The sequence below is a fragment of the Talpa europaea genome, assembly GCF_964194135.1.
Source record: "Talpa europaea genome assembly, chromosome: 15".
NCBI lineage: Eukaryota > Metazoa > Chordata > Mammalia > Eulipotyphla > Talpidae > Talpa > Talpa europaea.
In genome coordinates this window covers 83604416-83748594 of record NC_140083.1, presented here as the reverse complement: position 1 = coordinate 83748594, position 144179 = coordinate 83604416, and the positions used below count along the sequence as shown (strand labels likewise).

The 144179-nt window shown below is 43.0% G+C and overlaps 1 protein-coding gene across 1 annotated transcript; it reads left to right on the top strand.

Annotated features, from left to right (window-relative positions):
* Positions 1-46017: 46017 nt before the first annotated feature.
* LRIG3 (leucine rich repeats and immunoglobulin like domains 3) lies at positions 46018-91620 on the top strand (the record flags this gene model as incomplete). The annotated part of the gene is made up of 19 exons (XM_084254729.1): positions 46018-46259; positions 51733-51804; positions 51993-52067; positions 71041-71172; positions 71732-71875; positions 72873-73016; positions 73329-73472; positions 73877-74020; positions 74966-75046; positions 76204-76275; positions 79473-79544; positions 80324-80487; positions 82850-83170; positions 84772-85053; positions 86217-86669; positions 87707-87865; positions 89341-89484; positions 89584-89859; positions 91376-91620. The coding sequence occupies 19 exons, from the start codon at positions 46018-46020 to the stop codon at positions 91618-91620; spliced, it is 3366 nt and encodes a 1121-aa protein (XP_084110855.1).
* Positions 91621-144179: the final 52559 nt, after the last annotated feature.

The window sequence follows — 144179 nt, the reverse complement described above, 5'->3', positions numbered from 1 at the left end:
CCTCGCATAAATTACAATGGCTACATATATATATTATTTTAAGTATAAAACACTAATACTCCACTGAACACATGTTATTCATCTCTCACAAGGGCATTGCAGACTCCAAAATTCAAGCAGCTTTTTTTTGACCTTGTCAATGGGGCCTATGAATAAATACAAAAGGTCACGGAATTTCCTACTACAAAAATCAAGTCTCAGACGGCGCAGGAAAGTTAGAAATGGGAGCATTTATCTGGAAAATTTAAGATGTTCAACTCTGACATGAATTGAGAGGCTGGGGCAGAGCACAGCAGAGTGACGTGGTCCACGCCCAGGCCCAGTGCTGCGGGTGGGTCAGACACGCGAGGCGTCAGGGCTCACGGGGACTCTCAGTAGAGAAATCTCCAGGTGGCCACGATCCCTGGCAACATCAATCACTCCAAAGGAGCAGCTATCTCTGCACATTCCTTCCAAGTAATTGCAACCACCTGATTAACCTAAGCATAGAAAAAAGCCAAGACATTTAAGAAGTCTGAAAATAATCCCCTGAGACCAGAGACCAGGACCATTTGACTCTCCTATGACTAAAGCTCTGAATACGAATCCCCGGGGATGTGTGGATACAAACCTGTGGGCTTCAAAGGCTCAGAGCTCTCGGAAGCACCTCAGTGTCCCCGCAGCACCCACGTGGCCACCAAGAACCAGAAGAGGAAGAGAGGGTGTAAAGGCCAGGACTGGACACAGTGCAGGTTCTCTGATCCCATGCAGACCGGGTAAAGGAGGAGTCAGAGTCCTCAGTAGTTTTGCAGGTTTTTTATTTGGGGTTCACCAGGCATAGGGCAGGCAGGGGTGCTGGCTGGGGGGCTAGGAGGCCTGCCATATGCCAGCCCCCAGCAAGTCTTCACTCTATCTGGGCTCTCTAGCGTTCGTTCTGCTGCTTCTAGGCTTCTCTTTCGGCTTCTGCTTCGGCTTCTACTGCTGCTGCTGGCGTCCCCGTGACGCCGCCCTTAAAAGCCCAGTCTCAGGCCAGGTGAATCCCATCTCCCTAGGCCCACACCCCGCTCCAGGGGCCGCCATCAGGCATGCACTCAGGACCGCAGGGATCCGTCATCCATCCAGATGGCGGAAGGGCAGAAAAGCCTGACATTTTCTTTACCCTACAGAGGGTGTGCAGGTTTTCTATGACCCAAACAGAAGGGTTAAAGGGGAGTCCTGGAGCCCTCAGTGGCTTTTATTGAGATTTTACCAGGTAGAAGGCAGGTCGGGGTGCGGGGGGCCGGGAGGCTGGCAGGCCTCCTAGCCCCTGGCGAGTCCTCACTCTTTCTGGGCTCTCTGGCGTTCTTGTGGCCTCTGCTGCTCTGCTGGTTCTCCACGTCCCTCACTGGTTCTCTTCCCGGCGATTCTGCTCCTCAGGCATCCCGTGATGCCACCGTTATGAGCCCAATATCTCGGCCCAGGTGCACCCACCTACGCCTGCCCGCAGCCCACTCCCGGGCCACCATGAGGCATGCATTCAGGACCGCAGGGTCCATCATCACTGCTGATGGCTGGAGGGCAGGAAAGCCTGATACTTACTGACCCTACAGAGGGAAAAATAGATTCTCCACAATCACAGATCTCAAAATCCGCCTTTGAAAGCCTATCAGAAACTCCTATCAGAGCTGCATCAATACACTTTATAGCAAATACTTGTTATGACCTTCCAGATTGCATCATCTATCACAGATGCATTCACACGTCTACCGCACTCTACCTGTAGGGTAAAGAAAATATCAGGCTTTTCTGCCCTTCCGCCATCAGGAGAGATGATGGATCCTTGTCCTGAATGCATGCCTGATGGCGGCACCTGGAGCAGGGTGTGGGCATAGGTAGATGGGATTCACCTGGGCTGAGACTGGGCTTTTAAGGGCGGCGTCACGGGGACGCCAGCAGCACCAGTAGCAGCAGCCGCAGTAGCAGCAGTAGAAGCCGAAGCAGAAACCGAGAAGCAGCAGAACGAACGCCAGAGAGTCCAGATAGAGTGAAGACTTGCTGGGGGCTGGGAGGCCTGCCAGCCTCCCAGCCCCCCAGCCAGCACCCCTGCCTGCCATATGCCTGGTGAACCCCAAATAAAAGACCTGCAAAACCACTGAGGACTCTGACTCCTCTTTACCCGGTCTGCATGGGATCAGAAAACCTGCTCTGTGTCCAGTCCTGGCCTTTACACCACCATTACTCTATGTTTGTAAACTCCCCTACTGATGAAGCCAAAGAGTTTCTGAATCTTTCCGATAATGGTTCAGTGACTATCTTTGCAAATGTTTTCTCAGGCAAATTTCCCATAGGGTGTTGAAAAGCATCTAATTTTTGTGGTGTGTTTTCTTGATTATTCATGAAGTGAAACATTTTTTACAATTATTATCTATCTATACTTACTTTTCTATATTTTGTTTGTATAACTGCTCATTTTTCTACAAACTGGTCTTTTCCTTATTGAAATTTGGGAGTTTTTAAAATGTAAAATAGAGAGGTCAATCTTTTGCTATATATGGTATGTGTAATTTCCCAATCATTACTGATATTTTTAACTTTGTTTATGGTCTATTTATAAAATTGACTTTCAGTTTGCTTATGAAAGCCTTTCCTACCTCAAAGCGTGGAAGACTGTATTATTTTTTTCTACAAGCTTTGAATACATTTGACTTTTATTATTAAATTATGGGACATTGAACCATTTTTTCAAAATAGGGAGTCATTCCATAATTTTTTCCCTATAATGTGAAATGCCACATTGATCATATCAACTTTTGATGTAAAATGGTCCATTTTGGAGATTGCATTATATCCCATCGATTCATTAGTCTAGCCCCACACACAGTTTTAATTACTATTGATAATAATTTGTTTTATGTTTGGTTTTGTGGGGCTGGTCTACCCAAAAGGGGTCCAACAGACTTTTTCCAAAATGCCCAGAATAGATATTTTCCAATAAGTGCTACTTGGCATGTGGAACAAAGATCAGTGGAGGACTTGGGGCCTGGGGAGAAATTGTTACCATCAGCTGGAAAGTGCAGGTTATTTTTAGTTGAGATCACTGACAACTCTGGAGGCTCAGCCCAGGGTCCCTTCACCCTTTGCCCTCCCCTCATTCAAGAAGCGATGCTGGTTCTCCCAACGACCTCGCAGGTGCTGGTGGAATATCACCCAGGTGTCTGTTTATCGGTGAAGGTGTCTACTTTGAAAAACTCATCTTTTACCCATGGGGTGAACATGAAGTCATCCCGGCCCCAGGCATAACCTCTTCCTCTTTTTCCTAAGGCCCACATGCCTGAGCACAGGATGGAAATCTCTGGTTCACCCCATTTTACTTTAGAATTTACAGCCGTGTAAATCCATATATATGGATTTTTTTAATATTTATTTATTTATGCATACAAGAACTGGAGCGCAGGCCAGAGGTGTGTGTGGGGAGTGGTGGTGAGAGGATTTACCAGGACAAAGTGGGGAGCAGAACAGGTGGATCCTCTGAAATCCACTGCTGAGGGGAGCAGCGGGGAGACAGGAAAGGTCTGCTGTGCCGTGTGGGTAGCTCCCTGGTCGGGATCGAACTCGTGCTGCAGAGGCTGTGGACTGCTTCATAGGTTGCATCTTAACCCCTTGCGCCACCAGGGAAGCCCTAAATTCATATACATTATAAAATTTTGTTCCTTTCTCTTTGTAATCTGTCTGATGTTCATTTGTCCAGCCTCAGAAGAACCCAAAGGGGTGGGAGAATCTCCCGCTGTGCCCGGACAGTAAGGCAAGTGCTTCTTTCATTTTCTTCTTTTAAAAAATGCCAATTCTCAGAAATTTTCTCTTCCATATCACACTCAAATTGTCAGTCTGTGTAAAAATAATTTTGAAGTTATATTATCATTAATACTTAATTTAGAGATTAATTTTGGAAGAATTCACAATTTTTCATGTTAAAATATTTGGATCCACAATCATTGTGAATTCTTCCAAAATTAATCTCTCTTCACCCTCCCCTGCCTTTAAAATTCACTAGCTTCTGCTGCTGAGGGTAATATTTATTTTGCTAATCTTTAGTGCATTTATTTATCAAATTTTTACCACAAAGGGGGCCCTGCTAAATGTTATTTAGGGAAACAAATAGGCAAGAGGTAGAAAAATTTTGAAAAAGAATACCAGTGGGACAGGAATAGGAGGCCGTGTAGAGGCATTAGCATAATTATCAAGTGCTAATAATGGAAAATAAATGAATTGAATAAAATAACGAAATTTTTTAAACATAGATTACTTATCTCTCTTTTTAAAAATTTTATACATTTTTTACATCATTTTTCATTTTTGCACAATGTATGCATTTTCATCTTGGTTATAGAAATAACGCAAATTTTATAAGAGAGATGAGTATGAAACTTCCATTTAAGGTTCTCCCTTTATCATGATGGAGGAAACGGTGCCATCGCTACCCCTGTGTCCCGGAGGTTCACGAACAAAAGGCCCTTTTATAGTTCCCCTTGTCCTAGGTTTTACTTTGCATGGTTTCAGTTACCCCATCAACTACAATCTGAAAATATTAAATAGAAAATTCAAGAAATAATCTATGTTTAAAAAATTTCGTTATTTTATTCAATTCATTTATTTTCCATTATTAGCACTTGATAATTATGCTAATGCCTCTACAGGACCTCCTATTCCTGTCCCACTGGTATTCTTTTTCAAAATTTTTCTACCTCTTGCCTATTTGTTTCCCTAAATAACACTTAGTAGGGCCCCCTTTGTGGTAAAAATTTGATAAATAAATGCACTAAAGATTAGCAAAATAAATATTACCCTCAGCAGCAGAAGCTAGTGAATTTTAAAGGCAGGGGAGGGTGAAGAAGAGGCAGAGCCAGGGGTGGGGCAAGAGCAGAGGTTTCTGAGAGCTGGGGAGCAGCCAATAGGGAGGGTGCCAGGGAGAGGCTGGAGTTTCCTACTCCTCTCACCCTCCTTCCCGCGAGACTTTCTGGCACCTTCTGCCCCTTCTCTGGCCTCCAGTTGATGTGTCTGAGCTGCTCAAGCAAAGCACCTGCTTCACGACCCCCTTTTAGCAAAACGCCCCCTGGCTCGTGGCCCCTGTGAACTGTGTTCTCTGCTAGATGACAGTAAGTGGTGATCAACACACGTGATGCAGAATTCCTGGGGCCTCCCTGGTGGTGCAAGGGTTAAGTCTCAGCACCATGAAGCTGTCCGCAGCCTCTCTAGCATGAGTTCGATCCCCGGCCAGGGAGCAGCCCACATGGCGCGGCAGACCCCTCCTGTCTCCCCGCTGCTCCTCTCAGCAGTGGATTTCAGTAGATCCACCTGTTCTGTTCCCCACTCTGTCTCTGGTGAATCCTCTCACCCCCGCATCTCTGGCCTGTACCCCAGCTCTTGTATGCATAAATAAATAAATAAATCTTAAAAAAAAAAAAAAAAAGGAATTTCTGCTCGTGAATGATTTTGTTCTCTGCTCCTGCTTCTTACGCATGATGGTAGCTTATGTCAGATCAAGTTCCCACTTTCAAGGGCTCCAGAAGATAATTTTGGTCAGGGAGACTTTTAACATTTCTATAATCCAAATAAGCCACTCAGCAAGCGACTGTGGTAGGAATTTTTGAGCAGGAATATAGTCAGGAGGGGGGAAAAAAATGAAATCTAAGATGCTTGCCTAATTGAGGACATCTGGTTACCTTCTCCTCATGCAGTCAGGACATCAGAAAAAATACGAAATGCAAGATACTGATGGCCAGATGAACTCTGCCACGTGGAGCTCAAGCCAGGAATTTCCCGTAGTTGTATTTCAATTGCAATTCGTTTTCTGGGTTTATTCTTCTCATTCTTTATGAAAAGAGGTGCAGGTGGGGGGAGATGCTCTGGGGAGGACAGAGAGAGAGGGTGAGGAAAGGAAATAGGAGAAAATGAGACAGTGTTTAAAAGATTTGCGAAGCTAACATTTAAAGTCATTCCCTCCCACAAATGAGGGGAAACCTCCCGGGCCTGGAAGGGAGGTATTTCAAGCAGACATGTAAGGAAAACCAGCATTCAAACGAGGTGGAAGGCTTCGCATGTGTTCTGACGATAGCAAACACCATAAAAGCTTAAATGAATATTCTCAAAAATAAGACTGTTAACTCAGCGCTCATCACATCTCTCTTCAGCCTGTCCTGTCAATGCCTGAAGAGTAGTTTTAGCTGCTTTTGTTGCTTACACAGAAATGAGGCTCCATTAGGAACCGGGAGTGAAAAAGGGGGGTTGATGATGCTACAACATCCCTCAGAAATGCACCAGATCACGCTGCCGGGCCATGCGGCCTGGGGCTGGCTCTCAGATTTCCTTTCTTCAGAGTTTCCTGAGACGTTGCATCGCACAGAGCTGCAGCACGGTTTTCACTCAGGAGCCTTCACCATTCACTGCGGGTTCTCCTGCTTGGGACTGCCAGGCAGACCCAGAACACTCTAATTTCACGCAGGGAGATCCCTTGCATACGTCGTTGTGGCTGACATCACACAGTTCTTAAGGATCTAATTTTTAAAACAGTGGCAAAAAGCCTGATCAAAAAGGAATTGCATCTCTAACGTGATCTGCTTTTGTACGGAAGTTATTCTTCCACTCTGGGAAGAAGGGAGTGTTGGTGAACTGCTGGGCTTAACAGACTGAACCTGCCCAGCAGACACTTTTCTGTCCTGCTTCTGAGTCTGTGCCTGAATTTGCCACCTGGTCCTTCCTCTTCTCTCTGCAATCAGTGTTATCCAGTCAGCGGTGGCCTGAAACTGGCCGTGGTGAGCGGGTGTAGCCCATGCAAATGGGCCAACGCCACATAAATCAGAGCTTTTCTCCAGAGAGCTGCCTGTGAGACACTTACTGTGTGTGCAAATTCCATGTGATAAGTTTGAGAGTTTTTATTTCACTACTTCTATGTTTCTTTCAACTGTTCTGATTTCGAAAGAAACCACCACATGTTTATTTGAACATTGTTTATTATAAACCATTAAGACCCCTATAAAAATCATTAATAAAGAGGTTGATTCCTCATTATTTAAAAAAAAAATAGCTATCCAGTCCCATTCCTTGAAGGGTTAAGAAGGAAGGAAAATTTATAGTATCGTTTGTGGTTTGGGGAGATGGTTTTCTGTGCACTCTTCGGTCAGCAAGGATACCAGGATGGACCCGAGCACTCTGAGGTGGCAGCACCCTTGTGCCGAGGGAGGGGACACCTCCTTTATGATCGGGGCGAATCTGTCAGGCAGCCTCCCAGAAGGACTCTTGTACTTGCAAAACCACAAACCATGAACTTGAGTCTATTTCTACTAGAGAATTCTTTCCCAGACATTATGTCACTTTATTTTTCTTTTAATGTTTATGAACAGGTCTGCAACTATATGAAAGGAAATGTGTCGATTATGCTGATCACAATGAAACTGTTTTCCAAACATTTTACAATTTGCATGCCATTAAAAGACTTGGAACATCTTGGGCAGATAGACAATGTATTCATTAAATTGTGTACGTATTCATCTATCAAGTTATTTTCTATTTCAAATATTCAGATCTCATAACTAAGCCAGTCTCTCCCTGAGGACGAAACAGTTCATTTTTTAATCTAGCTAAGAAATACAATAAAATGTATCAATTTTTTTAAACTATTAAGCACAATGAGCTGTTTACGAGTTGATTTTTCAAGCTGATTTTTCAAATGTACAACCAAACCTTTCCTAAAGTTGTAAAGACTATCAGTATAATAATTTTATAGACAGTATAGAAGCAATGTAGAGTCAATGGTTTACAGACATGAAGAATGAATTCTGTAAAAAAAAATTCGAGTTACAAAATTTAGGAGCTGGAGACTTAGAAATCATGTCTGATTCTCTGTTGCGACAGATGAAAACGACGAATAGTGGGATTAAGTGATTTATGGAGGGCCCCACAGCCAGTGTCTGCACCTCTGGTAAAAAACCGGGCGTTCTGATGTCTGAGAACCTGGTCTCTGTCGCCTTTGTCTTCCCGAGTCCTGCAGTCACATCCGGCATCGCTTGTGCAATGTCATAGTTGCACATTTCAAATACACTCATTTCTTTGCAGGCCTCATTTTTTTTTTAAATTGCTGTAGCTCCTAGAATAACATATTTCTTTCAACATTATTTCATTATAAAGTAGTTGAAGAAAAAAATAGATTCTCGTCAGGGCCACTTTCTGTTGGAGTTGGCTTGTGCACCCATGTCTGTGTGGGTTTCTCTGGTTTCCTCCACACCCCAGGGAGGTGCCCTGAGGCTCACTGGCATGTCTGTATTATCCGGCTGGGTGTGAACGTGGGCGTGAGTGTGCCCTGCAAGGGAATGACGTCCTGTCCAGGGCTGGTTCCTGTCTTGTGCTCTGAGCTTCCTGCGTAGGGTCTGGTCACCCAAGACCCTGAATGGAATAAATGGTTGGTGAAGGAAAGAATGAATGGATGGATGGATGAATAAAAATTATTCTTTAATATTAGAAGTGTTTTTGCTTTGTTAAGTGAAGACTTCATCTAAGTATTATAACGAAGCATTTTATAATTCCTATGTTGAAATACAAAATTAACTCTTCTAGGTTAATCACGTTAAATCCCATTTTGCAGAGGCAGCAGGCATTGTCGTTCTGGAGATACGTTCTGAGTTGAACACAAGTCAATGTATTTCAGTAAGAATTATGACTCACAGAGAAAGCAAGGCAAGAAAAGGTATTTAAGATACCCAAGCCACAGAGTCATGAAGTCAGGTGAATTCATGTTTTCTTTCAAATTAGATGGCTTTAATTTTTAATTTTTAGTAACACAGAGGAAAACCACAGAATCAACCAGAGATTTCAATTATCCACAGCAAGCATTCACTTCCTGATGCCTCTTCAGGGATTAAAACAAAGGCTCTACATTGGGAACAGCCCCCATGTAATGGAAATATCATAGTCTGAGCTTGACCTCCACTCTGAATAACACCGTAGAAGAACCCCAGTTCTCCTGAGAGGTCATTCTTTAAGGAGCTGATTCACTGGTCTTTGAGTCCTGCCCAAATATTGTATTCCTCTTGCAAGTGTGACTCTTCACATGTACTGCTCTTTCATTAGTTTTAGAGTTGCAAAAGGTCTTGAAGACCTTGCCTCATACAGGAATCCCTTCAGCAGCCCAATAGCCATCTAATTTTTGCTTAAGATACCTCCATGGGGAGGGGGTATAGGCATTCCATTGTCAAAAGTTTTATAAAAGCCTTATTGCAATGCAGGACATCAGTATAATTATAAGACATTGTCAGATACATGAAGGACAGTCTACAAAATACCTGACCACTAGATTTTTAAAATGTCAAAGTTAGGAAAGACATGGAAAGACCAAGAAACCATCACATGCTGGAGAAGACATGATAGCTTGAATGCCATGTAGCACCTGAAATGGACAATGGGAAAAAAAAAATAACAAATTAGAGGAAAAACTGGGGAAGCCCAAATGTTAATTTCTGAGTTTTGATAAATATATCAAGACGATGTGACATTTTCCATGAGTTTATATTACATAAGATGCTAAGAGAAATTTGGGTGAAATTTTGGGTGAAGAAGGTTTATAGGAAGTCTCTGGCCTAGTTTTGCAAATCTTCTCTAAGATTAAAATTGTTTTAGCATAAAACTACATAGATAATATGCTGCAAAGATATTTCATGGTTAAGAAACTAACTAATTGACAATGATGTGAGAGTAAAGAATGAATTTTTGACTTTCGTCTGTTCCTTCCTTTTCTTGTGACTTGATCAGCATTTTGTTGAGAGGAGACATTTGAACAAGTGTTCAGGGTCTTGTGCCAAACTCAGTTTCTGCCACCTGTCCACTTGGACAGATTCCTTTGGTATAAGAGGTCATGGTGATGGGCACCACATGCTTGCTCAACAACTGCTAGCCACCTACTGAATACACACTGAAGGCACATAAACTGCCCTAGCCAATATGCAAACAGTTATTGAACAGTAGTCCCCACACTTGACTAAGCTTCGAAATCAGTTGGAGAACTTTTGAAAAATATAAATTCCCAGGCCCCATGGCACTTTTAAAACTCTCTCTAGGTGATTCAAATGTGCATCCATATTTGGAAAGTACAGTTCTTTAGTATTTAGAGTCTCACCAAGGGGGAGTTCTTTATACAGTGTTCTTGAAAGTCAAAAATTTAAACCTAAGGCTTGGAATAAAGAACCAATAGGCCCTTTCTAATAGGTAACATTATACATAGTTCCACCTCCCCTGAGGGAGCATTGAAAAGAGGCATTTGAGTGTTATTTAAGGAAAGGTGTAACTGCAGGAACTTAATCTCCTCACCAATCCTAAATGCTATTACATATTTATGTATTCTCATTGTAGTCACTCCATATTTAATCCTCTTGCTTTCATTTTTCAGTTTACTAGAGCCAGGAACATGCCCTTTCATTTAGTTTGCGTTTGCTCATTCAATTACGTAGCTGTCGTTTTTCAGAAAATAATCATGACAAATCTGAGCCTAAGTAGGAAAACCTATCTAGGGCACAGAACAATAAGAAAACCCTAAAGGAAGACGAGGAATTAAGAAATTGAGCAATGATTATAATGATGATTTGTATTTTCACTGGGGGATCAGAACTGTGGATAATGAAAGCAGTGTAAATGTTAAATATCCCCAACTGTGTGCATGTGTGTATAGACATACATATGTACACATGTACAAATACATAAATGTATATATGTATATAACAATATTGATAGGGGGCCCCCAGCTGGCGCAAGAGGTTAAGTCTCAGCACTTTGCACTATGGCGGCAGCTACTGTGGCACAAGCTCGATCCCCAGCCAGGGAGCTGACCCACAGGGCGCAGCAGACCTCTCCTCTCTCCCTGCTGCTCCCCTCAGCAGTGGATTTCAGTAGATCTCCCTGTTCTGCTCCCTACTCTGTCTCTGGTGAATCCTCTCACCCCCTCACCTCTGGCCTGCACCCCAGCTCTTGTATGCATAAATAAATAAAGTAAATCTTAAAAAAAAATTGATAACATCAAATAAATGATTTTTGTATGTTTGGATTCCACGGAAGAACAAATATCCAGATAAAAACTATCAGAGAACATGGCCAGGGGAGAGACGAGGCTGTATGGGGCGTAAATCAGATTGGAACTGGGGATGGTTTGATAGGACTAGGGAGGAAGATAAAAATGAAGCAGGAAACAAACAAACAAAAACCAGCAAACAGCAAGTGGGTACCAAAGGAAGCAAACAACCTTTCAGCTACCGAGTCACACCAGCCGGGTCTACTCACATCTCTGCTTCTGGCTTATTTTTTGAGAACAGATATTTGAAAAAAGGATTCATCCTGCCTTTATTTCATAAAGCATCTTGAAATTCCCAAGTTCATGCTAAATGCTACTTTAGAGCAGAATTCTATTTAGTTACTTTTGATAAGAGAATTGTCTATAAAAATCGTGATGAAAAACATTCCATGTTGTGCCTTTTAAACATCTGAACGTGCTTTATAATGTTTGGCCTAGTTTCTCTTCATGCTACGTTCCCCTAAAATGCCACTCTGAGAACACAGTTTATTATTTAGAAATCAATGGGTAATCCATGTGTGCATTAGTTCCAGGGGCTCTGTACAAAGATAAGGTGGTAGCTTATTAATGAACAAAGGTCAGGTTTGAGTTAGAGAATGGTTTCCCCATTGCTTAGCCTCCTGCCTTCTCTCATCACATCATAAAAGCTTCTAGAATTTAGGTACTCCCATTAATTAACTTGAAAAGAAGATTTGGACTTTGTTTGTAAAGGTGTTTTCAAAAAATATTGACTTGGACTCTATAATTTAGAAAGGTGTGATACTACAATGTCTTTATTGCAAGCAATAATTCTACTTCTAGAAATCTATCCTAAGAACATGATCAGAAATGTAAAGGTTTTTAGTGAAATAACCTCATTATAGCATTGTTTATAATATCGAAAACCTGTAAATAATAGAAATGATTTACTTAAAGGAAATACTTTATAATAGTACACAGCCAAAGCATTCATGATGCTTTAAGAGAGTTATGTTTATGAGGAATTATTAACAAGGGAAATCCTTATGTTAATAGGTTTGTGGGAAAAAGAAGAATGCTATATTGTTCCAAAAGTCTGATTTAAATTAAGTATAAATGGGCATGTAGAGGAGGCAGCAGAGGGTAATAGTTAAATGTTCAGAGTCCAGGGTCACACTGCTTGAATATCTGTATTCAAACACTCTACCTCTTGACTGTACTCTTGGGTACATTATTTAACCTCCGTTGATTAGTGCCCTGATATATGGAAACAGCATAATATGTTTGTGAGGGTCAAATTAAAGAATCTATATAGAAGACCTAAACTAGTGCCTGGTTCATGCTCACAATAATATATTATCATATAACATCATATAATTATAATGATGATGTTATTGTTATTAGTAACATTTTTTTTAAGATTTGTTTTATTTATTTATGCATAAAGAGCTGGGGTGCAGGCCAGAGGGGTGGGGGGGTGGATGAGAGGATTCACCAGAGACAGAGTGGGGAGCAGAACAGGCAGATTGACTGAAACACACTGCTGAGGGGAGCAGGTGAGTCAGGAGAGGTCTGCTGCGCCCTGTGGGGAGCTTCCTGGCCGGGGATGGAACTCGTGCTGCAGAGGCTGCAGACAGCTTCATCGTGCTGAGGCTTGACCCCTTCTGCCACCAGGGAGGCCCTGTTAGTAAATTTTCTAATCCTGGAAGAAAGACCCAAATCTTTCCTGCGGTTCCCTACTGCATAGCAGTAGGTTTAGTATTGGAGTACAATTTTCTCCTGATATTTTTCTGTTTTTTTATAAATATAGGACAAAAATGCACATAAAAAGCTTTTAAAAATCAAAGAAAAATAAAAGCACCTGATAGAAACGTGGAAAACAAATATTTCTCTGACTGTTTTCGAACCTTGAGACACCAAAGTGTCGGTGCTGCGTTGAAGCTCACCACAAAGTGTCCCACAAGGAGCTGGTAACACGCCCGTGTTCTTTCTAAGTGACTGACTTCGGCTTCTTAGAATAAGAAGGGCTTCCCCAAGCGCTGAGCTATAATTTCAGCCTGCTCCTGCCCACATAATCGTTAGAGCTAGACCAACCCACTCCTAATTGATACACTTTATTTATGTCTTGTCTTTGAAGGAATACCCTTAAATATAACGTCGTCAGCAATGGGTATCGGTTTGTTTTGTTTAGTTGTGCTCGGCCTCTGTCATCCAAAACACAGATGCAAATGAAAGACAAAGATCCACACCATCGAAAACAACTTCCAATTCAGAAATAAAATGGCATCAGCCCCAAATAAGTAAGATTATTACCAGAGAAGAATAAAAACGCTATCAAGGCCCTGAGGGACCAAAGGTGACACATCTTAATTTGTTTTACCTGCTGCCACCCTCGAGTGTAAATAAGATTTGATGAGACCTATAAGCTTTCCAAGTCTCTGATTCATTTGTCCTTTCAATCCAACCACCTAACTCTCTGGAGAGCTCGAGTTTCCGCTCTGGGAATCCCACACCATGTTTAATTCAACCGACACAGACAGAACCTCCTCCTCTAAGAAAACCTTAAAGGCTCAGTTTCAAAAGAATCTCTTCATATGTTTTATATTTAAACCTATAAAACTAGAAACAACCAAATTCTGGGACAATGAATGGAGGTTTGCTTCTATTTTTATGCTCTATTACTTAAATATTACTGAGGACGTGGAGCGCTGTGCCATGAAAGTGTCAACCCTGAGGAAATCCTTCAAACCAATTCTTTGGACGAAGGGGTACTTACAAATAAAACCAATTATCGCTGGATTATAAGATCACAGTTGAGGCAAGAGGAAGCGATATTTCATTTAATTGGCAGCCAGATCCTGTCACATAGGCAGGTAGCGAAACTTTCAGGAGACCCAGATTAGATCACGCATAGTGATCGTGGAAGAATCGACTGTTTGAGGACAAGCACATTACATTATGGATATGCTTTAAAAAAAAAGAAATGGGGCCTCCCTGGTGGCGCAAGGGGTTAAACACCACACTATGAAGCTGTCCGCAGCCACTGCAACACGAGTTCCATCCCCGGCCAGGGAGCTACCCACACGGTGCAGCAGACCCCTCCTGTCTCCCCGCTGCTCCCCTCAGCAGTGGATTTCAGTCAATCCACCTGTTCTGCCCCCCACTCTGTCTCTGGGTGAATCCTCTCACCCCCGCACCTCTGGCCTGTGCCCCAGTTCTTGTATGCATAAACAAATAAATCTTTAAAAAAAAAAAAAAAGGAAATGAAAGCAAACACATCCGCGCGCTTGATGTGGATGCTGGCTCTATACCCCAGGAGGAAGGACTAGAATTCCAGCCAGATCCTTCCCTCTTTCAGTCCAGTAATGTCACTGATCACCTTGATGAGCCTGGAAAAGTCACTTCATGCGTCCAGTTCTGGATTCCTTTCTTCATTATGAGATGGAAGTTTGGAGCAATAGATGAAAAATATGTAGTAAGTGCTTAAAAATATACATAAATGAAGTGAATTTCTCTATTGCTGCCTTGTGAATTGGTAAACTGGCTAGATGGGTTTTTACCAAATTTGGAGGGTATTATGGGATAATCTGAATTAAGAGACAAACTCCATGGAATAGTCACACTGGGGGCCCAGTAATCCAGGAAGCGTTTCAAAAGCAAGATAGTCTCCACTGCCAGAGGATTGAGAGAAAATACACCGATTTCAATGCCAAAAGGGTGAACAATCCAGATTTCAGGAGTTGGTGGGTAACAGAGCTGCACCTTATTGGGGTAAGTCCATTAGGGTCAGGAGGGGTAGGAGCTTATTCATTCGAAGATTGCTCATTGTTTTTCGGGAACACCACCAGCCAATGGAGTGATAAGGGGTCTGATTTGACATGGTGGGTGGATAGCTCTGTTGCTTCAATATATGTTTGGACATAATCAGAGGGGCCTCCTCAGAGAATAGATCTCCTTATCTTCTTTCCATGGCAACTCCACTCCCTCTCCAGCCCCTAAGACGTGATTGAGGCCCTATTCCATCCACTGTCTCCCTATTGAGCTATTTGCAACTATCATTTCTTGCCTTGATCATTTTCTTTTTTTTTTAATTTATTTTATTTGTTTATGCACATAAGAGCTGGGGTACAGGCCAGGGTGCAGGAGGTGAGAGGACTCACCAGAGACAGAGTGGGGAGCAGAATAGGTGGATCCACTGAAATACAGTGCTGAGGGAAGCAGTGGGGAGACAGGAGAGGTCTGCTGCGCCCTGTGGGCAGCTCCCTGGCTGGGGATGGAATGCGCACCGGAGCGGTGGTAACGCTGAGACTTAACCCTACGTCACCAAGTGGTGCCCCCAACCCCTTCCCAACTTAGTTTTACACCTTAGTAGTTTTTACACCCACAGTCTAATTCCACTGCAATGTCACATACCTCACAGAAGAAAAGGAGAAGAAAGCTTCTGAAACGGAATCCATGCCCCCAATTTCACCCAATCTACTCCTCTCACCTGAGTTTCTTGAGATTCTGTCCTTGGTTCTCTCTGAGATGTTTTCCTGGATGAGTCCACACACTCTCAGAGTTGCAGTCACTACGTCTCAGTAAGAAGCTTCCCTCACCCTCATTTTGCTCCAAACACCAGTATAAAACTACCAGTTGTCAGGAAGATATTCAGCATAAAAAAATCTGACCCAAAAAAACTTAAGAGTTTCCTCTTCAAAAATATCCTGCTCTTTCTCCTGTATTCAGCACTGAGTTATTGGCAATATTTGATCACGTATAAACTGAACTCAACTATCCTCCAAACCTGCTCGTCCTCTCGCTTTGACGAATGCCTCTAGTTTTTCATCAGAAAAACTAGAAATCAACTCCAGTTACTCCTTCATGATGATCAGTCACATCCCAGGTCAAGGAACCGTGTTGATGAGATGCCCGAAAAGTTTTTTCAAAGATATTCTTGCCTTTTTATTTTGGTTTTCTACTATTATGAAAGTAATTTAACTACATTGTTTAAAACTCATAATTAGAGAAAGAAAAAAATCCTACCAACTTGACACAACCATTTGTTAGCATCTGGTGTATTTCTGAGTTTTTCAAGAGGGCTTTTGAAAATAGGGCCATAATTATAATGTATGTGCGACTGCAACTGCCAGTATTTGCACCATTTTCCTTCATGCTGTACATAGACCTTGTGTTATCCATTTGAATGGCTACAGTAATTAACCTAGTGACTAGTCCTTCAGTCATTACAACGTCCCTAAATGAATTACTTTGGAACATCTTTATTCTGATATTCTTGCTGAACCTCCATAAGCAGCTGGAAATTTGACAGCTACTCGCAAGGTAGTCTAACAAATGGACAGAGCTTTTAAAGGATGTTTTCTTTATTAACTTCTCTAAATAACAGGTAATCCTCATCAGACCTTTCATAGTTACCGTCGGTGACCCAGAGGACATAGGGATTATTACTAGATCCTCTAGAATCACTTACACTAAGGGTCATTTAGTCTCTTTTTACCCCAGAAACACAGGAAAGGGCTTTAAATACGGTCTCTGGAATAACCAAACTCAATTTATCACCTGGATCATTCATTGACTTAGCTATGAGTTCAAGTCAATTTACTTCGTTTCCCTTGACCTCAATTTTTGTCTCTAGAACCTGGTGACAATAATAGTAATGACTCTACAGTGTTGTCGGGAGGATCAAGAGATGGCAAAAGATACATGAAGATTTTAGTCAAGCGTCCAGGCTACTGCAAACACTAAAAATTAATGGTCATTATTATCACCTCTCGCTTTTCTGCAGCAACGCCTGCGCTCTCTCGTTCATACCACTGCTGTGGATCTACCTCTCATTTTTCACTTTCTTTACTAATACTCCCTGGGGTTTTCCTGCTCATCATAGTCACCCATCGTTCATCACTGAGCAACAGTAAACAGCCTGAGTCTAACTCAGTCCGCCATTTGCCTTCTCCATGTCACCACTCCGAAGGCTGCAGGTGCTGTGACCACTCAGGTGACTTTAATGATGAGACTGACATTGAGGCTCACGCCTGTGTTCACAACTCTGGACACGCAAAGCCTGCGTTAAGATCATTCATCTTGCTTAGTAAGTTCTGAGAACTTACTTGAACTAGAGTCTCCTTGTAGAGGCCGGACAGGACACAGTGCAGGTTTTCTGATCCCATGCAGACCGGGTAAAGGAGAAATCAGAGTCCTCAGTAGTTTTGCAGGTTTTTTATTGGGGTTCACCAGGCATATGGCAGGCAGGGGTGCTGGCTGGGGGGCTGGGAGGCTGGCAGGCCAGCAAGTCTTCACTCTATCTGGGCTCTCTAGCATTCGTTCTGCTGCTTCTCGGCTTCTCTTTAGGCTTCTGCTTCAGCTTCTACTGCTGCTGCTGGCGTCCCCGTGATGCCGCCCTTAAAAGCACAGTCTCAGCCCAGGTGAATCCCATCTACCTATGCCCACACCCTAGTCCAGGTGCCGCCATCAGGCATGCATTCAGGACCGCAAGGATCCATCCTCTATCCTGATGGCGGAAGGGCAGAAAAGCCTGACATTTTCTTTACCCTACACTCCTGAACTGAAATTTTTTATTTGCCATGATTGATTGTATCCATGCTTTTAATCTTATATAAACATGGCTTCATTCATCACTTAACTTTCTCCTAGTCTTGAAGGCTGTTGTGAAATACTGTTGTTAATTTTTTCTAATGCATTTCTGGCAAGAATATCTTCGATATTTCACGAGTATTTATTTGATCTTTTTTTATCGTTAGTTACTTAGATTAACATATGAAAACCTATATAGGGATAAGTGGAATGTTATAATGAAATGTTTCTTTAATTAAAAAGTAAGTGAATGAAAAGCTGGGGTGCAGGCCAGAGGCATGGGGGGTGAGAGGATTCACCAGAGACAGAGTGGGAAACAGAACAGGTGGATCTACTGAAATCCACTGCCGAGGGGAGCAGCTGAGGAGTCAGGAGAGGTCTGCTGTGCCATGTGGGTAGCTCCCTGGCTGGGGATCGGACCCGTGCTGCAGTGTCTGGGGATAGCTTGATAGCAGTGTCTTTACCCTCTGTGCCACCAGGGAGGCCCTCCCCACAATAATTTGCAAAGATTAGCTATATCTTTAAGAAAACTTAAATTTTCTTCATTTGAAAAATATACCTAAACCACTTGCAAATAAATCAGTGTGTGTGTGTGTGTGTGTGCGTGTGTTAGCTTGAGGATTAATAGCTTACTTTCAAAATTTTATGAACATGACACGAAATTGCCTTCTTGATCAGTTTGCAAAGATTACTAAAGAGATTTTTCAGATTTTTATACAGAAGCAAACTTTCCATTTTCTTGTCTTTATTTTTTTCTCAAATAGTTCTGAAGTTAATTTCTTCTAGTAGCTGTGTATGACCCCCAGCGTTAAACAATCTCAGTCAAAAGTCAAGCAAGATTGAAGTAATATCACCATAAAAAATAATAAATAATTTAAAAGCAATATTTCAAGTTTCACTTTAAAGGTTGTATGTTTTTCTCCCAAGGCAATGCCTGGTTTAAAAATCCCAACGTAATCACCATTTGTGTAATTAAGACATGACTATATCGTCCTTACTATTAATTGGGGGAAATTTTCAAGTCCTTAAAGATTGAATGTACCTAATAAAAAAAGCAAAGCAGAAAATTCAGATATCATCAGCTTAATTTGAGTTGCATGGGGAGTTTATTTAAATTATGCATCCAAACAATGACAATTCTCTCTCTTTTGTAAGGTTCTTTCCTTTCTTATGTCCACTCTATTTTTTATTATAACTGAGTTTCCCACAGGAATGAAAAACTCAGAACTCAGAATTTAAACGCACATAAGACCAGCTTTTACCCATTTTTATCTCTTACACATGATTAGGAGGAAGGTAAGGTGTGGGTGTTCACATTTTTCCTCTGCGGGTTCACCTCAAATCGCAAAAGTGTAACATATGTTCTGTGAAATTATAGCAATTCTTACTCAGTGAATTTTCCCTTTCCAAAGTCATTGAGAGAAACGTTAAAGTATCCAAGTATGAGCCAATTTTACTACCCACTATTTCTTTAAAGTGACAGGCAAAAGAGGAATATCAGTAAAGCAAAGTTGCACTTATAAAACCATTATTTTAAACATCTGAAGATAAGCTTAGAAGGAAAACTTGCCAATTATGGCACAGTTATTCCTAATTGCTTTACAGCATTCTATTTTGTTGTTGACCACCTAACAAGTTTTTGTTGTGTCCTATGCAACACAGTGAACACATCAAAACACTGCTTTGTATCCCACAAATTATCTTTAAAAGATATTATTGCAACCATTTTACAGATTGGAAATGGAGCCTACGCATCAAAAACGAAGATCAGTCAGGATTTGAGCCCCTTCTCTAAACTACCAGGCTAAGTGGACCACATCTCTCCCTACCTTCCTATGTTTTAAGTAACTACCACTTACATGGCCTCCTTGTTGATTTAATAATATTAGTGTAGCCTGTTCTTTCATAATTTTATGGCATAGTAATTGTTACTCAACTTTAATTGGGAATTTTAACCACAACTTTCTATTTTGCTTTTTGTTTGCTCTGATAAATATTTGATTTAAATGTTTCTACTCTTCTAGGGGCATAATTTCTCAAATAGATCACTCAAAAAGTTCAACAGTTCTTTCCTCATTTTCCTTAACTATTTTCAGTAAGTGCTCAGAAGATATAAAAGAGGTCCAAGCTGTTAATGGCACACATTGTTAAATAACAATAAAAGGAATTCACTAGACATATTCATATTTCCTGTCACCTATACCTCCAAAACCTTTTTTTTTTTTAAAGTGTCTAAATGTTTTATTTTTTTTTTTATAAATTTTATTGTTATATTCCCCATACAATTGCAGCCCCCCATTCTGACCCCAATCCCTCCCCTCCCGCCCCCGCCCCCCTAAAAGTGTCTCTGGTTCATAGTTTTTTGTTGATTTTGATTTTCACTTTCTTATAGTTATTCATTTTCCTGGTCCCTTATTTAAGTTTTCTAGATTCCTGCTATGAGTGAGACCATCCAGTATTTTTCTTTTTCTTTTTGGCTTATTTCGCTGAGCATGATCCCTTCCAGCGCCATCCATGTTGCAGCAAATTGCATGTGTTTATCTTTTTTGAATGCTGAGTAATATTCCATGGTATATATGTACCACATCTTCTTGATCCAGTCATCTATTTTTGGGCATTTGGGTTGTTTCCAAAGCTTAGCTATTGTAAACAGTGCTGCTATAAACATAGGGGTGCAGGTGTTCTTTGGAATTGATGTTTCTGTGTCCTTTGGGTAAATACCTAGGAGTGGAATTGCTGGGTCATATGGAAGCTCTATGTTTAGTAGGTCCAGAAATCTCCACACAGCTCTCCATAGTGGTTGGACCAGTGTGCATTCCCACCAACAGTGCAGGAGAGTTCCTTTTTCTCCACACCCTCGCCAACATTTGTTGTTGCTAGTTTTTTTAATATGTGCCATTCTCACTGGTGTAAGATGGTATCTCATGGTAGTTTTGATTTGCATTTCCCTGATGACAAGTGATGTTGAACATTTTTTCATATGCCTGTTGGCCATTTGCATTTCCTCTTCAGAGAAGTTTCTTTTAAGCTCTTCTGCCCATTTTTTGACTGGATTATTTTCTTTGTTGTTGTTGAGACTCATCAGCTCTTTGCAGATTTTTGTGATCAGTCCTTTATCATTAGTGTTGGGTGCAAAAATGTTCTCCCAGTTGGTGGGGTTTCTCTTTGTTTTTGTTATTGTCTCTTTTGCTGTGCAAAAGCTCTTTAATTTGATATAGTCCCAGCTGTTTATCTTTGCCTTCACTATCACTGCTTTGGGTGATGTGTCTGTAAAGATGTCTTTGATGTGCAAATCACGTAGTGTTTCGCCTATATTTCCTTCTATATATTTTATGGTTTCAGGTCTTATGTCTAGTTCTTTAATCCATTTTGAGTTGATTTTTGTGTATGGTGTGAGGTGGTGGTCAAGCTTCATTCTTTTGCATGTAGCGACCCAGTTTTCCCAGCACCATTTATTGAACAAACTTTCTTTGCTCCAATGCATAGTCTTTGCTCCTTTGTCAAAGATTAGTTGACCATAAACCTGTGGGTTTATTTCTGGATTTTCTATTCGATTCCATTGGTCTGTATGTCTGTTCTTGTTCCAATACCATGCGGTTTTGATGATTATGGCTTTGTAGTATAGTTTGAAGTCTGGGAGTCTGATGCCTCCATTCCCTTCTTTTTTTTTCAGGAGAGCTTTGGCTATTCGGGGTTTTTTGTGATTCCATATGAATTTCATCAATAATTGTTCTATTTCTTTGAAGAATGACATTGAAATTTTGATTGGAATAGCATTGAATCTGTATATTGCTTTTGGAAGGATGGCCATTTTAATAATGTTTATTCTTCCAATCCATGAGCAGGGGATGTCTCTCCATTTCTTTGTGTCTTCTTCTATTTCTTTTAACAGTGTTTTATAGTTTTCTTTGTATAGGTCCTTTACCTCTTTTGTTAGATTTATTCCCAAATATTTGATTTTTTTTGTTTCAATAACAAAAGGGATGGTCTTTTTGATTTCTTCTTCTTCAGATTTATTGTTTGTGTATAGGAAGGCTACTGACTTTTGCGTGTTGATTTTGTATCCTGCCACTTTACTGAACTGATTGATGAGTTGAATTAGCTTTTCTGTGGAGTTTTTGGGGTTCTCTATGTATAATATCATATCGTCTGCAAATAGTGATAGTTTGACTTCTTCTTTTCCTATTTGGATTCCTTGGATGTCTTTCTCTTGTCTTATTGCCCTGGCTAGGACTTCCAGTATTATATTGAAAAGCAATGGTGAGAGTGGACATCCTTGTCTTGTTCCAGATCTTAATGGAATTGCTTTCAGCTTTTCACCATTGAGAATGATACTGGCTGTTGGCTTGTCATAGATGGCCTTTATGATGTTGAGGTATGTTCCTTGTATCCCAAGAATTTCAAGGGCTTTTATCATGAATGGGTGTTGCACTTTGTCGAAAGCTTTCTCAGCATCTATTGATATTATCATATGGTTTTTATATTTCTTTTTGTTGATGTGTTGGATAACGTTGATTGATTTTCGGATGTTAAACCATCCTTGTGCCCCTGGAATGAATCCAACTTGGTCGTGGTGAATTATCTTATGGATACATTGTTGGATTCTGATAGCTAAAATTTTATTCAGGATTTTTGCATCAGTGTTCATTAGGGAGATTGGCCTGTAGTTTTCCTTTTTTGTGTTGTCCTTGTTCGGTTTTGGTATTAGTGTAATGTTGGCTTCATAGAACGTGTTTGGTATTGTCCCTTCCTTCTCAATTTTTTGGAAGAGTTTGTGAAGGATAGGCACTAATTCGTCTCTGAATGTTTGGTAGAATTCATTTGTAAATCCATCAGGTCCTGGGCTTTTGTTTTTGGGGAGGTTTTTGATTACCATTTCAATTTCGCTAATTGTAATTGGTCTGTTTAGGTGTTCTATTTCTTCTTTATCTAGCTTTGGGTGATTGTAGAGTTGTAGGAATTTGTCCATCTCCTCTAGATTGTTAAACTTGTTTCCATATAACTGTTCATAGTAGTTACTGATTATTCTTTTGATTTCTGCTGTGTCCGTTGTGATTTCTCCTCTTTCATTGATGATCCTGTTTATTTGTGCTTTCTCCCTTTTTTCCTTTGTGAGCCTGGCTAGGGGTTTGTCTATTTTATTGATTTTTTCAAAGAACCAGCTCTTGGTTTCATTGATCTTTTGGATTGTTTTTTTAGTTTCAATTTCATTTATTTCTGCTTTGGTTTTTATTATTTCTTTTCTTCTACTGGTTTTGGGGTTTTTTTGTTGTTCTTTTTCTAGATCTTTGAGCTTCGAGATTAGGTTGTTTCTTTGCGTTCTTTCTTGTTTCTTGATGTGAGCTTCTATTGCTATATATTTTCCTCTTATTACTGCTTTTGCTGCATCCCATACATTTAGGATATTGGTGTCCTCCTTGTCGTTCAATTCAAAAAATTTTTTAATTTGTTCTTTGATCTCCTTGTTAGTCCAGTGGTCTTCCAGTAGTGTGGTTTTTAATCTCCATGAGGTAGGAAAGTTCCTTGCCTTCTTTTTATGGTTTATTTCTAGTTTGATGCCTTCATGGTCAGAAAAGATGGTTGATATGATTTCAATCTTGGTGTATCTGTTGATGTTTGTCTTGTGCCCCAGTATGTGATCGATCCTGGAGAATGATCCGTGTGCGCTTGAGAAAAATGTGTACTCCATTTTTTTGGGGTTTAGTGTTCTATAGATGTCTGTTAAGCCCAATTGCTCTAGGTCTTTATTTAGAGCTTTGGTTTCTTTACTTATTTTTTGTCTTGTTGATCTATCCATTGTTGATAGTGGTGTGTTGAAGTCTCCCACTACGTATGTGTTTTCTCTGATGTCTGTTTTCAGAGAGGACAACAGTTGTCTGATATATTTTGGTGCTCCTTCGTTTGGTGAGTATATGTTAATGAGTGTTATTTCTTCTTGAAGTATTGTCCCCTTGATCATAATGTAGTGACCATTGGGGTCTCTTTTTATCTTTTTGAGTTTGAAATCTGTTTTATCTGATATAAGTATAGCTGTTCCTGCTTTCTTTTTTGGTCCATTTGCTTGTAGGATTGTTTTCCATCCTTTAACTTTGAGCCTATTTTTATCTTTTGTAGCTAAATGTGTTTCCTGGAGACAGCAAAAGGTTGGGTTTTGTTTCTTTTTTTTTTTTTTTTTTTTTTTTTTTTTTAAATAAATTTTATTGTTATATTCCCCATACAATTGCAGCCCCCCCATTCTGACCCCAATCCCTCCCCTCCCGCCCCCCTAAAAGTGTCTCTGGTTCATAGTTTTTTGTTGATTTTGATTTTCACTATCTTATAGTTATTCATTTTCCTGGTCCCTTATTTAAGTTTTCTAGATTCCTGCTATGAGTGAGACCATCCGGTATTTTTCTTTTTCTTTTTGGCTTATTTCGCTGAGCATGATCCCTTCCAGCGCCATCCATGTTGCTGCAAATTGCATGTGTTTATCTTTTTTGAATGCTGAGTAATATTCCATGGTATATATGTACCACATCTTCTTGATCCAGTCATCTATTTTTGGGCATTTGGGTTGTTTCCAAAGCTTAGCTATTGTAAACAGTGCTGCTATAAACATAGGGGTGCAGGTGTTGTTTGGAATTGATGTTTCTGTGTCCTTTGGGTAAATACCTAGGAGTGGAATTGCTGGATCATATGGAAGCTCTATGTTTAGTAGGTCCAGAAATCTCCACACAGCTTTCCACAGTGGTTGGACCAGTTTGCACTCCCACCAACAGTGCAGAAGAGTTCCTTTTTCTCCACACCCTCGCCAACATTTGTTGTTGCTAGTTTTTTTAATATGTGCCATTCTCACTGGTGTAAGATGGTATCTCATGGTAGTTTTGATTTGCATTTCCCTGATGACAAGTGATGTTGAACATTTTTTCATATGCCTGTTGGCCATTTGCATTTCCTCTTCAGAGAAGTTTCTTTTAAGCTCTTCTGCCCATTTTTTGACTGGATTATTTTCTTTGTTGTTGTTGAGTCTCATCAGCTCTTTGCAGATTTTTGTGATCAGTCCTTTATCATTAGTGTTGGGTGCAAAAATGTTCTCCCAGTTGGTGGGGTTTCTCTTTGTTTTTGTTATTGTCTCTTTTGCTGTGCAGAAGCTCTTTAATTTGATGTAGTCCCAGCTGTTGATCTTTGCCTTCACTATCACTGCTTTGGGTGATGTGTCTGTAAAGATGTCTTTGATGTGCAAATCACGTAGTGTTTCGCCTATATTTCCTTCTATATATTTTATGGTTTCAGGTCTTATGTCTAGTTCTTTAATCCATTTTGAGTTGATTTTTGTGTATGGTGTGAGGTGGTGGTCAAGCTTCATTCTTTTGCATGTAGCGACCCAGTTTTCCCAGCACCATTTATTGAACAAACTTTCTTTGCTCCAATGCATATTCTTTGCTCCTTTGTCAAAGATTAGTTGACCATAAATCTGTGGGTTTATTTCTGGATTTTCTATTTGATTCCATTGGTCTGTATGTCTGTTCTTGTTCCAATACCATGCAGTTTTGATGATTATGGCTTTGTAGTATAGTTTGAAGTCTGGGAGTCTGATGCCTCCATTCCCTTCTTTTTTTTTCAGGAGAGCTTTGGCTATTCGGGGTTTTTTGTGATTCCATATGAATTTCATCAATAATTGTTCTATTTCTTTGAAGAATGACATTGAAATTTTGATTGGAATAGCATTGAATCTGTATATTGCTTTTGGAAGGATGGCCATTTTAATAATGTTTATTCTTCCAATCCATGAGCAGGGGATGTCTCTCCATTTCTTTGTGTCTTCTTCTATTTCTTTTAACAGTGTTTTATAGTTTTCTTTGTATAGGTCCTTTACCTCTTTTGTTAGATTTATTCCCAAATATTTGATTTTTTTTGTTTCAATAACAAAAGGGATGGTCTTTTTGATTTCTTCTTCTTCAGATTTATTGTTTGTGTATAGGAAGGCTACTGACTTTTGCGTGTTGATTTTGTATCCTGCCACTTTACTGAACTGATTGATGAGTTGAATTAGCTTTTCTGTGGAGTTTTTGGGGTTCTCTATATATAATATCATATCGTCTGCAAATAGTGATAGTTTGACTTCTTCTTTTCCTATTTGGATTCCTTGGACGTCTTTCTCTTGTCTTATTGCCCTGGCTAGGACTTCCAGTATTATATTGAAAAGCAATGGTGAGAGTGGACATCCTTGTCTTGTTCCAGATCTTAATGGAATTGCTTTCAGCTTTTCACCATTGAGAATGATACTGGCTGTTGGCTTGTCATAGATGGCCTTTATGATGTTGAGGTATGTTCCTTGTATCCCAAGAATTTCAAGGGCTTTTATCATGAATGGGTGTTGCACTTTGTCGAAAGCTTTCTCAGCATCTATTGATATTATCATATGGTTTTTATATTTCTTTTTGTTGATGTGTTGGATAACGTTGATTGATTTTCGGATGTTAAACCATCCTTGTGCCCCTGGAATGAATCCAACTTGGTCGTGGTGAATTATCTTATGGATACATTGTTGGATTCTGATAGCTAAAATTTTATTGAGGATTTTTGCATCAGTGTTCATTAGGGAGATTGGCCTGTAGTTTTCCTTTTTTGTGTTGTCCTTGTTCGGTTTTGGTATTAGTGTAATGTTGGCTTCATAAAACGTGTTTGGTATTGTCCCTTCCTTCTCAATTTTTTGGAAGAGTTTGTGAAGGATAGGCACTAATTCGTCTCTGAATGTTTGGTAGAATTCATTTGTAAATCCATCAGGTCCTGGGCTTTTGTTTTTGGGGAGGTGTTTTATTACCATTTCAATTTCGCTAATTGTAATTGGTCTGTTTAGGTGTTCTATTTCTTCTTTATCTAGCTTTGGGTGATTGTAGAGTTGTAGGAATTTGTCCATCTCCTCTAGATTGTTGAACTTGTTTCCATATAACTGTTCATAGTAGTTACTGATTATTCTTTTGATTTCTGCTGTGTCCGTTGTGATTTCTCCTCTTTCATTGATGATCCTGTTTATTTGTGCTTTCTCCCTTTTTTCCTTTGTGAGCCTGGCTAGGGGTTTGTCTATTTTATTGATTTTTTCAAAGAACCAGCTCTTGGTTTCATTGATCTTTTGGATTGTTTTTTTAGTTTCAATTTCATTTATTTCTGCTTTGGTTTTTATTATTTCTTTTCTTCTACTGGTTTTGGGGTTTTTTTGTTGTTCTTTTTCTAGATCTTTGAGCTTCGAGATTAGGTTGTTTCTTTGCGTTCTTTCTTGTTTCTTGATGTGAGCTTCTATTGCTATATATTTTCCTCTTATTACTGCTTTTGCTGCATCCCATACATTTAGGATATTGGTGTCCTCCTTGTCGTTCAATTCAAAAAATTTTTTAATTTCTTCTTTGATCTCCTCATTAGTCCAATGGTCTTCCAGTAGTGTGGTTTTTAATCTCCATGAGGTAGGAAAGTTCCTTGCCTTCTTTTTATGGTTTATTTCTAGTTTGATGCCTTCATGGTCAGAAAAGATGGTTGATATGATTTCAATCTTGGTGTATCTGTTGATGTTTGTCTTGTGCCCCAGTATGTGATCGATCCTGGAGAATGATCCGTGTGCGCTTGAGAAAAATGTGTACTCCGTTTTTTTGGGGTTTAGTGTTCTATAGATGTCTGTTAAGCCCAATTGCTCTAGGTCCTTATTTAGAGCTTTAGTTTCTTTACTTATTTTTTGTCTTGTTGATCTATCCATTGTTGATAGTGGTGTGTTGAAGTCTCCCACTACGTATGTGTTTTCTCTGATGTCTGTTTTCAGAGAGGACAACAGTTGTCTGATATATTTTGGTGCTCCTTCGTTTGGTGAGTATATGTTAATGAGTGTTATTTCTTCTTGAAGTATTGTCCCCTTGATCATAATGTAGTGACCCTTGGGGTCTCTTTTTATCTTTTTGAGTTTGAAATCTGTTTTATCTGATATAAGTATAGCTGTTCCTGCTTTCTTTTTTGGTCCATTTGCTTGTAGGATTGTTTTCCATCCTTTAACTTTGAGCCTATTTTTATCTTTTGTAGCTAAATGTGTTTCCTGGAGACAGCAAAAGGTTGGGTTTTGTTTCTTAATCCAGGCTGCAACTCTGTGTCTTTTTATTGAAGAGTTTAGTCCATTTACATTCAGAGTTATTATTGATATGTTAACATCTGTATTTGCCATTGTGTTTGTCTTTCCTTTGATTTTATTTATTTATTCTTTTAATAACTTTTTTTTTTTTTTTGGCCTTCTTTCATTGTTATTCGTCGCTCTGAGGTTCTGGCTTTAGGACTCCTTGTAGTATTTTTTGGAGTGGGGGTTTAGTTGCAATGAAATTCCGGAGTTTCTCTTTGTCTGGGAAGGTCCATATTCTTTCTTCAAAGAGGAAGGAGAGCTTTGCGGGATAGAGTATTCTTGGTTGGCATCTGTTTTCTTGGAGTCTGTTGACTATGTCCCTCCACTCTCTCCTTGCCCGTAGTGTTTCTTCGGAGAAGTCTGATGTCAGCCTGATTGGTTTTCCTTTGAATATTATCTGTTTCTTCCCTCTTGCCAGCTTCATTATTTTTTCCTTGTCCTGGATTCTTGGGAGCTTTACTATTATGTGTCTTGCTGTATTTTTCCTTTCGTCGTGGAAGTTTGGTGTTCTTCTTGCTTCTTGTATATCAATTTTCAGCTCCTTCTTCACATTTGGGAAGTTCTCTTCAATTATCTCTTTAAATATTTTCTCTGTTCCTACATCTCTCTCCTCTCCTTCTGGGATTCCTATAACTCTTATATTTCCTTTCCTCATGGAGTCAGATAGTTCCCGAAGTCTTTCTTCGTTCTTTTTCCTTCGTACTTCTCTTTCCTTTTCTGTTTTGGTTCTTTTTATTTCTGTGTCTACAAGATTACTTATTCGTTCTTCCATTTCATCTATTCTGCTTTCATTGCTTTTCCCAGAATTCTTTAGTTCTTCCATTAATTCTTTGATCTCCTGCATTTCTTTTACTTCCCTCTTTAGGGACTCAATTTCTTTCTTCTGACCATTGTTTTCCCTCTCTAGGGACTCAATTGCATTCTTCTGATCGTTGATTATTTTTCCCTTATCATTGTTTTCCTTTATGACTTCTGTCAGTTTTTTAATCACGGCAATTTTAAATTCTCTTTCTGGAAGGCTCAGAAATTCTTCCAAGTTATTGTCATTGCAATCTGGGGGCTGGCTTTCTTTTTGTGGTGTGCTTTTTCTCTGGAGAGTTGCTAGGTTGCGTGTGGTTCTTCTCCTCCCTACTGTCTGTTTTCTAATTTGCCGCATGCGTTGAGACACTGTGTTGTTGGGACTTGCCGGCATCTTGGGTGGGCTTCTCTGTTCCCCTCTGGTTCTTCCAGGAGTCATCTGTCAGTTTCAAGCAGCCTTTACTGGAGAAAGGTCCCTGTTCTAAAATGCCGATGTGGGGACACACTCCCCTGTGCGCCTGGTCTGCCCCGGCGGTGGGTTCCTGCTCCCCTCTGGGCTTGGACTGCAGGCCAGAGGGGGTCTGGCGTGGGCGAACTTCCCCCGCTCACCTCTGGCTCCTGAGGAAGCCTTCTGCAGGTAGTTTTTACTGAAGAAATGTCCCTGTTCTAAAATGGTGATGTGGGACACACTCCCTGCGCTTCTGGTCTCAGGCACACTCTTCTGCGCGCCTGGTCTGCCCCGGCTGTGGGTGCTCGCTCTCCCTGTGGGCTCAGACTACTTGTTCAGAAGGGGCCCGGTGTGGGCTAACTCCCCAGCTGGCCACTAGCTCCTTCAGTAGCCTGTGCTGGGGTCAAGTTGCTAGGTGGCACCAGAGATCTCTCCTAGAGCCCTTGGGGAGCTGATTTTCCACCCCGTGGGACAGGGAGCAGAGCGGGGATGGCAGGGTACACCTCAACAGCTTTGGGGTGCTGTGTCTGCCTTGTGCCCCACCGTCGTGGGGAACCCACGCCCCTAATTTCGTGCCCCGGGTCTCAGTTCCAAAGCCCTCAGTTCCAGGACGCGGGCTGTAGCCCAGATCAGTGGCGCGGGAATGGCGCCTTTTGAATCCCGCTCCCCTGCCTGGGCACTTTGTTCCTGCTCACTCAGGGAGGGCCTCCGCCGTCTCCCCGCAAGCCTAGGTCGCAGGCGCGGGGACCTGGGCAGCTGCAATCCGAGCGCCGCTTTCGCGCAAGCTTACCGGCGGCCGGGGCTGTGTGCTGGTGCTGGTCTCCTCCTGGGGGGCGGGGCTCTCTTATGGCGCCTGGAGCTCACCTCCGCGGCGGATCCTGCAGGGTTCGCCTCAGCTCCCGCTCACGGGGTGTGGTGGCTGAAATAGTTCCTTTCCACTCACAGTCCCGCTTGCTGCATCCGTTTTTCTTGTTGGGCGTTTTGGTTTGTTGTTTCCCTCTCTCTGCCGGTCGGAGAGTGCCGCCTCTGTGGGTGGGGGAGGGGAGCAGGGTTCTGCGCTTCCCTCCCTTCTCGTCCTCTTTTATGGCAACTTTCTTCTTCAGGCAGTTTGCTGGAGTCGTCCGTTTATCTTCCGTGTCCCAGTTCTCACTGGGACCTGCCGCTTTTCCTCCCTATTAACTTTTTTTAATGGGAGATCTTACTCGCAGCGTCTCCTCGCCGCCATGTTGCTCCGCCCCTCTCGTGTCTAAATGTTTTAAATGATTTTTTCTAATTCCCTCCAAAACCTTCTTAAATTCACTCCTTTCCCTTGAATTACCTGCTTACTTCTCCTTATGCATCAAATATTCTAACGGTGTCCTGATAAGTTGGCTCCATCATACATCCCACCTCCGTGTAGTCCTGAATATCTCTTCCAGAGTAATCTTCCTAGGATATGGCTTACTTGATCATGAACTATAGTTGAATGATATTCCATAACATACTATCACATGGTCAAGAGTATATATATATATAGTTGGCATTTAGAGAAATGAAAACAACAGCCACTGACCTCCTAGGCCTAGTACCTTAGAAGCTCCCCCCACCCCCACTTAGAATCAATCAGCTTGAGGATAATTTCATATTGGTAGGCAACTGCTTCCCATATGTGAATTATAGCTAAATTATACCAATGATGTCATTGGCATGGAATAAAAAGTGCTGTGATTTTTAGTGCTGGATATTTCACCACAGCTGTGAGCAATGTGTTCCATAAAGCCTGGCATAATTCTCCCAGGAGCCACATTAAAACCTCACTCTTGCAACTCTGGCAACATAATAGTGCTTTAAAAAGGGATGCAAACAAAAGACATTTACCAACAAGATGAGTATATTATGTATTTCCTAATTTTCCTAGTTACTAAGTAAAATAAAAAAAGTTGCTGCTGTTGTGAGACACGTGACACCACGAGCTAAAGTCCAGCGCATGCTTTATTATTAAGCAAGGCTGCAAATTAAAATAGGAGGGTGATCAAACACAATAAGGGTGATTTTCTGGTTGGAAATAAAAGTAGAAGTACACAGTGCCTTTGAACTTTAAATATTTGAAGAAAAATCGCCTGGGTCAAAGGTACAACTAGATTTCTTTTTCCTTAAAAGCTTTACCATTGCTTGCCTTATTTTGGTTGGATTAAAGCAAATCGTTAGCGTTGCTGTGACCTGGGTCAGAGCCGGCTGGGGGAGATGGCCCTGTGCCCAGCAGACCCCTCTTGGGGATCTGCCGAGGTGGCCTCGCCACAGGTGTCCTCCGAGGAGCACAATGCTCTCCTTGTGGGGTCCTGGTGATTCATGATTGAATTTTCATTGAAGAGAGAATGTTTCCTTAAATGGAAAAAGGAAAACAACACCCAGCAACTAAAATAAGCAGCTGTGTTTAGCCTGGAGAAGGTGACGTCATCCCTTCTATCAGGAGCCCCTCACCTGTGTCCCCAGACCTGATATGAGGTGTCGACGGGATGGCCACCTTTACCCAGCACACCTGTCCGAGCCCTCCTTGACTCCTTTTCATAGATGGGCTATTTGAGTCCTTGCAACATAAATTCTCATGGGTTGGGTGTGTAGGGGCGGGTGAGTCCTGCAGGGTGGCTGAAGACGGAGCGAATGCAGATGATGCCTTTGCTGTCTGTGCTCTGAGTGTGGGCGTTCACAGCTCTGAGACACAGAGACTAAGTTCTTAACCATCATGTCCCTGAACCCAGCCAAGCGCCTAGCAGTTAGCACATTTTGTGTGCTCAAAAATAGTTGGTGGGGGAGAGGGCTGTATTTTAAAATTAATGGAAGGAGGGCCTCCCCAGTGGCGCAGCGGTTGAGCGCTGGGTTGCGAAGCTGCCCGCAGCCTCTGCAGCGCCGGTTCGATCCCCGGCTGCTCCCCGGCCACCAGGGGAGGGTCCCACATGGCGCGCAGACCTCTCCTGCCGCCCGCTGCTCCCCTCAGCAGTGTACTTCGGTCCTTCTGCCTGCTCTGCTCCCCGCTCTGGCTCTGGTGAATTCTCTCACCCTCCCGCGCTTCTGACTGTACCCAGTGCATGTACAAAGAAACAAACAAATAAATAAATAAATATACATGCCTCTTTAAAAAAAAAATAAAAAATAATAAAATTAATGGAAGGAGAAGAAACTTAAAGTGGAAAAATGAAGATGCTGAATGTCAGGTATAAAAGGTAGTTTCTGGGGCCTCCCTGGTGGCCCAGGGGTTGTCTTAGCACTATGAAGCTATCTCCAGCCACTGCAGCATGAGTTCGATTCCTGACAAGGGAGCTACCCACATGGCGCAGCAGACCTCTCCTGTCTCCCCGCTGCTCCCCTCAGCAGTGGATTTCGGTAGATCCACCTGTTCTGTTCCCCACTCTGTCTCTGGTGAATCCTCTCACCCCCACACCTTTGGCCTGCACCCCAGCTCTTGTGTGCATAAAATAAGCAAAGTAAATCTTAAAAAACAAAAGGTGGTATCTGGCTATTTTCAGGTAACTCCCCAGATGCCTGAACTGGAATAACTGGACTGGTGAAGACAGGACAGATCAGTGTGGTTATTGAGGACTAAGACGGGGACCCTGCAAGGACAGGGGAGGGCTTTCTAAGGGCTCCCCTCAGTGTGGGAACAAGACTGGCCTGACAACTCATAGAAATTGCTGGGACAGTGATAGTGATGTGATAGCCTCTAGTGAGCCGATTGCCCCCCACTGTAAGTCTTACTCCACTGCCTGCCCAGTGCACCCCTCCCTTAGCACCCCCCCTCTGCTTTCCCACAGAGAATTATTTTAAATGCATTAATAACATGACTTTATAATAGTGTACAGGCTTCAGGTGTGCGGCATTATGGTTCCCTGTGTGCACACGCTGCATTATTATACCCCCGAAGACCAGTTCCCATCCACCAGCACATGCAGCCATGCACTGGCCTCCAGTCCTGGGAGACAGAGAAGGGTTTCCAAAGACACTTAATTTGCAATCGGGAAGTAACTCAGACATCAAGCTCTTTTGCCTTAATTAAGAAAAAAGATCTTTGACAGCTGCAAGTGGAAAGTTCTTGAGATGGGACAACCTTTCATAGCCCCAGACTTGGCAAAGTTCAGAAGAAATGCTGCCAGTTCTTGATTTTAAAACTATATTTATGCAACATTTAAGCAACTGGAGACTTCTGGGCAACTATTGCCCCAGTTTAATTTGACGACACGTAGATGAACAGGCCTTTGATTACCTAGTGCACCTTTCAATTCCTCGGCAAGATGTCGCCAACATGGACTGATTCCTAGTTCACACGGCTGAGATTTATGATATCATTTAAGAGCTAAGGTTCAATGACTTTAAACTATGCTTGAGTTATGACTTAAAACAATGTTTTGTGCTAATCATGCTGGGCTGGTAAAGACTTTCTTTTACACGTTGTGTGAATTTTTTGGCTTATGTTTTAGTGGTATTTTTCAAGGATAAGAATGTACTGAGCGCGCAAATGCACTGTTCAACATAGTTTTCTCTTATGCTTAGAAAATAACAGAACTCTATTTTATGCTTTATAATGACAATCGCTTTCCTCTGTCCGATCTTAAAGAGATCTCCTTAAATATGACTACATAATATAATTATCTTCCTCCAAAACTCCAACTCTGAATCCCATACTACCCAGTCTAATTGAACACATGAAAAATAATAAGGCATGAACAGGTCTACCTCGAGGTAATGAAGATGGAATTTTTGAATGCATTTAAAATTTTTTAATCCTTATGTGGGTTGTCTTATTTTCTGCACCATGTGCATTTTGCGCAGGTAAAACCTTTTTAATTTCTTTCCAATTTTTAAAATTTCAATAACACCCGTGTCCTTGATTGCAAAAAAAAAAAGAAATAGAAAAATTCAGAAGCACATAAGAAGAGTGTAGAAATAATCCAAATATATGAGTAATCCCCTTTGGGTTACCCATTATCTTTATGTATATGGCGTCTGATATTTCTGCCAGTGTTTCTTCACCTTTCCTGAAACTTATTTCTCTTCCACTTAGGGCATTTGTACATATGTGTCTTCATTTCTGAAATTCTTTTTTGCACAAACTCAAGTGTGCCGAGTTCTGGATTCATATTTGTACTCATTTCATGCAACGTCTCTCTTCACGCGTGTGTTTTAAAAAGTATCGCCAATATCTTTGGTGAAAAACTCTTTGTGTCCCTGGGTCTCTTGTCTAAGATCTTGAATCTGTTTTTCTGTGTTTGATTGAAAATCTAGGACTTTTCTGAGTTTCTTTATGATGGTTATTCTAAAATCTTTATCTGGTAGGCCCTTGAATTCTGAGTTCTTCATGTTTAGGTTTCTGGACTTCTAATCTTCTCTTTCATCTTTTCCATCTTGTCTTTAGATGCTTTTGTGTTCCTAGGAATGGATGTTACCTTAGTTGCTTTTCATGACTGGGACTCTGTGTCTTTAATATCTTCATCTCCTTTGTTTAACTTGGCCGCAGGTGAGGGAGGGAGGGAAGCTGGGGGGTCCGGAGGCCCAGTCTCAGTCACCGTGTGGAAGAAGAGCTGTTCCAGGGAGTCCTAACTCTGCTTCTTGCTTCTTTGTTTTCCGGAGCAAGTGCTGTTGGCTGCCTCACAGGGTGGAAAGTCTAGTGCCCAAAGTCTTTGCCCTTCCTCGCCAAGGTGCACAGTAGGTCTCTGTTCCCCCAAAGGGAGGGGAAATGGAGTCAGGCGCTGGTGCAGCCAGCAGCCAGACTCCCTCCTCACTGAGAAAATCCACTGGCCCCTTCTCTGCAACGCACTGTCTGTGGCCAGTCTCCATCTTGTTGGGTTACCTGGAATGGCTGCTGCTCTGGCCATGACTCCAGGCCTCTCCTCTGCCATCACCTCAGAGTGACAAGCCCCCAACCTCAGAGACAGTATCTGTGGGTCAGTTTCCCACAATAGACGCTGAACGGGTGACATTTTCTGTGAGCAAAATTTCATTTTCTCTTGCTGTACCATAAGCCAGGCCTGCCCAAACCACCCTGTCTGGCTCTGTTTTGGGTGGAGCCATGAACTCAGTCCTAGATGCAGGTTTCTGTAACAACCAGATAAAACAGAAAAATAAATTCTTGCTAATATTTCCCAAATCAACAACAATAAGTAACCAACAACAAAACACTATCAAAATACAGGTCTTTTATGAAGGAAATTGCAACACTTTATTTTAAATTATTAAATAAGATATCTGTCTATATTTTTGTACCAATGTGTCTACCTATATATGAAGAAGTGAATTCTGTTGAAGTTTACCTAAAAATTCAAAGTGCTTCCAGCTTGATTTTTTATGAATGTGAATAAACCAGTTTTAAGATATGGATGGAAAGGCAGGCATGATAATGTGGTGTGTTTGCCCAACCAAATGTAACAGCATGTGTTGTCACAGAGAAAGACAATTTGATCCAATTATAAGACCAGAGAACCTAGACACAGATTTTTCTCTGTTTATAATTTGTCTTTTGGAAGAATAGGTATAAAAAAGAAGGGGGAAAAAACAAAACAATGAAATCACGCTGGGAAAAGTAATTAATTCCTGTGGGGAAAAATGAAATTGGAGTCTTATCTTAAATCATGACCAAATCAATTCCAGGTAGATAAAAAAAACTTGATATGAAATCCAATATTTAAAACAAATACTTGAGAGAAACTGCCACAGATTATTTTCATATTCTGATATTAGAGTCTGGAAGCATCTCTTAGTATAGTTAATATGCATTTTAAATGAAACACTGCTATTTAACAAAAGACACCATAAACAAGCAGAATGAAAGGATATCCAGGGACTAGAAGGAAATATTTCCAGCACATACAACTGAAAAATGGTCACTAATATTTAAGAAATTCCAGTGACTCGAATGGCAGGAGAAAACCCAACAGAAGTTCATAGAAAAACTGACAAAAGACATGAATAAACATTTCACAGAAGAGGAAAAAGAAAACGTTCATATGCACATGAAAAGGTTAAATCATTAGTAATTAACCAGAATCCCACTTTGCATATTTGTATGTTAAACCACTATGAGAGATTTCACAGCCACAAATTGGCAAAACTTTTCAAAGCAAGAAACCACCAAGCTATTTACAAGGACACAGGACTAGAGTTGGCAAACATTTCCTGTAAAGGACCAGATAGTAAATATTTTCAGCTTTGCAGGCGATAAGTTCTCTCCTCTCTTCCACGGCATCACAAAAGCAATCGCAGACAATATGTGATCAAATAATGATTCTTGGGGGCCTCCCTGGTGTGCAAGGGGCTAAGTCTCAGCACTATGAAGCTCCATCCCTGGCCAGGAGCTGACCCACATGGCGCAGCAGACCTCTCCTGGCTCCCCACTAATCCCCTCAGCAGTGGATTTCAGTAGATCCACCTCTTCTGCTCCCCACTCTGTCTCTGGTGGATCCTCCCACCACCCCCCACACCTCTGTCCTACACCCCAGCTCTTGTATGCATAAATAAATAAATCTTAAATCTATCAATCAATCAATGGAAGATTGGGCTGTTCTGTGGAGTACTGATTATAGGAATTCAAGAGTGGCCTCAGATTAGAAAAGAGGCTTGTCTATCAACCCATGTGAAGGGTGATGACAGCCAGAATAGGGGAGCTGGGAGCTGGGAAGAGAGGTGTGGAGACTGCTGCGAATCAGCATATATTCTGAAAATAGAGCTGACAGGACTTGCTGGTGTGGGAGGTGGGTTGAGGACTATGAGGGTAAAAGGAGAGAGCAGGGGAAGGCCTAGGAGCTGGTGCGAGTGACTAGGTAAAAGGGGGTGCCTCCAGCTGAGGTGGGCATTCACAAATCATTTTGATGGTCAGTCCCTGGCCTCAAAAACTCAATTCACATCAATGAAAATCAGCAAACACACACACACACACACACACACTCCCATACAACACACACAGGCACATCTGACAAGTGTGGTACTAGAAATAAACTCAGGAATTCTTGATCTCTGTATTTTCCATAACTTTTGCTTAAGAGTTTCATCGATGCCTTTAGCATAATAGACGAGTGAATGATGCGACCTGTTTTGAGATACCTAGTATTTCAGTGCTGGCTGATTGTGTGAATTTATTTATACAGCAGCATATTCTTCATAATTATATATTGTGTAAGGATTGTTTGGCACCACCCAATGTGTTCTTCTTTGTCCATGTAAATATACGGGAAAGTAGCCTGCATTTTTACAAATTTCCAAACAGGCCTCAGGCCACCGTGGTTATCCAAGATTGAATCATAGTGTCTTTTCTGTGTTCCCTAAGACTCACCTCTGCTTGAAAGAGCAGGGCGAGAAGAGAGAGGAGTTTCTTGCACAGAGCACAGGGAGGGTTTCATCACCCAGAGGAAGAAACCCTATGGAAGGTTCCATGGTAATAGGAGAATGAGTCTCCCGCAACGCCAGAGTAGCAACTTGCTGATTCTCAAACTTGGAGGAAGTGTTGAAAAGCAGATTCCCCAGAATCCATCGGTAGAATTTCTGATTCAGCAAGTCAGGAAAGGGACCAAATGGCCTTGGTATTTTGCAAGCCTTCCCCAGTTTGGAGGCTAAAGGTATGCTGATCACCCCTGGAGGTACAGTACCCCCTAGAAGGTGTTTAGCTTCATTATCTCCAAACGACATACAGAGGACTCATTCCCTATGAGGTTCTGGAACTAAGGATAATGAGAGAGGAAAGATATTTTAAAGATATTCTGACCTAAACCTCCTTTTCTTCTTTTGAGTATCAGAGTCTTAAGAAAAGGATTGCTCTTCACTTCAAAGCTAGTCACATCTTTAAGAAGGAAGTGTAGTTATCAAGTATGAATTGCCTTAGGATATTTCAGTTATTTTTAATGAAGGCAAATATGCTACATTTGAGTGATTGTTTAAAAGCTGATTTAAAATTTCTTTTTTTTTTTTTTTGCCTGTGGCAAAACATTCAGAAAGAGCTTTTGTGACTGCAATCAGTTGTTCAAATGATGCATAATTTTATTTCCAATATTCTTGTCTTGGACCACAAGAAGTCTAGTGTAATTACTCACAAGATGGAGAAACTGACCCTCAACTTGAGACGCTTAGCGTGCACTCTCATTAACACTGTAGGAAAAGATCCCAACTACAAGGAAAAAAATATAGTACCTTCTATTTTTCCCTTTACAAGCATATCAATTTCAATGAATAATCACAAACTTCAGGAAAATGCTCATCAACTTCTAATAGAATCCTTTTGGGACAGACCCATGGGCATTTAATTAATTATTCATGTTTCCATTAACTTCCTGTGGTAAACCTTCATTCGGTAAAATAAAGGTTTTGTCCAAATTTCCATTTTGAAGATACAGCTTGACTTTGAAAGTTTGCCACTAAATGAGTTAAAGTTCTAGGATAAATTGTTCAAATATTCTTTGTTTTAAATAGCATTTAAGAAACAGCTAAAAAAAAATCCAATTTCATGTGAATTATTTATGTTTACAGAGTCATTACATCATAGATGAGCACGCTTACTATTAAATGATAAAAGTTCAAAATGAATTTAGAACTTTTAGCTTAGGGGAGCATATGTCTGTAGCACTTCCTCTTATAATATTAGAAAAAATGGGCTTTTATCAGAATTCCGGTAAGTGCATTATCATGATGTTTATTGTATTATTCAGAATAGAAAGTATTTGTCATGGGGATGAGTGACTTAATAAATATAAACTAAAGGGCCTCCCTGGTGGCGCAAGGGGTTAAGTCTCAGCACTAGGAAGCTATCTATCCCCAGCCACTGCAGACCTCTCCTGTCTCCCTGCTGCTCCCCTCAACCGTGTATTTAAGTAGATCCACCTGTTCGGCTCCCCACTCTGTCTCTGGGGAGTCCTCTCACCGCCCGCACCTCTGGCCTACATCCCAGCTCTTGTATGCATAAATAAATGAAATGAATCTTTTAAAAAATAAGTATACATTGATATAATGAAAATATAACTTGAGCTGGGTCTTTGAATGTGAGATTCTGACTCAAACTTCACTGAGAGGAACTGGGCAGAGTCCCCTAAAGAAGGGAAAGCTTCGAGATGTTTCTTGGGCAATGGATTTGAAGGGTAACCTTTTTTTAAAAAGCTAATTAGGAAACTAGAATTTAAATCTAGTCCATGTGGGACACTTTAAAAACGTCTCCTTGTACGGCACAGGAGTTAGTAAGGCATAAAAATTAGCATTAGCTAATAAACCAAAACCAAAAGAAAATTCTGCTACCACATGGACAATAGCTCAACCAGTTGAAACATAATCTCCAGTATTAATATTTCCATTTCTCTGGGATTCTTGGATCACATGCCTCCCATTCATGGCTCCCCTAATTGGGTGCAGCCCTAGACAAAATTGTAAAGAAAGCAAAGCCTGTTTCCCTTTCTGCATCTTTTTTTTCTCTTCTGATTGCCGACCACCTAGGTGCTCCTGCGAGCCATATGCAGTTTCATAGAACACGGATCCTAAAATGCCAGTGACACCTTATGGGACGCTGCTGGCGGTGGGGGTGCAGTAACAGGGCAGAACGGAACTTTTAGGAAACAGCCATGTCTGAGCACTTACGTTCCTCTCTGACGGTTGGATTTCAAGCACTATCCTGACTCCCAGGCAGGGAGGTCAACCTTTACCAGTCAGAATCCTAAGTGACTGACTCAGCCATCTGTATAAGACGGATATTGTTTCCCAAACATGTACCAATGAAGAAAGGAAGGACAGAAAAGGGATTGACTGCAAACAGCCACCTTCAAGAATCACTAGACAAGTTCCACCCTTTCTTAGGGATCTCGGATTTACGGACTGGAAACCCCTGGAACATTAAGGAAGACTTTGGAGGGGAGAGGCACAGCAGTGAAGAGAGTGCAGTGGGGAGTCAGATGGACAGGGTGGGAATCTCCACTCCCACCACAGGCAAATTCCTTGGCCTCCCCCATACCTCAGTTTCCTTAAATCTGGTAACATGGGGATGATATAGGATTGTGGTAAGAAATACCTGAGTTAACACAGTGTGAATATTTAGAGAATAGTCAACATGGTAGGAACATAATAGTCAACAAAGTTGAATGCCAGCATTTGAGTAGCTGCAAGATTCTCTCAATTCCTCTTCACCATACGCATCTATTCAAGGCAAATAAACAGAAAAGAGACATTCCTGAGTCTCATAAGGACGTAGAGGAAGAGCAGGACTTGGGGGAAAGTGTCAGGAGATAAGCAATGAAAGCTAAGGAGTATTTCTGCAAATAGCTCCTATTTTGCATCCCCCACCCAAAGAAAAAGCAGAAATGTTCAAATGGCAGCAAGGGGTCAGGAAGAATTTTTTAATGTGGGCTAGAAAGACAGATGTTCTTGTAACAGGGGGGTCCCCAGGAAAGGGGGAGTTTCCAGGTTCCCTGCCCCACCCAAGGGAGGGTGGAGCTGAGCAGGGAGAGAAGAAGCTGCAGAGGAGACTGAGGAAGGAGGGAGCAGGATGGAGCCAGGAGGAGCCCTGGAGGAGGTGCATGGAGCCGAGAGACAGGTGAAGAAACTGCGATTGTCTTTTGGTCGTGGACTGGGTGACACAGATGTGGGTGAGACCCGTGGGGAGGGGACCATGGCAGCTTTTATCTTGCTTTTGATTTTGTTCTTTTCACTCCAGACTTATCTGGTTGTTTCTGATCCTTTTCTGTGGGTCCCCACTGGAAGATGCTTTAGACTTGGGGCAGCTTTGGGGCCTTGTTCTGGGCCAACCCCATTTGGATGGAGTTTTACCCACGAGGGGACGGGTCATTTTGGGTGCTTCACTTAGAAACTAGACTCTTTGCCTCTCCTGTATTGTTTCCTAATTGTATTAAAGTTCCTTCCCATTAAAGTCTCATATGTTTTGTGTCGATGCGGCAGACGGCAGAACCCATTTAGAGCAGGCAGGTTTTGGGGACATCTGGGGTGCACCTCTCCCTGCCCTGTAACACTCTGACTGATAAAAGTTGTTCAGGCCTGAAGGAACTTTCCTGGGGGTAGGCGAGTCTGTCGGCTATAGATCCAGTTGTGCCTGGGTCCATGGGTAAGCAACTTGCCTTTTAAAGCTCCTTCATGCTCTGTGAGGATATTTCTATGGAAACATCGTTCATGAATGCAGGAACATAGTAGAAGTGTGCAAAGCTTTGGGCTAAAACCCTAAGATTTTAGCAGGGAAATACTGTCTCTCCTTGCACAGAAGCATCATGTCCTGCTGAAACCGATTAAATAACCAAAAGTCTTCCTCATTCTCAATTGAAGAAATTTATGCAGAATGACATGGTGAACATGGAAGGTGGATAATGATCCCTCTATGTAGAACTACTGGCAGGGATATTGATGCAGGGAACTTGCTCTTGAAAAATTCAGGATAAAGTCACTTTCATTTGATAGGCATCAGTAAATATTGAATGTGTAAGAGGATTAAACTATAAATAACTCATATTTGAGGACTCTCCATGGTTTGGAAATGCAAATTAATTCTTTCAGGATAGTGTATAAACCCACTGTTCATCTAAGAACTGGATATTTGAGTCTTTTTAGTAAATATGCCTAATGATTCTTTTTGACCTCAAGCCATAAATCATCGCAAATTGAGTTATGGAGTAACTTTGGAGACGGCATAATAAAATTCCTATTAAAAAATCTCAGGATCTGTGTAGTCTGCTGTTATAACACATAGATTCAGGGTCTTATTAGGTTATAAGATGCTTTTCTTTGACAATTATAAGCAGATCTAATTTATCTTTAAAATTAAACATTATTTCCCTCATTTTAGTCAGGCCTAATAGTTGAGAGCTTATTTAATTCCAACGTTCCACGGATCAAAAATCCCAGCAGAAGAATATTTCCATAGGCAACTCACTTTATCTCCCTGAATAGTGAAAACAGCAATTTGTGAAGCAATAGGAAGTAGCACCTACGTGAGATGTTATAAAAAAACTGTCATGTCCCAATGGATGGCTCTTCACCCTAGTCCTTTCCAAAATGAGGTGCAGATGTGCTCGGTGAAGCCAGTTACAGGACCCAGGACCTCTCTGCCAGGCTTCCCACCCCCAGGGTCCTCTAGAACAGACTGTCAGCATTTGCATGTCTGCATTTGACAGGACAAGCTACTATTTTCATATATTGAGATTCCAATGGAGTCTTAGTAATACTGTTGGCTGCAGGGAAAAAAAAAAACAAAACAAAAAACAAAACTGTGCAGGGATTAGAAGAGAGAGAGAAGGTGGCCTGAGGTCCTTAAGGAAGTGGAGAAACAAGACCACTGAAAGGACAGGTGTTGGGGGATGGGGACCGTGCGAAGCTGTCCGCAGCCTCTGCAGCACGAGTTCGATCCCCGGCCGGGGAGTAGCCCACAGGGCGCAGCAGACCTCTCCTGACTCCCTGCTGCTCCCCTCAGCAGTGGATTTCAGTGTATCCACCTGTTCTGCTCCCCGCTCTGTCTCTGGGGAGACCTCTCACCCCCCCACCTCTGGCCTGTACCCCAGCTCTTGTGTGCGTACATAAATAAATCGTTAGAAAAAGGGGGGCAGGGAACACAGGCTCCACCTGGGAGGATCTGGCATCAGCACTGACCAGAGGCTTCACCCACTCCCCACCCGCCTTGGGGCTCCCAGTCCCCAGAAGCTCCAGGCCGCGCCCAGGTGATTTCCAGTGGATCCAGTTTTGTCCACAATCCAGCTTCCCTCAGAGCACACGTTATTCCTAGAGCTCACTTGAGAAATAAGGATAATAAAAGACGGCATATGTTTAATTTGTGGCTAAGCGAATGTTCAGATAACATTGTTTGTTTTCAATTCAAGTAATATCCCGAGTTGGCCAGCTCGGGAGAAACAGATGGGTGGCGAGCTTCGTTTTCCTAAATATTGTCTAAAGAGTGCAGACACGTTCGGAGCAAGGTTTTTTCTCCCCTCTGAGTGAGGCGTGGCCTTTTCCTGAGAGAAGGGGGTTTATCTGTTTCTTCTAAAATGCCCTAATGAATGGGGAGAGACCTGGTCAGGTTACAGAGAGCAGCGGCATTTGCATGTGGCACCATTATCTGCAGATTTTCTTCCTCCTTGGCCTTATCTCTTTTCCCTTTTCACAGCTCACACTCACACCAACTGCTCCGTCATCATCGGAAAGATAAAGCAAGTACCGAGTATTTAGCTTTCATTCTTGTCCTTGGATGTTAAAACTGGCAGCTTAGCACCTCTATTACTTTTTATCATGAGCTATTGCCCTTGCCAGCGCCCAAGATAAGAAAGTCTCACACTTGCCAGCAGGAGCAAAAGCAGGAACTCTGAGAGAACACTGGGGGTGCGCTGCTCTAACCTCAACATGGACAGCAGGAGGCTGCCCTGAAAGTGGATGGGGCTCGCCACTCACCAGGACAGAGTACAGGTGAGAAACCACCTGGCCCCGGTGAGCTCCAACACAAAGTCCAGTTTCCACGACTCAGTTAACCTGCAGGCACTTCTGAAGGGGTCGAGAAATGCAAGTCTTTCTCTCGCTTTAATGCTTTAATGCTTCAATTCAAATATTAAAAGACCTCCAGTCAAAATGAATCTATTTCACACGAAATCCTGATTTATGAGGCATTAGCCACATGAACAGAAAATTCATTTTTTTTAAGATTTGTTTATTTATGCATACAAGAGCTGGGGTACAGGCCAGAGGTGTGGGGGGTGAGAGGATTCACCAGAGACAGAGTGGGGAGCAGAACAGGCAGATCTACTGAAATACACTGCTGAGGGGAGCAGCGGGGAGACAGGAGAGAACCCCTTGCGCCACCAGGGAGGCCCCACATTCCTCTTCCTATTGCCAGCTCAGCCAGGACACGTGGAGACAAGGACGGCCACCATCACCAAGGGCTGCAGCTTCCATGACCCCCACCCCCCAAATGCCACCTGCTGATTGCTTCCTAGTTACAATCACTGAGAAAATGCTAAACACGCTTGTAAATAACCTGGTGAAGAAATCTCCCCGGTTTAGAATTTCTCTCCAGTTTTAACAATTGTCCTGCCATATTAACTTGGTGGGGTTGCGTTTTTGTTATTATCTTGGGAGAGTCTGCCCAAGTCTCTAATTCACTCCCGTGGCAATGCAGTTCCTATTCTGCTGGTGCTTGTTATTATTTGGTTTGCGCCATATCTGATGGGATCGTGCAGTCAGGGTGTAAGGAAGTCTGGAACGATGGATCAATACCTCGCTGGCAGCGCAAACCTACAGAAGGTGTAGCAGGGAGGGACCTGCACGTTCAGGTTTCACCTGGCGGAGGCACAGTCATGAGTCAATAAATCTTCAGCGGGAACAGAGGACGACAGGTAACCCTGTGAACTAATAACCGAACATCAGATAAAGGAGTTTTATTGTGTTTCCAGCTGACAGAAGGAAAAACTGAGGTACTGAAGATTCAAGTCACTTCACCTGACCTATACAGGACACGCGTTTATGTGGAAATTCCAAGCATTGTCTAAGAAGGGGTAGAATAAAAATGGGCCATTACATGCCAGGGAACGCTGGATGCCCGGGGGGGCGTCCGGGGGGACACGACAGCTACAGCAGGACGCAAGGAAGCTTCCTCCAAAGGAGGGACATGTCAGTGGAAGTGAAAATCAGCCAGGCAGGTGAGTGGCCTGAGAGAGGCCCAGGTAGGGGGACCAGGGACAGGGAGCCAAGGGCACGGAGCGCAGCGTGCGCAGAGGATGGTGAGCAGTTCTGAGAGAAGAGGGGGATGAGATTAAATATAATGAGGGGCCTCCCCGGTGGCGCAAGGGGGTGAGCAGAGCGCTGTGAGTCTGTCCGCAGGCAGCCTCTGCAGCATGAGTTTGATCCCCGGCCAGGGAGCTCCCCACAGGGCGCGCAGACCTCTCCTGCCGCCCGCTGCTCCCCTCCGCAGTGGATTTCAGTGGCTTTGCCTGTTCTGCTCCCCACTCTGTCTCTGGTGGGTCCTCTCTTACCACCCCCGCACCTCTGGCCTGCACCCCAGCTCTTGTATGCATCAATAAATAAATCTTTAAAAAATAATAACTGGGGGGCCTCCCGGTGGTGCAGCGGTTGAGCGCTGGGTTGCGAAGCTGCCCGCAGCCTCTGCAGCGCCGGTTCGATCCCCGGCTGCTCCCCGGCCACCAGAGGAGGGTCCCACAGGGCACGCAGACCTCTCCTGCCGCCCGCTGCTCCCCTCAGCAGTGTCCTTCGGTCCTTCTGCCTGCTCTGCTCCCCGCTCTGGCTCTGGGGATCCTCTCACTATCCCATGTGTCTGGCCTGCACCCCGGCTCCTGCCCGCAGAAATAAATCTTTTTTGAAAAAGCCCGCAGCACCGCTGCGCCCGCCCGCAGCATCCCCAACCGCTGCTGTGGCTCCACCACAGTCGTGGCGCGGCGCAGAGTGGGTCAAGCCTCATCGTCCCCCGCACGCGCCCCCCAAACCCCCGCGCGGCCCCCGCTCCGTGGCGGGGTCCGAGGCTCGGCGTCCGCGCCCCCCCCCCGGGGTGTGTCCCTGGAGCCGGGACCTCGGCCCCGGCCGCGCCGCGCTCGGGGAGCAGCGGGTCACACTCTTCTCGGACTCGGGCGTCGGGGCCGCCCGGACGGCGACGCCCACTTAACTTTGCTCCCCGGAGCCGCCCCGCGCGCCCCGCGCGCCGTCCCCGCCCGCGCGCCCCCCCTTCTCCGCGGCCCCCCCACGCGCGCGGCCACTCGGGCCGCGAGGGCGGGACAGGCACCCCGAGTCCCGGCCCCGGCCCCCCCACCCCCGGCGGCCGCGGGGGGCTGCCCCTGTTACCGTCACGTGGCCGCGCGCCCGGCGGCCAATGGGCGCGCTCCGCCGCCTGCGCGCCCCGCCTCGGCCCGCTGCGCCCCGACTTCGCGCTCGGCCCCGGAGCAGCCGGAAAAGTTTCTCTCGCGGCCGGAGCGTCCGGGCGCCGCGGCGGCGAGGGACGCCTGCGTGGGGAGCCCCGGGACCGAGCCCGCGGCCGAGGAGCGCGGGGCCGAGCGGGGAGCGAGCGCCGGCCGAGCCCCGCCGAGGCCCGGGGCCATGGGCACCCCGAGGCTGGGCGCCCCGCGGCTGTGCGCGCTGGGGCTGCTGCTGTGCGCGCTGCTGGGGCGCGCGGGCCCCGCCGAGGCCAGTCCCCGCGGGGCCCCGGGGCAGCGGTCCTGGGGCGCCGCCGCGGCCCGCCCGTGCCCCGCGCCCTGCCGCTGCGCCGGGGACCTGCTGGACTGCGGGCGCCGGCGGCTGCTGCGCCTCCCCGAGCCGCTCCCGCCCGGGGCCGCCCGGCTGTAAGTACCCTGGGGCGGGCGGGGGGCGGGGGCCGGCGCCCCCGGCGCTCTGCGGAAAGGGACGGAGCCCGCGGAGCCTCAGTTTCCCCGCCCCGGGCCTCGCGCGCTCGGGGGCGCTCCGGGGCGCCCCTCCTGGCCTCGCGCGGGGACGGGAGGGACCCCTGGCCGCCCCGGCCTCCGCGCCCCGCGCCGGGAGCGCACCCCGAGCCCCCGGCCGCGGGCCCCGCGCAGCCTGTCCCGGGCGCCTGTCCCGTGGCCGCGGGGGTCGCGAGCTCTGCTCTGGGGGCCCCTGCGCGGAGCCCACGCCGCGGCCGCACAGCCTCGGGCAGTTCCTGCCCCGTGTTTAATTTCGAATAGGGGCGCCCGGTGAACCCCCCCCCCCCTGTCCCGGCGACCAGCTGGGGCCTGTGCCGGCCCAGGAAGGGGCGCAGAGCTCCCCGAGGATGTGCGCAGACAAGGAGGAGTTTGCAGAAGCAGCGGCTGGTTCCGCGGCTCCCCGCGGGCTGGGGGCTGAGGGGAGCCCGGGTGGGGCTGTGCAGGTTTTCGGACCCTTGGAGACAGGCCGTGAAGTGTGGGAACCCGAAACCACCGCCAGCTGCCCGGAGAGACGGAGACCCAGGCCCAACATGGAGGGGGGTCGGAGAAGGGGCGCTTTCTCCAAGTGTCAGCTCGCATCCTGGCGAAGCCCTCCTTTTAGTGAAGCTGGAGGACTTGGCCGTCATGTAAAGCAAAAAAGCAAACCTTGTTTTTCTTCTTTAAAAAAAAAAATAGCCTGTCTGAGCCACAGACGCGAAGTCTGTCCTCCATCCCTTGAGTTGGGCCTGCTGGACACTGGAGTGGCCGCGGGGCTTGGAGGGTTTACGCAGTTGCAGTGGACTCTTGGCGAGGGCCTCGGACAGGGCTAGACAGTTTGGGCAGGTAGTTGAAGAAGTTGTGTTTCTGGAAGCATCCTGCCGACCCGCATCGGTGTGGGTGAGTTGTGGAGTTGGTCCCCATGGAAAGCGTCTTCTTGGTGTGTTGGCAACTCTACTTCAATAATAAAAAAAAAGTAGAATTCCCGAGTTGGAGGTGGTTGTGGTTTAATCCCGTCTCCTGGATCTTGTGTAGGGGTTTTTATTGCAACTGGAGCAGGAGATAGGCCTTTATCCTCCAGCAGGAAGACTTTCAATTAGTTGTGGCTAATTCTTTTCAGTGGCCTCTGGTGGAGGTCGTGCCGCCTTCTTCACGCCATGTGAATGGCTCTATTGACAACAGATGGAACCCAAGGCTGGCATGGCTGGAGGTGGACACCTCTGAATAATAGAGAGATGAGGGAAGAAAAGGGACGCAGTGTCCCCTGGCTGGCGTTGAGAAACTGGGGTCATCCACCCAGTGGGACTTGCAGTCCGTCATTTTCCCAGTGCGTCGAGGCCTACGGGATGAGGTCCGGGATGTCTTTGAAAAAGTAACTGTATCGCTCTTGATTAGCAGTTGAGTTACACCAAAAGGCGTTTGATACCCATTGAAACGTTGTCTTCAAAGTAGCTGACCTGGTTAGGATTTTGTTTTGCAGATAATTTGGTGGCGCACTCAAAACAAATTGCAGTTTATTTGGTTAGCACAATCTTTAATTACATTTCCGCCAGCAGTAAATTGTCCCAATGCAAGTCCACATTCCTTAAATGTATGTGAAAATAAGTTCCACTTGTATAAATAAGCACGAGGTCTGCTGTCAGGAGTCCCGCTGTGATCACTCATTGGGCAGCTCGGTCATCCTTGGGCTTGTGTGACTTTTAACCAACTTTGTAGTTGTCCCCAAATCTCGTGGTCGCGAGTCTCTGTTTTGAGGGCGGCTTTTGTGCGGCCTAAAGCTTTAGAGATCGCCTGGCTCCGTCTTCGGAAGGAGCAGAAAAACATGTGGATTGAGCTTCCATGGCTGTGTTACTTGGAGTTTGGGGGAGGCGGTCCTGGCTGCTTTTACATAGCCAGAAAAGCTTTTAAATAGACTTTCAGTGTTCAGAAAGAAACAGGAAAGTCCATGTTGTGCTTTCTCCTATCTTAACTGGTGTAATTAGGATAGAAAAGTTTGTCTGAGGTCTGATTTATGAGTGTGCTATTCGGGAAAATTTAATATCTATCTTTTGTTGAATTTGCAAGCTGAAAAAAATCAATTTATTATAGGAGAGTGTGTGTGTGTGTATTCTCATTTTATTTGGCTGTCACTTACTGCTCTAAGTGCCCCCATACAAGAAATTGGGTAGGTAAAGCTGCAAAATGATATTGCAGTTTTTTCGAGGAGTAACTTCTAACACTTTGATGAAAGTGGCTCTTAAAACAATAAGTATCTGAAGCGTGGCTTACGCTGCCTTTGAAGGCCGCCTGACATTTACATCTGGGGCTTGGGCTTGTGAAGCCTGAGCAGATAGAGGCGTGCTTGTTGGAAGATGTGGCTTAGCCAAAAGAGCGAGAGGTGGCTCCAGTGCCAGCGAGAGCTTCAAATATTGTTAAAATCTCCCTGGAATTTCAGAATGATTTATCTTATCGCACAGAAATGTTTGAGTTAGCTGAGTTCAGGCGAAAGTCCGAAAGGTACTTTCGACCGCTGTGGCGTCTTTAATATTCTCCTGGTACAAATCCTCTGGTCGGAACCAGAACGGGGCCACGGTGGGGGTGATAGTCCTTATGGTTTTCACAGCTGTTTTTCTATATTTTCCAGACTAAAACTTGCACATAGCAGTCTGATTTATGAGTCACTTTGGATCAGTGTCTTAAAACAGCTACAGCCTGGCTTTTTGTTTTTCAGCTTTTCCAGATTTCTGCTGAATTAGCAGCTCTGTGGGCCCCAGTGGGATTGATTAAGAAGCTGTGCTGGATTTGCATTGTAAAATTTGACTTGGAAGTCAGATTTCCAAATGCTAAAAGGAAGAAAAATGATAGCTGGAACCAAATGTTGCAGATTAATTGTCTTCATATATATTTACTCATTTGCTAATATGCAGGGAGGCTTCACTCTATCTGGTAGAGTTTGATTTTCAAGTATTTGGTCAACTGAGCTCTGGGTAAATTGCACCTTCCTGCACAACACCTTTCCCATGCGTTAACCTCAGGAGCAGAAAAGTTCTTTAGGAAGGTTTCCTAGGGAAGAGGCTTATTGCTGGAACTCTAATAACAAAGAATCTGCTTTCCCTGTTGAATGCTCTTCTGAGGTTAAGGAAACACTGCCATGTACAACTTGAAGTTGTTTTTAACCAGACTAACCATAAAAAAAAAAAAAAAAAAACAATATAAGGAAGATCTGGGAAAATGTGACATCCTTTAATTGGAAAGTAATCATTTCTGAAACATAATTGTATTAAACCTAAATTGAGGTGCATTAAAAGTTTCATGGCTTTGAGTGTTTTAGCAGTAAAAGTCACTTAGGGGTGATTTTTTTTCCCCTCCTATATATAATGTGGTTTTAATGGTATACAAAATTCAGGCACGCAAGTGTGTTGCAAAAACTGGAATATTTACGGTTGCCAGCTCCTGCTTCTGGGCCAGACATGAGGGCCCCCAGAATCTATCTGTTCTCTGACATCAGCTTCTCCATTTAAAGGCCTGCTGTTGGGGAGCTCCTCCCCATTACTGGTTGAAAAAAAAAGTCAAGCGCTCAGTCTCTCTTCTCTCAGGATTGCCTTGTGAAATAATCCTTAAAATGCAGCAAAGAGTGTGGTTTGAGTTTTTCTCATTAAAAAGAAAAGCACCTGTATTAAAAACAAATGCCAGACGCCCCCCCCCTTTTCTTTTAAAACTTAAAACAATACAGATTCAATGTTCTTCAGTCAGTGGGTCCAAACAAGACTTTCTGTTGGTTCAGGCCACCTCCCAGGTGAAGGACGCTTTTCCTCTGTTGTTTTTTAAGCCCTGTGGGAAATCTGGGACTGTCTGTGGTGCTAAAAGCACACAGGTTTTGTTTGAATCCTAACGTGAGTTGTTGGGTTCCTTGATGAACTCCAGATGGAGTGAGCTGGGCTGGGAGGGAAAGTGTCTGGCTCCAGCATGGTGAGCGTGCACAGCAGTGGTGTAATTGCAGGATTTTTATAGTTTAAAGACTGTGCCAGATTTTTTTTCATGTTCTAACTCTACCAGAACAAATCTACTCATGTCTGTTACTGTCTGGTAGGTCTTTAGGCAAACATGTTTCAAATAAAACCTTTGCAGGTTTTTTTTTTTTTTTTTTTTTTTTTTGAGGTAGACGAGAGAGATCCAGGTTTATTCTCAAAACAAAAATTCCAAGACTGAAAGGATCTCTAATTTCTAATTGTAAACTAATGGACAGGCACTAAGGAATAGCTTGCCTCTCTGGATGTGGTTTCTCTGCCCTTTTGGGGGGGCATACTTTGCAGAGAGCAAAGCGTTCATGCTTCTTCTCCAAGTCTAGTTATCTAAAACATGGGTTGTTTAAAATTCTTCCTTTTTTAAACAGTGAAAGAATGACTTTAGTGAGGGTTGGCTCACCTCCCTTAGAGGGAGGCCTCTAAGCCATACTGTTTGCTGACCTGGTTTTAATAGCTGTTCAGCCATTTCATTTTTATTACACCATTTTGAAGACACACGTTCAGTGCGTTGACGTATCGGGACGATAAACAAATAGTTGCTGGGTTTTGTTTCATATTTTGAATTTAAATGCTGGGATGACTTATGTGTAGACAAGTTTTGGTTGACTTCAGAAAAAGTTACTGATGTCCTATGGAAATTGCTACAGAGACGGACTCTTTGAGTAAGGAAGCCAGTTGATTTTAAAGAAAGCTGATCACAAGTTTCTGTACAGCATGCTTGACTTTGTTAGGTAGTTGATGGAGTTTAAATGATACATGATATTACCATATGCTGAGAATTGGGGAATCCAGGAATTCAGGTAAAGAAGTAAAGAGGGTTTCAGGCTATTTTCTGTCCTCAACACACACACACACACACACACACACACACACACACACACTTTTTAAATAACTTGGTGCCTTAACCCGGAGAAACAAATAGGACTGAAAAGCAATTTCTTAAGGATACTGGCGTTTAATTTTATGATAATAAATAGGTTTCTTTGGAGGTTTTAGTTTCAGCAACCTGCCTAATTAGCCACTTTTCATAACCCATGACTTAATCATATCAAATTGGAAGTGAGAACGAGGAGGGAGAGGCACGGGTGAAGCAAAACAAGCAGTTCACAAAGGTCTGTTCACTCCGTGCCAAAAAACATCTCCTGAAACATTTGTGGGCTTAAAGCATTTGAATCCACCCGCCTCATAAACTAATTTTGTCCTCAGAGTCTGATTTTTTGAGTTTGGCACTTTGGTTACCATCTAGATTCTGGACAGGGTGGACCGATTATTTCTTGCATTGTCACCAGTGTAGACAGAGATGTTTCTTCCCTCACCCCATCCCGTCTTACACACCCCATGACGCGCTGTAGTGATTTTAGGAAACTACTTACAATTTTATTTTTGTTTTCTCCTAGGGACTTAAGTCACAACCGATTGTCTTTTATCAAGGCAGATGCCATGAGCCATCTTCAAAGTCTTCGCGAAGTGTAAGTCTTAATTATTCTCTATTTGAGGTTTGAACTAAATATACTACCCTGCACACTATTTAAGGAATATTTGGAGTCCATAAATTATTTAAAATGTTGAACCTGGGAGGGCTCTTTAATTTTGTGAAGTTTTCACCTATATGAATTACAGATTACCTAATGAGCTTTTCTTTTTTTGTCATTTATAGGAAACTGAACAATAATGAATTAGAGACTATTCCAAACCTGGGGCCAGTCGCAGCAAATATTACACATCTTTCCTTGTAAGTGAACGCTTGCAGGGGGCCATGGGTAGCTTGTGGGTTTAAGATCTTACAAGCAAAATATGAATACTTCTGCTGATGTATAATGGAGAAGATTTCTCTTTGTATTTTGTTGACTTGTTTTCTAGCTCACTCACTCTTAGAATCCTAAGTTTGAAGTATTGTCCTAAGAACACATTTTTTGCTATCATTTCTCAACTGGTCTCCAAGCTCAGAGAAGTTGCCTTCCCCCAAGACATGTGTTTCATTATATTCTGTAGATTAGGACTTTAACTCCCGTGTTACTCAATGGCTGGCATGGGATCTATGGATTTAAGTATTACACAGTTTAGTGGAGAATTGTTTTGTGAGAAGTTGGAGTTGGTAGTAAGGCTTTGGGGTATCCACTTTTAAAGGGCCTGTGGTGAACATCATGGTTCAGAAACATTAAATCAAACATTAATTCTGTACAATTAAAATTAAACATGTGATTGACATGTCATTGCAAGCTAAACTTTGCAAATATGACTTTTCCATTAAAATTATGTTACATGTTCAGTATCTGTAGGTCAGAAAACATGTTTTATGTTCATGCCTTTGAGATGTTTGGGAATAATGTCTGAGCTCCAACATTTCATGGTAAAACTTAGAATGCTCATAGTTTCTAAAGTTAGTTCACCACCTTCATCTAGGAGAATTAAAAAATACATCTAAGCCACTGAAGTTAAAAGTGTTTCCTCCTTGAAACAACTTGAATTAAAAAAAGCACTATTTTCAGTTGCTTCTGGGAAAGGTGTTAGGAGGGTTGAAATTATATAGTAAATTTCAGGAAAGCTGTTCAATTAATTAAAGTGATCACTACCCAATTGCTTACAGCTGGTGGTTTATAGAGGTTTGTTTTCACTGAGGCCCAGGTCAGCTAAGTCACGGGTGTAGCCTCTGCTCTGCGCTCCTCTGTTTGAATAAGAGCTAAGTGACATTTGATACTGATGTGGTTTTTGCCAAGATCAGAAACAGAAAGGAATGAAAGAAAAAGCAATTGGTATTTGACAAATAAACACCGAATTTAAAAAACTTTATGCTAGCATTAATACCTGTTTTCTTTGTGACTATTCTGCCGTCTAAATGGAATACTGGCTTTGGTGTCTTTATTTTAAAGATTTATTTATTTGTGCGTACAAGAGCTGGGGTGTAGGCCAGAGGTGTGGGGGGTGGGGGTAGGGGGGTGAGAGGATTCACCAGAGACAGAGTGGGGAGCAGAACAGGCAGATCTACTGAAATACACTGCTGAGGGGAGCAGCGGGGAGACAGGAGAGGTCTGCTGCGCCATATGGGTCAGCTCCCTGGCTGGGGATCGAACTTGTGCTGCAGTGGCTGCAGATAGTTTGATAGTGCTGAGACTTTAACCCCTGTGCCACCAGGGAGGCCCTTGTTAGCTGTTCTCATTTGACCACCAGGGTCTTTTTAAGTCCCAGAGAACACCCCTTGGCCCTGTTGCCTCTGGCCTGGGGACTGGCAGGTCCTGCCAGCATGTTCTGGAGCCTGGAGGTCATGCGTGCTTGGTGGCCGAGAGGTCTGCGGTGGCGTGGGCACTCTGGGCGGAGCGGGAGGCAGGCCAGTCTTCTCTTTGGCATGGCGCAGCGTGGAGAGCATGAGAACTGGGGAGGAAATGAGAAAACCCGACTAGAAATAATTAACTTCGTGATTTTACACTTAACAACTGAAATAAAATCCGGAAACGGAGAACCCTTCGAAATGTGGCCTCTTTTCTGCGTTTTTGTATGTTTCCCTTTAGTGCGTTCTGCATGATCTTTCATGAACCTAAATAATCCTCTTTCTTTCCTCTTAATTTGTTGGCGTATGTCTAACCACGCTGGCTTTATTCACCTTATATAATAAGAGGGCCTGCTTATTACACAGAATCTGAGAAGAGTAATTTACATGACGCGCCTGCTAATTCAATACAGGGTGAGACGCTGTTCCCGTAAATACCTACGCAATATTTTGAATTTACTTCTCCGGCTGTTTTTTCCTATGATTTTTTATTTTCTCCTGTAAACCTTGGTGGCTGTTGCAGCACACCATCACTGAGTCCAAACCGCGGATGATTTGTATCTTGGGGAGGGCAGGATGTTTTCTGTAGACGCACACGGAAATTATCAGAGCTCAAAGTCAGCACTTCAATATATTTCTGAGATTTCAAAAACAAAGAGAGAAAACTGTTCAGCCACATGACATGGCTCATGTTAGGACTTCATCGTAGCACTACAGTCGAATCGGATCTCCTGTCTGTCAAACTAGCGATCAGGATGATTTGACTTGTCTTTTCTCTTGCTTTTAAGTATTCGTGGAGGAAAACCTCTTTCTGGGTAATTTGCACAAGTTAAATCATTTCGAAAACTTGTGTTAAAGGAAAGGAAAAGTCGGTTGGAGTCAATGCTGTCTGATATTGCTGCTCTGCATGGTGAGTCCCCTCCCAGCTGGGGGGGCCAGTTGCAGAGAGGACTTCACCTGGCCAGACCTTCTTCCTTCTTAGTTGCAGGAGCCAGGAGCTAATATTGGCTCAGATGGTGCCCCCTGTGCAGAGATGAAGTCACTAGGGATCAGATCTCATCGTGTCAGGGAAGCCTGAGGCAGTGCCAGCTCTTGGGATGGTGGTTGGATGAGCCTGGAACATTCCCATCAACAAAGCTCATTGCTAAGCTTTTTAAGGATCTTTCAAAAATATGAAAGACCCAGACAGACCTGCTTTCCTCTGGATCCCACACAGAACGAGGTCAAGACTCGATTGGCCTGAACAGGGGAAGACATGGCTTGTGTTGTTTATTTTTCTCTCACAATTGCCTGGCCATGGCAGGATGGTGTTTTCTAGAGGAAGAAAGGAAATAGTCACTGGTGGAAATATCTTGTAGTGAAACTTTTTTTAGAAAAGATTTATTTATTTATGCATACAAGAGCTGGGGTGCAGGCCAGAGGTGTGGGGAGAGTGAGAGGGTTCACCAGAGACAGTGGGGAGTAGAACAGGCAGATGTACTGAAACCCACTGCTGAGGGGAGCAGCGGGGAGACAGGAGAGGTCTGCTGCACCATGTGGGTAGCTCTCTGGCCGGGAATTGAACTCATGCTGCAGTGGCTGCAGATAACGCTTCATAGTGCTGCATCTTAACCCCTTGTGCCCCCAGGGAGGCCCGTTGTTGTAAAACTGTTGACCTCACAAGAGTTGACTTTTCAGTTCTGGCTTCCTGTGATGCAGCATGAGCTGCTCAAGTGGCAGGAGTTTTGATGACCAGGCCCTGGATCAGGACAGGTGTGAATCTGTGGATGACATAACAGTATTGCTGAGCAAAAGATAACTCACTGTTCATTAAATACAACTAACTGGGCCTTGGTGTTGACACTGAAGGTTTCCAGAGTCGTGTACAATGTGCAGCTACTTGTCTGTGGTCTCTGAGTTGAAAAGTTTCAGGTCAGTGAGTGTCAGAGGGGCACCTTGAGTACTCGTTAAACACAGGGATTTCTTGACCCCATCCTTAGAGATTCTGAACGAGTTGGTTTGCTCAGGGATATCTGTTTAAACACAGCTGCTTTGTTGGTTCTGATCACATGTAACATGCATGTTTCTGGAGTTATTGCTAAGCCTCAGCTTATCCTAACCAAGCAAGCCTTTTTTTTTTTTTTTATATTTCTTATTTCACATGTAGAATAGTCCTTCTAAATCCATCATTTTCATCATATCCTTGCACATCATACCATTTTTCCGGAGGTGCTGCCATCCTTCCAGAGAGAAATATTGATCACTTTTTTTTTTGAAGCAAGTCAAATTTTTATTGATAGGTGATAGGTGTTCTGCATTCCGTAATGCTTATTATGGACAACAAATATCTGTTTTATTGGTCATTCCTGCTATTGTATATATTTTAAAATATATTAACATGAATGCTTAAAATTTATCTCTAGTTTTGACGGGACCTCAACAGGTGCACTCTGCTCATGGGAAGCAATCGAATAGATTTGAAGCAGGGGGCGGTGAGGCTGCCTGTTGAAAGCGTCGCTCTGGCTGTCGTGTGGAGAAGGGACCGGAGGTGGCGGGAGGTGGCTCATGGGGGCAGATACTGAGGAGACCCTGGTGGGCCGGGGCTGCTGGTCTCTGCAGGGCGGCTCCGCTCACGGCGGGAGGGCGTTGATGAAAACCCCCGCTCCAGGCCCAGGGCCTGGAGCCACGGCCGGCTCTCTCCTCTGCTGGGCGTGTGCCCGCGGGCAAGCTTCTGTCTGTCCCCTCACCTGTAAACCGAGGCTATTAGTGTCTCACTCGTAGGGCTGTTTGGTGGATTTGCAGAGAGAAGCAGGCGAAGCCGCCTGTTGTCCGCCGAGGCCCGGTGAGGTGGCCGCGAGCGCAGTGGTGCCGGGCTGCTGAGTCCGTGGAGCCCGTGGCGCGGCTTCTGTTTTCTGTCCTGGGGACACAACCCCGAGCCCCGCACACAAGCTCCGCTCCTCAGGCTGCTTACGAAGCTTGCATTCTAGTGAAGGCTGAGGGAAAATAAGTAACCTTTAAAAGAAAGGAGCTGCCATGTTTAAATGAATGTGAAGGAAGAGAAAGGAGGCCACAGGGCCGGTGGGCTCGGGCGCCGGGCCCGCGTGCGTCAGACAGAGCCGCTTCGTGATGAGTCACCAACTCCTGCTGGGCCGGGTCTCTCTTGCGTCCAGATGCAACTGTGAGCAAAACAGGCAGAAATCCGTGGTCTCGTGAAGCTGACCTCGCGGGAGAAATGCAACAGGTAAAATAAGAGACGCAGGAGAAGCGGTGAGCGCGGGAGGAAAGAAAGCAGAGAGGAAACAGAGGGAGTGTGTGTGGCAGGTAAAGGGGCTTTGACCATTTTTTTTAAGATTTGCTTTTATTTATTTATGCATAGAAGAACTTCGGTGCAGGCCAGAGGTGCGGGGGGTGAGAGGATTCACCCCAGACAGAGTGGGGAGCAGAACAGGCGGATCCACTGAAATCCACTGCTGAGGGGAGCAGCGGGGAGACAGGAGAGGTCTTCTGCGGCAGCTTCATTGTGCTGAGACTTAACCCCTTGCACCACCAGGGAGGCCCAGCTTGACAAATTATTTTTTTTTAAGATTATTTATTTATGTATACAAGAGCTGGGGTACAGGCCAGAGATACGGGGAATGAGAGGTTTCACCAGAGACAGAGCGGGGAACAGAACAGGCAGACTGGCTGAAATCCACTGCTGAGGGGAGCAGCGGGGAGGCAGGAGAGGTCTGCTGTGCCATGTGGGGAGCTCCCTGGCCGGGGATCAAACTCGTGCTGCAGTGGCTACCGAGAGCCACATTGTGCTGAGACAACCCCTGTGCACTATCAAGCCAGGCCACCAGGGAGGCCGAGCTTCGCTGTCGTAAATGAGGACGCAGGAAGGGGCGCACTGGGAGGTGATGCTTGCATGGGGCCTGGAGGTGAGGGAAGGAGGTGTTGGGTGGGGAATCATCTCCTCAGCCTCTCCGACCCTATCCACGCCCACCTTGCCTTGCTTGGTGATGAAATGACTTCCTCCCCGACTGTATCCTGAGTCCTTTGTCACTGACCCTTTGTCCAGCTCTTCCTGCAGGAGTATGGTCATAAGTATATGCACAATTAACAGTTTCTGGGCTGGCCACAGGCACTTAGTATAATTCAGTAGACAGCTCCTGAAATGTAGTTGATCTGTTGAGTACACAGTAAAGACAAAACATACATGTGCTTCACTTAACATGCGGCCAGCTCTGCATGTTTGGCAATAACGAAATGCATGCAGACCTACCTCTGTACACCCGCAGGAGATAATCACAGAAGGGGTCAAGCAACAGGAGGAGGCATTTCAGTGGTGCAGGGATCAGCTGCCACTCTGGCCAGCGAGTGGAGTGGTGCCCTGGGGGGTGTCTGGAACGGAAAGTGGGGGGATGTAACAGCCCCTTTCCCCCGTTTGCCTCTGAGTCTGAGCAGCCCGGCCCGCCGAGGCGGCCGCCGTGCAGAGATGCAGGCCTGCGCCCAGCACATCGGCACCTGCTTCTCAGGCTCCAGCTAAAGGTTCAGGATGGGAAACAGCAGCAGCGGCGCAGAATCCAGCTGTTCCAGCCGAGGGAGAAACTTGGCCCCCGAGGCCGGAGAGCGAGAGGGGTGGGGGCAGGAGAATGCCTGGGGCTGCAAATGAGTCAGCCACATCGTGCGTCCTGCTCTTTGGGGGTGCAGGAAAGCGTGCGTCGTGCCCTCCATCTGCTTCCGATGCCACTTACATTCCACGAGGGCAGCCCTGGGTGGCCGGGAATATTGGCTGTTTTGTGGCATGATCGGCAGTTACTGGAGAGTCCTGGGGAGGGAGGTGACTTTTCTTTCTCTCCTTCAGTTCTGAAGCTCCCCCCAGTGCCGTGTATTAGGTGTCTGTGGTGAGGCACCTGCCACTTGCCACGTCCCCTCAGCAGCCCACGTGGTCCGGGCATGTAGGAGTTGCTCATTTAACGCAGAGACCTGGGCCGGCGCAGGCACCGGGCTGCTGTCTGGTCTCCCTCCCGCGCGACTGTCTGCCCTCAGGCGGGGTTCGTGAGTTCGCCTTTGTCGACCTGTAGAAACAGCGGAGATGCCTGCGCCTCTCTCTGCCTCCACGGCTCCGGCGCCGGCTCCAATGGCATCAGGCACAAGTGAGCGGCCGCAGCCCCGTCACAGCCCCGGGGCCTGCAGGGAGCAAGGGATGGGCCAGGAGGGTTCCCGGGGGACACGGGATCCAGAAACCTCGTCCCAGCAGCAGTAGATGAGGGAGGAGAAAGGAAAACGTTTGCTCTCTTCAGAAGGCTCAGAAAATCAGTTCTCTCCTCTCCCAGCCGTGATGGGGACCTCGGGACACCTGTAGCCGAGAGCTTATCTGTGAGGTGGACTGTGAGTTGCAGGTGCCGAGTCACAGCACCTGCTGTGTGCTCAGAGCTGGGATACAAAGACAAGGAGAAGTTGGCATCCGCCCCGAGGGGTTTTCAACAAAGGAAAGACAGACCATGGGGGGATTGCAATTGTATGGGGAATATAAAAATAAAATTTATTAATTAAAAAAAAAAAGATTCTCCAAGTGGGATGGTGTCCCGGATGACGAGAGGTGGGGGTTCCCCTACAACGGGGGGCTGTGGTTTCACAGTGTGTGGAGCGTGAGAGGAGGAGAGGGACTGGGGTCCGGTGATCGGGGTCACCGTTGGGGGCGTTACAGGTTTGCTGTAGGCGTTGAGAACATTTTTTTTTAGCAGCAGGGTGGCATGACCGCGTTCAGTTGAGCTCATTTCAGCCGAGCAGTTAAGACAGAGCTATGCTTCATGGCAGGAAGAATCTGCTCTCCTTGTTTGCATCCAGTCATTCAACAACGTTCATTTTCCAAATCAAGTACCATAAAGTACTCGGAGAGGGATGGGACTTTGATAACTGATAGCTGTGGCTCCCCGGAGGCGTGCGGCCCACGCAGCCTGCGTGCTGTTGTTTGCTCTGAACCGCGCCGCATTTCTTTTGCCCAAAAAGGAAAATTGGTCCTGGAGTCACGGTTCTCTAAGCACTGCTGCTCGAGTGATGGCGAGGGAAGGGTAGAAGGAGCGCGTAGAAACCAGGTCCTCAGTATTCTGTTACCTGGATTCTGAGCCTGGCCCTCTCTGAAGTCGAATTTTGTTCCTAAGCAGGCACGTCTCGTTACAATGTCAAGGGAGAGACTGAAGAGGCTGCTGCTTGGTTGCGTGGCACAGAATTTATTTAACCCAGTCATCAAAATGTTGCAGCTTTGAAAAACTGACATTTTAATAGTTGACAGCTCAGAGATAGTGCCACACAGAGGGGTGCAGTCTGCACATTTTCAAGTCATGTTGTAGCCAGTAATGTTATAGCTTTCGTGGTAAAACTCAAACAGGTGTTAGCTTTTTTCTCTTTTAAACCAAAGCCCGTGTTAGTCAACATGTCGAAGAGGTCACCCGCTTGTCATAGTCATTAAGGAAGACGGGATTCTCTTTCACCAAGGTCAAAACTTCAGTTTTTCTAGGGATCGAGGAACTTTGTTCTGATAAAGTGGACGCAAACCCTGTCCCATCTTGATGCAACTCTGGGTATAGATGGTCTTAAGGCAGTTGACGCCCTTCCCTGAGAAATTCATCTCAAAATGTTTGTTCTGCCGGTGTGGGTGAGTGGACTCGGGTCTTCTTCGGCAAAGGGCGTCGCTTCAGAGGGCTGGAACCCTCAGACAAGCCAGACGGTGTTCTGGTTAATGGAAATAAGCTTGCGAAGCTCGATCTTACAAAATAAACACATAAACATCTTCGCTTGATGAGTTGTGTTCTTTTATTGGATTTTAAAGTGTTTATGTGTAATTTGTACTTAAAGTGAGTTTCCCGTACAAAGAGCTGTGTCTGTGACACTCTCCAAGAAGCTTATCTCCACATTAATCATAAACTCCTCCCCAGAAGACAAGTTTGCTAGGTTTTTCAGTTCCCCCTGGAGGAGGATTGTATTTTAAACATAAATGTGTGACTCTGTCCTGGCTCTTTAAATCCGTGGGGAAATCCCCCGTGTCCTTAGATCAAGAGCAGATTCTTCTGGAGGCACGTTCCCTGCGGGAGAGAGGCCTCTTCTCCCATTCAGCCTTCTCTAGGTTCTCTCCCCACTTCCACGGTGGGCCAGGCTTTGGCTCAGCGTATCCTTTGGATGTGCCTTTCTTTCTGCCTGTAATGCTCGCCCTCCCCCAACTATTGCTACGCCAGACTGAGGTTTCCTCGCAGACATTTTTTCATAGTTCCTTAATTCACAACGTCTCCTTTACTATCACGTGCACAGCCGTGCTGTTCAGTTGTGTGTTTATGATTCTTTAATGTCCATTTTCCCCATCAGACTGAAGCTTCTTAGAAGCTGAGACCATGCCCACGTTTCCATCCCCGTTGTAACCCGACATTAGCACGGAGCCTGCACATGGTAAACAACACGTGCTCACTGGAGGAGCGGCTGAATCCGTTAGCCCAGCCCACGTCAATAGACAGCTGATCTGTTGGAGAATCACTGAAGAAACCATTGACTTAAGTTTTCTGTCCCGTCCTCTTTATTCGTACTAAAAATTATTTTCATGAACAAAACTTGTTTTTTCCAACGTGACAATGTTCTTGGATCTGACAGAATGACCCAAAAGGGTAACATTCTTCAGTGTTCCTTCTAGAACCCCACAGAATTGGCCTCCAGATGCTTGACTTAGATCTTCTAGACTATCTTGCCACAGAGCTCCTTATTACCAGTGTTTATCCTGATCCTCTACTGCTCTCTCTCTCTTATTCCTTCCATCAGCTTCTAGAATTCTAACCATTTTGATTGCTGCCTTGAAGGGTCAGGTCCAGCTTCTGCCAGAAACTCCACTGTTGAGTGAGGCTTGGGCTGCCCAAGCAGATAAACACTAAGTCCAGCCGGTTGCTCTGTGTGATGGGGGGTGAGACTCAGCATGTGAGTCTGTCTTGGCCTGCTTCCTCTGACTCCTTCTCCTTACTTTAGCTACTTTAGCATCTTCGCTGCCTTTCCTGGAGCAGAAGCTCAGGGCTCCAGTTCGTGGAGACACCAAAACAAGGAAACAGGGTTCTTACCAGTCCCGCCCTGTCTTGCTTTGGCTGAAAGTTGCTTAAGTACTTCATTTAAAACATAAAGGAGTAAGAATAACTACAAGCACCTCCTTTCTAACACTTACAGATCACCTGCCTGCTGCCTCCCTCTCTCTCCATAAAGACTTGAAATCCAGGAAGCCCTAGACTGAGGAGGAAAGCAGATGAAATATTTAGTTAATTTTCTTGCTACGAGGACCACCAGCTGGCCTAGGGTAGACATGGGGTATGTTCTTGGACGTATGTTCTTGGACATTTCACAATGCATGAGCAACTTTATGTATTTTGAGAAACATGCATGGAGTAGAAGCAAGACAAGCATCATTTTGTAGAAAAAATAAGATGCTTTTGGAACTTAGTCCTGATTGCCTTGTCATCCTGCACAAGGCGTTGGCCTCGGAATAGAGGCCAGTGATCTGTGGACATGAACAATGTCTAGAGAATCAGGCGCAACTAATTATGTCACTTCTTCTTCTGTTTTGCTTTTACTTCTTCCTCGTCCTGCCCGAGACAAAGGTGAGGAAGATTCAAGACAGTTTGTTACACAACTGGCTATACATACATTTGAAATGTAGATCGTATGACTGAGGAATTTTTAACTTTACCTAAATTGCCAGACGTGGCCAGTGGCTATTGTAGTGGACTGTACAACTCCTGCAGATGACCCCTGGAGTCCTCTCTCCCACACCGGATCTTGCCCAGAATTATATATTTGAGATATAGTCTCATCTAAAACATGGGGACCAGTCCTCTTGACCAGAACACCAGACATTAATGAAGCCTAAGACTCTATTAGCAATTTAAGAGCCATATTGTATTTTTGGGCTCCTGTTGAGTTTTGTCCAGCTGAGATCTTCAAGTCTGTTGTCAGTTTCGTAAGAATCACTGTCAGTTAGGTTTTTTTTAAATGATTGGTTAAGAAATCAAAACATTGCCTTAGCCCACCTTAATTTCTCCTGCTACTGCTACACCATCATTTTAGTACAGTGGGGACTTTGGGATACTTGTAGTTTTGGGCACTTGTCCTCATAGCTAGTCCACATTCCTACAAACATCGACAGCACGGGGCAACAGGCTCATCCTACAGCAGCCACTAAGCTGCTTCTCTGAAAGGCCTTGCTAATCTGTGAATAAAAGTAAGGCCTGGGGCCTACTCGACTGTAGGGTCATCACAGCACACCTTCCCTGTCTCATTCACAAGGACAAGTGAAATACCCGATAAAGTGAGGGTGCTTTGTGTTAGTGATGGTCCTAGACCTAGTCCATTGGCCGTATCGGAAAATAAAATGGCTTTCATTTAGCCTGATGTGCTCCCACAGCATTAATCCTCTCTGTGATGACAGTTTATTAATTCAAGATCCAGTAGCGATGCCACGTTTTCTGGTCTGTGCTCGCATCACAAGCAAAATTTTTTTTTGCCTAAAAAATTGTATATAAGGGGCCTCCCCGGTGGCGCAGCGGTTGAGCGCTGGGTTGCGAAGCTGCCGGCGACCTCTGCGGCGCCGGTCCGATCCCCGGCTGCTCCCCGGCCACCGGAGGAGGGTCCCACATGGCGCGCAGACCTCTCCTGCCGCCCGCTGCTCCCCTCAGCAGTGTCCTTCGGTCCTTCTGCCTGCTCTGCTCTCCCCTCTGGCTCTGGTGAATTCTCTCACCCTCCCGCGCTTCTGACTGCAAAACAAACAAACAAACAAACAAATAAATAAATAAATAAAACATGCCTCTATTAAAAAAAATTGTATATAAAACTAAATTTTTGTTAAAATATGCAAATCTAGGTTGAATGATTATCCAGAAAAAAAACCTTTCGGTTACTCTGTCGAGGCAATGTTCGGTTGCTTATTTTGACTTCTATAGAAAAATTGCTTTTATTCATCTGCCCCTCCCTAAAACCCCCTCAAAATGAAAGCAAAGAAGTAGAAGAAGTGTGCATGGACAAGAACAAAGGGAACATAGAGGATACAGCCCAAATGAAAGATGCCATAAAAATTTTGTAAGCAGCCGGACAAATCACCCTGACTTACAGTGAGTGGACCCCAAAAGAAACAAACACCACAAAGCTCCTCCCCCTTTCAGACACACCCCAGCCCCGACACACCCCGGTTCTGAGGTTTGCTGAGGTTGAGAAACTCCGGAGTAGAGCAGTTCAGAACCGTGTCTGGTTCCTCAAACTTACATCCATGAGCAGCTGTAGTAGAATCAATCAATGTCCTCGAATCCTATGGGAAAATCATTTCTAGTCTAAACTCTCTGCACACCCACATTGTCAGTCCTATAAAGACATTTCCAGTATCGCCAGCCACTGTGGCCTGAGTTCGATTCCCAGCCAGGGAGCCGACCCACATGGCGCAGCAGACCTCTCCTGTCTGCTGCTCCCCACTCTGTCTCTGGTGAATCCTCTCATACCCCACACTACTGGCCTACACCCCAGCTCTTGTGTGCATAAATAAGTAAAAATAAATCTTTAAAAAAGAAACATTCCAAACATGGGAAGGCAGCGAGCACCTCTCCTCATAGTTTCTTGAAAAAGCTAATGAAGGGTATGTCCCAGGAAAATGAAGGTCTAAGCCAAGGAAGGGGAAGACTGTGCAGCCAGACAGTGGGGGCGCCAACCCCCAAATACGGCCTTGTTCAGTTAAGAAGCTGCAGTTTTTACATGATGATCGTGTGAAACCTGCAGCAAATCGGGTCATTCGCAAATCTTTTCTAATTCAGATCCAGAGTCATGACTCCTTAGGCTGGACCAGGTCATTCTATTCCATTTCCTTCTGCTGACAGCTGAGAAAATCAAGGCTCACGGAGCATAGTAGACCCAGATGTCGAACGCGGAACAGAATCCCAAATCTCCTTCAGACCACGCTGGCTTGACTTGCTGCTTCAAAGAACCCCGACTTTTAGCAGGTTGATTAATGTGTGGACTCACAGTTTCACGTTTCCTTCTGCTGGCAGGCAGCTGTGATGGTCGTGCTGTTTTCTTAGATAAATCCTTGCAGGCCAATCTGAAGCCTGGTCTAGAGTTTCTGGGCTCACCAAGACTGTTGGTCCCTGCGGGGACTTGAACCCATTCATTAGATTCTGAATTTTGGGGAGCCAAAAAGACAGATTCTCCCCACTCACAAGTAAACCATCAGCCGGTGGGGAGACTGAGACTTGTTGCCTAAGTAACAGTAGTTTTGGGGTGAAAATGTCTGCAAAGGCCTCTGCCTCAAAGGAGAGATGGGGGGCATTTTTCATTTTTTTGAAATCAAGAATAGAGCTCATTTTTATTCTGCATAATTAAGTTGTTTGGGGGTTAAAATAATGGTTCAGCAAGTATCTTTATTAGCATCACGTCATCTTTTAGGACCTGCTCTTATATCTGTTTACATAAAGGACTAAATTGAATTTATGCTCGGGGATCAAAAAGGGTTGTTTTTTAATGATGTGAATGGGGTTTTGACCCATTATTATTTTTTCATTTTTCACGACAGTCAAGAGTAATAATTAGCACATAAATGGGCCTGACCTCTGTATTAAAATAGTGTGGCCATCTTTATCGTACCCGTGACCTAAAAAATAATTATATTTTATGTAAACCTGGCTTGTAACTGAAAGAACTGAGTCTCTGCTCCTCACAGAGTCAGGAGTAGGCCATCATTTGCTGCGGAGTATCATTAGTTCTTAATCAAGAATCTTTCTCCTTGCAAAAGTTTCCTCAGTTGACTTTATTCTTTGATTCCACGGTACCGGAGGACCAGTCTCAACACGCCTCCTTTTAATGAAACTTCTTAATTATCTTTTTAGAAAAAAGATGAGCAGAGACAGTTTATTTTTATCTGCATGGGAGAGGCTCTTGGCTTGCCAAGTCTCTCTTGAAAGAAGCCTGATATTATGGGGTGTTAGTTATTCCAGCCTAGGTAGCTTTCAGGGAAGCTTTTTTTTTGGGGGGGGAAGGGGTTAGTTATCATTGGAAATATATGACCTTGCGTGTATTTGTGAAATTAGTATTTTCTTTAAACAACTTGTAATTCCTTTGTAAATGGTGCTCAGCCGGCTGGTGCTGGAAGGTTATATATAAAAACCAGTATTTCCTCGGGGCCTGGCTGACTGTCCCAGTCAATACGGTTCATTTGCTCAGTCGCTAGTTGCAGGGAATGCCCACGGACTCAGCAATTTGTCAGCTGCTGTTTCTGGATTGGACTTAAGGGGTGTGGTTGGACTAATGCATTCTATGAAAAGAGGGCATTGCAGCGCATAAAAAAAGGTTTCAAACTAAATTTCACTGCACACACCCTCCTTGAAAGGAAAATTTCCATACACATACCTTCACTAAAGAGCCAGATTTGCAATTTGCACGTCTTTACACATCAAGCTGCAAAACCCTTAAGCTGCCTGTTATCTTGTGCAATAGGCTGGAGACTGTTGAAACTATCAACAGATATTTCTTATTCATCAAGAAACTGCAGTTTAATTGGTTCAGGAATTCCAGTGTGAAAAAACCTGATATTCCGGTTCTGCACAAAGACTATTCCACTTGGTGACTCTCCTTTCAGACACTGGAAAAGACTAACACTGTCTGCACCCACCTACGAGTGCACGAGGTACTTTCTAGACTCTGTGACCCTCACGCTTTCTGGATGTCACAGTTAAGTCAAAAAGTAGAAGCCGTCAGCATCTTACACATGGTCACGGCCCTGACCTCAGGCTCTCACTGGTGACCACAGACACTGCCGGCACTAGGTAGTTCTGGTCAGTAGCCTCTCCCACTTGAGCAGGAGGGGACCGCTGCCTGCACCCCGTCTTTTAGAAGACCTCCCATATCAGCAGCACCCAACACAGCGTAACAGACAGATGGGCAGGCACGGAGGAAGGGCTCGGGTATGGCCAGAATCTGCCGAGCTCTGTGTCCTGGGCAGTCTGAGGGACAGTGGAACTTCATCCCTCAGCAGATGCCAGGAGCCCTGTGCTCTCACCCCCCTCGCCATCCCTCTGCGTCGAATTGGGAGCTTCCTCCTCGGTGTCCCTCCCTGGGCCCGCCTGCACCCACCAAGCCTCCCTGCCCTCTGCAGCCAGAGCAGCCTTCCCAGAATGCGCCCCCAAAGCTGTCACCCCACCATGAGGTCCTCTGACTGCCCTTCCCCAGCTGATGCTGGGATGACGACCACTCGCCTAATTGCTTTTCAGGGCTCCGTCGCCCCCCAGCTACCTCACTCTCGAATTTCATCTTCCACCCGTGAGCTCTCTGCTCCTGCGATCACGGCTGCTAACCTTGCCTCGCGCTCTCTCACCTGATCAGTTTTTCGAGGACGCACACCCCACCCACCACTTTTTAGGAGACTTTCTTTTCTTCTTCCTTACTCTTTCCTTCTGGAACTTACTGCTGCAGAGACCTCTCCCACCAGGAGGTGAGCTCCCTGAGGTCCAGGGCCATATCCACTTGGCTCCTTGTTAGATCTTGAGCTCACTCAACAAACATCATCAAACAGAAATGGCCTCTTGTGTTTCCTTCTGGGTTGTCAAGGTACTTGGCAAAGCTGTCTGAAAGGTAAAGTTGGCAGCAAAGCAAAACCATTATTGCTGGTCCCGAGAAGCCAGGCTCGGCTGCCAGGGCTCCGTCACCTGTGTCCTGGCGGGAGCCGGAGGAAACGGACTGTCCTGACCAGGCTGAGCCCCGCGTCTGTGTTTGCCCACCACGGACAAGTTACCCTGGAGCTCGGCAGGGGTTTGAGCAGGGAACGCGTCGAACCAGCCACCAGCAGAGGCAACCAGAGTATTCCCGGCCCTGAGGTGGGCACACACGGGGCCGGCCTGCCCTGCAGGGCCGACTTCCGAGTCCGACTTCCCCGTCGGGATCTTTGCACAATGCAGCATGGCACTTTCACGTGAACTGTAGACGTGGAAAAAGGTTTTCACGCAGTTTTGTTTGGGTTTGGTGAAAGCATTGCACATTTCCTGCCAGAAATACTAATTAACTGCAAATGCCTTTAAATGTGTTCATGCATCTTGGCATTTGTCCACAGCTGGAGAAAAATTAAAACCGGCGTTGAATGGCATCTTTGTCTTCTAGAAGCGCCTGTTTGCGCCTCCCTCTCTTCTGAACCACGTTTCTTTTGAGGGTTTTAGGTGATTCACCAGATTTTTTTCATCTAGTTTTTTTAATGTAGTTGTCTCCTGGTTCAAAACCTTCCTTCAGGTCTAAAGCAAGTTTATTGTTGTTTTTTTTTTTTTTTCTTTTCTTTTCAAAGTGCTGCCTATCAGGTGGTTATTTGCCAGTGGGCTCAAGAGCTAATATGAAACTGGTATTTGGATTTCGCTCCGTTCCATGAGGACAGAGTTCACATTTTGTGATACAGGGACTATTCTCCTCGCGGTTGTAAGGGATTTTTGTGCCGGGAAGCGGGCCTGACAAAGACGGCAGTGTGCACGCTCCGTCTATAACTGAGCACTTTCACACTGCAATTTAGGAGGTGTGCAGCGCAGGAAATTGCTGGCTTTGGCTGGAGCGTACTTTAACTGCAAGGAAAATTTTATTCGTCACTCAAGTAATTGGCAGTTTTAATACCTTGTTCATAATTACCTTATAAACAAACGATATATAAACCAAAGATTGTATGGCCTGTTATCTGACTTGTAACCTGATTTCACCCACCTGATGGACACCTGTGGGTCTCCCTCGCTCTCCACACAAAGCCAATTTGGGCCATTTATTGCAAAAATCTACAGCCCAGCGTTTTCTTTCTTGCTGTTAAATGTCAGCGTAGCTGAGCTAGCCCCAGACAGCCCGGGGGGCAGAAACCACATGCAGAGTTGGGTGGGTGGCAGTGGCTGGCGAGGGGGAGGAGGTGTGGGTGGGGCGTTGGGCACTCTGGGGTTGCTCCAGCGTTTGTGGGAGGACATCCTGGTAATGCAAACATTTGGGTTATGTGTTTAAGAGAAAATGTTTGCCCCTAAAACTTGGTTTTGCTTACCCCACACACCCTCACCCCAAGGCCCTGTGGCTTGCCTCCTGGACGCTGTCCATCTCCGGGACCTAGAAATTGACTAATTGTCTCACTTGCATTCCCCGGTACCTCACAGCTAGATCAAGGGGCTTCTACACTGGCGAATCCAGATGTGGAAAATGGTCAGAATCAGAGGTCACGGCTGACTTGACTGTAAACAAAGTTTGTGAGGCTTTAGAGTGATCTGAAGGGCTTGATATTTGTGTCTGGTGCACAGAACTGCTAATTTTTTTTAATCTTACTGTTATCACAGTTAAAAATTGGCTCTTAAAATACACATTGTGTGTGCTTGTTGCCTTGTGTAGCTACTTTAAAAACGGAGGTTAGAGGAAATGCAACCTTGGAATGTCTACATGTTGTCCACTACTGTGGCCACAATTAAAAGAAGATAGAGTCAGACTCTCCGAGGTTTTGGATCAAAACCAATGATTCCCCCATCGTCCTGAACACTCACCTATGGAGAATTTTCACAGTATGTCGAGAAGCTGCGTTTGCTGTTGTTTAAGTAGAAAACATACGACGCGTTTTCTCCCCTGGCTCTTCTCCCTGGTGGCAAGGGCAGCGCCTGGCCTTCTACCCCAATGGGTGACCAACACCTGCAAACCTGGGGCGGGGTAGGGCAGTGGTGGGGTCTTCTCTGCCTCAGGGGCAGGCCCAGGCTGGGGTATCCCCAGGGCATTCTTAGTGCTGATATTTGGCTCTCGGTGAGCCAAAACACATCCCACATTGGAGTGAAACCAGAGGTTCCACACTTTCGCAAGGGTGAGAAGCAGCCGGCCTTTTCTGAGGGTGGATGTCCATGGAAGAACCTGATGCCAGAATACTTTTGAAACTGTCTCGTGATCCAAGCCTTCAGGGACCTCTTTGGGACAGTCTGGACTTGCTTGGTGAGGTGGCTCGGGGGTGCCTCCACGCGTTAGGTTGAAAGCTCTGGTTTCCTAATTTTAAAATTATGCTATGCACACCAGGAAATATGATTAAATGATATGATAGATGAAAATGCTTTGTTAAGAGTCGGCATCTAACAGGTGCTCAGTGTTATGACATTGCGTATATGTCTGAGGCAGAGGCTAGAGACAGATCCCTGCAGGGACGGAGCACACAGTGTGGCAGCAGAGAACCCCCAGTGTAAGTGCAAGGCAGTGTAAGTGCAAGGCAGCCCAGGAGTCCCTGCAAATACCTAAGAGGTACCTAATTCAGGGGCGTTCTGAGATGGCGAGAGGTCTGTGAGTGGTAATGATGCAAAACCACGATGGAAATCCAAATCCAAGGGGCTGTAGAAATACAGTGATTGGCCAGAAGAATATACGTGTGAGATCAAGTGTTTTTAAGTTAGAAACCCCAGCATGTGACTGGAACACAGAGCTCTGCTTAGAGGTTGGCTTTGTGCCTTGCGTTGTAAGGACAAGACCTTTTGTTTTGCAGGTGGATTCTTATTTTCCCAGCCTTCCCACCTTAACATGTTATTTTCTCCACCAAACAGTGGTCTGAAAAGACAACCAATCCGACCTGATATGGCAATTAAGATGACTTGCACATCAATTTAATTCCTGTTTTCTGGCAGGATGTGTATGTCATGCTGAATTTTGGTTGTTTGGGTGACTCTTAAGAGCTTTGTCTTAACACACCTCTTTTTTCTTTTGTGGTCTAATACAGGGCTCACCAACAGACCTTCCAAAGTGGTGAAATTGTTCTGTACCAATTTGTCCTATTTTATAGCCACCAGCCAGAGCTATTAGAGACTTAATACATGTCAACTGAGATTTAAAAAAAATGAATTCTAGCATTTAATTTTAATTAAATTTAAAGGGACACCTGTGACTGTCTTATTGGACTTTATGGCCTGGTGTTTGACTGTTAATGTCAACACTTTTAAAATCTGATTACCCCCAGGGATTTTTTTAATGGGCTTGCTCTTATATTTTTATAATATTCAAAACTCTGGGATTTGTCCACTGGTTTGGAAAACGATGGTAATACACTGAATCCTGATATTTCTTAAAGCCACCCTGAGGCGTGGCTTTTTAAAAAGTCCCAATCTGATGATTATTTTCAGTTCGTCGGCACCTCGAGTGTGGGTATGCTCGAGAGAACATTAGAATAGATCAGGAATCAAGAATTAGAGCTAGGGAACTAACATGACAGTGCCTGGGAATGTTAACTTAGTGCTGGTTATTTCACATACCATTTAATAATGTGAATAAGGAAGGACTATTAATAAAATAACATTAAGAAAAACTACTCTTTAATGTAAAATTAAAGGGACCATTGTGTTGCTATCTAACTTTTTAAAGTACTGATTTCAGCAGTTTTCTGTATTTCTGAAGAACAAGAAAGCTTTCCGATTATTGTACCATTAACTCTTTTGTACGTGCTGTCTTTTAATTCTAGAGCTGGAAACAGGATTGCTGAAATATTACCTGAACATCTGAAACAATTTCAGTCCCTTGAAACTTTGGACCTGAGCAGCAATAATATTTCAGAGCTGAAAACTGCATTTCCGCCTCTACAGCTAAAGTATCTGTAAGTCAGGTTTTCTTTAACAAAAAAGATTTTACCTAGGAGGAAATATCGTTTTATAATTTTATTTTACATCGGCTTTAGGGGTAACAGACATGCCTGGCTAACTGCTCATGGATCAAACATGTAACTTTCTTACTGACTCGTCAGTTGCTGTAAGCCTGAATAACCACAGTCTTCATTTTGTTCTTACAATTTTGGAATTACAAAAATTAGACCCCTTTGTTAGAAAAAAAAATAAACGGGGTTAAGCATGCTTCTTTTAAAAAAAAGTCAAAATGAAACCACTGCTGTGTTTCATGAATACATAAATCTCCTGAAAATTGAGAAAAACGTTCTATCAAACTTTTGTAACCTTTGAATATTCTAGCCACACTTTCCTAGTAGCGGGTGTGAATCACGGTCCACGGTGGCCCATGAGGTCGTACAAAATAGTTATTTTAAGTGTCTATCGTTACGAGTGATGTTTAGATGCTCCAAAAATTTTTGGATATAGGAAATGCTTGCTCTTTAACTTCCCAATAAAAACAGAAGGAAAAGCTCATTTGAAAACTCCCAACAGGTATATCAATAGCAACAGGGTCACCTGGATGGAACCTGGGTATTTTGACAATTTGGCCAACACACTCCTGGTCTTGAAGCTGAACAGGAACCGGATCTCAGCCATCCCGCCCAAGATGTTCAAACTGCCCCAGCTGCAGCACCTGTAAGTCCGATGTCCCCTTGGGCACCGTTTCGCACCTCCTCTAAAACCTGGCCCCTAGAATCTGCAGGAGGCGTTGGGAAGCAAAGCAGCTGGAGCTGCCTCTCCTGGGGGAGCTGGGCGGGCGGTGGTGTCTCCAAGCCAGCAGCCTCCTCCCTCACCTGGCGCAGGGCCTGCCAGGCAAGGCACGTTGGTTGGTGCCCACAGAGCGAGCACTGTCATCCCTGAATGGTGAGCGCGCCCAGGCGTCATTGTAGCAACTCAGAAATCCGGGGACCCTCGCCTGTGGTTTATGAGAATAGAAGCGACAGCCCCAGGCGGCGCCGATAAGAGTTGGCTGCAAAGGACTATCTCGTGAAAAATGGTAGCGTGAGCTGGAGCAGGCTGCTAGGAGACGGTGGTTTTCAACCTTCACTGCACATTCCAGACACTTGGGGGGCTTTTCAAAGTCCTGATGCCCAGACCACACCCACGCCACTTACATTAGGACCTCGGGGGGGTAAGATCCAGGCTTTGGTAATTTTTAAAACGCCATGCGTGATCCCAGTGTGCAACCAAGGCTGCAAACTACTGCCTCAAAGAGAACGTCGTAAACATAAAAAGAATCATGCAAGATTCATGCGACCCACGGGCAGCAGGATAAACTCGCAGCGCTGCCCCTGAGCAGACGTCACCTTTTCATGGCCTGGTCTTGGTTCTCATTGCAGATGATGTAGAAACAAATGTCCGTTTATTTCCCTCTCTGCCGACGGGACGACCGTTTAGATGCGAGAATGCAGTCCAGTTTGAGTGTTTTATTATTCCAAAAATTCATCACACATTTCAGAAGGAAATTCATTGCTAGCTTATAAAATTTGTCCCAATAAAGATGCTTAGAAGCTTAAAACACCCAATATAATTTGACACTGGCTGGCTTGACTGTTTGGTCATGATGGCACGTTTTATCACTGCCTCCAGACTTTATCATGGGCGCTGATGTTTAACTGTATGTCCCACGCAGTGAACTGAACCGAAATAAGATTAAAAACGTGGACGGGCTCACGTTCCAAGGGCTTGGTGCTCTGAAGTCTCTGAAAATGCAAAGGAACGGAGTGACGAAGCTTATGGATGGCGCTTTTTGGGGACTGAGCAACATGGAAGTCTTGTAAGTGTGGCTTTGCACAGCCCCTGCCCTGGTGGCGTGGCCGTGGGATGCTCAGGGAAGACTCTGAAGCTCCCATTGGAAACCTTACTTTCCACTCATCCTTTGGAATCATATTTCTAATTTGACGCTTAGCCTTGTCTCAGGTCACGTGACTGAGAGCTTATAAGCACATGGTATTTTTGCTGACGTCTTTCTAGAAAACTGAAGCTCTAGTAACAGGAGGGATAGGTGAACGGGGGTAATCACAGTCTCCTCGGGCGGGACGAGGGAATGACCTTGTGGTCCTACTTTTGATTCCTCTTGTAAATGTAGACAGCTGGACCATAACAACCTCACAGAGATCACCAAGGGCTGGCTGTACGGGTTGCTGATGCTGCAGGAACTTCACCTCAGCCAAAATGCCATCAACAGGATCAGCCCCGATGCCTGGGAGTTCTGCCAGAAACTCAGTGAGCTGTGAGTTGCCTTTTATTCTGCTCAGGTTTGGAGCAGGGAGCATGCCAGAGCATGAGCTTCTTACCACTGATCTGTGAAATTTTCATAACAGAGTTTCCAAGGTGACAGCTTTCTTCACACACAACCTAGTCCTATTTTGGTTGTGATCGTCGAAGCCAACTCTGCTCTTTGGGTTCTGTGGCCTGTGGGCAAAAGCAATGAGGGTGGCTTTCAAGCAGAGAGAACATTTTTTCCTTAAGGATTAGGTTTAGAGGTAATGTTTATCTGAGTGTTATTAAGAAGACAGAGCTTTAAAATAAGGATTATCGTGGTTCTCTAGATGAACCTGTTTGGGGGGAAAACAAGTCATGCTGCATTGGAAAATAAAAGCTGTTATTTGCTTTTTGTTCCATCTTTCTTTACAGCGACCTCGCTTTCAATCACTTGTCGAGGCTGGACGACTCCAGCTTCCTGGGCCTCAGCCTGCTGGATACGCTGCACATCGGGAATAACAGAGTCAGCTACATTGCTGATTGTGCCTTCCGGGGACTTTCCAGGTTAAAGACTTTGTAAGTTACACATTTTGTTCTCTGTCCACGAACCTAATTGGTTCCTAAATGTGCCCACTTTTCCCCAAGCAGATTTCCTTTGTCGGGAAGGAAATGTGGACAGCCTCAAAAGGAGTGTCTTAATCCTTCCCAGATCAGTTTGATTAAAATAGGTCCATTTCATCCATATGTATTTCTTAGAGGGATTTAAAGAGGACAGTGATCAGCTTGTTTTGGTGATTAGAGTTAACCTTCTCAGGCGCTCCAGGAAGTTGGTAACCGCTCAAGAGGAAAACCATTTTAAATCCACAAATTTTTCTTTATAAAATGCAGATTAAACGTTACTCAGAGCGTAAATATATATGTATGTACCAAGAGCAGCAAAAGACAATGCCTGTTTATAATACCAGTTCCCTCCAGACCTGAGCTGTGTCTTACGAGAAAGAAGTGAGTGTTGGGTTCCTCGACCTCGGAGGACTCTCTCCAATGTTCATTTTAATGGTGTGCGATGAGCTTTTGCTTTTTTGCACTGTCAGAAACTTGTGCTCTGTTCGCTATTTGAAGCATTACATAATTGAAAGACAGGCTGTATGCTTTGGCAAAGTCCTGCTGCTGTGGTTGGGAGAGTGGTTTTAAACTTTAATGTATTTTTCAAACTCTTCAGTCTTCCAGAATTTGGTCATCTCGACAGGGGAATGAATAGCACCAGAGTCGACTGTCCTGATTTTAAGCAAAAGTTTAAAAAGTGATTGAGGGAGGGGGATGAGGTGTAAAAGGCATGTTGGAGAAAGAGTTCGCCGTTGTTTTGTGACAGGCAGAGGTGATGTGGGGGCTTGGGAGGAAGTTATAAAGCACATGCCTCCTGGGTGGGGAGCCTCCATTCCTGAGTGCGTCTCGAAAGAAAGTGATTGCATTTATTGTAAAGTACCTCATACTGGTTTCAATAATATTTCCTTTCTTAATTAGGGATCTGAAGAACAATGAAATTTCCTGGACTATTGAGGACATGAATGGGGCTTTCTCTGGGCTCGACAAACTCAGGCGGCTGTGAGTATGATCTGCCTTACTCTTGGACCTGACCATTTTGTCTTCATGCAAGTCTTCAAGTCAGTTCCCAAATTGACATGTTTTTTTTTTAGAGATTTATTTATTTATGCATACAAGAGCTGGGGTACAGGCCTGAGGTGTGGGGGTGAGAGGATTCACCAGAGTGGGGAGCAGAACAGGCTGATTGACTGAAATATACATTGCTGAGGGGAGCAGCGGGTGAGACAGGAGGGGTCTGCTGCGCCATGTGGGTAGCTCCCTGGCCGGGGATGGAACTCATGCTGCAGTGGCTGCAGACAGCTTTGTAGGTTGCATCTTAATCCTTTGCGCCACCAGGGAGGCCCCAAGTTGACATCTTAAAGAATTTAGAAATAGGAGCGTGGTCTGGTTGCTGCCCCTGATCATTTCCCCAGATGAGTGCATTTATACAAGGTGGTGTTAGTGAGCCTTCCTCCCCTGGGTGTAGTGCTTTCATCAATACGAAGGGTGGCTTTTTGGTAGTATCTAGATAAGGATTTAAAATTTTTTTCGGGCTTAGGCACCTGCCATCAGCGCTGGGTAAGAGTTAGAGCACTTACTAAATTCAGTATTTTGAAGCTTCTCAGAATTGCTTTCTTCTCATAGGAATTTTTTAAATGACGGGATCCTGTGTCTACAGATGAAGCTACAGCAGCCTCCTTGCTATCCAGGATAAAAACATGCTAATATTTAGCCATAAAATATCCTTGCAGGTGGCTACTTTCTGATTTTTAAGCGTGTGATTTTCAAATTAAGTTATGTTTAGCCCTAAGTTTCTGTCGTTGATGAAGCTGCCCCCTTGGAGGGAGGAGAGAGAAAATCTCCCCCATTGTATGATGTACTTATTAAAATTAAGATATAATTTACTTGGAACAAAATGTTTACCTCTTCCTAAGAAGACTGTGAGAATCACTGCTTTCATTGAGTCGCAGGAGTAACTCACTGAAGAGCTGCTGGGTCCACCAGATCCCTGGACTCCAGGTTGCCTTCTGGTCCGGACGCGGACGGCAGGGGAGCGCTTTCATGGGCTCTGTTGTGTAATTGAGGAAAATAGGATTATTCACAAAGGATTTAAAACCGTAAGAATTCCGCTCCAGCGTGCCTTTTATTAACTGTTTAAATATATGTTTCCCCCCTAGAATACTCCAGGGAAACCGGATCCGATCTATTACCAAAAAGGCCTTCACTGGTTTGGATGCGTTGGAACATCTGTGAGTAGCTGGGAGTTGAATACGCTAACGATACTCTAAGGTGCCTGCTGAGGTGTTGGGAAAGAGAAAACGAGTTAGATTATAATTCGGCTGGTTTCTTCTAGTGTAAATATATTTATGCATCGACTTCTCTCTCTCCCCTCCCTTTATCTCTGTGTAGGAGTACATAGGGGCACATTTTCCTTTGCATTTAAGAATATCGCTACACATCATTTCTGGATTTCGCTGTAGTTGTTTTTCTCAAATAATGATGTGTTCCATTTAAAAATAAACTACCTTTTATTGTGCACCCACTACGTCTCAGGCAACATGCCACGTTTTTATATCGAGTGTAGCATTTCATCTTCACAAGAACACTATTTAATGGATTATCTTTATTTCTAAGGTAAGAAGTAGAGGCTCCACCTGTTTATTGATTCCAGGAAGAACATGACTTTGATTTTAAAGATCAAAAAAGATCATCCCCACAGGCCTTAAGTGTGGCAGCAGCAGGTCATTGTAGCACTGCTTTGGGAATCTCTGTCAATTTGTCGTTGCTGTTGTTTCATTGTAAAATGTACCACCCATGCCCCCCACTTCGCTGTCCCTTTTCTTTGCCATTAACCCATCGGCCAGTCCTGGCAGAACCAGCCCTCCACCCCGGGGTGCCTGTCCCCACCCCCGCCCCTGCGTCACCCTGCTCTTGCCTCCACGGCCTCTGCCCCGACCCTCCTCAGTCACCCGGGCACCCATTTCAGAAATGACTTTTAGGGACTAAAGACTTGACAGGAGTCCATCTGCTCGGGCACTGCCCACGCCAGCCGCTGTTGACCGGGGGTGCCAAGTCTGTGCCCACAGCCTCACGTCTTCCTATCTGCTAACTTGGACAAATGAAGTTATTGTTTAAAATGCCATTGAGCCCGTTCCCTCGTGCGTGCTGTGCCTCGGAAGGGCGCAGCTGGCGGGTACCTGGGACCACCGGGTCGTCGTCTGACTCCGGGCCAGCGGAGGGCGGTTGGGCTGCGAGCCGGGCTCCCGCGGCCCTCAGGTCGCCGGCGAGAGAGTCTGCAAAACAGAATTTGGAAGGGCGGACCGGAGTTGCTGGACTTACTGAAACAAATTATTTTCAAAGGGAAACAAGCCAGAATGGGTTTGTCATCTGACCCAGTCCATTTCTGGGAAAGTGGAATTAGTGGCTCAGCGAGCGTTAACCTCTGCTTCCATTTTCTAAACCTTGACTCTCCTGACCTCTCTCTCTGCCCGTGTTCGGGCCTTCATTCTGCCTTTTGTCGCCACTTTTCTCACCAAAATCCCTTTTGTATACTGTAAAGATGAACAGAGTGCCAGTCGCTGTGGAGGCTCCTTTAATTCAGACTGCTTGTAAGTTAGAAATCGATCTAGAATATTCTCTCCTTTTATAAATGTCCTGCCTGAAGTATGTGGGATGTTTGTCATTTTGGAGCAAGTCTGTCTTGTCAGAACATTTCACTGTCTGTCCAATAGTGAGTTGGGTGTGGTCGGCTAGGCTACTGAGGAAGAATATAGGTTTTTTTTGTTGTTGTTGTTTTTAAATAAATTTTATTTTTATCTTCCCCATACAATTGCAACCCCCTTATTTTGACCCCAATCCCTCCCCTCCCCGCCCCCCACCCCCCATAGAGTGTCTCTGGTTCATAGTTGTTTGTTGATTTTGATTTTCACTTTCTTATAGTTAGTCTTTTTCCTGGTCCCTTATTTAAGTTTTCTAGATTCCTGCTATGAGTGAGACCATCCGGGATTTTTCTTTTTCTTTCTGGCTTATTTCGCTGAGCATGATCCCTTCCAGCGCCATCCATGTTGCTGCAAACTGCATGTGTTTATCTTTTTTGAATGTTGAGTAATATTCCATGGTGTACATGGACCACATCTTCTTGATCCAGTCATCTATTTTTGGGCATTTGGGCTGTTTCCAAAGCTTAGCTATTGTAAACAGTGCTGCTATAAACATAGGGGTGCAGGTGCTCTTTGGAATGGATGTTTCTGTGCCCTTTGGGTAAATACCTAGGAGTGGAATTGCTGGATCATATGGAAGCTCTATGTTTAGTAGGTCCAGAAATCTCCACACAGCTCTCCATAGTGGTTGGACCAGTTTGCACTCCCACCAACAGTGCAGGCATATGAAAAAATGTTCAACATCACTTGTCATCAGGGAAATGCAAATCAAAACTACCATGAGATACCATCTCACACCAGTGAGAATGGCACATATTAAAAAAACTAGCAACAACAAATGTTGGCGAGATTGTGGAGAAAAAGAATATAGGTTTTGAAACAGAAAATCGTTGTGTCAAATCTTTTTTTTTTAAGATTTATTTTATGCATACAAGAGCTGGGGTGCAGGCCAGAGGTGTGGGGGTGAGAGGATTCACCAGAGACAGAGTGGGGAGCAGAACAGGCGAATTCACTGAAATCCACTGCTGAGGGGAGCAGTGGGCGTGACAGGCAAGGTCTGCTGTGCCATGTGGGTAGCTCCCTGGCTGACCAGGGATCGAACTCGTGCTGCAGAGGCTGCAAACAGCTTCATAGTGCTGTGCTTAACCCCTTGTGCCACCAGGGAAGACCTGTTGTGTCAAACCTTATAGACCCTTTGACACGGAGCAAGATGGTGATACCACCTTCTGCCATACTCTGGGCATAACTGCAGTAATGTATGTAAATCACTTGACATAGTGCCTGTCAGAAAATACTCTATACATGATGGTTTTTCAAAGCACAATGAGGAATTTTGCTTATGTATTTACAAGTTACCAATGGGAACTCATGTGAATAATGAGAAATACAATGAAATAATAGCACAGAAACTTGGGCCCTTGGGAGTCAAATATTCTATTCCTGGTAACAGAAAGCAAATCTTTCTCACCATCACAGAATCCACCCCTCACACAAACACTCTTGTTCTGCACCCACGCTTCCTAGCGGGGTCTTCTGGGGAAGCCCACTGTCCATTTCTTTCTTTTTTTTTTTTTTTTTGTGGGACCCTCGCTGGTGGCCGGGGATCGAACTGGCGCTGCAGAGGCTGCGGGCAGCCTCGCAACCCAGCGCTCAACCGCTGCGCCACCAGGGGAGGCCCCCCCCACTGTCCATTTCTGCAGCCAGTGTCTGGTGGGTGACCCCAGCCTTTCCTGGTGGACACGGGAGCCGGGAGCTGGCACTGACGCGTCTGCTCTGCTTGCTTTCAGGGACCTGAGTGACAACGCCATCATGTCCTTGCAAGGCAACGCCTTCTCGCAGATGAAGAAACTCCAGCAGCTGTAAGCTCGCCTCTTTCTTCCCAAGAGTTCCAAAGCAGCGAGGGGGGAACTGTCCTCTGTCACCCTAGATTAGGTGCCTGTGAAAGGGTCTAGCATATTCCTAATAGGACTTTAGTTTTCTACCAGAAAGCAACAGCACTCGGTTATTTGTACCCTCTGTGGAAAAACAGTTTTTTTTTTCTTCTTTACTGTTATGAAATCTCAATTAAAATGTGTGGTAACTAATACCTCACAGGGCCTAAACATAGCAAGTGCTCAGTCAGAAGGTATTTTTTTAAAGATTTATTTATTTATGCATACAAGAGCTGGGGTGCAGGCCAGAAGTGTGGGGGTGAGAGGATTCACCAGAGACAGAGTGGGGAGCAGAACAGGCAGAGTGACTGAAATACACGGTTGAGGGGAGCAGCGGGCGAGGCAGGAGAGGTCTGCTGGGCCATGGGGGTAGCTCCCTGGCCGGGGTTAGAACTCGTGCTGCAGAGGCTGCTGATAGCTTCACAGTGTTGTGCTTAACCCCTGCGCCACCAGGGAGGCCAGAGGAAGGTATTTTGATCAGCAGGTCTGTCCCCAGAAGACAAAAGCAGCAAAAAAAAAAAAAAAAAAAAAAAAATTGTGCTGGTTGCATTTCTTGCATTTTCACGGGGACTGTAGGAATTCTGTTACATGGGGTGTGTGTATTTGGTTTCTACATTCATTGGTTTGTTAATATTTGCTTGGGTTTAGTTTACTCGTGGAAATCTGCATTTCATACAAAACAAATTGAATGTAATTACTCTCCTCAGGCATTTAAATACATCCAGCCTTTTGTGTGATTGCCAGCTGAAATGGCTCCCGCAGTGGGTGGTGGAAAACAACTTTCAGAGCTTTGTCAATGCCAGTTGCGCCCATCCTCAGCCGCTGAAAGGAAGAAGCATTTTTGCTGTTAACCCAGATGGCTTTGTGTGCGGTGAGTATAATGACTGCACCCCCTTCGTTCAGTGTCTGATTTTTTTTCCTCTTATTTATCCAAATGATTTTGAATAAATTTATGTCCTCTTGAAGACCTTACACTTGGCTGGGGTCGATAGATGAAAATGGTTCTGGAGTTCGCTGATTCTTTCAAATTTTGGAAATGAGAATTTCTTTTTTGGCATCAGGGTGGTTCAGTGGGAAGAGAGTGACATTGGGTCCTGGAGACTTGAGGGTAGATTCAACCCTTCATCTAAAATTCCCAAGACCTCCGTCTTTGCGTCTGTGGAATGGCTGCCCTCTGCTCTGCCTGCCGCTCGGCGGGCGTTGTTGGGAGAGTCAGCTCCGCTCACCCAGGCCCTGGGCAAATGCTGTTCATGTGGAATGAAAAGAGAAAATAGGAGGAGCGAGCGATTTTTCTAGGCGGCTAACAATTTAACTGTTGCTGGATAAAGCATCGCTGGTGATGCAAAGTTTGAATTTATTAATATAATAAATTGTAGGCCCCTTGTTTTCGCACCCGAGAAAATTCTCAGCATTGGAAATCGGCTTCTCTGAACTTGGCCCAGCACCTTCGCAGCTCTCAGTCAAAACTCCAGGTTTTCATTTCCTTGGGTCAGTCGCCTGTCCAGTGCACTAACCGCCGTTTACTGCGAGCAGCCATGGAGGCCTCTGTAAACAATAAATGTGTGTGCATAAAACATGAAATCAAAAATCGTCCTACATCTTAGCCTGTGTGCTAAGACGTTCCCAAACCTTAGTTTACATTGGCTTTATATTTTTATTTAAAACGGCTCTGCCTGTGATTGTTTAGTTAAGTACAAAGAAAATACAATTTTTTTAGGTTGCAGCATTCAGCAGTGCCAGCAGTGCTAGAAATAAAACTTCTGATGTAGCTTTTGGATCTAAATAAGCTTCTGGCCTTCCTCTGGAAAGGCCTCAGCGGCTCCTTTCCCATGGTTCTTATTTCACAATTCTCTCGTCCCAAGATGTGAACTCTCTGTTGCTTTCGGACATGTGTACACGATGCCTCGATTTCTCGCACTCCCTCCATTTTGAGTCTGAACGTTGATTTACCAGATGAGTATTTTAGAATAATCGTGCAGAAGAGACGGCTGGTCACAACACATAGGCCTGGCACTGAAAGTTAGTGGCACTGGAGTTATCAGCATCCTCTACACCCCACACCCTTTTCTGTCTCTCTCTTTCTCACTGCACACACACGCGCACGCACGCGCACACACACACAATTTTTCAGAGCTTCCAAAGAATGCTTTTTGGTCAATGTAAGATGTTTAAGATGTTTTTTTCTGGGTTTACACCATCTCTGAGAAACTGAAGTTGAAAAAGGTGACTTTTCCAAAAAGTAACAGAGCACTAAAAATAAGCTTGGATGAAAGAGTCGCTGAGCTCTAATGACAGCTAGCGCCGCGGCCCGTTGTCGCTCACGGCTCCGCACGGAAGCCGGGGTCTCCCGGAGCCCATGGAGATGCTGTTCTTGCCACAACCAGATGTCTCCCCGCTGCTCTGTCTAAAAAGCAGTACCTCTTTTTTTTTTTTTTAATTTCTCTAATCGTTAGTTTTTTTTTAAGATTTATTTATTTATTTACACATGCACTGGGTACAGTCAGAAGCGCGGGAGGGCGAGAGAATTCACCAGAGCCAGAGCGGGGAGCAGAGCAGGCAGAAGGACCGAGGTACACTGCTGAGGGGAGCAGCGGGCGGCAGGAGAGGTCTGCGTGCCATGTGGGACCCTCCTCCGGTTGCCGGGGAGCAGCCGGGGATCGAACTGGCACCGCAGAGGCCGCGGGCAGCTTCACAACCCAGCGCTCAACCGCTGCGCCACCGGGGAGGCCCAAAAGCAGTAACTCTTTCTACAGATTCTGGTTTTGGTAAATAGGATATTAGTTGCTGTTTTTATTGATGTTATTATTGTTGTTGTTTGAGTTTTTTCATTTTACTGCTGCCTCTTGGCGGAGAACAGGGGGAGAAGTTGCAGTTCCTGATAGTAGCATGTAAGGATGATCCGTCAGCCTGGAAATTTCATGACTGATTTCTTCTTATATTTATATTAAAAAAGCACAGGCAGCCTAGCATAAGCTCTCGGTCCAAAACAACAGCCTCCCCTCCGTTAGTAGCCATTGAGAAAGACCCTCTCCTCTCCTTGACATGCACGAACTGTAAACGCCCTCCCCGGGTGTCCTGTCCCCCGGCGCCTGCCAGCCCATCTGTGTCTCACACACACAGAGGGTAAAACCTAAACCGCTGTTTGTTTTGAGTTCCTTGGTGTTCGAATCGGAGTAGATTTTGGACTCTCAAGCCTTCAAATTGCTTTGTTTGCTCCTCTCTGTTTTGGACAGATGATTTTCCTAAGCCCCAGATCACGGTTCAGCCAGAAACACAGTCGGCAATAAAAGGCTCCAATTTGAGTTTTATCTGCTCGGCCGCTAGCAGCAGCGATTCCCCGATGACTTTTGCTTGGAAAAAAGACAATGAATTGTTGCATGATGCGGAAATGGAGAACTACGCGCACCTGCGGGCCCAGGGGGGCGAGGTGATGGAGTACACCACCATCCTCCGCCTGCGCAGCGTGGGCTTCGCCAGCGAAGGGAAATACCAGTGCGTCATCTCCAACCACTTCGGCTCATCCTACTCCGTCAAAGCCAAGCTGACCGTGAACAGTACGTGATGTGATTTTCCTTTTGCCTTCCAAGACAGCTTTTAGAAAGCACCTGGCCCCCTCTTGCTGCTCATCTCATCTTTCCCCATCTGACCTCTCCCCTTGCTTCCCCTGTGACTCACTCTGCAGAACGAAGATTCGTGCTTGTTTGTATCTAAGCAGTTTTCATGGTGAGGACACCATGCTTGGCATGGACCATACAGAGACAGACCAGGCATTTTCTGCTTTTCAGGAGTCCCCGTGGCCCAGTCATCAAATGTAGTGCTAAAAGTCTCCTGGCCTTTAACTCACATCTGGGTTTGAATCCTGCCACTTGCACCTGTGGCTGTGTGGCCCTCGGCAAGTTACTCAGCCTCTCTGTGCCTGCATTGGCACCTCTTTCAATTAGGTATAATAGTACCTCCCTCCTAGAGATGTGATAATTATTCCATTAAATAATTTGTGGGGCCTCCCCTGGTGGCGCAGGCGGTTGAGCGCAGTGCTGTGAGGCTCTCCAGAGCCTCTGCCGCATGGGTTCGATCCCGCCCGGCCGGTGAGGGTCCCACATGGTGCGGCAGACCTCTCCTGTTTCGCCTGCTGCTCCCCTCAGCAGTGTAGCTCATCAGTCTGCCTGTTCTGCTCCCTGCTCTGTCTCTAGTGAATCCTCTCACCCTCCCATGCATCTGGCCCGTACCCCGGTTCTTGTATAAATAAATAAATATATAAATCTTAAAAAAATTAATTTGTGAAAAGAACTGAGGAGTAAAGTAAGTGCTCAGTAAATGCAGGAAGTTTTAGAGCTACTATTAATAAAAGTATTCCATCACTGGTGTTATGGGCTGGTATGCATGTGACACCAGGATCCTTGCCACTTCGTGATTTGTTTCTTCCATGGTAAAAGGTTTTGAATTTGATCGATTCATGCATTCATTCTGCAAGCGATCACTGAGGCCTGACAAGGAATAATTTTGAGTTTAAAATTGTAGGACACAATGCACATCCGGAGTCTTAGATTTTTAGAGCCGGGAAAGGCTTAAAAAAAAAAAAAAAAACAGATGAAGTGATTATTTCAATCACAAAGAGATTAATTGATTATCTCACGGATAATTAGTGACCAGAAAATGGAAAGGTCTTCAGACTGAGGGTCAGTTTTTATCCTGATTCCATCATGTCTGTATCTCTGTGACCTCGAGGGAGTCAATTACTCTCTCCATCCCAACTTTAGTTTCCTTGCCTTGTAATGAAGACAACCCCCGCCTTCTATCAGGGACAATTGTAGGCATCAAAAAGCAAACAGGGGCCTCCCTGGTGGTGCAGGGGTAAGTCTCAGCACTGTGAAGCTGTCCGCAGCCTCTGCAGCACGAGAGCGATCCCCAGCCGGGGAGCTACCCACAGGGCGCAGCAGACCCCTCCTGTCTCCCCGCTGCTCCCCTCAGCTGTGGGTTTCAGTGGATCTGCCTGTTCTGCTCCCCACTCTGTCCTCTCACCCCCCACACCTCTGGCCTGCACCCCAGCTCTTGTGTGCTTAAATAAATAAAATAAATCTTTTAAAACAAACAGGCAGAGGAGAGAGTGAGCCTCCAGACTCCGCAGCACTAACGCCAGGTGGTTTTCTGCTCTCAGTGCTTCCGTCCTTCACCAAGACCCCCATGGACCTGACCATCCGCGCGGGGGCCATGGCCCGCCTGGAGTGCGCCGCGCTGGGCCACCCGGCCCCGCAGATAGCCTGGCAGAAGGATGGGGGCACGGACTTCCCCGCGGCCCGGGAGCGGCGCATGCACGTGATGCCCGAGGACGACGTCTTCTTCATCGTGGACGTGAAGATAGAGGACATCGGGGTTTACAGCTGCACGGCGCAGAACAGCGCGGGGAGCATTTCTGCAAATGCAACCCTGACCGTCCTAGGTGCGTGCCTGTTTCCCGAGTCTGTGACGTGTGTGAGTCTCAGAGATGCTGGCGCCTCCGAAGGCCCTCCGTGCCGGAGTTGGACGGGGGGAGCCCAGGGCGGGCCCTGTCCCCGGGAGATCAAGTGACTCTCGGCTGGCTGAGGAGCGGGAGCGGGTGGCGAGCCTGCCTGGGGCCGCAGGGGCTGCTGCCTCAGAGTTCAGGGAGGGAGGAAAGTAAAAGCTTTGATTCCTTTGCTCTTTGCAATCACCCTTTCTCTCTGTCTTCCCACCGTGCAGCCGCTCTCCTCGTCCTGTAAAGAATATGTTATAAAATAGACATATGAGCTGATCAGGAAAGACCTGCTCCCTTCTCAGCCTGCCAGACCACTCTCAGAATCAGCCTTTTTTCTAAACAAATGTGTCGTAACCATGTGCCTGTGTTAATCATACCAGGTCTCCCTGGTGGCACAGGGGTTAAAGGCTCGGCACAATCTATCTAGCCACTGAGGCCTGAGTTCGATCCCCCACCAGGGAGCTACACACATGCACAGCAGACCTCTCCTGACTCCCCGCTGCTCCCCTCAGCAGTGGATTTCAGTGGGTCCACCTGTTCTGCTCCCCACTCTGTCTCTGGTGAATCTTCTCATCCACTGCACCTCTGGCCTGCACCCCAGCTCTTATATAAATAAATAAAAATATTATATAAATAATATAAATATTTTATAAATAAATATTTTGTAAATAAATAAAAATATTTTTAAAAAATAATCTGTTAACACCAAATCATGAAAGTAAATTATGTTCAAAATGTAAAGCGAGACCTCAGCATCAGCGCTGGGAAGGTTCCGCCTAGACATGCAAGATTCTGCTCTTTTTCTCCTGCAACAACACACTGTGCTTGAAGCTCTTCCTGTGCATTTCCTATTTTCAAAAGTCCAAGGTGATCTTTGCACCCTCCATGCCACAATCTGGTCAAGAGTAAGGGGGGCTGAGATCAAGGAATAATAATATCTCCCACTGACAGTGTGAGACGTGACAGCGGGACAATGACACGGGCCCCGGAGGTTGCGTCCTGGAGGTTGAAACTGCAGTTTTGACTCGAGCCAGTGTCCACGCGGGGTGTGTGGTGACTCTCGAAGCCACATTCCCTGCAGGGCCGTAAACCCAGCCCCGTCTTTGCAGAGACACCGTCCTTCCTGCGGCCCCTGCTGGACCGCACCGTCACCAAGGGGGAGACGGCCGTCCTGCAGTGCATCGCGGGGGGCAGCCCCCCGCCCAGGCTGAACTGGACCAAGGACGACAGCCCGCTGCTGGTCACCGAGAGGCACTTCTTCGCTGCGGGCAACCAACTTCTGATCATCGTGGACTCAGACGTGGGCGACGCGGGGCGGTACACCTGCGAGATGTCCAACACGGTGGGCACCGAGCGCGGCCACGTGCGCCTCAGCGTCATCCCCAGCCCCACCTGCGACGCCCCGCAGGTGCCGGCCAGTGCTCTGGGCGACGACGGCTGGGCCACCGTGGGCGTGGTCATCATCGCCGTGGTCTGCTGCGTGGTGGGCACGTCCCTCGTGTGGGTGGTCATCATCTACCACACGCGGCGGCGCGGCGAGGACTGCAGCGTCACCAACACCGGTGCGTGCCAGGTGGGCGGGCGGCCGAGGGGCTGGCTGGGTCATTCTCTTCTGGAACGGCCGTGGCCGCCGGGGGCCGGGTCAGCAGAGGGATTCATTTGTTGCAAGCTGCAGAAACAGGGTTCCTTAAAAATAGCACCTGGCCCAGTTCAGAGCTGACGTGTAGAAATGAATCTTTTAAAAAAAGGATTGATTTATTTATGCATGCAAGAGCTGGGGTGCAGATCAGAGGTCTGCGGGGTGAGAGGATTCACCAGAGACAGAGTGGGGAGCAGAACAGGCAGATCCACTGAAATCCACTGCTGAGGGGAGCAGCGGGGAGACAGGAGAGGTCTGCTGCTCTATGTGGGTAGCTCCCTGGCTGGGGATCAAACTCGTGCTGCAGAGGCTGCAAATAGCTTCACAGTGCTGAGACTTAACCCCTGCACCACCAGGGAGGCCCCCTGAATCTTTTTGTTAAAAACCTCATGAGAATAGAGCATCCCATTGGCTGGGAAATACACAGCAGTTGACAGAGTGAAAGGGACAGTCCATGTTCTTCACAATGGGGTGCTGGAGTCCCCAAGAGCATCCCCGGGGGTGGGGTTACTCTCTGCTGTGGGTGCCGGTGTCCTGCTGTGGGGGGTGCCCTTGCAGCTGCCACAGGGGACTCTGGTTCTCGGTGGAAGAGGCCCTGACTTGACTCTGTGGAGTCTTCTGTAGCCACGAATACCATCGAGCCAGGACGTGGCAGAAATCAAGCTTAATTCAAGAACTTAAATACTAGTTCGTGAAAATTCCCAAGCCCTTATCTTTTGAAACATGGGTTGATTTTGAAAGTTGGAAGGGGCCGCTCACACCCAGTGCAGTAGGAAATCAGCCCACACTTGGGTGACAGCAGAGCCTCCGCCTTACCTGAATCCTGCACGGGCAAGATGGTTTTGCGGGAGTAGCTTGTGTGGCTCGTGCAGAAACCAGAACAGTGCATCGTGGTCGTCAGGGAGGCTGCGGGTAATTATTGTCGTTCTTGGTTAAACAAATTCTGCTGTTTGATTACAGATGAGACCAACTTGCCGGCGGATATCCCCAGCTACTTGTCATCCCAGGGCACGCTGGCGGACAGACAGGAGGGGTACATCTCCTCCGAGAGTGGGAGCCACCACCAGTTTGTCACGTCTTCAGGGGGTGGATTTTTCTTATCACAACACGACAGTAATGGTAAGTGTTTAAAAGGCGGGTGAGCTGTCGTTATTGCACACTCGTCGTGTGGAAGGCTCAAACAGAGATGTATTTTTCACTAGAAATTGATACACTGATTTATTTAGGACCCGGCCCGAGCTTCCTAGGAGAGCTGTGAAATGACATAGATTTTTGCCCTTCTTTTAAATACCTGAAAAATCTTTGTTTCTGACAACAGAAGAGGTAACAGTAAAATTGAACTCCTCTGTGAAATAGGACATTGCAGATGTTCTACGCTCCTGAATGTTCTCCTTATTGGAGTGGTGTTTACTGGTTTTGCGCATGGTCTTAACGCACCCGCCTATCAGAGAGGCCTAATTCTGGCTCTCGCCTCAAGGATAATATGGGAGGCAGCAGCACAGGACAGCCAAGGCCTAGTTCAAGACCCACGTCTGCCTCCCGTGTGTCTTCGGGCAGTGACAGCACTTCCCTGGGAGATTTTTATAAAATTAAATAAAACAATAACGGGAAGCTCCGCAGTGCTTGCCACATATTCAGGACTCGACGTACAGAAGCTATTGACATTATTTTCAAGCCCTTGGCCATTTTTTCCCAAAGCATTTATTGAGCTCACGAGCTAATGCCTCTCTAGGAAGGAAGAATATTGTTTTCAGTCGTGCAGCAAACTCAGTGCTAAGACAAAAAATTAAACAGCTAAGAGCTGAGCGGGGCCGGGGTCGAGCGTGCGGAGACAGCAGGGGTATGAGCCCGCAGTGGGCGTCCCAGCTGGGGTAACGAGGCTGCAAAGAGCAGAGGCCCAGGCGGATTCCCAGACACCAGGGCTGACCCAAAAGATATTTTCAAAGTCCCAAAGGGACAGAACTGGGCACGGTAGAGCCAGGGGCCTTGGGTGCTGAGCTTGGCGATCGGTCACACTCTGAGGCACCAGAGGCCGTCAGCATCACCGAGTCCCGTTCTCCTGAGACGCAGCCCGCCTCTGACTGCACCCCTGCCTCCCTGCACGCGGCACCTGGAACCCCACCGTAGCCCTTGGCCATCAATACCGTGTCCATTCGTGACCCACATGTCATTGCTGGGTTGCTTGGCCAAGTCACTGTTTCCTGGCCAGGCTGCTCGTGGCCCTGCGCATCGGGGCGTCTTGGGCTTCGTCAGTGCCCGGGCTGGTGCCTGTGGAGGAAGGGGCTGTCTGGTGTTAGCATGTGCTTGAGACCACGGCCGCTTTGGCTGCAGGCGCCACGCACAGGTCTCTGCCTTGGAAGTCAGGTGGGACCAGCAGCCAGGTGAGCACGCCGCTGGTTCGCCTAATCGAGGCCTCTTTTAGGAAAACATCACGCAGAGATGCAACAGATCTCAATACATTTTTTAAAACCCTACTATGAATTTTTCTAACATGGTATTCTACCACGTTCATCTGTTACTGTGGAAAACGCCCGACGTGGAGAGAATGTCGAAAGGCCGGTGAATAAACCGGCTGACAGGCCTCTGTTTTCCAGGGACCTGCCACGTGGACAGCAGCAGTGAGCCGGACGTGGAAGCGGCCACGGATCCGTTCCTCTGCCCCTTCTTGGGCGCCCCGGGCCCCGCGTACTTGAAGGGGAGCGTCTACGGCCCAGACCCCTTTGACGCCTACCACCCAGGTACGTGGTTGCCCGCCCGGAGCCTGGGCTGCCTCCAGGAGGGAACTTCAGAGGCACTAACTCTGTCTCCTTCGGATGTTGTCCCCAAATAAAAAAAAGGCTGCAGTTCTGACCCGAGAGCAGCGTGGATGGACCACCAAGAGCCCGGCTGCCTGAAGAAGAAGGAGGGCCTCCCGCGGCCTGCGCCCTCCGAGGACGCCCGGGAGCCGGCGGCCGCCGACGGGCCTTGGTCCCCGCAGGCGAGGAAGGTGGCCGGCTCCGCTCACTCGCCGTCGGAGGGGCCCGCCCTGCAAACTCTGTGTCTGAACAGATCCTCTGTGGACTTCAGCCCCAGCCCAGAGCGAGCTGCTGTGGCTTCGAGTCATTCTTTCTTGGGTAAGTGTGTTCAGGCGTCCGGTGCCGGGACAGTGTCTTTGCTCTCCCGCGGATGAGGCTGTCCTGACCTCCTACCAGCTGGTGTGAGACTGACTAAACACGGTGCTCAAAGCAGAGTCAGCCGTGGGGGATCCGGCTCGATGGCGTCTTTCACCCATAACTAGGCCGCGGGCGCGTTGAGCTGACAGCGTGTGCGGGACCCGCTGCGGGACGAGCGTTGGGAGGGAGACCGAGGGGCTCGCTGTCGGCTGGTGGAAAAAGTGGTTTTGGGCCTCGGCAGGCTGCGGGGTGGCGTCCTGAGCTCCGATGGCTGTGGTTTGGGAAGGCAGCTGGCTCCTGCCTCGCAGTCGAGCGGGGACGCCTCTGACCTGGCCAGACCGCTGCTCCTTGACCAGCCTGAACCAGCCTCGGCCAGGGAGGCCTCCGGAGCCCTCGGCCTTAGCGGGGGAGAGAGGGTGGGGGTGCCGGCTGGCTCCAGGATGCATTTCGGGGTTTGTTCGTCCAGTCCCTGAGAACAGTGGGGCAGAAGAGCTGAGACTGTCTTTTCCGTGAATGCAGATACGAGAGAATGGGCCACAGCTGGTTTAAAAAAACAAACAAACAAACAGAATTTTAAAATATTTTGCTCGTGTCTTGTCAAAATATAATTATTTGTATTCCTTTTTGGAAAAAAAAAATGACAACATCCTTGATATGACTAAGAGGTGGAGCCACCTGAATAACACTTTGCTACGAAAGAAGAAAGCAGAGGGCTCACAAACAGCATTTTTCTCTTTTCATTTTTTATTGAAGGAACAGTAAAATGAATCATAGGGTTATGTACATTTCAGGCCCATCGTCAGAAACAGCCCGTGGGTATGCTACGTTGAGCTCCTCACGAAAAATGATTTTGTAAGAAACTTCCTGTATCCAGGCATAATTAATTGGTCGGTCATTCAAATGCCTTTCCTGGAGAATCATGAGCTCATGAATGCTCGAGCTCTAGGAGAACTTACATTGGGGCACTTACATTGTAGATCACGAGACATGACAGAACAGATGCATGTATTCAGTGCATATAAATAAGGGGGGTACAGGGCCTTCCTGGTAGCCTAGGGGTTAAGTCTCAGCGCTTCCACCGCTACTGCCTGAGTTCCATCCCCGGCCAGGGAGCTGACCCACCTGGCGCAGCAGACCCCTCCTGTCTCCCCGCGGCTCCCCTCAGCAGTGGATCTCAGTAGATCCGCCTGTTCTGCTCCCCACTCTGTCTCTGGTGGATCCTCTCACCCCCTACCCCTCTGGCCTGTTCTTCTACACAAAAATTAAAAAATAAATCTCATTTAAAAATAAATAGAGTCCAGACATCCTCAGGGCCATTCTCTACGTCCTCTCTCCATCACGCAGCCAGTGGTACTCACTGGACACGTGTGCACTCGTGAATAAACTTTGTGTTCACAGAGCTGCTTCATTCGGGATGCGTTCTGTTGATTTCCATGCTAGTGCAAGGACGCAGTGCTCAAGAGTTTCTTTCTTCCAGGAACATTTGGAAAGCCTCTGAGGAGACCTCCCCTTGATGCCTTTTCAAGCCTTGCTCAGCCTTCGGATTGTCAGCCAAGAACCTTTCACTTGAAAGCTCCTTCTTCCCTGGGCTTGGACTCTGAATCAGAGGAAGATGGGGAAGAAAGGACAGATTTTCAGCAAGAAAATCACACATGTGCCTATAAACAGACCTTGGAAAACCACAGGACTCCACATTTTCAGTCTTCAGACTTGAACACATAGACGGAAAGGAACCCAAGACGAGCTCTAACGTACTACCTCATGTGGACTTTATTTAAAAGAGAGAACCCTATGTTTTTAAATGGAGTTATGAATTTTAAAATGGTAAAATGTCTTATTTATACTGATGGGCCAAAATTACAAAAAGATATAAAATTTTATACTGGGAGTAACTTTCATATAAGAATACCTTTTAAAACTATAACTTTGTTTAATGCAAAAAAAAAGTATCTTATGTAAATTAACGGTATAAATCCATGACTATTTTATGTATTTTTATAATGCCAGATTTCTTTTTATTGAAGGTGAATACTAAAGCATTTTAAATAATACCTGTCTTTTACCGTTTTCTTTTGCACACTGCATTTAATAAACCGTGTCAGTTCGATCCCAAGTCCCATCTACACAATAACGATTTGTCTTGCTTTCAACACTTTGTGGACTTCCATAGCATCATGCCTTAAGTGGAAGAAAATTATATTCAGCACATAAAAATATGAGCAAGAACATGACCACTTCGCCTACCTCCCAGAGTTCTAATGCAAATATAAATCAAATTCACATATGTGAAAGTATGTTATAAATGGGAAGGAGCTACGAAGACTTGAGGTACATTCCATGTACCTAATTCTCTCTGACTCCACACTCAAAAAGGGATTTGTTGTTACAGTTTGGGGGAACTTGTACACCCCAAACCACCATTGTTTAAAATCACTGCTTACGCCATGTTTCCTGAATTACAGCAATGCCTGTGTGTTCTAATGTCGTGTGCTTTTCCAAATAGTTCCCATTCATTTCCCTTTCTTTATAACAACAGGATGGCTTATTGCACATTTCTGAAGTTTAAATGGTTAGAGCAAAGGTAGGTCTTCCTCCACTGGTCCCGGCGTAATGGGGTATCGGTAGAATTTTTTGCTGTTCCTGATTTTGTGCCGTGAGCGGTTCTTAAGCAGAAGATCCTTCTAAACTATTCTGCAACATTCTAAGAATTCAAATATTTTCCTAATTTGGTCATCACAGCTGTACCTGTTAAAAGCTAAGTATAAAATCTGTTATTAAACATGTAAACTTAAAATACTTGTTTTGAACAGCATTTAAGTGAAAATCTGGCATAAATACAGTCGGTATTTTCAAAACTAAGTGACTTAGACTGAAGTAATTGAACGTTGAAAAAGCTTATTAAGTTTCATAATTCAGGTGACGAAACGGCACTTTTTTCTTTAGTGATTCCTTTTCATATGCCCAGTTTTAAAAAACAGCTTTTGCTCAAGATCAGTTGGCACAAAAGGAGTTAATACAGCATATTAAGCTTTAAAATCTAACTCACTGAAGTTGTGAATTTAGGCCATGTCAGTTCTTTGAACTAAATTGGAGGCAGCTATTTAAGAGCAACATTTCTTCTCAGAGGATATCTTGGGGAGCAGTTTTCCTGCTTAGCGAGTGCAGAGCTTTGTTGTTTGCAAGCCAGAAGCCTGGAACTCAGATTGCTGTAAGATTTGGCTCCTGTAATTTAGACAACGGTCTAAGCCAGGAAGTTGATCTTTCCCTAGACCACCAGTGACTCAGAGCAGAGAAGTGATTTTGTATGCCTTGGCTTTATCAAATTGCCAGACTTTCGAAATCTTACTGTTAATTTGTCTTCATTATTGCCAGATGGGATGCAAGCATGGATAGGGGTCTATTCAATAATTATGAACTTCTTTAAGAGGATGTCATTTTTCCAGACATAACAAAGGTTTAAATCACTGACACCTGAAATTCAAAAACGAGATTCACTCTCCATCAATGTGATGCCCCTGCTTATGTGCTGAAAATTATGGATCACATATAATCTTAGCTGTCTAGAACAGGAGGAGGAACTCAATTTCTCTGACATTTGTATGAAAAGAATATAATTTTGAGACAGCATGCTGAATTCAAGTGAGTCTAGTAGATATTAAGCTACCCTAAAATAGCATAAATTTAAAGGGAGAATGAAGAAAAATGTCAGATTACTTGGTTTATTTATGAGGAGGGATGCTTAAAAACCTCAGTTTCATCATTTTATGCTTTCTGGTACAAGGCTGGATCCTGTACAACTTAAGATGTTCACAAATTTAGTTTTTCTCCTTAATTCCACTATTGATGCTAGTAAGATAGTTACTATGTAATATTAACTGCTTTTTAAGTTATTGGGGAAGAAATATTTCTTAAACTTGGCAGCATATTATAAAAATTAAGTAGCTATTGGAATACCTATGGGAAGAAACCAAAAGTTATTTCTCAGAATCAAGCCAATGGTTCTGTATTTTAAAGACTGATGAAAGGACAGCGATTAGGAATTTGTGCATACTTAGCCCTTTTCATTAAATGTGATGGGAATTTATAACCAGAATTACAATAGATCTGCTACACCGGTAGCTTTCAGAGAATGAGAACCAAATGTGATTGCAAAATGTCTGCTTGCAACCCTCCCTCCCCATGGGATTCTGCAGTTGCTGGACTTGCGTAAGAGGATAATATAGAACTGACTATTTTTTAAGATGTTTAAAGATTCATCTCTTGTTAAAGCCTCAGCAGAATATCCTGTTGGCTCTGCAATAAAGTGAAATCACAGAGTGAAATAAACAGACTTCTACTCACATTGAAAAACACAAGGATCTTCCAAATGAACAATTGGTCTTCAAAGAGGGTTCTTCGATAATAATTTCCGTACTCCACAAAGACCCAGCTTACCTTTCCATGAGGCATTTCTTAAACTAATGTGTCAGAAGATGCAGAAACGGTCTCGATAGGCTTAATATTTGAGCTAAAATGGCAGAAAGGCTCACCTGTTGGTATGTCCTTTCAATAGAGAACAGGGTTTCTCCACATTTTCTAAATTTTCCTAATATTTTAGGTCATTGGGTTTTGCCGTAGGAAATCCAATCCTGGTGAGATTTCTTTTGGTAAAGATACTTGATTTTAATTGAGGGATATTATCAAAATAAAACATGAAAATATCATAAATTGAAAGGTTACAACTTCTCACATTCCTTCTTACTATTACAAAAATGTCAAGTTTATTTCCCACTGCTCCTTTTAGTTAAGAATCTAAATTCTATGTCCCAAATTCCTTTTCTTCCCCCTGTGATAATTGAGACCTGTGAATATAAGAAAATATTAATTCACCTGTAGCTTTTTATTAGACTATTTTAATTAATTTTTGAGAATACTTTTTATTGAATACGGCAAGCAATTCACAACTCAGAATTTCTTAAATTCTGCAGTTTCTTTTTCATACCTCTTTGTTGAAATTCATGATGGATTTTTGTCTTCTAATATAACAAGTTTAACTTTTTTCTTAAATCAGATTTGACCCTAACACCTAACACCTTCACGAGATTATTGTTTTTGCATCTTACTATTTCTGCTGTGACTTCATTTTGCCCTATCTACACCTCAGAGTTGAAATTTGGTGACAACACAGACTGTGGTCAGAGTGTTTTTATGTACTCAAGTGGGGATTTTACATCGTGATGTGAAAATGAGTAAAATGATCTGTCCTAATAATCAAAGAGAAAAAAAGTCAGGTTCGTAAGTAAATACTTGTAATAGTGTGTTAAACACTTTAGCTCACTAGGGCTGTGTAATGGCTGGTTAGTGCTAAAACTTTACCCCTTGCACAACCAGGGAGGCCCCTGGAAAATTACTTTTTTTGAAAATCATTTACCTATCTTTCTGTGTATTTCTGAATTCTCAAATCCCTCTAAGATATGTTTTGGACCCTCAAGTAATCTTTTATATTTTTCATTTTCTTTTTGTGTTCCTTCTAGGAAAATGCCCAATAGTACCTGATTTCTCTAGTTCTTTAGCTGTTTTCTAGAAGGTTCTTTTTATAAAACTCAAGGAAATGCATATATATTTGCTAATTATTCTGGGTTTTTTCAAGCATTTTGTGGGTGGTGGTGGTTATTGTTTTTGAGCCATTTCTTCTTGAGCTATAGCTGCCAATTTTTGTTTCACAATTTTTGCCTTGAGTCTTAATTTTTGTGCCTCTGAGAATCTTAAAATGATTTCAAAATCACAGAGATTGTTTGCATCTCTGTTGCATGTTTTTATTTTCCAAGACCGACAATCTCCCATCGTAGATCTTGTTAACTGTCTCTTGTGTTGGTGTTGGTTACAAGTTTTAAATTTTTGGTTTGCAAGTTTATCATTTTCTTTGCTCCCTTTAGGACAACATTTCCTTCTGCAGGGGTCTTATGATTGCCATGCTGCCCTACTGGACCATGGTGGAAAACCAGGTTTTAAATTATAAGCTAGGAGAGATTTGGGGCAGTTATCAGTCAGTCACAGGAGCTCACAAGCAGCTTGTTATTCAAAGTTTATAATCATCAGTGTTAATGATGCTTTTGCCACTTCACACATGAGAAATCTGAGATTTGAAAGAGGTCAGTGGTTTCCTCCAGGCCGGTGAGTACCAGAGGAACCAGGATTCAAACACATGTCTTCCTGACTTCAGTATCGATGACACATCCTTCCATATCAGTTTATATGGACAGCGCCAAGAGTGTGCAGGCCAGCAATGGTCTTCACTGCAGGGACTCATGTGGCTCTGTCAGAACAATGTCACAAGAACGATGGTGGCAGAACCCAGATTGTAGTGACTTGAACAGTGGTTTGGTGGTGAAGACAAATGCCAACTAATTTACCAAGGAGTGTGGTAATGAAAAGAGGTTGAAAGTTGACTTTGTACCTTGATGGAGTGTAAGGATCAAAAGAAGTTACTCTTTGTAGGGTAGCTGTGAGTTTAGAGACTTACAAGAGATATCCAGTGACAATCATTCTTTGCAAAAACATAAGAATTTTGGCTAATTAAGAACCACAGTATCTCAGACAAGTTTTAGCAAGTGAGTGAAATAAAAGCCTATTTAAGAAGTCACCTAGTGGTTGGTGTGTTGTCGCTGGAAGTTGTATTTCCTACTCCTCCAATGAATAATTTTTGGTTTGAACTTGTGAATTCTAATGCCATTTTTCTTAACACACTAGATACACACCCTACACTCAAATTTAACTCAAGAAATGCAAGTCCACTGACGCAATGCTTTCTAAACACCAGAGATAACTCATAAATTCTGGATTCCTACTGGTGATGTCTTACAGACCAATATATGCGAATGCAAGCCAACTCTTCAATGATGTAACTGTTGTGTGTTTAATTTATTACTCTGCAACCAGTTTAAAATACAGTAGTAAATATGGTCAAATTATCTACTTTTCCACAATCAAGAACTCTTAACAACTTTCAGAGGGTAAAGTTAGAAAGAAATGAATAAACTAAACCTATTTAATGTTTTAATTTTCACAACTGAGCTCATTTTCAGGAAACCCATATTCTTGAAATGTCTAAAAGCATTTATTCATGATTGAATGAGAGGGAATTATGTTAAGTGGATGAGAATAAGAGGGAAAGTACCTAATATAAACAAATTCAATCACACCTCATCAATTTTTTTTATTTGTGAAACAAGGAACTAAAATATTATACAAATAATACAAATGTTTATAATTTGATGGGACTGTTGGTTTAGGGCTGAGGTCCCAGATTTAGGAGTCCCAGCTCTTAACTCCATTTACATAAGATGTGAAATATTATCTCTAAGCCTATAAATTTCCTATCAATTGGAGATAACACCTATTTTCCAGGGTTTCCATAAGGATTATACATAATACAAAAGAATATGTTTTGAAGCATAAAAATCTTCATAAAATTTTCATAAAAATGTCTAGTATTATTTTATTCTACACTTGCAATTATTGAATAATATGGAACAGATAGGAAGCCTTGTTTCATTTCAGCCAGTGAAAATCTCAAATTCCTTTCTTTGTTATTGAAGGGTGAGATCACAGCTATATTCCTGTCAGTCTGAAATTGTGGATTTAAATGAAAAACTGTATTTATGATCATATGTTAGAGGACAAAGACTCAAGACTCAAGTTTTCCATGTGACCTAAAATTATACTTGAGTGTTTCTGGAAATTACTTTTATTCCTTCACTTGTAAAATATGGTTAATAAAATAAGTACAATTTTTGTTGCCAAAATGTTGTGGAGATCAAGGGAAATTGCATGTAGACTCAGAAAACTGAAGTTCTCTGTAAGTGCTGGGGACAGGGCTCCACAGGCAAATTCTTACTGTGGTTGAGTTGATGTCATTTGAATGATCCCAGGGCAGGTGCCTGAACTGCTCTAGAGAGTAGCATTAGCCTCTAGTGAGGCTAAGAGGACCCAGGAAGCCATAAGATAAAGTTACTTCTTTCTCTTCATCTGCACTGGCCGATCGGTGTCGTGGGGTGACCTCTCCAGCTTTTCAGAATAGGGCCTGTGGCCTCCTGCACCCCTGCCCCCTGCACCTGGTTGCCTCACTATACGGCTCCACTAGAATCCCTTACCTCCTGCCCTACCCTTCTTGCAGAACCAATGTTGGGGTGAACGAGTGTCTTGGGCCTTCCCACCCATTCTGCTGATGGGTGCAGGTCCCTCCACTTGGGCCTAACCTCAGCCCAGGTGTTTCTAAATGAGTTGTGTAGATTTATGTTTCTCATCCAGGAGGTATGGATTAAGTGGTAAAAAGAGCTGTTCAAGCTAATTACTATTTTTTGTAAATGGAGGCTGTCAGAGGAGAGCATTTTTGAAGGAGTTACTTGCTTTCTTTATCTCTTCCCCTCCCCTGCCTCAGGGAAAAAGGAAGCCCCTTTCCTGGCCAGGTGGGGATGGCAGGGAGAAGCTGAACTCACTCATGGTGGGAGAAGCTAAACTCACTCAACTTTTCACGAAGGCATGAAAGTTTATGCTGTCCTTGTTCACATCTATCATTTTAAACTAGTTGCATAAGAGTAAAACACAAAGAAAAACATGGTGTCTGGTTGTTTTCTGCTGGTAAATCTCTCAGGCCCACAGAAACCAGGCAGGGGGGTAGCCCCAAGTGGTCCCAGACTCACCCACCCTCTCCCCCCACCTCGCTCCTACAGATGCTAATATAAATCAATTAGGGGCTGACACAGCAATTGGCTGCCTGACAAATGTTCCATAATAATGCAGCTCAGGAGAATGTGGAATTTCTGAGGTGCTGCTTATAACGCTTTCAATCTAGCTGTAAATTCCACGCCGTGTCAGCGCAGGTGGAGAGAGCTGAGTCGTAAATAAAACGTTTCCCCAATTCCTAAAGGGCTCCCTAGATGATTGACCAAAGCAAGTTGTGATTTAATTCGACCACTTAAACTTTCAGGGAGTAGAAACCAGACTTTCATCAAATTCAGACCAAAAGAAAAAAAAAAAGAGAGAGCAGGAGAACATGTGTGTAGAGAACAGAGGGAGGAAGAAAGGACAAGAAAGCTGCCAGCCAAGTATTAAAATCCGCCAGGCCGCTGCAGCTGAGGCAATTAGAGAACTCATTATTTGGAAAATAGTAAAAAAAAAAGGCCATGGCTAGACGTGTGCTCGGGTCCATGGGAGTGATTAGCGAGCACACACGGCTCCCTGCTCCACACGCCCCAACACGCGGTGACTTCAGCTCTCCACTGTGTCTTGATGGCTAATGGTGGATGCACTTAGGAGTCATGTGATTCTGCCAGACCCCTCTTTCATGTTGCGAAGCCCCCTCCATGCACAGCAGCCACGTACCTTATGTGAGCAGAGGACGGGTGCAGAACTTCTGTGCTCAGGAGTTTCCTCTGCCATCGCCCCAATCAGACGGCACGCAGCGTGTTTGCACGTCTAGCTTTTAGCATAACTGAGAACATGGTGGACTCCCAGCACACCACTGGAGAATGAGACAATCAAAGGGGGATCCTCTAACATGCACTAGTTCCAGTGTAGGGTAAGGAAAAATATCAGGCTTTTCTGCCCTCCCGCCATCAGGATAGATGAGGGAACCCTGTGATCCTGAATGCACGCCTGATGGCGGCACCTGGAGTGGGTACACCTGGGCTAAGCCGAAGCAGTAGAAGCCGAAAGGGAAGCCGAGAAAGAAGTAGCAGAAGCCGAGAGAGAAGCAGAGAAGACCGGAGAGCCCAGATAGAGTGAAGACTTGCTGGGGGCTGGGAGGCCTGCCAGCCTCCCGGCCCCCCAGCACCCCTGCCTGCCATATGCCTGGTAAACCCCAATAAAAGACCTGCAAAAACCACTGAGGACTCTGACTGCTCCTTTACCCGGTCTGCATGTGTAAGGGCAGGAACTGGACCACAGTGCAGGTTTTCTGATCCATGCAGACCGGGTAAAGGAGGAGTCAGAGTCCTTAGTGGGTTTTTGCAGGTCTTTTATTGGGGTTCACCAGGCATATGGCAGGCAGGGGTGCAGGCTGGGGGGCTGGCAGGCTGGCAGGCCCCCAGCAAGTCTTTACTCTATCTGGGCTCTCTGGCGTTCGTTCTGCTGCTTCTCGGCTTCTCTTTCGGCTTCGGCTTCTGCTGCTGCTGCTGCTGGCGTCCACGTGACGCCGCCCTTAAAAGCACAATCTTAGCTCAGCTGAATCCCATCTACCTCTGCCCACACCCTACTCCAGGTGCCCGCCATCAGGCATGCACTCAGGACAAGGATCCATCATCTCTCCTGATGGCGGAAGGGCAGAAAAGTCTGATATTTTCTTTACCCTACAGCATGGGATCAGAAAACCTGCTCAGTGGTACTTCCTGACCTTACATCCGGGCACCCACAAGAAGTGGGGCACTATGAGCAACTTCGTGGCAGACCTAGAATTTGAATACATCCCAAACGTGACTTTTTTTTAAAAACAGTCTCATTATTCTGTCAAATTTGGTCTTGATTCTCTGTCGCTTTAGATGTCATTATATCCAACTATATTTCAAGTATTTATGGGAAGGATTAAAAAGCTTCTAGAGATATACGTATGGAAACATATTACCATCTGAATTGACGCTAATGAAGACTCTTGTATTCAGAGAGATGTCTAAGTGGAGTAGAAGAACTCTTATTGCCAACATAGTAATTGGTTTTATTTTTATGTTCTTGCATTTCACACTTTCTAGCTTCTCTGCCAAAGTTATGAAAATCTATGTCTGTTCACTGATATGTTTGTGCAATTTTGAGTAGGCTCTTAGGATCCTTCTACTAAGGATACTAAATATCATAAGTAGATCATTAAATTTCTCTCCGATGTAGTAGTTAACTATTTTGTGGAGGAGCTGAGGATAATCTAGTGTAGTTCTGTAAAATGATAAATATAGCTCACATTTGTTGAATTGCAATTATGCTTACGTTTCTGTTCATGGAACGAATTGTGACTTTTCAGTAATTTCCAGCACATCTGAATTTCATAAGTACTTATAAATTTCTTAACTCTTGACTTGTACTTCAAAAGCCCTAATTCACCAAGTGTGTTTATGATCAATGTTGTTACCCAAGAACGTATCCCTACTTAATCAAAAGTAATTAAGAATAACTACTTATTTGCCAACATAATATAGTTTTGTTAATTAAATTATTTCCATCTTTCTTATTACAGATACTATCTGTACAGATATTATCTATGCAGTTGGAAAACAAATCTACTGATCTCTTTCTACAAACTCAATTCTTACTCTTCATTGCATTTATCAATATTTGAATTCCAATGTGCTGTGTTTCTCTAGTCCTCAGGTCTCAGCACCTACTAGATTCCCTTTCTACAAGATAAGTTTTCAGTCTCTTCAATTAACTCCAACCCATTCTTAAATCTCAGCTTCAAGTTCCCTTCCCCAGGAAGATTTTGCTGACTCCCCAGGCAAGGCCAATACACCCAGGCTCCCTGGCCCTTTTGTATCTTCCAGATAATCATTTTAACCTCCCCTCTCCATCAGCTTCCCAAACCCCCTCATCGCCTGTTTTGATTCAGCTGATATTATTGAGAAAATAAAAGCAAACGGAAGAGAATTTTCACAAACGCCACCATTCTCCACTCTCTGCGTCGATGCCCCCATCATTATTTTGGATGAACGGTCAATTGTCCATCCAAAGGCTTGAACCTTCTGTACTGCTCCAGTTGATGCATCAACACAAGTCAGTGACCTTTCCTTGTTCCATCCGGAGCAACCTAACAACAATTTCCCCAGCAAAGAGCTGGGGTCTCGCTGCTGCTGTTACTGCCCATCTCCAGGGTCACTGTGGGCACCACACAAAGGCAGCCCCTTCTCCTTTGGACCATGCCCACCTCTTGCCTCCCACCAGGGTCTTCCAGAAGCAACACAACATAGGGAGGCATGAACTGCTGAGCAAATGATTCTTCCTTTCTCCCCTTGGATGGACGATGGGAAAATGACTAACTTCTCTAACATGGCGGGACAGCAGATGTCCCGCAAGACTGAGCAATCAAATTGTCACAAAGTGAGGGGCATCTCGGTAATATTCTCCTATATTTGCTTTCCTTTCTCTCCCACCACAGTCCCTTTATCTCATTTTGGTGTCCTTGTGATTTCACCATCTAACAGCGACCTTGTATCTTATTTATAGTTGACCCCTGAATTGCATGGGTACATTCCTGCCTGGATATTTTTCTATCCTCACTTCCACTTTCACAAAGTCAGTCAACCTCAGATGTTGGGTGATTGGGTCCCCAGATGCAGAACCACCGATATGAGGGTCAACTCTAAATTTTACCTGGATTTCTGATTGCACTGGTGATCACTGGGGTCCCTGCCTCTCACCCTGTGTTGCTCCAAGTTCGGCTGTATATCTCTCTCTCTCTTCTTCACTAGAATATAAGCCCTATCAAGGCAAGGGGCAGTAGCCAGTAGGTTCCAGCGAGTGCTCGACAGTGAGTGCTAGCTAGATGTTTCTCTCCCCTTCTAGAGTGAGCAGTTTGCAGGACAGGGTCTTACTTAAATCAACTTGAATACATGTTTGTTTAAATAGCTGCAGCCTGCAGTTCACACTGACAGGAGAGCTCAGGACTGCAGAGAGCTGAGTGAGGCAGAGTGGCTGATACCTGACAGAAAAGGTGTCAAATGTCGTGGAGAGAGTTCTCACCGTGAATAGCTCCTCTTATTTTGGTCACAGGTCCTGAAGTTGCTCGACCTGGAGTGTTTACTGCTTTTTCTGGCTATACAAAGAGCCTTTGGAAGAGCCCTCAAAACCAAGTACATTTCAGGTACTCTGACCAAAATAAATATCGGTACAGATGTGAGGATGCCTTGGGCTACATGCAAATTCCGTTTATCTGGCCTGTCTCACCTGAAACCTCTCTTACACAGATAAGCAGATGCTGCCCTAGATTCAAGTTACTTGTGTTCTAGATCTCTGTTGACCAAGAGTAAGCTCGTGAATGGAGTTTTGTCACCTAGCCCATTTCCGTGTAATGAGTAACTCAATATATGTATGAGTAGTTGGAATAAAAGTGAATATCTGGAAGGAGTTACTCAAAACCATAGGAAAACTTGGGCCTCCCTGGTGACCTAGGGGTTAAGTCTCAGCGCTGTCACTGGGAAGCCCTGAGTGTGATCCCCTGAAGCTCACCCACATGGAGGAGCAGACCTCTCCTGCCTCGCCCGCTGCTCCCCTCAGCAGTGGGTTTCAGTAGATCCACCTGTTTTGCTCCCCACTCTGTCTCTGTTGAATCCTCTCACCCCACCCCACACCTCTGGCCTGCACCCAGCTCTTCCATGCAACAATAAATAAAATCTTAAAAAAAAAATTAAAAATTGATTTAAAAAATAGAAAAACAAACTCTCCAGGCACAGCAAGGGAAATTAAAAATATTTTGTCACCACTACAGTTTTTGATTTAAAAAAGATTTTATTATCACTCAAGATTTTTCATAGTCATGCTCGAAACTATCTTGCTGGTTGCCTCCCTCCCATTTTGTAACAACTCCTACAGACTTGCCAGCACAGCCCTAATGAATAGAAGCAGTCGGGCCCTGCCACTGGTTGTCTGTAGTGTCTCCCTCGCGCTCCTCCAGGCTTCAAATATTGCCCATTTTTAGACTTCTCTCAAAATTACTTTCTTTTTTTTTTTTAAGATTTATTTATTTATACAAGAACTGGGGTGCAGGCCAGAGGTGCAGGAGAGTGAGAGGACTCACCAGAGACAGAGTGGGGAGCAGAACCGGTGGATCCACTGAAATCCACTGCTGAGGGGAGCAGCGGGGAGACCAGAGGGGTCTGCTGTGCCATGTGGGTAGCTCTCTGGCCGGCCGGGAATCAAACTGGCACTGCACAGGCTGTGGACAGCTTCACAGCGCTGCACTCAGCCTGCTGCACCCCTGGGCAGGCTTCAAAATCACTTTCTTCTGAGAAATGACATGTTCTTTTTAATATGCTTGTCCATGAGGTTGTTCATTGTCACAATCCTCCTTACTCATTTGACCCTGATTTACTGAATTACGACATCTATTGCTTTTTCTACAGGTCAATGTTCTGTCTGTAAGAATGGACCCCTAATTGTTTGCGGGAACACACCACGTCTCACCTTTTTAAAGCAATCTTCTAAAACCATATGACAAATCAGTTAATACTAACTAAATATTTAATTAATTTGCTGTTTGCTTTCCTGGCATATAGGGTGTGTCTAGCCGTCTTCACAGGCAGCTAAAAAGCTATTCCTGGAACCTACCCTTCACTTTCTCATTCATTTCTCCTTTTTCTTCCTCTTGTTATAGCCCGTGGTACCCAGGGGCTGCTCAGCAAATGTTAATGGCCACGATCTTTTCAATCAGCAATTTGTGAAGTGGGTGATTATTGTCTATAAGTGGCAAGGGAGGCCCTATTTTCTGTCCGTGCTAATAAAAGATTTAACTTATGAAGACAGTATCTACAAACAGTGAGTGGCAAAGCTAAACTCCTTCGCTCTTCCAGAGCAAATAGGGTCCAAATGCAGGCGGAAGAGTGACACCTATTGTTCAGAAGATGCTCATGGGCGCTTCCATTGTTGTTTCCTGCACTGACACGCGCCTGTGTCAAGATCATGAACGTGCATCATGGTCCACCTCATCACGGCGGTGCCTGCAGCCCTCTGTGGCCCTGGAAATCTGCTCTCAGCAGCATTGGGTGTGTCCAGTTCCTTGGCAGTTAGTACATTTGTAGCAGCTTATTTTAATCTTAGCCCATTTTCACAGCAAGGTGTTCAAGATGGGAGAAGAGCTACATGAAAACGTAACTAAAGCACGTTTTTAAATTACTAAAGAAAACCATGAATTATGAAGGAATCAATCCATTAAATGTGCAGTAAAATATGACTTTTGGGGGCAAAATTATAGCTCTGTAATTTTGAAGAAGAAATGAAAGCTTTATGTTTTATGTTACAGGTGACCTATATAAAAGATAGCTTTTCCTGAAAGGTCATTGTGTATAGCCAAGAGGACACTGACTTTTTGTGGTCAATTTGTAATTTGGGGAAGACAGAGAATGGCCAGTGGGTGTGGTCTCTCATCCAGCCTCCACCTCGTCACATTCAGGGCAGGGACTTCACTACACCCGAGGCAGAAAAAACAATACAACGTACCACCCGCCTGAGCTTTGTTGGAGTGGGGTTCTAGTGTTCCAGCGATAAAATGTATAGGAAAGCATGTTTGAAATGTGTGCAATAGACTGCTACAAGGCAGGGTGGGTACAGTGAAAGTCACGACTATTCTGAATTCCAGAGGAAACATTTGCTCTGTATAAAATAACTTTTTAAAGCTGATTATCCTTTTAAATATTATACAGTATTTCACAAAATACAAATTTGCTGGAGACTGGTATTTCTAAAATAGACAACCATCTCTGGAGATGTTTTTAAAAAAGCTTGCCTCAGAGATCATTTAAAATTCCATAAGTGGTTCACAATCAGCATTTTAAATACTCTCTTTTATATATATTTTATAAATGGCAAAACTAGATTATGCACATTTAACAAAAAATCACTATGTTCTGTGTGTAGAATATCTAGTGGCACAAAGTCCATACTGTCAAGACAGCCTCAGAGTAACTCGATTTTAGAACAATGTGGGGTGAATGAATTGGAGAATGGAAAAAGGAACATCTATGCATAAAGTTGCAAAAGATAGAATGAGAAGATTCCCCAAGAAACTGAAGACATAGAATACTTATCTGCCAATCAGTTGAAAGGGGTGCAGGGAGGTGAACTGTAGGCAAAGAAACAGCTGGAGCCAAAGCACAGAGAATAATCTGCTACACAGGGGCTGGAGAAGAAGGGACGGAGAGAAACAGAGCTGACGCTGTGAGCAACAGGTGCTTCTGTTTGGCTTTCCTGTGCTTCAAGGCCAACTGGAAGGAGCCAACCGCAACCCAACAATGTGGAAAATGAAGCGACACCCCACTAGGCGAGGAAGACAGATACTGTAGTAGAGGGATTGAAATCAGGTCAAGATGTAGATTTTGGTCTTAAATATGAAAGCAACACCTTCCATTCTGAATCTGAGGGGAAAAAAGAAGAAAAGATAAAGTTAACTTTGTGGGAAAACAGCATTTGAGGAACTTCATATGTGCTCAGCTCTCACGATATTCGCCATCTTTGATAAGCTACATGATTATACACAAGTACATGGATACTCATGGACACATGTGCAGAAATGCACCAATCTATTTTTTAAAAGATTTCTTTATTTATGCATACAAGAACTGGGGTGCAGGCCAGAGGTGCAGGGAGTGAGAGGACTCACCAGAGACAGAGTGGGGAGCAGAATAGGCAGATCCACTGAAATCCACTGCTGAGGGGATCGAACTCGTGCTGCAGTGGCTGCCCATAGCTTCATAGGTTGCGTCTTAACCCCTTGTGCCACCAGGGAGGCCCTCTAAGGTGTTTTTATTTCACCATTCCGCTCATTTTTAGAGAAACAAGAGGATTGAAAGGAAACAATTAACTACTAATTAAATTCTTCCTTTCACACTGCCTGATCCATATATTTTATAGACATGTTTATGACAAAATTATTGTTTATTATAAAACTATTAATAACTTACATTCTTAAAAATAATTTATTTGCAGGGTTTAATAGCATGAATTTTGCAGAAATTCTCTAATCAGAGAGAAGAGAATTTGTCGGCTGAGTCTATCACTTCAAACTCTGTGTCCTTGACCGACTTACTTATTCTAAAAGTCTCATTTTCTTTCACTGCACCATAGTGGTAAAAATAAGATAATAGTAGTGTTATCATTAAGTTTAAATGAATTTATGTAATTAATTCTGAGTAGAGATTGAGAATGTAATATTATAACTGTTGTTCTTTTACTGCCAAAATCAGACTGAGGAATGGATAGAATTAATACTTAAGTGGAATCATGAAAAAAAGAGTAATATTTTCATGTTTCTTTAACTTGCATTTACTATGTGCTTCAAAATCCCCTCTTAAAGTGTGTCAGTGTCTTTATTTCCCCTTAAAGTAAAAAGAAATTTTATGAAATGATTGAACAGGCAAAGCACAGTAATACAAAGAGTGAGATCCAAGTTTTTCTGTGTGTATTGGGAATTTCACCTTCATTTTATGATTTTTGTTTTTTGCAGCATGAATAAGTTGCCCCTAACAAAATTAAAAGTGCCTTTAAGATGATCACAATTACATATCAGGAGAGAATTCGCCTTCAAGAATTTTATTATGAAATGGGGTTGCACGGCAAAAATACTTGTTTCAGCTACAAATGGGAAAATAGCTTCAATTAGTTCTCTGAGGAACCTCGATTTATGTAGATTAGGTGATGAATCAAAGGCGTTTAAGTTACTGGATTTACTAAATTCAATTTAGGGTACTGCTCTGGGACGGCACTTAAAATGCTTCATTCTGTAAGTATTTATTAGTAAGACAAAATGCAATCATCTCTTTATGTTTCTGGAAACTATCCTGATTTTATGCTGTAACCTGGAGAAAAAAAATAAAATATTCAACACCTATATATACATAATATAAATTGAAATCTGCAACTGTGTTAAAAATTAATGGAAAGTAGAAAACCTGATACAGTTGATATTTGCATTTAAAGGCTATCTTTTTTTTAATTCCTCAAATAAAGAAAGCAACATAGAGATATCTTAAAAATCCAAACAGATACCATCCCTTACTTCTAAAACAAGTCCACTTCTAAAACAAGTCCATGGCACTAATGTTCTAGAAGCTTCCAAAGACAAAAGGACCCAAACAGGAGCTAGCTCATACACAATAAACGCAGTTCTGAGGAGCAGCTGATTCACAGAAATGGCCTCCCCTTCATGCAGCCTGGTCCTCAGGCACCGTGGGAGAGAAAATAGAAACAGGCCTAGTTTATTTTACCTCTTGCTCTGTTGACTTTGGTGTTGGAGGAAGGCTGGTGTTATAGTGAGGAGACTCCCAGTTGCTTGTAAGAGAAACTCAACTCAAAATGATTCAAACAACAACAAACATTTATAATCTCACAAAACACAAGTCCCCAGAAGGGCAGCTCTTATTTAAGGGTTCGAACACTTCAGTCAGGAGTGAGGCCCTTTCCACACTTCTGCTCAGCGATCCTCACTTCCAGATGTAACACCTACCGGGACAAATAAGTGCCTTCTTTTCAAAGAGTGAAGACATTTCCCCCCACAGCCTCCCCAGCTGTCTTCACTTCACATCTCGCTGGCAATTATTGGTCATGTGGCCTTTCCGAAAGCAATTAATCGCCGTATACATGGGCAATTGTCAATCTTTCTCTGGAAGGGACAAGTTGGCAATTATTTTAGATTTTATGGGTCTTTCAGTCTCTGGGGCAACTATTCACCTTTGTTGACACGGTTGATATGGTACAAAGGAAACATCAACAAACAGGCAGGACTGGGATCCAAAGAAACTATTTAAAAACAGCTGGCAGCCCAGCTCTGGCCTGTGGGCCATAGTTTGCTGACCTCAGCCTTAGAAGTATTGGGGTTTATTTCTGACTATGGGTACAAATTTTTCTCTTTTGCTGTTGTGCACCAGGAGTGTGCCCCAAAATTTAGAGATTTGTGAGCTCTGAGCTTCATGCTTAGCCTTATATTTTTCTACCTTTTCCACCAGCAGGAGGTACTGAGAATTCCAATGCTCCTCTGCCAATTCCCTGCCCCAAGACTTTCATTAAAAAGTTTACTTGCTATGAACCAGAGACACTTTTTGGGGAGTGGGGGGCAGGAGGGGAGGGATTGGGGTCAGAATGGGGGGGTTGCAATTGTATGGGGAATATAAAAATAAAATTTATTATTTAAAAAAAAAAAGTTTACTTGCGAGTTCTTTCAAGAAAAGACTTTGGCTCAAAGTAATCTCTTTTACTCTTTTGTTTTAATTCCACCAATGAGATTTATTTGGATTAGCAATGAAATACCATTTTTAAAATTAAGAGCAATGTCTTTATTTCACAACATAATTTGTATCCATTAATTTGGTTATTTTTGTCCTCAAACTCTGGTAAGAGGTATGTGGTGTCCAGAAATAAGGGTAAGAATGAGTAATGAGAAATAGGATGTGGATTTCTGGTTCAAGATTGTTTTTATCTCCTTCCTCCCTGCCCCCTCTTGAGGCACTATTAAAAGTATGGAATGAATATGGAAAAAATTATAACTCTTCAACTATAAAGAAACTGGAGTCAATCTTCAACAAATAGAGGTATGAACACTTTGGAAGGTAGATTTAAAACGTATTTACTGATGAGCAGAGTGGAGGAAGCTAGAATTATATCAACATGTGCAAGATAAAAGTGCTTTTCGGCAAGGAAAGTGTCTATGTTCCCAGGCAATTCTGCAGAGATTTTGCATTTAGACATGGTAGGATGGTGTAGAATAAGGCCCAGAGCATTAACAAAGTTTTGAAAACAAAGGTACAGAATAAAGATGTACACGGAACCTTAACTCTTCCTGATTCCCTTGAATCATTTCTGTATTTGGCTCAGCTTACCCCAGGCAAAATATTGGAGGATTCACCTCTAAGAGAAGCTATCCCCTAGTTTGTTTGCCAAATTGTTCAGGAAAGTTCTGCCCATGTACACAACGTTCTATCACCTCATTCATTCATTCACTTAATCCAACAAATATTTATTGAAGGTTTAATAGGCAGTAGAAAAAAACAAAGTCTTCCTTATGTAATTTACAATATTAAAAGGATTACCAGATATCTGGGAACATATGAATCATGTACAGTGCTGTAAACTAATGTTAACTCGATTAAGAAATAATACAGTCATCTGGTTCCCTTTGCTAAATAAATCCAGTAATGCAAGAAAAAAATAAATAAATAAAATAAATAATACAGTCAAAAAAATGAAAGAAGAAAAATGTGATATGAAAGAGAAAGATTAAAAATTTAAATAGAAAATAAAATGCAGCTGGCTGGGTTCTTGTTCAAGGTGTCCCAAGGTCTGGCCTGGTGGAGTTCACTTCTGGAAGGTTTTGGGGAAAATCTACTTCCCAGCTCTTTCCAGGTTGGCATAAGTCTCTTCATGAGCGAGGACTGAGAGTCCCCGTTTTCCTGCTTGGGGGTCAGCTGTCCCAGCATCAGTCCTCACGGAGTGACTCCCTCCATATTTAAGTCAGCAAGGATCCATTTCTGTGCTTCCAAGCTCTTCCTTTTTATGTTAACAGCAAACAAACAAACAAACAAACAAAAAATACTTTCTGTTTTTTAAGAGTTCATCTAATCAATTCCCTGGATAATCTCCCTATCTCAAAGTCAATCATGCCATAAATATAATCTACTTATGGGGAGTAAAACCATCAGATCCACAGATCCCAGGACTACATAGGACATGGAGATCAGGTTGGTGGAAAATCTTGGGAAACTTTTGGAATTTCACCTACAACAGATCTGCACTAGAACTTTCATACAAAATTTTAAAAGACCAAAGTGATCAAAAGATTTAGAGTCAAAAAGCATATCCTATACTGTGCAATGAAATACTTGGTAGTATCAGGCTTATCACTAGCAACAATGGTTTTTAGAAGGTAATACAATGCTTTTATATTTCCCTAAGGCAATTCTTTTTTCAATCAAAATTATATTGATAGTTAAATTATCACTCAACAATTAAAAATTTAAATAGGCTGAGAAAAGCTATTTTCAGATATAAAAGCGGTCATTGAACTTTTTTTCCTCACATACTCTTTCTTAAGAGTTAAAGGAGATAGCATATCAAGAAAGAGATTTGGCACACAGGAGCCCCCCAGATGAGAGCAGGGAAGGGAACCCCACCTTGAATGCTGCTTGAAAGGTCTAGAGAGACACAGTCTAGATACGAATGAGGGGAAAAGAGAGGTTTCAACAGAAACCTTAATTCCTTCCACCCTAAAATGGCCGTATTCATTGTACCTACTTCAGAATGTCATTACAAAGGACAAGTATGTTAACATTAATATGTTATTACAAAGGATAAATAAGGTAACAAAGTTCTTCCAACAGATCCTTACATTTATAAACACTTCACGTTTGTGAAGTAGACAGGGAGGTAACCAAGAAGAGCTAAGAAGCTAAGAAGTCCATGGGAACTGAGTAAGGGTTTTTGCTTTTTATCCAAGTTCTTTCTGGTATACACAATGTCAAAAAAGTGGTGGTGGTCAACAAACCAAACACTGCAGATGCGTTAAATAAGGAAATGGGGCCTCCCTGGTGGCGCAAAGGGTTAAGCACCACACTATGAAGCTGTCCGCAGCCTCTGCAGCATAAGTTCGATCTCGGCAGGGAGCAACAAAATGGTACAGCAGACCTCTCCCGACTCGCCCGCTGCTCCCCTCAGCAGTGTATTTCATCAGTCTGCCTGTTCTGCTCCCCGCTCTGTCTCTGGTGAGTCCTCTCACCTCCACGCCTCTGGCCTATACCCCAGCTCTTGTATGCATAAATAAATAAATCCTAAAAAAAAAAAAAAAAAAAAAAAAAAAAAAAAAAAAAAACAAGAAAATGCCCAAGATGCATCCATTGCATTTAGTCATAAAGAGGTAGCTGCTAAGCTTGGCTCTGGCAGTTTCAGAAAAACAGAGAAGTTAACAAACTTAAGAGGATGAAAGATAATAAACAGTTCAAGTAATTTTTTTTCTTTTAGTTTCAGTAATTCTTCAAAATTTTTGTTTCTCAAGAGGGAGGAACGAAATGGGATGACCACAGGAGAAAGAAGCTGAAAAACAAGTATTTTGAAAAAGTTGAAGATTTAAGGGAGAGAAAAGACATTACTCCCAGCCAGCGCCACGGTTCTGTCAGCCCAATAAAGGGATGAGAAGGTCCTCCTTGGATGTAAACAATGAATAGCTTTTTCATTTTACGTAAAGTGTGAATAAAAATATCTTCAGAAAAATTCCTAATTTGATTACCTTTTTACACATAACGAAGTGAAAACAAAGGCCTGGAAGGCCTGGTCTAGGCGTCGCCTCCGGCTGAGCTGAGCGGGGCTGGTGGAGGCGGGAAAGTTCCAGAGAGAAGGCAGCGCCGGCCCAGCAAGAGGAACGCAGGACCAGGTGGGCCCAGAACCTTCTTCACCAAGTGATGCGCAAACGTTGGCATCTTTGGGAAATGTCCCTCTTGGCAGATCCAGGAAAAGACAAGAACTGTGAGTGGGCTTAGTTTACTTTGTCCATTTTATTGTATTTTTTAAAGATTTATTTATTTATGCACACAAGATCTGGGGTGCAGGCCAGAGGTGTGGGGGTGAGAGGATTCACCAGGGACAGAGTGGGGAACAGAACAGGCAAATGGACTGAAATCCACTGCTGAGGGGAGCAGCAGGGGAGACAGGAGAGGTCTGCTGTGCCATGTGGGTAGCTCCCTGGCCAGGGATGGAACTCGTGCTGCAGAGGCTGCGGACAGCTTCATAGTGCTTAGTCTTAACCCCTTGCACCAGCAGGGAGGCCCCTTTCTGTGCATTTTAAAGCTAGTGGTAGTTTTCCGTGTGTGGGGGTGGTTGGGGGATCATCTTATATGTTAATTGACCCAGTACTTCAGCACAATGTTAACTGTGGAGAACAGATACTGGCCCAGGAACTATTCAACACCAGTCTCTGATAGTAGTTAAAGGAAAGCATTTTTTAAAAACCTGACAGAGCCGCTCTCCTGCCTGCGTGTCTCTGCAGGTGTTCCTTCTCACAAGCCTTCTCCCTTTGCACAGCCCGGGTGCTCTCCTGCCCACCTGTGACTACCAGGTGTCTCATCATTTCCTTTCTCCTTTTTCTAATAAACCTGTCCTTTTAAAATGTAAAAAAAAAAAGAAAGAAAGGAAAAGAAATTTGACAGAGTAAGTATACTTTTTGCAACTGTCAAAAAGCAGAAAAAACAGGCCCAAGATGGAGTCCATACTCAGGGCCTACTGCACTTCAAGCCTCTCCCAAAAGTGTCATCCTCAGCCAGTCAGCAAAAGTGAGGAAATTTGACGATAAAACACCCTCCCCTCCCCTGAAGGAAGGTGACTTTACCTGAAGTAATGTTTTCCTTTACTAATAACCTTGTCCCACCCTCCGTCTATAAATGCCCTCCATTTTGTATCACCCCCCGAGTATCTAGATGGGAGGCTGCCCAATTCATGAATCATTTAATAAAGCCAATTAAATCTTTGAATTTGTGAATTGTGTCTAATAAGCCTCATCCTAAAATATTCGAGTTGACATTACATCATGTTTCTTTTTAAAATTTTTCATTTGTCTATAATTTTTTTCAACAATGTCTCCTCATATAAGTGACCAATGGAAACTTAAAAGACTGATGCGTCATGAGAAGCACCTGGCTAGAGCAGCTTCTGCAGGGAGGCCTGGCCTGCACTTGGATTCTGGTTCCCCACCTGCCGGCCAGGGGAACTGGGTAAACCATTTCACTTCTCTAAGACGTCATGTCCCGGTCTTTTCCAGAAGGTAGTGATTCATACTTCAGCGTTGCTGGAGGGAAAGGTGACAGGAAATAAAAGATAGGAAATAAAGGATAAGAAATAACTCCCCAAGGAATTATTCCAGAGAAACTGGCCTACCATGGCTGTTCCATGCGTGATTAAAACAGGAATTTCTGTATTATTTCTGGGAAATAATACAGCATCTAGATGCCTTGTGTCTGAGCTCATTTTAAGGCTCTTTTGCAAAGAATCACACTCCGATGTTGTTTGTATGGCACTGAGCAGTGACAGGTTTTCTTTTTCGAGTGATTAGTGAGCAAGTGACATGGCCCAGACTTTTATCTGCCTTTGCATTGTCTTGCTGCTCGTTGGCAGTGGCTTGGATCGCTAATTTAGTGGATAATGAATGAAATATGGTTGGCAAACCCTGTAATGTTGAATTATAATGTCATTAATCTTTCACATCCCTGCCCTAAATTCCGCTGATCTTATGCAAAGCTTACCTTCAGAGGCTCATCACGCTACCTGAGGGAATGCAATTCCTTTAAGATCTTTTTCCTCTTTTATTTTCTATAATCATACATTTTAGTAGCTGAGATGGGATCCACACAAGGGAGGTTTACAGAATTTGTATCCAATTAGCCAGGCCACTATTTACTCTGTGGTTGTAGAAGCATTTTTTTCCAACTGTCAACTCTAACTTTTTATAAATTCGTTATTTCTTAACTCTTTTTAGACTTTGTATTAGGGTGGAAATTACCCTCTGCAAGAAGTTTTACCTAGCTGGGTATAAATCTATAATATCTTGGCAGTAAAAGAACCCTGGAGGGATAATTTTGTGCAAGCATTTCAATCTTTATACCAATTAAATCGGTATGATGTATCTCTCGATCGTCACACAAAACAGGTTTCTAGCCCAGCTCCTCACCTCTTGCTTAGAGAAAGTCATCAAATTTATTTGGTTCTATTCAGATTTAAGGTCATATATCATTTTTCCAGAGCTTTCTGGCTTCTAATAACAACAAAAAGCACTGGACTAAGCCGATTTTCATGGCTGCCTTTTGATCTGTAGGTAACACCCTTTCTGTTTTCTCTTCACCAGAAATAAATTGTCATTGAAGTTCCTGCTCTCCTTAAATATGTCACATACACGGGATATGATATCCTCTCTAGAGAAAAAAAACGTCCTGAGATGTTATGAAGTCTTAGAAAAAGTGTTTTGCAAGCCCATAACATCATTCCAAAACAGGTTTTATTGCTTAGACGATACCAGCATCCTCCTGAGATTAAGAAATTGCAATAATTGCTGTGTGAAAGAACAGGCGGAGAGATAGTTTTTGCTGATAAACTTTAGGGTGCTTTAGAAAAGAAAGAGCAGATTTAAACATACAACCTCCTTTCTTCGTTCCTAATTGCTCAAACCCTATTCCTCCACACCTTTGCACCTCATCCCTCCTACTTATGGCTTCATTGTGCCGCAGCACTTTGTAATATAAACTCGAATAATATCCACACAGTTGAGTCATTTGGAGAGACATCTGCTACGTTCACAAGGAAACAGGCATCATTAACGGCTGAAGTTTTCGTTTTAGAAGACCATGGGGTTTTGCATGTTAACTTCTAGAAATAAAAGAACCATGAATTGTGGCTATCACTTACGCCATGCCACACACTCCCTCTTCTTCCTAATGCTTAATTAATTGCTTTCATCAGTTAGAAGCACTGGCAGCCTTTTACCTTTTTTAATAGCTGCTCATTTGCCCAACACTTCCTCTCGTTTTCTTTAACTGTCTCTAAAGGTTCCTGTTCTTCTTGTGCGACAGATGGACACAGCTCTACAGGAAAGTGACTTAATCGGTACGTGGACGATTCTTGTTAAGAGAACACCTTCGGTAAGGACACAAAGCAGTCTGGCTTTTGACAGGAGCCATATCACATAAATTGAAATGGAAAGATACTTTCAAAAGATTGCTTTTATTAGAATTATTTGTAAGGAGCAAGGATGTAGAACCAGACCACAGAATGAGATTTTCCATTATGACCTTTCAGGTTCTGGAGGTGGTGGCTGGAATAGCAGAGCAGCCAGGGGCATGCTGGAGAGGAGAGCAGTGGTGATGACTCCTGGAGATAGTGGATCTCCACAGCCCTCATTTCTCAGCTGGACAAGGCTGCTTTGCTGGAGAACTGATCAAAGTGGATGGTCCACAGTGCTGAGGTCTGCCCTGTGCTCATTAGTTTCTCCTGTTCTGGTCAAATTTGTCCCTCTTTCACTGAAAGGACACAGAGGCACATCCGCAGAGCTGCAAGGACAGCATTAAATTTATTCAAACCAACAAAATTACCTTCCTTTGAATAGACCCATTTCTGTATTCCTATCAACCCGTTCTGAGTTGCTAGGTGTGGATTCATTTCTTAATTATAGAAATATTCATTGAGTGGTTACTATGTGGCGTTGACTGAATCAGGTGCTAGGGAAAGCTCCATGCTTGATCTCAAAAATTTATGGTCTATTGTGAGAAAATTAGATGTGAAATGAGGTAATTATGCCTTAGACTGTCATAAACAGTTTATCACAGCAATAAACTGATGCACCTTATAGTATATCTCTTGTGTTTGGAAGAATGTTTTCGTTTGAAACATTTCTCTTTCCTAATATTTTTTTCCTGTACAACGCAGAGATTGAAATTTTCTTTTTTGTAGGTAATGGAGCTAAAGACAAAAGATTACTTGATTTCTCAAAGTCTCACTTGTATATATGCTTATTTGTTCTCTGTCCTTAAAGTGTATGTGTGTGTGTGTGTGTATATATATATATATATATATATATATATTATTAATTCACATAGTAATTTGTTAATGTTAATTAAAATAATCACTACTATCTACTTTATAATATAGTGGAATTCCTTTTTTATAATTCAAATTTACCACAATATGGATATGATTTTTAAAATTTTTAATGTAAGTTTTTGACAGACTGTCAACAATACAGAATTGTAGTTAACGCTAAGGAGCACACCATGAAGAATATAGAAAACTAGAAAGACAAATTTAGGTGACCAGGGATTAAGCAATTGGACAAATTGCTTAATCAAAAAAATTGATTAAAGTGATTGGACAAAGGAAGTAAGATTTTCTGACTGGAGCATGTAGGACTGGGAAAACAGATAATTAAGAGATAAATTAGTTTAAAATCACATAAGGAATACTTTCAATACCTCCTAATGAGACCTCTTTGGTTTAGTACTTAGGATGTTTCTCATTCTTTTTTTTTTTTTTCTCATTCTTTAACTTTGTCCTCAGGGGCCCTGCCTGGACAGTCCGGGCAAGATGCAGCCCCCTGGCTTTATTTGAGGAGCTTATGTTTTGCCAAAAGTCACCCAACTTGATAAGGAACAAGTTGAGACTCAAGACTCAGGTCTTCTGGCTTCAAATACACCGGGGGTCTATTACCTGGCAATGCCCACTCACTGCCATCTCTGAAAGTGCTGGAAGGCACCAATGTATCTCCAAGATCAGAGATCACGTAGCGTGTTGTCACCAATGTTACCTGCATAAAAACAAAAACAAAAACTGGATGGAGACAGCATTGAGATGATATATATAAGTGTGTGTGTGGTTGTGCATGTGTGCACTAGTGTATATGTGTGAGTAAACGAATGAGGTCATGTGCGTGAAACATTGGCAAGGCGCCTGCCCACAGCTGCCTCTCCTTCCTCCTACGGTCTCACGGAGGCCTCTCAGGAGCCAGGAAAATGAACATTATCTGCAGAACCATCACAGAGCTCTTTTGAGCCCTTGCGTTATTTCATCTGTATATTGAACGTTGGAATAACAGTGGTTTTCTAAAATCCTTCGAAAGCTATCGACAGACTCCCCTGAATTGCGTCGGACTTATACTCAGGAAGCTGTGCTGAATTTTGTTCCTTTTTAACCTGTGCTTTATGGAGGAATTTAATGTGTTACTAGACAGGTCACACTGCACTCTGCTTCCATTTTCTTTTATTTTTTTTTATAAGACCAGATGAAGAATCACTGGCTTCCTTTTAATTAGTTTGAACCCATAAACTTTTACAAGTGGATCAACCAGAGGCAAGAAGGGAAATAATTTCCCAACACTTCTTGTAAACTCAAATATTAGATTCATCTTTGGATCAAAACAGGTTCTGAACTGTTATTCTGAGTCGCAAAAATTCTCTTCATGTTTTTTTCCTGTTTGCTCCTCCTCGCCCCCATTCAATCTTGGCTGCCACATTCAAGCAGAAAGTGCAAGGACATTTTCTCTCCATCTGTAGTTCATAGTATGTTCTACTGTAACAGCTTGTTCAAAAGAGATCACAGACCTTCAAAGTACGTTAGTTATTGCAAGGCATTGAAGCTGAAGTTTCTTGCATTGGCATGGCTGAAATTATCAGCCAAAAAATGTAGGTCAGTAACGAAGCCCTCCTTGTCATGGGCAGAACTTGCTTTAACACTCAATGAAAGTAAAACTTCTTCAGGTCCAATCAAGACCTTTAAGACTTGTCCTTGAAAAAGCAAAGATTTTTGCACATCCTGAAAAAAAAAAATGTATGTTTTGTTTCCTTTTCTTACAAATTTTCTGAAGAAATTTTACTTTGAATGGCAACATTCTACCAACAGGCAGGCTGATTTCAAGAGAATTTATGAAATCTTTGCTGTCAATACATTTTGATGTCGTTGTAATGATTTATTTAGTACATACTTATTAAGCACCCACTATGCCTCATGACTCCGCTGTGCTTGCGGGGTGTGTCAATAGCAGGGAATAGGAAAGATAATTACAGCAACAAACCATGATGATATACAGAGCTTTTGTCTACAACCAACAAAAAAAACCAGAGGCCGCCAAGTATTTCAAATGCTCTACCTAGCCATAATATTCTTACATTTTTTTTCTAATCAAAGATACTGTATTTTTCTTCCTCGTGATCCAAAGACATCAATTTCCTCGAAGTTTCCAGAACAGACATAAAATGGGGATATATTTTGGATGGCATCATAATTTACATATTGAACAAATAAATTGAGTATACTGTGTTCACCATCACGGTGACTGCAACAGTAAACAATCTAGAGCTGATCCGGTGCCCTCTAATAAGAAAGCTAAGAACTCTCTGCATTTGGAGACACCAGGAATTCCATCCAGTTTAGGCAGAAGGAAAATGATGCATCTGCCAATTCCTCTAAGACCACCTTCAAAATTTTAAGTGAGTGGTGCATATGTCTGGAGTGGATGATGTAGACAGAGGCAGAAACCACAAACCAAGGACAGACCGCTCTTCCAATTTCCATAGCATGAATTCCTTGAAGCTTCTCCAATTTATGCCATATCGCTGCTTGGCCATATAACAAAAAAACTCACAGAGAACTTCAGTTTTTGCATTAGGACTTAGAGTGAGCAATAAGACTGTCTATCACAGTATTTCTAAAAATTCTTCTTTCTCTAAACACACAGTCACACAGGAGCAACCATTCGTATTGAAAGGTCAAAGCTATTGAGGCATGTGCACCTGCTCCAGACTGGACAAATCAATCTTTTCTCTGTGGGATTTAGATCCCAAATTGGCAACTTAAGAAAAGCATATGTTTAAGAAAGGAAAATCATAACTACCTAATGACAGTCTGCTAGCTTAAGCTTATACAACATATACATCAAATCCAGTATCTCCCCTGAGTAAGAACAATGATTTGACATTGCTCCAAAAAAAAAGCCAACTCGTGACCTATGTTTGTACGGTTCTCAGACAGCTTCTGCCCGCCTTCTAGATGTTGCTCTACCCCTTATTCAGCCTCCCTAATCCTCCCCCCTCTGAAACATGGCATGCTCAGCCCAGACTTAGACACTTTACATTTCATCTCCTTCTGAAAACTGAAGTAGGTTTCCCTCAACTGTCCCACAAGACTCATCTTTCACGTTTCAGTCTTTGTGTCTTGATCCAAAGCAGCCACTTCCCCAAGTCATAACTTGCATCAGCCTTTTCCTTTTCTTCAACATCCCATCACTTGGAGTTATGCTATCTTGGAGTATTAGCTTCTTACCTTATCGGCCCCCAATTAGAATGTGATCTTCCAATTGATTGGTTGACCTGGTCAATGCTATAGTGCAAGGCCTGAGAGAGGCAGCTCACTCACTGTGGGGATCAGTAATAAACATCAATAAATATTTGATGAGTGAATGAAGGATTGAATGATTCTCTAACATGTGACAGTTAGAAGTTGCTACTGGCTTTGTTTCTACCAGTTGGGCCTGAGAAGGAGCAGAAGGTACAGAGAGGAAAAGAAAATGAAACAGATGTGCCAAGAGGAGCTGTAGTGGAGCCTGGGAGTTCAGAGAACACTCAAATCTCTGGTTCCAATTCATTCCTTGGGCTCACACGCATTCCGTGTGTCTTCCCGAAATGCTCTCAAAATCCCTCATAATGAATCCCCCCTCCTGGCTGGAGCTAGAGTAAGATTTCTATTATCGTTTTATGAAAAAACAGTCAAGGGGAAAGATTTCCAAGTTTTCTCTTTTTTATTTTTTAAATACTTTTTTTCTTACATTGTTGTTAGTTTTTGGACAGTGTTTGATTTCTCCCCTCAGGTGCAGTCACCATAGTTCTCCTAGATCCGTAGAACCTGTGATCCAGCCACCTAGTCCTTCTGCTTTTCTCTCCGTGTTTTGACCCCTCCACTGCTCTACGCCTCAGGTCTCTGGTCACCAGCAAGTTTTTTCTTTTTCTTGACCTTTTGTTTGGTTTCTTCATATTCTGCACGTAAGTGAAGCCATACATTATTTGTCCTTTTGCTTCTGATTTATTTTGTTTAGCATAATCCCCTTCCAGCTCCAACCATGTTGCTGCAAATAGCATGAGTTTATCCTTTTTGATCGCTGAGTAGTATTCCATTGTGTGTATAGACCACATCTTCTTGATCCATTTGTCTGTTTGGGGGGCATTTACGTTGTTTCCATATCTTGGTTATTGTAAATAAACATAGGAGTGCAGGTTTCCTTTCGAATTAGTGTTTTTGAGTCCTTTGAGTAGATTCCTGGGAATGAAATTGCTGGGTCATATAGACCCAATTTCAGTGTATTGAGGAAGCTCTATAGGGCTTTCCATAGTGGCCAGAACAGTTTGCACTCCCACCAGCAGTGTAAGACTGTTGCTTTTTCACCACATCCTCTACAGCAAGTTGTTTCTGTTTTTTTGTTGTTTCTTTTTTTTTTTCCTGTGGGCCATTCTTTCCAGTGTGAGGTGGTATCTCATTGTGGTTTTGATTTGCATTTCCTGATAAGAAGTGATGCTGAAAATGTTTTCATGCGCCTGTTGGCCATTTTGCAATTTTCCTTTGGTTAAGTGTCTGTTAAGCTCTTCTGCCCATGTTTTTGACTGGGTTGTTTGCTTTGTCTTTGTTGAGTTGTAGATCTTCAATATCCCTTAGTAGACATATAGTGTGCAAATATTTTCTCCCATTCAGGAGATTGTCTCTTTTAATCTCAGAAATCAGCCACATAATATTTTTCTACATGACAAGCTCTTACCCAATGATATTTTTCTTAAAATTTTAGACTAATGCTCATGAATTGTACATGGAATTATACAATTCCAAATACGTGGAAATCAGCCATCAGGGGAGGAAAGCAGGAATAATGGGAAACAAAGCGATAAGTAGATGCCTCTCTTTTATATGGGAAATATATAATTTCCACTAGTCTGCAAGAAGACACCCAAATGTCTTGGAACTAATTATTATCCAATATGAAATCTTCCCTGCTGCTTCTGCTAGTCAATACTTCATTTCTTCTCATAACCACCTGTCCATTTTTTTTTAATCTATCCTTGTCCTGATGCTCAATTCTTGGTATTGCCACACTGAGCATAAATATGTATTCTGTCTCTGGAACATTATTTTCTTGCTTGTACTCTTTTTCTTTGTCCTAGTTGAAGTATCAGGACTTTCAATCACCATAAATAGGAGGGAAATGCTGTTTTCATGTTTAAATAGGTGGGAACACAAAGCAACTCCCTTAAGGTGCCTTAGAAAATCCCCAAATGAGCTGAACATTCTGCAGTCATCAGTTGTCTTCAGAACTACACCATGTCTCCATGTCCCGATAATGATTGGAATACTTCCATTTTGCTCCAAAGGACTCATATTAATAAGCAGCACTGTCCCAATAAATCCCTGCTACTAATCTGCTACATATGTCAATGCTATCAGAAGACAAAACGATATGTGAAATTAAATAATTACAGAAATAAAGGAGTTTATCAAGTGTGATTGGCTTTATCTATGAGCCCTGAGATTTGGAGTCAGGGTAATCCAGTACCTCCCAATAAATACCCATTCTGGCATCATCAGATGGTGAGGACTAGGCTGAAGGAATCAGGACTCTCAGCATGCCATTGTCAAGTATGTAATGTCATTTTCTTTCCTAATAAAGTATTGCTATTTCATAGTGGAATGATAAGTTATTGCGGTGCTTGCTCATCGGAACTGATGGTGTTGCCAAATTATTTTTGCACTTGCAAGATCTCAGCCCACCTAAAAAAAAAACCTGAAGGAATACAAGCTTTCTGTTGCTGATCAATCTTTACTTCAACCCCTGAAGAGTTCATTGGAAGAAGCAATCCACGATGATACAGGAATGGAGCAGATAAAAAGATGTAACTAAGGCAGCAGTAGCAGTCTCAAAAATAGACTTATTTCTCACTAAATGTTGCCAGAGAAGCAGATTCCTAGATGCATCTTGGGACCTGCAGCTGCCAGGAATGTTTTCTGGGTGGTCACAGAGCTCATTAATCACTCCTCTGTGTTCGCTGGCCTGGTGGCGGTTGATATTCAGAAGCCTGGAGGAGTGGGTAAAACTGGCAAATCTCGTCATGTTTGTGGTTTGCCTAAATCTCTTCAAAACCCAAACGTCTGCAAGGCAGATGAGGAATTTCCTGAAGCAGCCCTCTTCCATATCATCTCAACTCTTCCCACTTTCTATCCTAAGCTTTCAGTTATATTTCCTTTCCTTTATAAATTCTGCTCTCTTGGTTATAATACCCTCTGCCCCTCGTCAACCTGGTGAACCATATACATAGCTTTCAAGACTCAGCACAAGCTCCCCTTACCATGGAGAGCTCATTACCTCCTTGTTCTACTATTTCCTCAGAGTTTTATAACTTTTCTTTACCACGTAACCATTGTTTACAATTGTAACTACCATCCGCTGTTCTGGCTCCTGTCACTAACGGCAATGATTGCTTTGCTATTGCAATTTTTCTGCAAGGGCAGGAATCAACTCATTCAAGTTCTTGTCTCAGGACATAGCTCAATGCCTGGCTCATACCTAGTGCTTAATACATGTTTCATGAATGGATACGGTCAATGGGTGTTTAGATTGTGACCAACAATGCCGAAGTTAATCATACATTCATCGTAGACTCAAACTATCCTAAGTGTCTGAAAATTGGGTTTGGAAATAAGGTTAAAAGGTGATGAAAATCTAGAGATAGACAAAAAAAAAAAAAAATAGACTTAGTGTGAAACAAGAACAAAGTTTCCAAGCCAGAGATTTGTTTTTCCAGAGAGAGAAAAAAGCAAAGCAAGCATGTAAAGTCAGTACTGAAAATGATACAATAGCCCAAGGAGAATGAAAGAAGACAATTATGGACAGGCCCCGGGTATCTGCCTATGCAGAGCCGGTTTATAGGAAGCTAATGCTGGGTTCAGGAGCTAAAGATTTGGTCACCAAGCAAAATAGGAATCCAGTCTGTAAATTTCTCAGGTACAAGGGAGAAAATCTAAAAAGAACTAAGTTTCTAAATCTAAAAAGAACTGAGATCAGCAAGAACATGTCATGCAAAGTCATCCACTTGTCTGTTTCTATTTATATTTTTCTGCCAACGATAAGCCCCTTGTATACTTGTGGTGGGAGTATAGTCCAGCTTTTTTGAAAAGCTGTATGGAGTATTCTCAAAACACTAAAAATAGATCTACCCTATGGCCCAGCATCCCTCTCCTGACTGTCTATCTAGAGAATACAAAAGCATCCATTTGAATGGATCCGTGCACCCCTGTGTTTATTGCAGCACTGTTAAAGGGCCAGGAAAAAGACTAAACTTGCAAGCCGACCATAGATCTGCTGCACACAGCAGGGAAGGGGAAGGGAGAGGGTCGACAAGAGGGTAAATCCTGTCCAAATATGAACAATGATGTAAAAAAATAAATTAATTTAATTTAAAAAAGTAACCAAGGTATGGAAACAACATAAGTGTCCAAAGACAATGGTGAGCTAAAGAAGACAGAATGGAATATTACTTAGCCATGAAAAGGAGTGAAGATGACCCCATCTGGACATCCTGTTAGTCGTCCTCTCCTGAGAGGCACTGCCACTCCAGTCCCTGGCACATAGGTGGAGTTTCTTTATCACCTCTCCTCTGATATGATCAACGTTGCTGGAGGTGCATAAAAGCATGGAAGGAGGAGACACTTTAGAAATGAGGAGAGTAGTTGATGGCCCAGACTTAGTTTCACCTGGGGTTGGCTTTCTCCAAAGGATTAGGCTTTACCAGTGAAAATTCTAATTTATTTCCTCCTGTCTTGTCTTGAAAACTCACAACAGTTGCATTATTTGTGTATTCTCTTCAGTGTCATCCCCTGTACACACTCACATGCAAGCACATACATACATGGCGTGTACTTCACACAGAAAATGAACCCGGCAGACTGAAAAAGACTTTACTTCTCTGCAATAAAATATAGAAACTTTCCTTATCCTTTTCTCTAATTGTTTCTGCTTTTCTTCCCTCTTATTACAAGAAATTCTCCATTTGTGTCAGAGCTCCTCCATTCCCCACGCTTTCCTCCCAACCTCATACCATTCATTTATTTTCCTTTTTGTTTCCTTTTATTATACCCTCCCCATCATCATTTAAACAGTTGCTATTCATTCACTTTCCCCTTAAAAAGAAGCCACCATTTTTGATTCTACTTCTCTTTCAATCGTTGCTATATGTTTACATTCCTCACAAGCCTTTGAGGAAGTTGCTTATCTGCCACTAATTGCTCAGCTCTCTCCAATCTGTGGTCTTCTCCCCGACCCTCATCCACGTGGCTTCTTGCAGTCACCACCAGTGAGTTCTCTGCCAACAAAGGCAATCATTTTTTCTGTCTTCCTGGGAACTGATCACTTCCTGTTATTTTGTTATAGGACAAAATATTGGACCAGTTGCCTGGCTGTGGGTCCTCACCCGCGCACTTACAAGGGACTTATGAATACTCCACTGCAGGACACACAAAAGGTTCATAAAAGGTTTATTGACAAGGGAAAAGGAAATTAGGAAAATGTACAACTCGGGGAGAAAATAGGGAAATAAAGTCTTTCATGCGTCCTACCCGATCCGCCGACCTGGAAACCCAAAGGCCCTCTCAGAGCTGGCCGGACGCTGCGAGCTGGCGGAGAGCCAAAATGGGGGACCCCCTCCAAAGCCCACGTGTCTGGCTTTATACCAACCTGGCTACTGAACCCCACCCTCAGGTCCCAGCCACCTTCCCTTGGGTGGGGATGGGATTTGGAGTTCCCAGTGTCTTTGGCTTTGGCCTGGGGTGAGGGTGGAGTCCACAAAGCCTGTATGGAATTAGCTTTAGGACAGCCTTTGCCCCCTAACAATTCCCCCCTTTCACTTGATATTTAAGATTGTCGACTAACATTTTTTTTGAAGGACTCTATCACTAAACTCTCCTAGTTTCCTTTTACCTCTGGAACGAATTCCTCTCAAAGTGCTTTGTTGTCCTTTACCTGCCTTTTAATCTTGAGGTATCAAAGCTTTGAACTTGGTCCCTGCCTTTTCTTACTTTATATTCTTTCCATGATTTATTCCATGTCCATATCATTAATTACCTTCAATATTATGAATATTTTCAAGTACATCTATCCATACCAGAATTTCCCTTTGAATTCCAGAAGCATCTAACAAATTGCCTAATTGATATCCCCAATTGAAAGTCTCATATTAACCACAGGCTTAACCAGCTTAACCATACCCATAACTGAGCCAATCAGTTTCCTGCCTCCCATCACTGCTTAGTAGTTGGCATTACTATCTATCCAGCTACTGGGAGTAGAAACTAAACAGCATTTTCTTTAAAGGAAAGAGCACAGTTCTGTGTGTGCTGGTTTTCTATCAACCTAAGATGATGTTGGCATGTTGTGGTAGACAACGACTAATAGGACTAGCAAAGATTCTGCCCCCAATAGTCACCTTTCTATAAATATCCTTCCTTTGCTTGTGGGTTGAGCTTAATGAATCATCACTCTCTCTCAAAGTAGCTGCTGTATCCATCATGAGATCACTCAGGTAACCCTACAGAGAGGTTCAGCGATTCACACATCAGGTATGAATGTTTCAGTTGCACATAGCATTTGAGAAATGAAAACGATTTCATCATTTCTTTATTTTGTATTTCCTAGATGACATAGAGTGCGGAGTGTCTTTTTCTGTGCTTGTCTGCCATCTGTGTATTTGGTGAGGTGTCTTTAAGGTCTTTGGTCATTTTTTAATTGGGTTTGTTCATTTTCTTATTGTCGTGTTTTAAGAGCTCTTTTTCTGTCTTGGATAAGTCCTTTATCAGATGTGTTGTGCAAATATTTTCTCCCAGTTTCTGTCTTATGTTTTCATTTCCTTGACAGACCTTTCCTAGAGCCACTGTCCTTTTGCAGATGATGCTGTAACATATGATGAGGCTGGACATATATTCTTCTGTTCTCATTAAGCCTTGAAATGACTGCAGCCCTCACTGATACCTGGATGCAGCCATATGAGAGACTCAGAACCAGCTAAGCTGCTTGTTGTTCTAACAGGTTCATTTTGGGGCATTGTGTAATCTAGCAAAATATAACTAATGTGTATTTGAAGAAGAACATGCTCTTAAAAATTTAGAGAAACCAGATAACTTCCTATCTAACTCTATCATTTTATAGAGATCACAAGCACTTATATAGAATACTGCATAGATATTCTCCCAATTATAGGAAAATTTATGTTTTACTCTAAGAATAACATAGTAAAACGCTGGTTTTAGTGTGAAATGTATGTCTTTTAAAGACTTAATATTTTCAAACGGTTTTTGATTCACAGTGAAATTGAGAGGAAGGCAGAGAGATTCCCCATATACCCTGCCCCTCAGTGGGCCTTGTCTCCCCAGTCACCAGTGTCAACCCCCAAGTGGTACGTTTGTGTAACTGATGAGTGTACAGTGACACATCACAACCACCCAAAGTCATTCTTGGTGTTGTATGGTCTATGAATTTGGACAATTGTATAATGACATGTATCCATCATGACATCATTACAAAAATCAAATAGAGTATTTTACATCCCTAAAAATCCCTTGTGCTCTGCTTACTCATCCCTCCCAACTCACTTCCTAAATTGAATTTACTTCTTAAAAACTTTTCCTGTTATGAAAATATTTTTTAAAAGATGAAATTAAATATCCATGATTCGTGACCTCTAGGCATTGATCGAATAATCTGATAAAGCTTATGAAACTCTTTATTGTGAATCTTCACATATTCTGGGGAAATATTAGGCCACAAAGTTTCTATTTGCTTTTCAAAGACTTGTGGGACCTCCCTATAAGTTTAGCATATATTAATATATCCTATTTACTGATTATGGCTTTTTATTTTTAATTCAAAACTAAGATTAGCTTTAATCTCCTTTAAATGAGTGGAAACAAATCCTAGTTTGTCTCATTATTTCTCTATACTTAATTTGCTTTTTATTTGCTGTTTCATTTTTCCCACAAAGAGAATGGTCATTCATTTCTTATTAATTGTATACCTTATCATGAAGAATACATGAACCAAAGTAAGTACAATTAATAAAATATAGTGACATAGGCAATGACTAAAGTCAAGTCTTTTAGCTTAGATTAAAATGAAGACTGGTTTAGTTCATTTCTTCTCTATGAATAATGTACTGTAATAATTTAGTCATATATAATAACCAAAAAACTGTTTAAGAAGAACAAATGCAGGCATCTCAAAGCATTGAAGTAGAAAAACATATCTTTTAAAAGGGACAAAAGCAGAAATAATCATGATTGAACTAAGTATAAGAATAGAATAAAAAATTTCTCCTCATAGAATATTTGAAACCCAAACAATTTAATACCAGAATTTTAATATGACTAAGTAGGAATGATTAAATTAAGAGTGAAGCATGATATATAATGAAACCTAATAAGAAAAATGTTTTTAAAATATTCAGTAATAAATTGTTGAGAAATCTTTGTGACAAAAAGTGAAATTTTGCATTAACTGATAATATCTTTTTCAGAATTAAAATGACTACAAGAATGAGTCAACTTTTTATTTAAATTTGATGTTGAAAATAAAGACTTGTTTAAAAAGAATCTTTTCACTCTATTCACTCAAGTGAAGTTATCTGATTTTTTAAAACGAGCAGTGTGTGGGTGGCAAAGGTATAGAAATAATTGCTATGAAGATATTAATCAAGTACTGCTGGAGAAAGTTATAATTTAGGAGAAATCATTCAAGGAAAGTGAAGTAAGACCGAAGAATTTTCCACATTGGAGCAAATCCTCCAGTTACTATATTACTAATCGAGTCTGGATTTATATATTCTTCAAATTAATGAGAAAGCCCCCCCTTTTAATTCATTTCCATTTCTTGACACACTCATGCCTATACACACAGAATATTACTCAAAACATCACTAATATCTGTAGCTATCTTTACACCAATTATACAGTCCAATTTACTATCCACGCTGCTTTGTTTTGTCAATTTTGTCTTTTGAGAGAGTCTACAAAAGGTTTTCTTATAACTCTTATAGGTAGAAAACTATAAAATAATGATGTCAATGATTACACATAAATATTTTCTTATGAAAATCAAAAGATCAAGCTCCCAAAACATGCCTGATATGTAAATTATATAAAATAACATATATGATTTGCATTGATCATATTATGGTTATATTATAAAACACATTACTGGTACAAATCCCACTTGGTCATTTTGTTTAATTCTTTCCATTCATTAATGGATCAGTTTTCTAATATTTGGTTGAGAATTTTTGCATTTACATTCATAATAAATATTACTATTATCATTTGCACTTGTTGCAATGTCTGATTTTAGAATCAATGCTATATTGGCCTAACAGAATAACTTAAGAAGTATTTCATCCTCTTCTGTTTTTTGGAAGAGTTTGTGAAGTATTTTTTTTAATCTACTTTTAAATATTGTATTTACCCATGAATTCTAGATTCCATTCCTAGAATTTTCTTTGTGGGAATCTCTTTTCACTTGTAGGTCTATTTAGATTTTCTATTTCTTCTTGAGTCAGTTTCATTAGTTCATGGCCTTCTAGGAATTTGCTTAATTCATCTAGGTTATCTAATTTGATAAATACTTATCATTTTCCTTTATAATCATTTCTAATTTTGAAATGTTGGTTACAATGTCCCTTTTTTTGTTCCTGATTTGAGGAATTTGAGGACTCTTCCTTCTTTTCTTTTTTTGGGTATGTATGTGTATAAGTCTTGCTAAACATATGTCCATTTTTGGTATCCTATCTGATAGGAGCTCAACTGAGCTGGGTAGAGCTAAGTCACCATGCATTAGAGTAACCAATTAAGACAATAAGCCAAAATAAAAGTAGACAAATTACCCAGAGAAAAAGATATTCACACTAAGAGAACTCTGAGGCAGGTCAAAAGAAGGCAAGCTTTGTGAGAAGGGTTTTCCAGGAAGTCAAATAATGGCAGCTATCTGGGAAAGAAGTCCTGGAAAAACTACAACTCTTTCTTTCCTCTCCAGTGTCTGCCAAGTGCCGACTTTCACATGATTGCTGGGTTGTCAGTTTTTTGTTTGGACTCTGAGAATGAGTGGAGGTGGAATGACAACAAGGCAAATGCCACAAAGTTGGCTGTTCTTACTGAGATTTAGTCATTTTTCTTAAATAAATTATCTCCATATTGTTGCAAATCTTTGATTAATTCCTGGTTGTTAAAAATTTACTTTGGACCTTTTTTTTCTAATGTTCTTATTGTTTTTATGGAAGAGAGGATTTTTGGAGGTCCTTAATCTGACATACAGCGTAAGTTTTTAAGATGGCGTTCTTGTTTTTCCTGAGGTTTTTGTTTGTTTGTTTTTTGCTTTGTTTTTTACTAAAATAACCTAGAATTGTTGGCAGGATATGTTAACTTCCCAAATATTTTTATGCAAATTTGTATTAATACTTTCTTCTTTGTCCCTGAGGCAAATATTTATTGAAATTAATTTTTTGAACAAAACTTTCAACACAATAGAATTCCAATGAGTTTAATAACTTTAAGGCTTAATATCTTGGTACACACAGATCTCCAAGTAATGAAACGATTTGAAAATCATTTGATCAAAAAGAAAATGATGATCTGAGTCTTAGTCACCATTATTATTCTTATGATTATTATTGATTGTAACAACTATAGATTGAGTTTTGCTATATAAGATGACCAGTACTATTTGGGGGGGGGGGAGGAAGAAATATAAAACAGAATAAGACTATATTTATAATTTAATGTAATAAATTGCATTAGTCCATTATTAATCATGATAGTCATCAGTTATTAGTATTTAAACATAGGAAAGTTATTACTAAAATAAGTTAATAAATTTAGTGCTTTTTTAAAAATAAGATTAGTGCCTTTTTTATGTAAAGAATTTCAACAAAAATATTTGACAGACTTTAATGATTAATAAAGATTTTCTGTGTTATTGCTTTCATTTTCAAATACATACACACAATTTTTACAATGGCAAAAGAAATATAACCGTCCCATTGATATTTATTTATTGCTTTCATTTATTTCCATCCTTTCTTGTATTTCTTTATGAATACAAAAAATTGTACAAATTCTTTTCATTAATAAGTTCATAATTTTGTAATGTGGACTTAGAAAACAACATCCAAACCAACCCTACGTAAGAAAGTGCTTGCTGATTCCCTTAATATGCAAACTATCAAATGCCAATTAGTTCGGTGATTCTTTCCACTGCCGATGCATGTGTGGGGCAAAAAGCTTTCCAAGTTTTCATTCCTTTTTCTGTTTCTTGTCATGTTGGTTTCAGACAACTGCTATTGGATCCAGCTGAAACTGCTCACAGTGGGTGGGCCTGAAGATATTTTCTCCCCATAGCCTTTTTGATCCCTTTCTCCCATTGCTGGTAAGCATCTTTATTTTCATTTAACTAAAAATCTATTTACTTTCTGACTTTTATTGCAAGATGAGTATTGGCTCCACAAAAATGTTTAAAGGAAATACTTTTGCATCTAGAGGGAAAAAATCGTATTTCAATGAGAAAATCAGTGCTTTTCAGATATAATCTGACCAAACCCTTCTATTATAAATAATGTGTATGTTATATAAGGTTTCCCAAGACTCCCCTAGTGGCTAACCCCATGGTACTGAGAAAACTAGAAACCCCTTGGGGTTCTAGGGCAGAGTATTAAATATAAACACAAAGACTTGGCATTTATGTTTGAATAATTAAATTATAAACAAGAGACAATGCAAAAAATAGTACATATAAAGTCTCTACTATGATTGGAAATCAAGTCAAAAGTTAATAATAAAGAGGGTTTTTCCTTTAAAAATAATGCCAAATCATAGCAATATAAAGGTTATCATATAGTAAGTTGGTTATTTTCAAACCATATCAAAGTCCAAAATTAGTTCCATTTGGTTTATTTGAAACTATTTATAAAATAAAATATTTGAGGTTCTTTAAATACACCCTACTGTAGTGCCTACTTTTCATATCCTCTCCCTCTTCACTCGACTGGTCACTTTGTTCTCCTGGCTGAAGCCTCCTTGTTGGTGAGGACTTAGTCTGGAGGCCTCCTTTTCAGAGCAATGTATTCTCATTACCCCGCAGCAATCAGCTCCTAACCTTTGCCTCAGCAGGTGTCATAACCACCTAAAATTGTTTGTATACTTATCTGTCCTATCTGTAGACTAAGCAACTGTATTTACTTATCACTAAAATCCATGACAGTTTACCAGTTTAATGGCACATCATTGGAGCCTAGTAATTCTTTAATGTTACTATTTTCAAGACTTATTTAATGAAGATAAGGGAAACTGATATTAACTTTTCTATTGTATTTAGTTCATTTTCTTACTTCAAATTCAGCAGCCTAATTGTTGTTTTATTCTTTAATAGACTGTAACAATAATGTCTCGAATGTTTTATGGTTAATTACACTATTTACCTCGGTTTGTAATAGATTTACTTTCTGTATTAAGGAGGGACTGTCTCATTCCCTATTTAAAAGACTTTTTTTTTTTTTAATGAGGAAAGGACATTGGGGTAATAAATGATTTGTACTTCTCTAATGTAAAAGTGCTTTAAAAAATCACTCTTCTGGAATGCAGGTCTTTATTACTGGCTGTTAAGTCTGGTTTCAGATTATGAGAGAAACTGTTTCGCCGTGTTGCACTCTACTTTGCTGACTGAGAATGGACACGTCCCAGTGTTCTTCAAAAAAATAAAATGCAAAGCTTCCATTGTTCTCCAGAAATCTACTCTTTCGTGGCTGGCTCTTCTGGTATACTTCAGAAGTGCTTGTTTGGGGTTTGAACATCTGTCCTTGGAAAATGGACACAGCAGGACATGTCTTTAACAGAAAGAGCTGAGTCATATTCCCTTGCAGATATATATACCCCATATCTTCCCTCCTACTCATCCACTGTTGGGAACTTAGAATGTTTCCATATCTAGGTTATTGCAAATAATGCTGTAGTGAACATAAGGTGCATATGTCTTTTTTAATCAAATGTTTTTACAGTCTTTGGGTAGATACCTAAGAGGGAAACATCTTTGGTTTTAATCTACCCCAACCCTCCTCCCAATTTTAGGAGGTTTACAATAGATACTTTATTATTTCTGTATTATTTAAATGTTTTTAGGAATTGGTTAATAAAAGTTACAAGGGAATAATTAGTTATCCATTTATAATAAAAATAATTAAGCTTGCTAATGATCAAACTAAAATAAGCTGAAGATTTCACCAGTGGTTTTGCTAAGCTGGAATAATGGTCAACTGACAAAGGAGTGAAAGAAGCAAAGCCTACAAAAGTAATTAAAAGATACAATAGTCTGATACTCTGCAGTCAGATGCAATTGTCTGTTGGGTTGTCAGAAAAGTCATGACGTATTTTACCTGTTTTTCAAGCAAAAATACATCATGGCTTTTCTGACATCAGTTTTCTGCTCTTCCTAAATAACTTTTGAGTGACTCTAACATCATTATTAGCTAATGACAATGATCAGCTTCTCTCAATCTGTATTCTTAAAAATAACAGCATCCATTATTTCCGACTGTGGCTGTGGTTGATAGTGGCAATCCCAAGCACTGTTGTGTATAGATTCTCTCCAGATCTGGTTGAGTTTTGTAGAGTCCAACTAATCTGTATGTCAGTGATTGAGATTCATGAGAATACAGATTACAATCACTGATCTTGTTTGATAATTTTCGTTTTTGATTTATGATAAATATAAGTATCTTCATTTTTCTGAATACAGAAATGATACCAATGAAATGCCCCAATACTATCTAATTCCCTAACAGTAGCTGAAAGTACATGTATTTTGTATAGTTCATACAAAGCAAATTTATGGAAATCAAGTTTGCTTGTAGTCATCTGGGGTGTCCCATTTTTGTGTCGAGTTGGGGGGTGTTTATAAAGGTCTTTGTTATGGGGAAACCCTCAAATGTATAAACAGCGACCTAGATTGCCTCACAAGACGTAAGAAGTGTGCCTTTCTGATCGATTATCCAAACAATAAGGAACAGAGACCAGAAAACTATGGAACAAAATGGATTTCGTATGGCATGATGAGACTGTTGATCCAATCCTGTGATGCTTCATAGATTAAGTAACGTGTCCAAATAATGCCACACCAGAAGCAGACACGGTCCTCCGACCTCCTAGGAGATGGCTCTGTCCAGGGCAGTGCCTCACGGCCACTAGCAGAGACACTAACTACTAAGAGTCTTGCCTGAGGGCTCTGAAATCCTACAGCTCATTCTTTGAAAGGTCTAGGTAAAGTGTATGGAAAAGTCAAGGTGAATTTTTTATTTCTTTTATCACAATATCTTTTTAAAGATTGTAACTGTCAGTTTTAGAAATAAGGAAAATTTGAGGATGGCTGTTTCATCTATTTTAACTTATCTTTGCCAGCAATGTCACCTCCATAACAACCTAAAGCCATTTCTTGGCTTTTTTCTTGAAAACATGTCTTCAGGCAGGGAAAATTATTTGTGGTCTCTGGAGTCAACTGAAGAAGAATAGATTTCCATTACAATCACCCTATGACTAGTACAATGTGTTAATTTCATAGAGAACTCTGCTGGCAAAAATGACCTGGTCTCAAGAGTCCTTTTAAGAGCTGTTCTCTTGGTCTATACTGCTCAGAGCAGAAGGGTAAGATAGAGAAAAAAAAACTGTTGTGCAAAGATAACTGAATGTCCTCTCATGCTAAAAGTTGCCTGCACCATGTTTTCTTATTTGTCTGAAAGAGGAGAACACTAAACGATGCATTTTTATGTTAATGATTATCACCTTTGAAATATTGCAGAAATATATAATTTTATTCAGATTGCTTTTTTGTTGTCCTAATAATACCTTACTGGAATGACATAACAACCAGTTATGACTCTCAAATTAAGCTGATGCACTCATTAATCATAGACATTTTCCCTAGATGCCTCCCGTACATGCTACAATAAGCACAAAATATTAATATCATATATTTATTAGCATGTCAAATGAAAATCACCATAATAGTGCTTTAAAACGTTCATAAATGTAAATACCAATAGCTGTGTTACAAAGCCAATTGACCCAATTTTTCAATACAGCAAGTTGAAGTAGCTTGAAGAACTTGGAAAAATCTCTACTTATAAAAATAATATAAAAGTTGAGAAATGGAAACTATGGGAATAGTCATTTAGGACAAGGGAGACAAGCCTGGAGGCTAATAACTATGTTCATATAATATGTGATATGTGAATAGGTACAGGAACAGAGCACATGTAAAAACAAAAATTTTCCAGGTTTCCGAACATATTCAAACATTTTTCTCATTAAGCTCAGCTAAAGTCTCCCACCACAAGAGTGACACAGCACAGGAATGTTCTGCGTTGGCTGTATGACACACGGGGTAGTTCTTTCAAATCAAACTTCTGTGCTGTTTCTAATTTACATTTTAGTGATTCTTTACTTTATGGAAGTTTCTACCAATGCACTGAATATGAGCAGTGTTCTTAAAACCAACGTGTAATGAACTGTCTATGGATGCAGCTTGCCTGTCAAGCTGTTTTTTTTTTTTTTTTTGCACTATGAGTGCATCTTCGATTTGCTTCCAATTTATTATTGAATGTCAGAAGATAAAGGACCTTGGTATCCTGGTAACAGGTGGGTTTTTCTTTTTCATGCATTAGTCCTCAGAGGCTTCATCTGCAATGCAGCCCGGAGCACTGAGCAACGCTGAGTCTGGCTTGTGCAGAGGAGCAACATGGAGGATAAGAAGAGTGCACATGTGTGCACACTCATGAGATACATGTGTTAAAGGGCACTAATCATCCATCTTTTTGTGTTTATTGAAAATGTTATGAGTTTTCAACTTTCAAATATATTTTATGAGACAGACACAATTTCAGAACAGCTGTGCAAAGTTGTCCATTATTCTTTTTTTTTTTCATTTAGAGTTGATTTTTATTTTATTTCTGTTTCATGGGGAATACAGAAGGTTTATTTTATTTTTTATTATTTAAATATTTTATTTTATATAATTCTTACATCTTTTTTCATCTTTGCACAATGTATGCATTTTCATTTTGGTTATATTCCCCAGACGATTGCACCTCCCCCCTTATTTGTTTAATTCTGATTGTTGCATAGACGCCTCCTCAAACAGCATTCTCAAAGTTGGACACATTTCTCTTTTGTTTGACTGCCAGGTTAACAAAAGGATAGTTTCTAAATGTCAGTTGTTTTTGGTTTACTCACAGTTGTCACTCTCTGGCCTCCAGATCCAATTATTTTTAGAGATTTTAAAAAATCATCTGCTATACTGTAACTTCTTAAACTTTGAAAAGTCTTACAAAACTTCTACAAGGGAGCACTTCACATGTATTTATAACCAGATGGACTTGACAATTTTTTTGCTCTATGAAAATTGTTTTGCAATGTCTTTTTCCATTTCTTTCTCTAGTTTACCTTGTCTGATGTTGCTCTTTCAAAAATATGTGATCTCTGATTATTTGTCCTATTAAGAGGGCATATCAAAAGATTTCCGGTGTCTGACAACAATTTATTTTGCAATCGTCAGAGCAAAAAGCATCTGTAGGGGTTGTTTACATGGTGGCATAATCATCCAATCTACAGGCGCAGAGGATCTCCAAGGTCTGAGCTTCAATCTGTGTGCTTGATACCGAAAAGGTTTGCCTTGTATTTTTTTCATGACATATACTTTAGTTTTGCTGGAATATTGTTTTATCTCAAAAATGAGACATTTATGTGTCATTTGCAGAAAGATATGCGCGATGTATTTGAAGTGATGTTTTTCATAAGCTAAAAGAAAGGGAAAAGAACTGACCGTTGAACATTCCACCCAAATGGAAAAAAATATTTTTGTCTTTTCTTTCAAAAAAGATTGAGGGATAGAGGGCAGTTATTTAAAGTTGACAAATATATACTAAGTAAATAAGAATCTATGTGCTTAACATCCCCTGCCTAGTTCTAAAAAATGGAGATAGAGAAAATGACATCAGATTTCCAGGATGCCTTTGCAAGTCCTCGAATGAATGCCAAGATAGTTTCTGGTTTTTAAGAAGGAGACAGGTGTAGACGTAAAATAAAAAGTAAGTATTTTGAATTCTGCGTGAGGCAAGTGAATTCTTCCTTGTAATGCAATTTAATCCTTTCTTCAAATGAGTGATTTTAGCCTATTAGAAGAAAGATAGGAGTCTGATAACAAATCTGACATCCAAAGTGATGCGTTCAATAAAGAGCCACCAATTTGTATAAGCTTTAGATCTTACAAAATCTGGATTCTAGTCTATTCTTAGCATGAGGTTGAATTAAAGATGTAATGATTGGGTTGTGGGGTTGAAGGGAAACAGAATGGAGAAAATATAGAGAAATATAGAAAACCTTAAAAAGAACCAGAACTTGGCAGGGATGGATAAAATAATGGATAAGAGCTCCCTGCAAAAAATTAGAAATCCTTTTGAATCCTGAACATTCTTTTAGTTGAATAACTTTATCATTTATTTATGTTCTGCCAATTTATATAGTAGTTGAGTCTATTGACAATAAAAGCAGATAAAATAAAATACTAAAATATAAAAGAGAAGTTTAAAGCTGAAATTCTAGAAAAATAAAAAGACTACGGAAGCAAGATCAAAAAATCAAAAGGGATAATTCTTTGCAGACCATAAGGAGCAATATAAGCACTATCTGAACTATAAATTTGACTCTAAACTTCCTGGCACCAAATGAAGGGGAAAATATTTTCATGCATATAGATTTTCTGTCAAAATCAAAATCGGTTCACTCCCTGAGGGGAAAGAAAGCTTTTCTGGGCATTTGGCTCTAAATAAGTACTTTAAGGGACACTTTAATACAGGGAGTGATGTAGTGGACAAAGTCCTCAGAATATTCTCAAAGCAAACATAGTAATAACCTTAAATTGCCTATTTCTATGAAAGCTATATAATATATTTATTACCCTATGAAAGCTGCACTGAACATTTGTTGCTATGGCTTCCCAGAATTGATCCCACTTTTGGGGATGGTTCTAGCATCTCAATTCTTTTAGGGTGGTATCTATCTCCTGCTAAGACAGTCAGTCAATGTGGCCTCCTATCCTCCCCCGGCTCATGTAGTTGTGTTAGGAAAAGTCAAAGCAGGTGGCAAAGAAATTTTCAAACAAATGTAGTGAAATCATCTTTCTCTCTCTCTCATCATAGGGACCCCATTAGGCTGGCAGATCAGTTTTACTTAGAACATCATTCTAAGGTCCCTACCCTTCCCTGCTATTGTCCTGTCAGAAGCCAGGCTACTGGTGTCAAGTGTCTATTGTCACAGCCAGCATGTTCCCCATGTACACACGTCTGCATAGGACACGGGAAAAACACGTTCTGGGAAAAGTGGCTTTATCTTTGAGAACCTAGAAGTTGTGAAAATCATTTTTAATTTTCTATAATTACTGGTCTCATCTGCCTGCAAAGGAAGCATAATCGTTAGAAGATTGGAGAGCCTTTGTCAAGCTGAAACTCTGGTGGAATTCTGTTGTGGAAAGGAAGGAGGAAATGGAGGCTTAAGGACAGTTAATCACCCTCCAAGTCGAGGGTAGACCAGCGAACCAAAGTTGAACCAATGAGATGCTCCCTCTCTGCCATATGCACATTGATCTAGAAACCCAAAATGGTGGAGTTAATTCAGTTCAGTTGCGATTGTTGCTACCAAAACCCTGGATTACAAGTCAGATTACTCAGTTTTCACTTGACCTAGGGACGTTTCCATCAATCCAATTCCCGTTCCTTGCAGCAAGAATGTCTCAAAAGGTCAAAATACTTGTCAGTGAAGGCAATTATTCTGCTATGGATGAACATTAAATAGGGTACAAGTATCTCCATTTCCCCAACCTTTAAAAAAAATTATTTTATTTTAATGGTATGCTTGTTAAGTTTAATTTGATTAGAGTTAACATCAATTTTTGATGCAGCTATCTTCAATGATCCTAATATCGCTCTCTGATCCATTTCTCATGCACAAAGATTTCAAAATTTTTTAATTATCCTATTAAATAAATATAATTTAAAAATAAGCAAAAAAAAATAAGTGAAGTCCTTGTTCCTATAGAGCTTACATCTTAATAAAGGAGTTCGTAAACAAATGAGTTTTGATGTGCAGAAAAATTTTGTGAAAATATGTAAAATAGAGCCTCCCTGGTGGTGTAGGGGTTAAGTCTCAGCACTATCACCGCTTCAGCCTGAGTTCAATCCCCGGCCAGGGAGCTCCCCACATGGCGCAGCAGACCTCTCCTGTCTCCCCGATGCTGCCCTCAGCAGTGTGTTTCAGTAAATCCACCTGTTCTACTCCCCACTCTGTCTTTGGCGAATCCTCTCACCCCCACACCTCTGATCTACACCCCAGTTCTCCTATGCATAAACAAATAAATAAATCTTAAAAAATATAAAACCATTAAACAGAATGAAAGATAGATAGATAAAGAATGTAGGGACAGCTTCTTTGAATAGATAACATTTGGTTAGCACAAAAGTGAGGGGAGTTAGCCACAGGAAGAGTTAAACAGAAAGTATCCCAAGAGAAGAAAGTAAAAACACATAGACTTTAAGATGGAGCTATGGGCGTCTGTTCAGGGGCCACAAGAAGGACAGTGAGTTGGAAAAGAGTTAAAAGTGTAGAGAGGGGCCATGAGATAGGAAAGCTCAGACCAGGGAGGGCCAGACAGAGGGCTTTCAATTTTACTCTGAATAGAATATGAAGCCTTGTTAGCTTCTGGCATAGTCTGATTTGCATTTGTCAGAATTACTTTGGTTGCTGTGTAGAAACCAGATACCGTTGGGATGAGAAACACTGAAGCGAGGATAATTATTGGAAATAAACCTACATGAGATGATGATGCCACCTTAGACCACAGTGATGGCATGAAGGGGTCCAACTCAGGCTATATGTTGAAAATAAAGGCAAGGAACTTTTATATAGATTTGACGTGAAGTATTGGGGAAACACATTTAAGTAGGAGACTTAAGTTTGGGTTTAAGCATCTTTGTGAATGGCGGTGGCATTTGGTGAGCTGAGGAGACTGCGGTGTGGAGGGAGATGAGGAGAGATGGTCCCTCATCCAGTGTGGGAGATAATGAAGTTTGCCTTGATGCACCCACACGAGAGTTGAGCTGGAGGTTAGATACGGGACTGGAGCTGAAGGCAGAGGCAGGGCTAGAGATAAGGGTGTGGGAGTCAGCAATGCCTTCATGGCAGTTAGACCACGAGAAATCACCAAAGACATGAAGGGCGACAGCTTGGGGGAGAGCAGCCAGGAGAGCTCGGGCAGAGGAGCAGGAGCTGAGACGAAGGACCAAGGAGGAAGGAGGGAAAGTTGGTGGGGTCTGATGACAGGCACTGGAACATTTTAAGAAGGAAGAAAATGTCAACAAGTCTTAAATGCTTGAAAGTCAAAATGAAAGAAAAACTGAGAATTGATCATTTGTCAATATTAAGAATTATGACCAACATCGTACTATACTGATCTTTGGGTAAAAGAAGGAAGATTTAAATTTACTCTTGATAATTCTGCCTTCTCTGCAGAGGGAGAGGAAGGTGGAACAGATCAGAGCTTTTTCTGGAAGTAGGTGTTGTTATTTTGTCTTTTTAAAGCTCTTTTTGTGTGTTAGCCATGAGCTAAGGTGAAATTGTTATTCCTCCCCCACAAGATTGCCCTTATTATCAGGGCGTGTTGTTAGGACTCTGGCCTGGCTTAATTGAGTCAATCTCAGACTGGTTGAAGCCGGAAATAGGTCTTGCCTTGGGGCTTCTACTCCTTGGAATCTCTGGCCGCAGGCCAGGCACGCTCCTCCAAAGCCTCCTGGCCACCTCACAGTCTGTTCCCAGGTTCCCGACTTGTCCCTCTGGTGGCTGCAGGAGTGAGTGGAGGGTTGTTCATCATTTAGCCTCTTAGTTCCCAGGTGAAATATGTAAAGTCAGGGGTCAACCTGGAATTACGTGCACTTACACGTAGAAAATATTTCTTGAGCTGGGATCTAGCGTTTGGAATCAATACCATTCTCACCTATTTTAATTATCTTCATAACTTCAGTGAACACCAGGATAGCAGAGAATGATTTTCTTATGCTCTCTACCATGCTATCCAGTTGCAGGAAGTATGGAGTTTATGATAATTTAGACAAAAGTCAAAATATACAGAAGCGGGATCCTTAATAATGGGGTCCATAAATGGGTGTCTGTGAACTCCCTTAATTGTATGCAAATGTGTGTGCGCGCATTAACAAGTGCATACTGACTCGGTAGGAGCAAAAGTTTTCTTTAATTCTGGGAAGGGTTTGTAACTATTAAGATGTCCTGAACATCAGATTGTTTAAAATTTTATTCTGATAAGAACCTGCACTAAAGTTATTTTTGTTGTTCTGGAAAACATACGCTTTCAGAATCAAATGAGTTGATGACAAGAAGTGTACACCTTCCTAGAACTTTGGATTCTGACCAAGATTCTCACATGAATGAATCACCACTTCACCTTTACGTAGAGGTGGTACTTTCGTAGCGAATGTTTTTTATTTGAAGTTTCTTATTATTCCTCAAAATATACTTTCATTGAATATTTAAAGAGAAAATTGTAGATTCACATGTATTTGTACAAAAGAATACAGAGGTTTCCTGTGTACACTTTATCTGGTTTTCCCCAGCAGTGACATTTTGTAAAATGATAGTATAATATCACAACCAGGTTATTCATTGATAAAATATACCCAGCTGATTCAAATTTCCTGTTTTACTTGACAGCATATCATTCCTCCCTATCTCACCCCCTTCCTCTCTCCCTCTGTGCCTGTGAATATTTAGTTCTGTGGAACAGAACCACACGTGTAGTTTGCCTATAATCAAGATACCAAGTGGTTCTGTAACCAGAAGGATACGTGGTGCCATTCTTGTCCACACCGACTACCCATCACTCCTCTGTCCTTAATCCCTGAAAACCTGTAATTAGTTCCTGTCTAAAATGTTTTCATTTCCCCAAAAGTTATAAAAATGGAATCACAATAGGTAACCTTGTAAGATTTGCTTATTTTTCTCAGCATAAAGTCTTTGAGTTCCACCCAAATTGCTGTGTGAGTAGCATCCACAGTGGAGATGCCCCACAGTTGGTTTAACTATTCACCAGAAGTGCATCTGGGTTGCTTCCAGTTTTGGGCTGTGATAAATAAGGCTGCTCTGAACACTTGTGTACACATTTTGTGTAAACATTCATTTTCATTTTTTTGAGATGAATGCCCAGAGTTACTCTTGCTGAGTCATATGGGAGTTGTACGTTTAATTTGTTAAGAAACTTCCAAACTGTTTTCACAGAGACTGTGCTATCTCACATTTCCACCAGCAACGTGTGAGTGAGTCAGCTCCTCTGAATCCTTGCCAGCATTTGGTGTGGATACCATTTTTAATGTTCAGCCATTCTGATAAGTGTGTACAGTCATTCCTCTGCACCCCCAGGCTCTCCATTTGTGTATATTTTTTAAAGATTTATTTTTATTTATTTATGCATACAAGAACAGGAGTGTAGACCAGAGGCGCGGAGGGGGGGGGTGAGAGGATCCACAGAGACAGAGTGGGGAACAGAACAGGCAGATTGACCAAAGTACACTGCTGAGGGGAGCAGTGGGTGAGGCAGGAGAGGTCTGATGTGCCATGTAGGTCAGCTCCCTGGCCAGGGATCAAACTCAGGCCACAGTGGCTTGCGACAGCTTGATAGCACTGAGACTTTACCTCCTGTGCCACCAGGGAGGCCCCATTTGTGTATTTAGATGGAAAATATGTACCATGTAATTAGGCCTACGGTGATTACCTGTTTGACATGTAACAATATGGTAAAGCAATTTATACAGCAAATATATTGTGTTAGGTTTTATAAGTCATCTAGAGATAACTTAAAGTCTATGGAGGACGTGTGTAGGTTAGTAGGCTATTAACAAATACTACAGCATTTTATGCAGGCATACCTCAAGTTGTTGCATTTTGTGTTACTGTGCCCTGGCGATATTGCAGCTTTTTACAAATTGAAGATTTGTGGGACTCTGTCAGTTGAGCAAGATTTCCAACAGCAGGTGCTCACATCCAGCTTACTGTCCCTGTCTCACATTTGGGTAATTCTTGGAATATTTTAAACTTTTTCATTATTGTTCTAGCTGCTATGTTGCTATGTTGATCTGTGATCATTTGCCTTTGATGTCACTATTAATTGTTTTAGGGCCCATGTAAGACACCTAACTTAATAAGCGTGCCATGCTGCCTCACCCACCAGCTGCTACCCTCCCCTCTCCTTGAGCCTTCCTATTCCCTGAAACACAGTGATATTGAAATTAGACCAACTAATAGCCCTACGATGCCTCTAAGAATTCAAGTAAAAGAAAAAGTTGCATGTTTCTCAATTTAAATCAGAAACTAGGGCCTCGTGTGGTGGCGCAGCGGTTGAACACTGGGCTGCCAAGCTGCCCACAGCCTCTGCAGCACTGGTTCGATCCCCGGCCGCTGGCAAGGGTCCTAAATGGTGCGCAGACCTCTCCCGCCGTGCCCGCTGCTCCCCTCAGCAGTGTACTTTGTCATCTGCCTGTTCTGTCCCCGCTCTAGCTCTGGTGAATTCTCTCACCCTCCCGCGCTTCTGACTGTACCCAGTGCTTGTATAAATCTAGCAATTATTAAGGAGAGTGAGAAAAGCATTATCAAAAGCCGAAATAAGCTGAAAGCTAAGACTCTGAGACCCATTAGTCAAGCAGTGAATGCAAAGAAAAAGTTCTTGAAGGAAATTAAGTGTTAAAAAAAATTTTTATTGAAGTACCATTGGTTTACATCATTGTTTATATTTTAGAAATATAAGATCCTCCCCTTCTGGGGAAGCTACTATAATCCTCCTACCATCAAAGCACCCTAGTTCACCTCCATTGTCCCATTGTCCGTGGTGCTTCCTCCCATGTTGAGCTTGTCCCTCCACGCTCCCCTCCTCTCTGAATGCCTCAGTGCCACTGGCTGAGTCAGCGTTCAAGGGCAAGTTTTTGAGTTTGGCTTTATTTGACCCTTGCTCTGCTTTCTGTATGGTCTACATACATGTGACACCGTCTGGTTTTGACTTTCTCCACCTGCTGCACCTCCCCCTGCAGTGACCTTTAGGGCTAACCGTCCCTAGGTCCGGCTGGGCAACCAGCGCGCAGGGGGAGAACAGCAAAACCCTACCTGCTGCACCTCCCCCTGCAGTGATCTTTAGGAATGGCTTTCGCCACGGTCCCTAGATCCGGCTGGGCAACCAGCAGGGGGGGCGGGGGGGGAACAGCCTGAAGCAGAGAAAGTGCAGCGGAAGTTCCCTGAAAAGGCAGAAGCTTATCAAAAGACAAGAACCACTACAAGAATGCTAAAAATCTTATCCCGTCTTCCTAGAACTACAAACTTTAATCCCTTATCTGTCTTTCTAAACTTCCTTTCTTCTATAATGGTCATTGCTTGTTATGTAGATCACCTCCCTGATGGTGATAGACTGAGCCAGCGAGCAAGCTAATTTCTTTGATATTCATTCCTGTGCTTTTTAGAAAACATATATATACTGGTCACAAACTTAAAGAAAATTACACTCAGATTTTCACTCTTGAAGTGTGTCTGTTTGTCATTTCTTTTGCCGACGCCCTGACCACCCTGCACGCTTCTCTCAACCCTGAGGTGGCCTCATCGTCTACTGCTGTGCTGGTCAGCGGCACCACCTGACTTGTTTTGCTTGGCCTAGTTCCTTCCAGCTCCATCCCTGTCGCTGCAAATGGCATGAGTTTATCTTGGTTGATCACTGAGTAGTATTCCAGTGTGTAGATAGACCACACCTTCTTGATCCAGTCATCTGTTTTGGGACACTTAGGATTTTTTCCCCCGAGTTTAGCTATTGTAAATGTCTGTAGCTATTGTAGATGTCTGTGGTAACTTCTCTTTCACTTCTGGTTCTAGTTATCAGGGTTTTCTGCCATTCT